Source organism: Dipodomys spectabilis, unplaced genomic scaffold, assembly GCF_019054845.1.
Source record: "Dipodomys spectabilis isolate Male_0828 unplaced genomic scaffold, ASM1905484v1 ptg000299l, whole genome shotgun sequence".
Lineage (NCBI taxonomy): Eukaryota > Metazoa > Chordata > Mammalia > Rodentia > Heteromyidae > Dipodomys > Dipodomys spectabilis.
This window is the reverse complement of record NW_024870976.1, coordinates 2,157,001-2,293,717: the sequence shown is the minus strand read 5'-3', so window position 1 is coordinate 2,293,717 and position 136,717 is coordinate 2,157,001. Positions and strand designations below refer to the sequence as shown.

The 136,717-nt window shown below is 59.8% G+C and overlaps 1 protein-coding gene across 1 annotated transcript; it reads left to right on the top strand.

Annotated features, from left to right (window-relative positions):
• Positions 1–16,096: 16,096 nt before the first annotated feature.
• On the top strand, positions 16,097–85,817 carry Ski (SKI proto-oncogene). Its single transcript, XM_042701918.1, has 7 exons — positions 16,097–17,108; positions 80,926–81,045; positions 81,122–81,237; positions 81,952–82,214; positions 82,330–82,622; positions 83,704–83,934; positions 84,368–85,817. Exons 1-7 carry the CDS (start codon positions 16,128–16,130, stop codon positions 84,554–84,556), a joined length of 2,193 nt encoding a protein of 730 aa, XP_042557852.1. The 5' UTR covers positions 16,097–16,127; the 3' UTR covers positions 84,557–85,817.
• The last annotated feature ends 50,900 nt before the right edge of the window (positions 85,818–136,717 follow it).

Sequence of the window (136,717 nt, the reverse complement as noted above, 5' to 3'; positions counted from 1 at the left end):
ATACCTCCCCCTCCCTTCTCTCCTGGCAAGTGGGTTGCAATCCAAACTTGTTGTTAACTTCTCCTCTTCCAAGTTAAATATTACTCACAGAGCTGGGAGCCCACGGGCAGCACTAGCCTGGAGGGGGACGGACAGACAGACAGATGGATCTCCTGGTCTCTGTGGGGTGTGGATGGAGGCCGACACCAGGCCTGCAGTGCTATGGGGCAGTTGGTGGGTGTGGGTGGGACAGGTCACCAAAGCCAAGCCGGTACGCGGCCCCCTCCCCACCCCTGCGCCCCTCCCAGCCTCACCTCCCCGCCCGCCCTTTCAGGCTGCCTAGGTGCCTGTGGACTGAACCCACCTCGGCTCTGCAGTGTGCAGTGGTTCTCTAGGCCGGGGTCCAGGGGGACTCAGGCTGCAGGGGGCAAAGACCCTCCCCACAGCTGGCCACGCCAGTCCTCTGCCAGGCTGGGGCCACGCTGGGAACAAAACGCTCAGAAAAACAGCCTCACCCGCTCCGTGTCCATCTGTCCCCCCTCACCCACCCCGCATCGTCCCCCCTACCCCCGCTCACCCGCCCCGCGTCCGTCCCCCCCAATCCACCCTGCGTCCATTCCTCCCCCAATCCCACATCCATCTCCCCCCCACTCACTAGCCCCGTGTCCATCCGTCTGTCCCTCCACTGGCCCTGGTTCCAGAGGAGTAGTGGAGTACTGGTGGCTCAAGGAGCCCCAATAGCCAGGAGAGGCATGAGGGTCCCGACCCCTCACCCCACTTCAGCCTGACCAGGAGAGCTGGGGCCTGCTCACAGATGTGCCAAACAGGGAGTAAACTGGGGTCCTATGCCACCTGCCCACCCCCACCCACCCAGCACGGGCCTGAAGGGACCAAGCACTCTTGTGCCTCAGAGCCTTTGCACTTGCTGGTCGCTGCCCGCAATGCTGCCTCCTAACCCACCTCGAAGCTCCCCTGAGACGGGTCCGGGGCCCGGGTCATCCCCCAGCTCTTCCTCTAGGCTCCCTCATAAGCAGTGGGTAGCCTGGGGAAATGTTGCTGTCTTGCCCTGGGACAGGACACGTCTCCTGCTGGCTCTGCCCGCCAAAGGTGGGCACCCGGCAAGCTTGGGGAGAGAGATCCTGTCCTGGGGTCTCACCTCTGCACCCACTTCCCCTCGGGACAAGATGTCTGCTGCTCCTGGACTTCAGCTGCTGCAGGGCTGACCGAGGAGCACCCGGGCGGGGGGAAAACTCCAGCCAGGACCTGGGGCCAGGCACGAAAACACTGAGGTGAACGGCTGGGGCCAAGGTACACGAAGTCCAGCGGCTGCCTACGGGCGGGGGGGGGGGGGGGGGGATTGGGCTACCTGCAGGCGGGGGGGGGGCGGGCTGCCCACGGGTGGGGGGGGTGGCTGGGCTGCCTGTGGACTGGGGGCTGGGCTGCCTGCAGTTGGGGGCCGGGGCGCCGGGCTGCTGGGGGGGGTTGGGCTGCCTGCAGGCGGGGGGGGTGGCGTGGGTGCTTCACCAGACAAACCATGGACCCCTCCCTCCCTCTTACAGCCACATCTCCTTCGGGACTCCAGCCACCATCCCCAGCCCCCACCGTTCCTGCTGCCAGGGACTCAGAACGTCATCCTGAGGCTGCCCCAGCCTGGGACAGGGCTCTGGAGGCCTGGGCTGGTTGGGGGCTCACTAGGGCCGGCCCACGGCCTACTCCCTGCTCTGCTTGTTTGGTTGGTGATTGGGCCTGTGTGGGGCTCTGGAGACAGCTGCCGACCTGTGGGTATGCCTGCCGGCTGCTGCCGATGAAGGCAGGGGGTGGGCTGGAGACTCCCTACGGGAAAGCAAGCAGGAGGGTGGGAAGCTGGGGCTGAGACCCCGTTTCCCTCCATCCCACTAGGAGCAGTCACGAGCCAAGAAGAGCTGGCCTCTGGAAGCTCACGCCTGTCATCCCAGCTACTCGGGAGACTGAAATGGTAGAATTGTGGTTCAAAGCCAGCCCAGGCAGGAAAGTCTGTGAGACTTATCTCCAATGAACCACCAGAAAACCAGATATGGAGCTGGGGCTCAAAGTGGTAGAGCGCTAGCCTTGAGCAAAAGAGCTCAGGGACAGCGCCCAGGCCCTGAGTTCAAGCCCCAGGACAAAAAAACAGAAGAGCCAAGAGGATCGTTAATGTCTCCATCACTGCTGGCCATGGCGATGCTCACAGCTCCAGCCCGAGGCCCAGGGCTGGCCAGCCTGCTCTTCCCTCTCCTTCCCTTCCCCTGCTCTCCCTTCCCCTACCTTGGGGGCTGAGGTGGGGGCTCTGGGCTTGGCAGAATCAAGGCAAGACCGAGCCCTCTTGGTGACTCACCCCAAGGGGGTGGGGTTATAGATTAGAAAGCCAGGCAGGGCACTGTGCCTCCTTGGGGCCCTGGGCCCGGGGCTGCCGTGAACAGTGCAAACCACATCTGTCCGTCCCGCCCCAATTCCAAGACTCGGGCCGCTTCTGCTCACGCCGGACCACAGCAAGACCAAGACTTGGGGTTCTTCCTACAGGGACTTGGGGGTGATCCTGGGATGAAGGCTGACCCCAGACTAGTATTGTGGAGACGGCTGGGTAAAGTGTGGCCAGAGCAGGACAGGCTGGCCCTGCGGACCCTGACTGAGCCCCACCCCCAGCGTGGCCTGTGCTCAGGGCGGGCGGGCGCCCTGCAGAGTGACTGAGCAGCCTGACAGCGTTGGTTGGGTCTTGGCACCCAGGCAGCACCTGGCACCTAAAACAAAGCCGACCCCCCCCACTTCAGCGGGCACCCAGCCCTGCTGCGGGAGCTGCCTCTCCTGGGAACAGGCTCCTGACCGGGGACCACAAGGAGCTCCCTGGCCAGACAGACTGCAGCTTGGCGCCAGCCTGCCCCTTCCTTTCTAGCCACTAGGGCCTGTGGCAGCTCCACAGAGCAGGCCGCTGGCATGGAGGAGATCCCGGAGGGGGAGGGCGGCTGCTTCTGGGTCAAATCCCCTGGGCCCGTGCCCTCTGCTCTGGCAGAGCTGGGGGGGGGGAGGGGTAGGCCAGGAGGAAGACGGACACTTCCCGCGACTCTGACCACAGGGCCAGCACAGGGCAGAGAGGCCCAGTTGTGGCCATGGACCCTTGGGGTCTTGGCTTGGGGGAGGCCTGACGGGAGGGGAAGGGGTCCGGGGTGGGGGGGGCGGCAGCAGCGTCTCAGAGGCCTGGGCGGCAGGAAGGGAAGGGTGACGTCATTGCCGCCTGGAATCTGCTGTTTGGAGGCGTCGCCATGGAGACCGGAAGGCTGGGGTGGGTAAAAATAGCAAACCCAAGAGGGTGTAAGTTCCAAGAACCCGGTCTGAAAAGAGAAAGGAATATATGTTCTCGTTGCTGTGGGAGGAGAGGGGTCCAGGCCGGGGCCCAGCGGGAGGAGCCCACCGGGGCTTCCGGTCCCTGCGCCATACCAGGCTGGACCGGGGTGGCGTGGACGGGGTGTCCCTGCGCCCATGCTGGGTGTGAACAGGGTGCCCTGACACCCCTAGAAGCTCGTCCTGCTGGATCTGCGCCATGTGGGACAGGCTCCCCCCGTGGGCCCCCTCTCCTCTTAGGTGGGGAGACTGCTTCCTCCAGCGGGGAAGGGCCAGCCTGCTGGGTGGAACAGGGCCTCCCCCCACAAACCCGGCCTCCCAGGTGGCCTCTGGGAGGCGGGGGACAAGGAGTGGACACAGAGCTGCCCTTGCCACCGGGGCCTGGTGGAAGAGTGACTGGCGTGGTTGGCCACGTGGAAAAGCGCCCCTCCCCCGCGGGACAGAGCTTGTGGGAACAGCGTTGCTCTTCAGGGCTGAGCCCGGTGGCCGGGCCCTGGGAACGTCCAGCAAGGTCTGCCTGCCGGAGCCTGCAGTGCCTCCCGGGGTCCCTTCCTAGCGCAGCCCGGAACACGCTGGCGGACCTGGGCCTCAGAGCTGGGCCTCCACCCCCGGACACGTGTGCGGGCTCCAGCATGGGGGGGGTCTCCAGACAGGCGCTTCGGGGGGCAGCAGGAACCTCTTTCCTGACCAGATGGGACGTAGTTGCTGGCTGTACAACACTGGGCTTGGGCCCAAGGACAACCCCAGCATCCTGGGACGGGGCGGACAGGCGGAGTGCCGGCCAGAGAGGAGAGTCTGTCTTGGGGAAGGGACTGTCCACCCTGGGAGCCCCTTCTTCCTTCCTCCCTTCCCCTCCCTCCTCCCTTCCTGTCTCCCTCCCTGCGTCTCTGCCCTCACCCCCCAGGGTGGGGGTCCTGGGCACAGTGGCTCTGCAGTGGCAGAGGCCTGGAGGCCCCCCCAGCGCCCCCAGCAGGGTGGGGTCTTGCCTTTCTTTCCCAGACCTCCCTGGGCTTTGTGGTTGGAGAATGGAGGAGGCGAGGGTAAATGGAGCCCCACGAAGGGGGAGCTGTTCCCCCAAGAAATAGCTCGCATGCCTTATGTAATGAGTGAGCTCACCGCGAGGGCCTGCCAGGGCTGACGGCAGCGGCGGGCGGGGCTGCCGGAACCCAGCGGGGCTCAGATTTATGGGGAGGCCCAGCCTTAGCAGAGAGGGGCCCAGGGTTTACCGAGGGAAAGGGGCGGCTGGGCCGGCCTGCAGAGGCCCGAGCTCTGCCTCTGCGGGGTGGAAGGGCCTGGGGGCAGCGCTGCAGCGGGTCGGGTGCGGGTGTGGCAGGTGGCCGCGTGGGTCGCTCACCAGGCAGCCACAGCTCAGGTCCACACTGCCGCCCCAGCCCGGTGCCCCCAGGACGGTGAAGTCAGAGCCAGGCCCTTCCGAACCACCCAAGACCCTCCCTGAAGCCGCTCTGGGAGTGAGCAGGGCAAGCAGCGAGGCCCCTTCCCACAGCCCACCGGCCTGCTGCCCCGGCCCTCCATCCCCAGGAACTGTGTTGCCTCCGAGGATGGCGGGGAGCAGGACTGAACTCCAAGCCAGGCGCTCCAGGGTTCCTATTCTTCTCTTCCCTGAGGAGGCCTGCCCCCACCCCGCACCCCTCCACATTCCCTCCACACAGCCTTACTCCATCCTGAGTGGGCCTATGCCTCCCCGTAGTCCAGAGAGCTGAGTGGACTTCAAGAAGGCTGGGATGTGGCTCAGTGGTAGAGTGCTTGCCTCGCATGCATGAGGTCCTGGGTTCGATTCCTCAGCACCACATAACCCGAAAAAGCCAGAAGTAGCGCTGTGGCTCAAGTGGCAGAGCGCTGGCCTTGAGCTGAAGAGCTGAGGGACAGCGCCCAGGCCCAGAGTTCAGGCCCCACGACCGACCAAAAAAAAAAAAAAGAAAGAGGAGGAAGAGGCTGGGACAGGGGTGTCAGGTTCTGGGGGCCTGTGGAGCAGTGGGTCCTCTGCCAGCCAGGGGCCTTCCCACAGGCAGCAGCTGGCCAGGGTGATGTTCCTTGCCTGTTCATCTCGGCACAAAGACATCACGAGTGTCTCCAGACCGCTGGCCTCCAGGAAAGCCAGCCAGCGCTGACAGGGAAGGGACATCGAGAAGGCCGAGGGGGGAACTGGGCCTGGGTGGGATGGTGCATGTGTCAGGGGCAGGGAAGAGAGGGGTGGGTAACCTTCGGGACGGGCTGTGGGCCTGAACTGGTGGCTCACGCCTGTCATCCTAGCTACTCAGGAAACAGATCTGAGAGTCACACAGTTCAAGAGCCAGCTCGGGCCGATGAACCTCAAGACTCTTTATCCCCAAAAGCCCAACCAGCAGCACAGTGTTAGTAGGGGTGTGGCTCAAGTGGTAGCATCCCAGCTGGGAGCAGGAAAGCTGAGAGAGAGGCCCTGAGTTCAAGAGTGGGTGGGGAGGGGCGGGGCTTCCTGAGGGGCTGCGGGGCTGCACACAGACAATGTGGGGCGGGGGCCGGGAAGGGGGAGGTGAAGGGGATGGGGGGCAACAGGACCGGTCAGGCTGTGGCTCACATGTGCGGGCTGAGCCTGGAGGCCTCACTCCCGTGCCTCTGTGGCTGGTGAGGGTAAGGCGGTGTGTCTGAAGGTGGGCCCTGGCTGGCGGCCCCCGCTGCTCGGTGCACCTGCAGGACCCCCAGGGCCGGCCTCAGAGCACAGTCCTGTGCACCCGTGCCCTGCCAGGGCGGTCCGCTCTGTGCTCAGGCCCTGGCCAGCTGGGTCTGCGGGCTTGGTGCAGTGTGGGTAGAGGACTGTCCCCTGTCACCGTGGTTCCCCAGCTCTGGGCTGGGAGCCCCGGGGAGGCGGGAGGGGGATGCCACTGTGGGACCGGCTGGAGCCTTCCTGTGGCCAGGTTGGTGCTTGTGACTGGGTGCCAGGCACAGGGCAGCTGGTCCGGCCCAGGGTGCTTTCCCTGCCCCCACACCCTGCAGCCTCCCCCTCCCCCAGCCTCGAGGGGTCACACTTGACCTCTTCAGCCACTGGGGCCCGGAGCCCTAGCTTGGGGCCCCGGGGGTGCGGAGGTGAGGTGAGGCGGCTCCACTGTGATCTGTGCTGTGTGGCTGGAGCCTGGGGCGGCTGTGGCCAGTGTGGTGCGCGTTCCAGGGCAGCACGGGACGCTTTGGGGGGACAGGGTTCAGCAGGCAGGCGGGGCCGCAGGGCGAGGTACCTCCCTGGAGCTCGGCCACGCTGCGCCTCGCCTCACCGTTTCCATCTCATCCCAGAGCCGGGACGAGGGCTGCCAGGAGGGACCCCTTCCTCCTGCTCCTCCCTCCTGGGAGCCTCTACAGGCAGGGTTCTGGGAGGCAGCCTGGCTCCCCCAGCCTGAGCCTGGGCCCGGCTCCTTCTAGCCTCAGAGCCAGTGGCCGTCTTGCCCCAGGACTGCCCTGCATGCAGAGCAGCCTCTCAGACGCCCGCCACTGCCCTGCCAGGCCTAGTTTGCTTTTGGCAGCAGCCTCCAGCCTGGTGGTACTGTTGGGTGGGCAAACGGCTACCTCTGCCTGGCACTCTGGTATGGAAGAAGGGCAGCCACGCTTCCCACCTGCAAGAGGCCCAGCGTGCTCCAGGCAGAGGCTGGCAGCCGCAGGGATTCTGCCTCACTGGGCCGTGGGCGGGAGCCGGAGCCCCATGAGTGCCATGGGCAGATGCGCAGGGGCAGCCCCTCTGCGGCGGCCTGGCCGCCTCTGTTCCCTTTGGTCTTAAACACCCAAGAGTCCACAGACATGCTGGGAGACAGGGTCCGAGTGGCCCAGCAGGCCCTGGCTCCCGGGCGGCCCGGAGGGAGGTGGCTGCCCTGAACACGTGGCCTTAGAGAGAAGAGGAGGCTGAGCCCACCCGAGCTCCCGTCCCAGCCAGAACAGTCCCCAGAGAGCAGGGATGGCCGAGGACGCTGCCCAATGCAGCTTCTTCAGGAAACTACAAAATGCAGCTTCACACAAAGACGAGAGTCTCAAGATCAGGTGCCCCTCCGCTCTACAAAAATCTCTCTCTTTTTTTCTTTTGCTTTCCACACGCAAACCTCCTGCTTTGGCATCCTAAACACCACACCTCGGCTCTGCTTTGAGAGTGTTTGCATTATCATGTAGTTTAAAGCATTTTGTAGCTTACATTCTGATTTCCTCTTTAACTGGTGACTTAGTCAAAGTTTTGTCTTGCCCCAGACTAGGGTATTTTTCATACTTAAAATTGCAGTTGAGAACTTCTGGTTTGATTACTTTGTATTTGTGTATTTAGCTTTTGGGGGCATGGGGGTGTGAATTCAGGCTTGTGTTCTTTTGGGGGCATGGGGGTGTGAATTCAGGCTTGTGTTCTTTTGGGGGCATGGGGGTGTGAATTCAGGCTTGTGTTCTCACTGGGTTTTTTTCCACGTATGACTGTTACCCTGTCACTTCCCTCATACCTCCAGTTTAGTGTTTTCCTGGAGACAGAGTCTCTTAGACTTCTCTGTGTAGGCTGGTTTTGAACCTTAGTCCTCAGACTTCAGTCTCCGGATCAGCCACGGACACTCCCTGCACACAGCTTCGAACCGGTCCCTTTCATTCTGTAGTCCACTGACCCTGTCTTCCTGGCCACTAGAGTCTGTCTTCATCCGGGTGTGGCGGCCTCTGAGCCAGAAAGCAGAATGTTCTAAGCCCCCTTCGGAGACTGGGCAGCTCCTTCGTCGCTCCGGTCCTGACACACGCCCACTACCAGTTCCCATTTCTGAAAGGCCTGTACCCCTCGCTCCGCCCCACGCTGGCCTCTGATCTCTACTCCGCTGTGGGCCTCAGCTGCCCAAAGACCCGGTGGCTATTTGGCCTCGGGTCTTGCTCACCGCTCGCATTCACGTGTGTTCCGCCCTCCTTTTTGGCTTCCCTCCTTGTTTATGGTTGCAGAACATTTACACGGCATGTTTCCTCCGGCACAGTTCTCTGGTGCTGGTGCATGGGCTGCCCCGGCTCGCAATCGCCAAGCTCTGGTGCCGATTCTGTAGGTCTCACCCTGGCTGCTGAGCCACTCACACACGCAGGCCTGAATGGAGAACTCAGGCCACCCCATCTCACATTTTCTTTTTTATTTTTTTTTGGGTCCGGTCATGGGGCCTGAACTCTGGGCCTGTGCGCTGTCCCTCAGCTCTTCAGCTCAAGGCTAGCGCTCTACCACTTGAGCCACAGCGCCACTTCTGGCTTTTTTCTTTTTGCTTATGTGGTGCTGAGGAATCCAACCCAGGGTCTCATGCATGCAAGGCAAGCGCTCTACCACTGAGCCACCTTCTCAGCCCCCATCTAACATTTTCAACATCAAAATTCCTACTTTGATACTATCTCAGGTTTACAGATGTGGGGTGGAAATAGTGTGTAAGAACCTTCTATCCTTGCAGTACTTGAGAGTTCGTGGTCACGCGGCACTCTAGCACCCCCACACCCCCAGGAAGGACTTGCCTACATCACCCACAAGGCCGTCGAAGATGGGGACACACCAGGCTCAGACCCCATGCAGACAGGGTGCCTCGGGTATTCCTGTAGTGCCCACAGCACAGCCTTCCAAGGTTGGAGCACCAGGGGCTTGTGCTTTTGGTAGAGGTGGCAGAATAGGCCCAGGGTCTGATAGTTGGATCAGCAAGTCCACGAGTCCTGTTCCCAGAGGGTCCACTTTGGTGGCTTGGTCACAGCGGCATCTGCCCCAGTCCCTCTGTGACAAGCATTTTGTGAGGAAACTGCAATAATACTCAGCAAGCTGGGGCTGGGAAGGTGGCTCAGTGGTAGAGCGCTTGCCTTGCAATGCATGAGGCCCTGGGTTCGATTCCTTAGCACCACATAAGAAAAAAGCCGGAAGTGGCGCTGTGGCTCAAGTGGTAGAGCGCTAGCCTTGAGCTGAAGAGCTGAGGGACAGCGCCCAGGCCCAGAGTTCAGGCCTCACAACCGGACCCCAAAAAAAAAATACTCAGCAAGCTTTCAACTCATTCACATATTTTAGTAAATATTAAAATATGTGGGCTGGGAAGGTGGCTCAGTGGTAGAGTGCTTGCCTTGCATGCATGAAGCTCTGGGCTCCATTCCTCAGTACCACATACACAGAAAAAGCCAGAAGTGGCTCTGTGGCTCAAGTGGTAGAGTGCTAGCCTTGAGCAAAAGAAGCCCAGGGACAGTGCCTAGGCCTTGAGTTCAAGCCCTGGGACTGGGAAAAAAAAAAAAAAAGCAAAGAAAAGCAGGAGTTCCCTCCCTCCCTTCCTTCCTTTCTTTCTTTTCTTTTCTTTGTCGGTTGTGGGGCTTAAACTCTGGGCCTGAGTGCTGTCCCTCAGCTCTTCAGCTCAAGACTAGTGCTCTACTGCTTGTAGCTAGGGTTATAGGCATGAGCCACTGATGCCCAGCTCTTTCTTTCTTTCTTCCTTTCTTGTCGGTCATGGGGCTTGAACTCTAGGCCTAGGTGCTGTCCCTCAGCTCTTCAGTTCAAGGCTAGCGCTCTACCACTTGAGCCACAGCCCCACTTCTGATTTTCTGGTGGTTTATTGGAGATAAGAGTCTCGTGGACTTTGCTGCCTGGGCTGGCTTTGAACTGCAATCCTCAGAGCTCAGCCTCCTGAGTAGCTAGGATTGCAGGCGTGAGCCACCGGTCCCCAGCTGAGCTTGCCATTTCTTATTTTTTTATTCCCTAGGTGTCTTGCTTCTAGGTAGGCCTTCTACCACTTGAGCCATCCCTGCAGACATTTTTGCTTTAGCTTGATGTTAGGTGGACTTTTGCCCAGCCTGCCTGAGGCCATGATTCTCCTACCCCTGCTTCCTGAGCAGCTGCAACCACAGGCTGAGGGCGTCCTGCTGGATTCTATCACTGCAGCCATCACAGACAATCCCTGGCTTGTCCCGACCATGTTTGAGCGCTGTGTCCTCACCAAACGTCTGCACTGCGTGGAGCACGCCCTCTCTCCCTAGACCACTGGTTTTCAGCCACTTCTCCACCAGGCTTGGTTCCTTCTGAGACAATGAACACAGCGCTGTCTCACCGCTCTCTGGGTCCCCTCCGGCTGACGGCGTGAGAGATGTGGCCGAATTGGCCCGAAAGCTCATTTACAGCTTTAGCTGTGCTTATAAAGACTGCAACTCAATACCACAGGATTCTTTCCCCCTTTTCCATACTTTTTAGTTCATTATTTGGAAGACCTGGAGTTTGAACTCAGGGCTCCAAGTTCACTCAGATTACTTGCTTAAGCTGCTATTCTACCACTCGAGCCATGCCTCCGATTCCAGCCTTTTGCTGGTTAATCCTCTGGGATTTGTCTGCTTGGGCTGGTTTTGTAACAGGAAGGATTACAGGTGTGAGCCACTGTGCCCGGCTGGCGCTAGCTCATCACAGAAGTCCCATCCTGGCCGTCAGCATATGCTCCCTGTCCCTAGCACAAATCAGTCTTCTTGCTGTTGGGGATACCCCGGCCCTGGGGCTCAGGCCTCTTGCTCAGGGCTGCCCTCTGGGGGCAGCGGCGAGCCCTCCGCAGCATTGCACCGCAGATGCCCCAGCGTTGACACTTTGCCCTGCTCTGCCCTGCCTGGCAGCTGGTATCGTTTTTTGTCCCCCCGCTTCCTCAGGCCGTGTTCTCTGGAATCACCCCACCCCCAAATAAGTTACTCTCGTTCAAATCGCTGTGTAAAGATCTGGTTTTGGTGGAAGCTCGTTTTTTCCCCTTCACGTGTAGTTAAGGTTTGAAACAATGCCTTAACCCTTTCCTGACAATGGCGGTTTGTACCTGGCTGTGAACAGGCTCGTCCCCCAGTCCTGAGCACAGGCAGAGGAGCAGCACCGGTCTGTGGGGGAGGACAGCATTGTGAGCTGCTGGTCAGTGGTGGAAAATGTCCATCTTGAGGCTGCTGGCCTGGTCCTCTCAATATTTGTTTTCTTTTTTTTTTTAATATATATTTTTTTGGGTCCGGTCGTGGGGCCTGAACTCTGGGCCTGGGCGCTGTCCCTCAGCTCTTCAGCTCAAGGCTAGCGTTCTACCACTTGAGCCACAGCGCCACTTCCAGCTTTTTTCTTTTTGCTTATGTGGTGCTGAGGAATCGAACCCAGGGCCTCTGGCTTGCAAGGCAAGCGCTCTACCACTGAGCCACCTTCCAGCCCCTCCTCTCAGTATTTCTCCAGCTGGACCAGAGCCTCCTTAAAGAACAAACTGCTGGGCTGGGAAGTTGGCTAAAAGGTGGCGTGCCTGCCTTGCATACGTGAGGCCCCGGGTTCGATTCACAGCACCGCATAAGCAGAAAAAGCACGAGCAGGAAGTGGCACTGTGGCTCAAGTGGTAGAGTGCTAGCCTTGAGCAAAAGAAGCTCAGGGACAGCGCCTAGGCCGTGAGTTCAAGCCCAGGACTGGAAACCTCCCCCCACCCCCCCCAAAAAAGGACAAGCAAGCCTGGGATTTCAATTTCCAGGCCAGTCCCAAGCTGCTTTCCTGACTAAAGTCGCCACCGGGCTGCCCTGTCCCTCGGTCCATCAGGGGAGCTGTGGCTCCACTGCCAGTCTCTCAGACGACAGACGGCCCACAGGCCGCGCCGCCCCCAGACAGGGCTCACCCTGCAGTGGCGGCAGATGAGCTCGGTGCTCGCAGAAGAGGCACCGTGCCTATCACCAGCGGCCTCAGCCATCGGTGTGCGCAGGCGCGGGCTGGGGGGGGCTGGAGACGGAGCTGCCCTTGCCCGGCCCAAACTCAGGGACCCCTCCAGGCAGGCGCCATCCCCACGGGGAGGTGGCTGAAGGGCCAGAGCAGCCACAGGGGGAGCTGGAGAGAGCGAGGCCGGCAGGCCAGAGCTGTGCGTGGGGTTCAGGGGTAAAGTCGGGTGCTGCTAGCTCTGTGGGTCCAGCTGCCCTGACCCTTCAGAGCAGGCTGGGCTGCTCTGAACACCTCCCTAGCTTGAAGGGGCTTCAGAGGCCAAAGGGCTTCTTTGCTTTTGGAGGCCCTTCCCCATCCCCGCGCCTCCTCCTGGACCAGTGCCTTCACCCTTCACCGTGGCTGCTTGACCTGGTTCTGGGAATCGGGGACGCCGCTGGCCCTGCAGCCACAGGTGTGCGGAGCATGTGAGGGGCCTGGTGGCTGCTCCACACCCCGCTCAGGCCACAGTGCGAGGAGGCTCGGCTTTGCGGCTCCTGATGTCTCCAGCCACTTTCTTCTTTCCTTGCCAGTCCTGGGGCTTGAACTCAGAGCCTGGGTATTGTCCCTGAGCATCATTTACTTAAGGCTAGTGCCTCTACCGTTTGAGCCATAGCTTTACTTTCAGCTCTTTTGGTAACTAACTGGAGGTAAGGGTCTCATGGACTGGCTTCAAACAAAGCTTCTCAGATCTCAGCCTCCTGAGTAGGTAAGATGACAGGTGTGAGCCACCAGTGCCCCTCTTTCTAGCCACGTTCTTTGGATTAGTTTTCCTGAGTTGCACAGACTTCAAATCCACAAGAAGCATCATTAATGCAACACTAGTGCAACATTAATTTGTTTTGGGGCTAAATGTGGGTCCACAAAGTCAAAGTCATTTGCAGGAGTACAAGTAAGTGCCTTTTGTCGGTTGTGGGGCCTAAACTCTGGGCCTGGGCGCTGTCCCTCAGCTCTTCAGCTCAAGGTTAGCACTCTACCACTTGAGCCACAGCGCCACTTCTGGCTTTTTCTGCTATGTGGTGCTGAGGAATTGAACCCAGGGCCTCATGCATGAGAGGCAAGCACTCTACCACTGAGCCACCTTCCCAGCCCCAAGTAAGTGCTCCTTTTGTTTTCTGAGTTTTTTTTTTTTGTTTTGTTTTGTTTTTTGGTCGTGGGGCCTAAACTCTGGGCCTGGGTGCTGTCCCTGCACTCTTCAGCTCAAGGCCAGTGCTCTACCACTTGAGCCACAGCCCCACTTCTGGTTTTCTAGTGGTCTATTGGAGATGAGTCTCACTGAGTTTCCTGCCTGGGCTGTCTGTGATCCTCATATCTCAGCCTCCTGAGTAGCCAGGATGACAGGTATGAGCACCACTGCCCTGCCTCAGGAGTTTTCTGTTTTCTTTTTTTTGCTGGTAATGGGGCTTGAACTCTGGGCCTGTGCGCTGTCCCTCAGCTCTCAAGGCCAGCGCTCTACCACTTGAGCCACAGCACCACTTCGGGTTTTCTGGTGGTTATTCGGAGACCAGAATCTCACGGACTTTTCTGCCCAGGCTGGCTTTGAACCATGATCCTCAGATCTCAGCCTCCTGAGTAGCTAGGATTACAGGCGTGAGCCACCACCGGTGCCCGGCTAGGAGCTTTCTTATGTATTAGATACTTTATGGTGGGGGGGACTGCTATGGTTGGGACCAGATCAGAGGTGGGGAAGCGGTTGGTGGGCCAGCACAGGGAACAGACAGGGCTCAAGTGTTCTGGTGGGGACTGATCTGGTTTCTAAGCACGGGATCCTGCCCTGGCCTCGCAGGCTGGCCCGCGTACCTGCCCTTTGGCAGGGGCAGCTGAGGCCTGCCTGGCCATACTCTTCTCCCCAGCAGGAGCTGCAGCAGCAGTGCTGCTCTGGGGCCTGTTCCACCCTCTCCCAAGAGGCAGGGTGAAGGTCACAAACTGGAAGTGAGGCCCTGACCCCCTCCCCTCCGCCTAGCACCGAGACCTCTTCCAGCACCCGCTGTCCAGGCTAGCTCGGGCTGTGGCTTTGTGAGAAACAGCTCCATGCCTTCTCAGCGTATGCGGAGCTGTCCCAAGGTTTGGTCCCTAGACTCCATTGTGTGGCCTCCCTCCCACTCCCACTCCTCCCCTGAGACACTCTCACCCTCCACACTGTCCTGCCTTAGGTTCTCTCGGGGCCCTGGCTGGCTCCCTGGTTCTTACAGTGCAACCAGTGAGTGGAGAGGCAGACAGTGGGCCTCGCTGGGCCACCACCAGGGTGCCCAATGGACGGGCAAAGAGGCAGGCCTGCCCCAGAGGCCTGGAGCAAAGGTCACTCCAGCTGCCAGCTTGAGGAGGGGCCGCTCTTGGGGCTGGCCCTGGCCGTGGACGGCTGACTTTTACAGCAAGGGGCTCGGGGGAGACAGGGGCTGCTAAGTGTGACCTGGCTGAGTGTGCCCGTCCGGGCACCTGTTCCTGGGACGGGGCAAGGGCGGCCGCTGGCCCTGGGGTGGGAGGCAGGTCACGCGTGTCCGTGGGGTGGGAGGCAGGTCACGGGTGTCCGTGGGGTGGGAGGCAGGTCACGCGTGTCCGTGGGGCGGGAGGCAGGTCACGCGTGTCCGTGGGGCCGATCCTTCCTCGGGGTCCCCGCGCTGTTCGGTGTGGCATCGGCCCAACCCGCGCCATGCGGGGTGGGGGTGGGGGCGGAGTCTCCACGAGGCCGCGCTTCGGGGCGCCCCCGCTCGAGCGCGGCGCCGGGCCCCAGGCGCACGTGTCGGGCCGCCCCCGTCCCGCAGGCGCCCTGTCCCGCGGGCCCCCTGCCCCACGTCCCGCAGGCGCCCCGGAGAGGCTCGCGGCGTCTGCATCCGCCGGGAGCCGCGGGGCGTCCGGCCCCGGATCGCCCCGGCCGGCCTGCGGTTCCGGCGGGGGCCCTGCGGGTTTCGGGGCCCCGGCGGCGCCGGCGTCCCAGCCGCGCAGGAAGTGGCCGCGGCCGGAAGGGGGGTCCCGGGCGCCGCCGCCGCCGCCTCGTCAGCGTCCCAGGGAGGGCGGGGCCGCGCGGCGGGCGGGGCCGAGTTCCGGGCGGGCGGGCCGAGCGCGGGCGAGGCGCGGGCGGGCCGGGCCGATCCCCGCCGACTCCCGGGCGGGCGCAGCCGAGCGCGGCCGAGCGGAGCCGAGCCCGGGCGGGCGCGCGCCGCGGGAGGGGCGGCCGGGGCCCCCTCCGCTCGCTCGGGCCCGGGCGGCGCTCGGCGGCGGCGGCCCGCGCGGGGCGGGGCGGGGCGCGGGGCGGGGCCGCGCGGGGCGGGGCGGGGCGCGGGGCGGCGCGGCGCGGGCGGGCGGCGCGGGGCGGGGCGGCGCGGGCGGCGCGGCGCGGGGCGGGCGGCGCGGGCGGCGCGGGGCGGGGCTGCGCGGGCGGCGTGAGCGCAGCGCCCGGCGCTCAGTCCGAGCCGAGCGAGCCGCCGGGAGGATGTGCGCGGGCAGCGCCGGGCCTCGCGCCGCCGCGGCGCTCTGAGGCGGGGAGCCAGGCGTCTCGGCCGCCTCGGGGGCCGCGCGCGGGGCGGGCGGGCCGGCGGGGCGGGCGGCGGGCGCGACGCGGCCGGCCGGCGCCGCCGGGACGAGCCGGGCGGGCGCCGCGCGGTGGGAGGAGCGGGGCGGCGGCGGCGGCGCGCCGCGCGAGGACGGCCCGGCGGGCCCCGCGCCCGCGCCCCCGCTCCTCCCGGGCCCCTCGGCCTCGGCCGCCGCGGCGATTCGCGCCTCGAGGCGCCGGCACCTGCCCGCGCGCCCCCCGCGAGCCCCGGGCCCGCGAGCGTTGGCGTTGGCGTTGGCGGCGCGCGCCGGGGCATGCCCCGCGCCTAGAGCCCGGGGGGCGCGCGGGGGGCGCGCGGGGGGCCCGGGCGGCGGCGGGCGCGGCGCGGGGCGCGTGGATGTGGCGCCGGGCCCGGGCGGCGGCGGCGGCGGAGGACTCCAGCGGCGGGACCCCTTCGCCCCGCCCGCCTTCGCCTTCGCGCCTCCGGGCGAGGCCGAGGCCGCGGCCGTGATCGGCCGGGAGCCGGCGGCGGGGGGCGGCCGGGGCCGGGGCCGCGGGCGCCGCCGGGGCGCGCGGGGCGGAGGCCGCGGGGGCCCGGGCGCGCGGGAGCGGGAGCGGCCCGGGGAGCCCGATCGCGCCATGGAGGCGGCGGCGGGGGGCCGCGGCGGCTTCCAGCCGCACCCGGGGCTGCAGAAGACGCTGGAGCAGTTCCACCTGAGCTCCATGAGCTCCCTGGGCGGCCCGGCCGCCTTCTCGGCGCGCTGGGCGCAGGAGGCCTACAAGAAGGAGAGCGCCAAGGAGGCGGGCGCCGCCGCCGCCGCCGCCGCCGTGCCGGCCCCGGTGCCCGCGGCCGCCGAGCCGCCGCCCGTGCTGCACCTGCCCGCCATCCAGCCCCCGCCGCCCGTGCTGCCCGGGCCCTTCTTCATGCCGTCCGATCGCTCCACGGAGCGCTGCGAGACCGTGCTGGAGGGGGAGACCATCTCGTGCTTCGTGGTGGGCGGCGAGAAGCGCCTGTGCCTGCCGCAGATCCTCAACTCGGTGTTGCGCGACTTCTCGCTGCAGCAGATCAACTCCGTGTGCGACGAGCTGCACATCTACTGCTCGCGCTGCACGGCCGACCAGCTGGAGATCCTCAAAGTCATGGGCATCTTGCCCTTCTCCGCGCCCTCGTGCGGGCTCATCACCAAGACGGACGCCGAGCGCCTGTGCAACGCGCTGCTCTACGGCGGCGCCTACCCGCCGCCCTGCAAGAAGGAGCTGGCCGCCAGCCTGGCGCTGGGCCTGCAGCTCAGCGAGCGCAGCGTCCGCGTGTACCACGAGTGCTTCGGCAAGTGCAAGGGGCTGCTGGTGCCCGAGCTGTACAGCAGCCCCAGCGCCGCCTGCATCCAGTGCCTCGACTGCCGCCTCATGTACCCGCCGCACAAGTTCGTGGTGCACTCGCACAAGGCCCTGGAGAACCGGACCTGCCACTGGGGCTTCGACTCGGCCAACTGGAGGGCCTACATCCTGCTGAGCCAGGACTACACGGGCAAGGAGGAGCAGGCCCGGCTCGGCCGCTGCCTGGACGACGTGAAGGAGAAGTTCGACTACGCCAACAAGTACAAGCGGCGGGTGCCCCGGGTGAGTGTCCCGCCGGCCGCGGGGGACGGGCGGCTTGGGGGGGGGTTGGGGGGCTCCGGAATGGGAAGCTTGTGCCTCCTCCTGCCGGGCCTCGAAGTCTCGGAGTGGCTTTTGTCTCGGGGAAGTTTGGAGCGGTGTCTGCAGCTCTGTCCAGCAGGCCCAGGAAGAAGACCCGCCTTGCAGGGAAGGGGGCGCCGATCGGTGGGGGGGAGCGCGTTGGGGTGGCCTTGCTGGACCTGGTCAGTGGAAAAGCTCTTCCCACGGCCTAGTACCACTGCACTGCTTCACTGGTCTGAGAAAGAGGCCTCCCCCAAGCTCCAAGGAGATCTTGGAAATTAGATCTTCAGGACACAGACTGTGAGCTTCCGGTCCACATGGGGGGGGGGCGCCCTTCTCCCCTCAAGGTGTGTAGACCCATTTGGGGCAAAGGTTTCTGCCTGTACCCCAGGAGCCTCCCGGCCTCACTGACAAAAAGTGCCTGCTCTTGGCTCCCAGGAGGCAGACTAGTTTGGTTACCAGGTCCCTCCCTGCTTTGGCCCTTGAGGTCTGGAGACACACAAAAGTAACTCGGGAGGCTGGGTTGAGACTTGGCAACTCTGGCCCTCGGCCTCGTGGGCTGCTCTGTATCCCAGGGCTTGAATCCTAGTTCCTTGTGGGACACCAGGGCCTCTTGGCCTGGTCAGTCGCCCGAAGCCTCTGGTGTTGGAGTTGCTGGCCATCTGCAGTTTGTTTGGGCTGATCCGTTTCCTTCTCTCCTGACCGAGATGCAGAAGAGTCTGCCTGGTGTGGAGGGCCCAAGCTGTTGTTTGCGTCCAGGCTCTGTGGGTCTGTGGGCTTGGGCAGCTCTCGGCGGCTAGGTGAGGAAGCCGTTAGCTGGAGTGCATGAGGGATTTTTCCTGCACACAGTTCAAGTACCTGTAACTTTGTTATTTTAAATATCCAGGCTTATTAAATTGCATACACAGAATGCTGCTTTGGCTCAGCTATTCTTGGGAGGCCTAATTAATTCAGCTATTGCCTTTGCCTCAAACTTTTTTTTTCCTTCTAAATCTGTGAATAGATGCTGCAGCCCGGTTTTCTCTGGGCGCCCCTCCAGCAGAGTGTCAGAGTTGTGGGGGGAGGGGCTGTGGAGCGGGGCTGGTGCCTCCGGTGGGGGCGCCGCCGCCCAGAGTGCTGTGCTGTGTGCTGTGTGGGGCAGTTCTGCCCTGGCCAGCTAGGCTAGTGGCCAGGTGCAGCTGCTTGCAGCCTGGTGGGGTGGGGGTGGGGGTGGGGGCCTGTCACTGATGGTGGGAGGTGTCTGTACTTCATTTTGGGTGGGGAAGTTGGCTATGAGTGCTCCCTGATAGCAGGGGCCTTTTGGGGAGGCCACATGCACCGCTCATGTGGCCTGTGTGGTGATGGTCGTGGGCTTGGGACTGGAGCTTGTCTGTCTGTCTGTCAGTCTGTCAGCCTGTCAGCCCTCTGTCTGAGGTCCTTGCCTCTGGGAAGCTTTCAGTCTCTTATCTCTGGAGCCAACAGTGAGGATCTGAGCAGGGCGTGTCTCTGTTTGTTTTTGTCGACTCTGGGTCGTGTGGTGTTGGGTCTTTCAGTTTTCTGGGCTCTAGGGCCAGCAAGGCCCCTTTGTCCTGGCCTCTGGGGCAGGCTGCTGTGTCCTCAACCCCCCCCTCCCCCCCAATCAAGCCCTGGAGTCTGAGTGCGGGTATCTCCAGGCTCAGGGCAGCCCTGGCTCTGTGGTAGAGGGTGCCCTGGGCTGTGGTCACAGGGAGAGGCCAGCCAGGTTCCACCCGGGCAACCTCATTGACTGGCAGTACACAGACTCCCCTCCCCAGTGATGCCCTTCCTGCAAGCCACCACGGCGTCCGCGTCCTGCTCCCCAAGTAGGAGCCAGCACTGTGCCCACCATGGCCGAGGGCTGGCGTTCCTGCACTTTCCAGCTTCCCTGGGCTTTCCTAGTGAGGGCGAGAGGGCTGTCTCTCCTCTTCATTGTGGGATGCCCCCAGCTCTGCCCCTCTGGCTTTGGGATCCCGAGGGTGTGCTCCTGCAACCGTTACCCCTCCCTCCAGGGCAGCCATGTGCTGTCTGCACACACTGAGGTGCCACGTGGAAAGGGAGGAGGAGGTGTCAGTGGAGATGGGTGTGGGCCCCTGCCTTCGAAGCCCCTCAGTCCTTGGAGGAGCAGCCTGGGAGGTGCCCTTCTCTGGCTCCTCCCACTTGTGTTTTTCTGACAGCTTCTACATGGGTCTATTTGGATTTCTTTACTTCCTTTGTAGCTTATTTTAATACTTTTGGTGTAGGGAGGAGAAGGGCGGCTGAACAAAGAGTGTACTGGAAGTCTTTGCGGGAGCTGCTGCTCTCTCTCGAAGGCATTTGGGCTCCAGCGAGCAGGGTGGGAGCCGCTGTGCTGGTGGGTGGCGTGTGGCAGAGCTCCTGGCAGCGCCAGGCCCGGTCTGTGCCGCTCCACCTCCACGGGGCAGGGAGGTTGGTGATTTTCCTGCGTCCCCGAGACCCCGGTTTCCGTCGCCGGCCTGGCCCAGGCAGGGTGGTGGTGGTTCTTGGGCTCAGAGAAATGTGTGGGGTTCCAGCTGTGGATCTGAAAATGCTGTGCCAGGGCCCATCAGCGGTGCCCTGGCATCCTAGGGACACTGTGGCCTTCCTGGGCCACGGACGCCCCCGATACCCTGGGGAGCAGAGGAAATGCCGTCTTCTCTCTGCCGGCCACCAGGCCCAGCTTCCTGTTGGTGTGGCTTAGAGAGCGTGAAGTCGCCCTGGTGCTGGGTGAGTCGCCACGGCAGTGTCCTCACCCGCTGCTCTCACATCTTGTGTCCCTCACCGGCTGTGACCTTGAGCAAGTTGCGTAAACTCTGTCACTCTCTGGCCTCCTGTGAATGGGGGGTAGGGAGGGGGTCAATGCTTTATTGATCCTGGATGTATAGGGGATGTGTCATGGGTAAGGTATAGATGGTTCATTTTCCTATTGGCAACACGAGGTAGGTGGGAGTCTATAAGGCACATCCCTTTAATGCCCCCTCCTCATTCTGCCTGGCTCCTCTCTCCCTCGCTTCCTCTTCAGTTGTCTGATAGCTGTGGGACTTCACGTGAAGCCCGGTCTGTGTATTGGCATAGATTGCTGTCTGTCCAAAAGGCAGACAGTGGTAGTTTGAGCTGCTGCTTGGCTGGCTGCCTGGGACATGGCTTCTGTCCCACAGGACATCTTGCTGGTAACTGAGGGCCGCCTGCCCTTCCAGGTTGGAGACAGGGTGTTGTGATGCCTTCTTTAGGCTGTCTGTGGTCTGAACATTCTCCCATCTGAGGAATTTGGGCTAAGTTTCTCTGTCCTTCAGAGCCTATATGCTTAGAGAGGGTCTTAGGTAGACTCATTGCTCTTGCAGGCAGCTGACGTCTGTTAGTGTGGGTTGTGTGGATTCCTTATGTTGGAAGCATAGCCCTGAGGTGGTTTTTCTCTTCCAGTTTCCTCGCACTGAGTGGTCTAGGGCCTCAGGTGTCTTGTGGCTGTAGAGATCAGGCGTTTCTGGACTCAGAGAAGTTGGATTACAGTTGGGAGTGACAGCACAGCAGGCCTGAGAGCAGCCATGTCCTGCGGGCCTCATTTGCGTGACCCCAGGTCTGGGCAGGGCTGCTGTGGAGCCGCTGTCCTTGGCCCACCGGTGTCTTTGAAGACCGGTCCTCAGGAGCAGCTCTGCCGGGCCACCTTGGGTTTCAGAAGTGGTGTTCCCTGAGCGGGGAAGGGAGGAGCACTGTAGGAGGAGCACGCTGGAGGATGGGCGGAGCCTCTGGTCGGATCTTCTCAAGAGGACACAGGGCTAGAGCAGGAGCTGACTAGGTCTTGCTCACTCTTGCCAGCCATCCACTTTGCAGATGCTTCCGTCTCTTCGTCCACCTAGGTCACTGGTTTGCCAGGGCCCCTCTGAGCCCGGGGCCGGGTCCTCACCATCTGTGGGCAGCAGGGTCCTGGGGTACCCCTTGCCTCTGCACGGGCACCCCACCTGCAGTCCCTCCGTCAGCGGAGAGTCTGAGGAAGGTCACTGACTCCTGGCGCGGGTTTCCCTCTGCAGCCGGCTTGTGTAATGTCTGTCTGAAACATGGCAGCGGCAGACAGGATGTGAGTGGAGGAAGTCTGGGCTCCGTGTGAGCTGAGCCCCACCCAGACGGGGTGTGGGGGGCACCCTGGCCCAGGAGGAGACGGTGGTTCCTGGGCTGGCTGTCTGGCAGGAGTGGCTGTGGCAATAATGTGTCTCTTTCTAAGGATTGCGAAAGTCGAGGGAGGATTTCTCCACTGGAAGAGTTATGCAAGTTTCAACCGAAATGTTTTTAAAAAGTTTCTTTGTTTTGAGTCAAAACACAGAGAGAGGCTGGATTACTTCCGCGAGATCTGGGAGAGAGGACAGGAGGGAGCCGCTCACTTCCCTGCTGACTGCCGCCGCCCTGGAAGGGGGTAGTGGAGGAGAGTAGGATGCGGTGCAGATTGAGGCTGGGGTTAGGCCACTCCCGGTAATCCGGTGGCTTGGTCAGCATCCTTGGGGCCCCTGTGGGTGCCGTGAAACCACCTTGCCTTGGACAGCCCGGCGCAGCCGCCGTCCCCCTCTCCCTTCCCCCTGACCTTCTGGGGCCCCAGACATTTTGCTGGTGCCAGAGGTTACTTTGGATCACCTCTCAGAAGCACCTACATGTGGCCAGGGGCGGCGGGCAGCAAGTCACCGTGCTTAGAGCTGCCTTGGGGACCAGGGTTCTGCAAAAGCCTGTTTCCAAGGGCCCTGTTCCCCCGGAGGCCCGAGGCCGGCGTGCTCCGCCTCGAGACCCGTGTCAGGGAATTTCAGGCCGGCATCCTGGGCTGGGACCTGGTGCACTGTGCGGCCTGCAGGGCTAGGGTGACCTCCCGCGGCTGCTCCTGAGTCACCACCCTGACATTTGCCGAGGGGAAGCAGATAAAGGGATCTGGGCGGAGGTTCTGCCTGGGAGCTGGTGTCGCCTGTGCACCTTCTCGGGTTCCATGGTGACTTACAAAGATCCAAGGAATGATGGGGACCTGGGCCTGGGGCCACCGGGGGCCATGCGTGGTTTGCGGTGGACTTCCCGGGACTGGGTGGGGCCGGGCTTGCGGGTAGCTCGCTCCGCCCCCGGCCCGGGTGAGGAGGTGAAGGCCGGTGGAGCTCGGCTCCTCTTCAGGTCCGCCAGGTCCGCGTCCCTGTCCGGGGCAGCCTCGCTGACAGCCCCGGGCGGGTGTAATGCCCACCCAGCGGGACGGGCCGCGCCCCGCTTGGACAGGAGCGGCTCTTGGGAACGGCTCCGGCCCGCGTGTGGGAGTCGTGGCGGGGAGGGGGGCCCTGTCCGGTCGCCGAGGCCCAGCGGGGCGGGGCCCAGCGGGGCGGGGCGGCTCCTGCCATTCCCCGCAGCCCTCCAGCTCTGTGGGGCGTGAAGGTGGTGGCACCCTGCAAGGCGCTGAACTGCGGGACGCGGTGCGGGAGGGGACGCGATGGGGACGCGGTGCGTGAGGTGACGCGGAGGGGCGCGGTGCGTGAGGGGACGCGGAGGGGCGCGGTGCGTGAGGGGACGCGGAGGGCGCGGTGCGTGAGGGGACGCGGAGGGGGGAGGTGCGTGGGGACGCGGAGGGGCGCGGTGCGTGGGGACGCGGAGGGCGCGGTGCGTGAGGGGACGCGGAGGGGCGCGGTGCGTGGGGACGTGGAGGGGCGCGGTGCGTGGGGACGCGGAGGGGCGCGGTGCGTGAGGGGACGCGGAGGGGGGAGGTGCGTGGGGACGCGGAGGGGCGCGGTGCGTGGGGACGCGGAGGGCGCGGTGCGTGAGGGGACGCGGAGGGGCGAGGTGCGTGGGGACGCGGAGGGGGGAGGTGCGTGGGGACGCGGAGGGCGCGGTGCGTGAGGACGCGGAGGGACGCGGTGCGTGGGACGCGGAGGAGCGAGGTGCGTGGGGACGCGGAGGGGCGCGTTGCGTGGGGACGCGGAGGGCGCGGTGCGTGAGGGGACGCGGAGGGGCGCGGTGCGTGGGGACGTGGAGGGGCGCGGTGCGTGGGGACGCGGAGGGGGGCGGTGCGTGGGGACGTGGAGGGGCGCGTTGCGTGGGGACGCGGAGGGAGGCGGTGCGTGGGGACGCGGAGGGGCGCGGTGCGTGGGGACGCGGAGGGCGCGGTGCGTGGGGACGCGGAGGGCGCGGTGCGTGGGGACGCGGAGGGGCGCGGTGCGTGAGGGGACGCGGAGGGGCGCGGTGCGTGAGGGGACGCGGAGGGGCGCGGTGCGTGGGGACGTGGAGGGGCGCGTTGCGTGGGGACGCGGAGGGGGGAGGTGCGTGGGGACGCGGAGGGGCGCGGTGCGTGGGGACGCGGAGGGGGGCGGTGCGTGAGGGGACGCGGAGGACGCGGTGCGTGGGGACGCGGAGGGGCGGCCCCACCGCCGGGGCCTCTGGTTCCCGCGCCGTGGCTGGCCCGCACGCCCCTGCTGAGCCTAGCCAGAAGGTCGTGGTGAGGCCCGGGTGTTGGCTAATGGCAGTGCGTCTTCCCGCAGAGGGGTTTGCGGTCTGGGCGCGTGAGGAGCGGCCGCCGCGGGCTGGCCCCCGCGGGCAGAGCCCGGTTCCCGCGGCTCCGCGCCGGCGGCTCGGTGGTACCGTAGAGCGCAGGTCGTGCCTGTCTCGTTAGACAGGGTGGTGGCTGGGGCTTTCGCCCGAAGAGCCTGCAAGAGCCGCTGGTCCTGGGGGTCCTTGGTCAGCGTCGAGGAGTGCCCGGCAGGCCCCGGAGCCCCGGAGGCCTCCCGCTTCCCGCCCGCTGGGCCTCGGGCTTCGCTGTCCCTGGTCCCCGCTGTGCGGCGCACCCCTCTGGAGGCTGCCCGAGTGGCCCCAGGAGGCTTCTGTGAAAGAGGGGTGCCAGCCTTGCTCGGAAAGGGTTGGCCTTGTGCTGGTGTTTCCCTCCATTGGTCCTGGCACCGCTTGGACCAGTCCTGCCCTCAGCCTCCCCCCTGCACAGAGCCTGCACGGACAGCCAGCACATGTGTGCGCGTGTCCGTGTGTGCAGGAGTAGGCCCTCCACACTGTGGGGAGCCGGGCACAGTCAGCACATGTGTGCACATGTGTGTGTGCAGGAGTAGGCCCTCCACACTGTGGGGAGCCGGGCACAGTCAGCACATGTGTGTACATGTGTGCGTGCAGGAGTAGATCCTCCACACTGTGGAGCTGTGGACAGTCAGCACATGTGTGTACATGTGTGTGTGCAGGAGTAGGCCCTCCACACTGTGGGGAGCCGGGGACAGTCAGCACATGTGTGCGTGCAGGAGTAGATCCTCCACACTGTGGAGCTGTGGACAGTCAGCACATGTGTGCACATGTGTGTGTGCGGGAGTAGGTCCTCCACACCGTGGAGCTGTGGACAGTCAGCATATGTGTGCACATGTGTGTGTGCGGGAGTAGGCCCTCCACACTGTGGGGAGCCGGGCACAGTCAGCACATGTGTGCACATGTGTGCGTGCAGGAGTAGGCCCTCCACACCGTGGAGCTGTGGACAGTCAGCACATGTGTGCACATGTGTGTGTGCAGGAGTAGGCCCTCCACACTGTGGGGAGCTGGGGACAGTCAGCACATGTGTGTGTGCAGGAGTAGGTCCTCCACACTGTGGGGAGCCGGGCACAGTCAGCACATGTGTGCACATGTGTGTGTGCAGGAGTAGGCCTTCCACACTGTGGAGCTGTGGACAGTCAGCACATGTGTGCACATGTGTGTGTGCAGGAGTAGGTCCTCCACACTGTGGAGCTGTGGACAGTCAGCACATGTGTGCACATGTGTGTGTGCAGGAGTAGATCCTCCACACTGTAGGGAGCCAGGGACAGTCAGCACATGTGTGTGTGCAGGAGTAGGTCCTCCACACTGTGGGGAGCCGGGGACAGTCAGCACATGTGTGCACATGTGTGTGTGCAGGAGTAGGCCCTCCACACTGTGGAGCCGGGGACAGTCAGCATATGTGTGCACATGTGTGTGTGCAGGAGTAGGCCCTCCACACTGTGGGGAGCCGGGGACAGTCAGCACATGTGTGCACATATGTGTGCGCAGGAGTAGGCCCTCCACACTGTGGGGAGCTGTGGACAGTCAGCACATGTGTGTACATGTGTGTGTGCAGGAGTAGGTCCTCCACACTGTGGGGAGCCGGGCATAGTCAGCACATGTGTGTGTGCAGGAGTAGGCCCTCCACACTGTGGGGAGCCGGGGACAGTTAGCACATGTGTGTACATGTGTGCGTGCAGGAGTAGATCCTCCACACTGTGGAGCTGTGGACAGTCAGCACATGTGTGCACATGTGTGTGTGCAGGAGTAGGCCCTCCACACTGTGGGGAGCTGGGGACAGTCAGCACATGTGTGTGTGCAGGAGTGGGCCCTCCACACTGTGGAGCTGTGGACAGTCAGCACATGTGTGTGTGCAGGAGTAGATCCTCCACACTGTAGGGAGCCGGGGACAGTCAGCACATGTGTGTGTGCAGGAGTAGGTCCTCCACACTGTGGGGAGCCGGGACAGTCAGCACATGTGTGCACATGTGTGTGTGCAGGAGTAGGCCCTCCACACTGTGGGGAGCCGGGGACAGTCAGCACATGTGTGCACATATGTGTGCGCAGGAGTAGGCCCTCCACACTGTGGGGAGCTGTGGACAGTCAGCACATATGTGTACATGTGTGTGTGCAGGAGTAGGTCCTCCACACTGTGGGGAGCCGGGCACAGTCAGCACATGTGTGCACATGTGTGTGTGCAGGAGTAGGCCTTCCACACTGTGGAGCTGTGGACAGTCAGCACATGTGTGCACATGTGTGTGTGCAGGAGTAGATCCTCCACACTGTAGGGAGCCGGGGACAGTCAGCACATGTGTGTGTGCAGGAGTAGGTCCTCCACACTGTGGGGAGCCGGGGACAGTCAGCACATGTGTGCACATGTGTGTGTGCAGGAGTAGGCCCTCCACACTGTGGGGAGCCGGGGACAGTCAGCACATGTGTGCACATATGTGTGCGCAGGAGTAGGCCCTCCACACTGTGGGGAGCTGTGGACAGTCAGCACATATGTGTACATGTGTGTGTGCAGGAGTAGGTCCTCCACACTGTGGGGAGCTGGGCACAGTCAGCACATGTGTGCACATGTGTGTGTGCAGGAGTAGGCCTTCCACACTGTGGAGCTGTGGACAGTCAGCACATGTGTGCACATGTGTGTGTGCAGGAGTAGATCCTCCACACTGTAGGGAGCTGGGGACAGTCAGCACATGTGTGTGTACAGGAGTAGGTCCTCCACACTGTGGGGAGCCGGGGACAGTCAGCACATGTGTGCACATGTGTGTGTGCAGGAGTAGGCCCTCCACACTGTGGGGAGCCGGGGACAGTCAGCACATGTGTACACATGTGTGTGCGCAGGAGTAGGCCCTCCACACTGTGGGGAGCTGTGGACAGTCAGCACATGTGTGTACATGTGTGTGTGCAGGAGTAGGTCCTCCACACTGTGGGGAGCCGGGCATAGTCAGCACATGTGTGTGTGCAGGAGTAGATCCTCCACATTGTGGGGAGCCGGGGACAGTTAGCACATGTGTGTGTGCAGGAGTAGGCCCTCCACACTGAGGGGAGCTGGGGACAGTCAGCACATGTGTGCACATGTGTGTGTGCAGGAGTAGATCCTCCACACTGTAGGGAGCTGGGGACAGTCAGCACATGTGTGCACATGTGTGTGTGCAGGAGTAGGCCCTCCACACTGAGGGAGCCCGCTGTGGACAGCACCTGTGTGCATGTGACCTGTGTGCTGCTGAGGGTTTACATGTCCCCAGATCAACAGGAGCTGAATGAGGTGCACGTTGGAATGAGGGGCATGCTGTCCGTGGCTGGGCACAGTAGGTCTCTGCAGCTGTGGAAAGTGCTGTCCTTTGCTCTTCCCTCCCCTCTCCCTGCTGCGCTTTGCTGCACACATCCTGTGTTCCTGGGGTGAGCTGTGTGGGGTCTTTCTCTAGACTGAGAAGACATCTATTGTGGGAGATGCTCAGAGCCCAATAGCCGGGCAAATGTTTCTGAGCCCTCAGCCGTGCCCTCCGTGGCCGCGTGTGTGGATGGGTGGGTGGTGGCACATCCCTGTGGTACCTTGAAGAGCTCTCATCTTGGTGCTTGACGATTTGCTGCCTCTCTGCTCTTTCTCACCTGCTGCTTCCTTGCTTCCTGGGGTTACAACTGTGTTGCCCAACCATTAAAAAAAAATGATACTCCCAAGTTGAATGATATGCAAATGTAGTCAATTAAGCGAGGGGATTTTAATTAGCAGTTTAAGTTCATGTGTGAAGTGTCTTGCCTTAATTACTTGACAGTTTTGTTGTAAATTTGCTAAGTTTTTTTTTGCAGAACTATCAAAACTGTGAGTTTTTTTTTAACATCTTTGTATGTAATAAGTGTCGCCCAGCTTTCCTGACCCTAGTGGGTTTTATCTCAATTTATAAAGCTCTTTAAACTGTGAAAACAAGGTGAACCCCGTGGGGTGCCTGGGTACAGCTCCATGTGTTAGGCCGCCTTCCTCGTTTCTCCCAGCACAGGCTGGCAGGACTGTGGTCTGGCCTCCTTGGAAAAGAGGGAAGGGAGGTCCTTTCTCGCAGCTGATGGAGTGCTTGTGTTTCTTCTAGGAGCACCAGGACTCCCGGCATTGAGTCAGGGGTGTCTCAACTGGTTAGGGAACTCCGTCCCTGTGCATGCATTTGGCTTTCCTTGGTCATCTGTTTGCATAGCCTTGATTTTTGCAGTACAGTTGAACCTCCTTGCTTGACCATAGGAAAGCCTTTAGGCCAAGAACCTTTGTCTTGATTCATTGGAGCCAGAGAGTAGTTTGGAAGCCCTGTGGTCAGTATGGCCTTACTGTCTCCAGCTGCTGTCCGCCAGTTGCCCTCAGTGGACCTCTGAGCTTGGACCTCTCCCGCCCTGCGAGGGTGTGGGTTGAGCGTAGGCAGGAGGAGTGTGGGTAAAAATTCAAGATGCTGTGTGATAAATAAAGCATAAGGGCTGGGGACTGGCTCAGCCTGAGCTCACACCCACTACCATGGGTGTTGGGGGAGGAGAAGAAAATGACTTGCTTTACTTCGCCTGTTGCTGCTGTAAAAGTCATCTCTGTTATGGGGGAGGTTTTTTTTTTTTTAATTCATATACATTTTAATTCTATGATATACGTTTATGGCCTATTACATTTACTCTGGCTGTTTATGTTTATTTAATTTTTCATTTATTTATCACTTATTTTCTTTACTATTAGGACGCATATAACATTTATTACACTAGTTGATTGTCACAGGATACATATATTTGCACATGTACATCCTACCTGAGACCCAGGACTTTCAAAGAGAAGGAAAACATGTGTGACAATTGGCTTCTTACTCCAGGATTTCTGGGATGGGATTTGAAATCATGGCCTAGAAGGCCCAGTTCATGACTGGGTCAGTGTTGGTTAGCACATCAGCCTTCAGCAGTGGAAGTTTTATGGGGGGTGGCTTTCGTGACCCTGGTTTAATTGTGGTTGCGTGCTGCTTAGTGACAGGGCATGTACAGAAGAGACCCAGGAGGTAAGACTGACCACAAACCTGGCTGCACAGTGGGACCGCGTAGCTGCGCGCCATGTGTGCGTACCCACGGGTGTCTGAGCCAGCCAGAGCTGCAGTAAAAAGGTGATGTTTTCAGCTCTTCCCACCTGTGGGAACACAGTGCCGTGCCTGGTGTGTTGTAACAGACTTTCTTGTGTGTGCCTGAGCAGTCCATGCTTCTAGGTAGTAAGTAGGTGTTAAAGTTTTTCACCCTTAAACCTTGTCACTTGAAGTAGAATCTTTGGGTGTATGTGTGAGTTGACTGTAATGAAAGACTGGCTGTGTGCCCTCTCTGAGCCCGGACTGGAGCCAGGCAGTCCTGCCACGCGGGTCTCTGCCAGAGTCCCGCCTCTCTCCTGCCCTAGCTGAGCTGTCCCTGCCCCTGGCAGGGTGAGACAGAACGGGGACCTGGGGGCGAGGAAGGTTGGAAGTAGTGCTCGTGTGGGTGTCTCTGAAGGGGTCAAGTCAAGCTTCCTGCCTTCAGAGACGGCCGGTGTGATGTCAGGAGGAGCTGTGAAGAGGTTTCTTCTGTGCTGCTGCTGGGGGAGCGGTTCGGAAGGTCTGGGCTCCCTGAGGCCTGCAGTGTAAAAACCAGTGGAGCTGGGCGCCGGCGGCTCATGCCTGTCATCCCAGCTACTCAGGAGGCTGAGATCTGAGGATCGAGGTTCAAAGCAGCCTGGGCAGGAAAGTCTGTGAGACTGATCTCCAGTGAACCACCAGAAAACTGGAAGTGGTGTTGTGGTAGAGCGCTTGCTTTGAGCTGAAGAGCTGAGGGACAGTGCCCAGGCCAGAGTTCAAGCCCCTCGACTGACCAAACAAAAAACCCCAGTGGATTTCAAGCTGTAAGGCTACATGCTACATGTGGCTGTTGAGTACTGGAAGGGAAGTTAGGGGAGTTAGGAGTGAAGTTTTTCTCCTCCAAGGACAGTCATCCTCTCCTCCCCCGCCCCCCCCCCCCCAGGCTGCGGAGTCACCCCCTGAGCGTTGAGGGCGCTGGCCTCCTTGTGCCTGGCCTGGATACAGGTGCTGCCTGCTCACTCTGTGTTTGCTCTTGGTGGGTTGGGGAGAACCTGTGTGGTAGACAAGAATATGCCACGCCTTTTTTCTTTTCCTTCCTTCCTTCCTTCCTTCCTTCCTTCCTTCCTTCCTTCCTTCCTTCCTTCCTTCCTTCCTTCCTTCCTTCCTTCCTTCCTTCCTTCCTTCCTTTGTCTTTTATTTTTCTCTGATATTGAACCCAGGACCTTCATGTACTCTAGGCTCTACCACTTGAGTCAGGCCCCTAAACTGTCCACATCCAGTTTTGTGCTAGTCCTAGGGCTTGAACTTAGGGTTTGAGCACTGTCCCTGAGCTCTTTAGCTCAAAACTAGTGCTCTACCACTTAGAGCCACAGCTCCACTTCCAGTTCTCTGGAAGTCAGTTGGAGATCAGAGTCTCACGAACTTTCCTGCCCAGGCTGGCTTTGAATCTTGATCCTCAGATCTCGGCCTCCTGAGTAGCTGGGATGACAGGCGTGAGCCGCCAGCGCTTGGTGGGCACTTGTCTTTTGCTGTCATTGTTAACTTAGGGCTTATGAACGTGTCTGTGGATTTATACAATGCAGTTTTGTGTGGGCGATCTCAGGCTTACCTTGAAGTTGAGAGACCAGCATAATGTACCTCATCCACCAGTTCAGTGGCTAATTTTCTTCCCAACTCTCATTTCTTTTGAGGGGATTATAATTTCTTAAAAGTAGACCCCAGGCATCTTCATATTTAAGTGTTTCATTATCGTCTGACAAGCAAGGAGTTGTAAAAAGTTTCAGCCACAGTTGTATTGAAGTTTCTTCCAGAGTTGAGAATCTCCCTCCCCCCCACCCCGCCCGCGCCATTCTTGAGACCTGTTTCCCCACACACCTGTACTCTGCAGCTGCTTTTTGAGCTGGGGGACCCTGCTGTGAATGTGAGTGCTGGTCTTCTGTGCATGTGATGCCGGATGACTCCGGGGCAGTCTACACTGCTGGCCTGAGCCTGGCAGAAGTGAGAAGTAGTAGGACCAGGAAAGGGTGGCTGGTGCGTGACCTGCCCCACAGCAGCGTGACCCCTCGCATAGGCTCCACCCTCGAGGTGGCTCTCAGGAGCTCAAAGTGGTGAATCTTCACAAACCAGTGCAGACATCTCCCTACCTGTGCAATCAGAGAATCAGTTGGTACATGCTACCATTTTCATCAAACAAGAAGCTAGTGTATTCTTTTTTTCTTTGGGTCCAGTCGTGGGGCCTGAACTCTGGGCCTGGGCGCTGTCCCTCAGCTCTTCAGCTCAAGGCTAGCGCTCTACCACTTGAGCCACAGCGCCACTTCCGGCTTTTTTCTTTTTGCTTATGTAGTGCTGAGGAATCGAACCCAGGGCCTCAGGCATGCAAGGCAAGCGCTCTACCACTGAGCCACCTTCCCAGTCCCGCTAGTGTATTCTTCTGTCATGAGATTTCTTTAAAAAAAAAAAAAAATACTATTTGTTCTTTTTTTTTTTTTTTAATACAAGCTTAGAGCTGGGTGCCAGTAGCTCAAACCTGTAATCCTAGATCCTTAGGAGGCTGAGGTCTGAGAATCTCAGTTCAGAGACAGCCCAGGAAGGAAAGTCTGGGATGCTCGTATCTCCAGTTAGCAATTCAACCATGGGAAGTGGCAAAGTGGGGCTGCGGCTTAAAGTGGTGAAGCTCCAGTCTTGAGAAAGAGCCCAGGGACACCGCCTAGGTCCCAGGTTCAAGCCCCACCAAAAAAAAGAAAAGAAAAAAGGTAAGCCTAAAGTATACCGTGTTAATACTGAAATAGTACCGCGGTGTGGAAGGGAAAAGGAAGTGTCTGTGTCGCGTGTCTCCTGGTTCAGGTGACGAGGCGTGTGTGTCTGTGTCGCGTGTCTCCTGGTTAAGGTGACGAGGCGTGTGTGTTGCGTGTCTCCTGGTTCAGGTGACGAGGCGTGTGTGTCCTGTCCCTCCTGGTTCAGGTGACGAGGCGTGTGTGCCTGTGTCGCGTGTCTCCTGGTTCAGGTGACGAGGCGGGTGTGTCGCGTGTCTCCTGGTTCAGGTGACGAGGCGTGTGTGTCTGTTGCGTGTCTCCTGGTTCAGGTGACGAGGCGTGTGTGTCGCGTGTCTCCTGGTTCAGGTGACGAGGCGTGTGTGTCTGTGTCGCGTGTCTCCTGGTTCAGGTGACGAGGCGTGTGTGTCTGTGTCACGTGTCTCCTGGTTCAGGTGACGAGGCGTGTGTGTCTGTCGCGTGTCTCCTGGTTCAGGTGACGAGGCGTGTGTGTCTGTTGCGTGTCTCCTGGTTCAGGTGACGAGGCGTGTGTGTCTGTGTCACGTGTCTCCTGGTTCAGATGACGAGGCATGTGTGTCTGTCGCGTGTCTCCTGGTTCAGGTGACGAGGCGTGTGTGTTGCGTGTCTCCTGAGGTGACGAGGCGTGTGTGTCTGTGTCGCGTGTCTCCTGGTTCAGGTGACGAGGCGTGTGTGTTGCGTGTCTCCTGGTTCAGGTGACGAGGCGTGTGTGTCTGTGTCGCGTGTCTCCTGGTTAAGGTGACGAGGCGTGTGTGTTGCGTGTCTCCTGGTTCAGGTGACGAGGCGTGTGTGTCCTGTCCCTCCTGGTTCAGGTGACGAGGCGTGTGTGCCTGTGTCGCGTGTCTCCTGGTTCAGGTGACGAGGCGTGTGTGTCGCGTGTCTCCTGGTTCAGGTGACGAGGCGTGTGTGTCTGTGTCGCGTGTCTCCTGGTTCAGGTGACGAGGCGTGTGTGTCTGTGTCACGTGTCTCCTGGTTCAGGTGACGAGGCTTGTGTGTCTGTCGCGTGTCTCCTGGTTCAGGTGACAAGGCGTGTGTGTCTGTGTCACGTGTCTCTTGGTTCAGGTGACGAGGCGTGTGTGTCTGTGTCGCGTGTCTCCTGGTTCAGGTGACGAGGCGTGTGTGTTGCGTGTCTCCTGAGGTGACGAGGCGTGTGTGTCTGTGTCGCGTGTCTCCTGGTTAAGGTGACGAGGCGTGTGTGTTGCGTGTCTCCTGGTTCAGGTGACGAGGCGTGTGTGTCTGTTGCGTGTCTCCTGGTTCAGGTGACGAGGCGTGTGTGTCTGTGTCGCGTGTCTCCTGGTTCAGGTGACGAGGCGTGTGTGTCTGTGTCCTGTCCCTCCTGGTTCAGGTGACGAGGCGTGTGTGCCTGTGTCGCGTGTCTCCTGGTTCAGGTGACGAGGCATGTGTGTTGCGTGTCTCCTGGTTCAGGTGACGAGGCGTGTGTGTCTGTGTCGCGTGTCTCCTGGTTCAGGTGACGAGGCGTGTGTGTCCTGTCCCTCCTGGTTCAGGTGACGAGGCGTGTGTGCCTGTGTCGCGTGTCTCCTGGTTAAGGTGACGAGGCGTGTGTGTTGCGTGTCTCCTGGTTCAGGTGACGAGGCGTGTGTGTCCTGTCCCTCCTGGTTCAGGTGACGAGGCGTGTGTGCCTGTGTCGCGTGTCTCCTGGTTAAGGTGACGAGGCATGTGTGTTGCGTGTCTCCTGGTTCAGGTGACGAGGCGTGTGTGTCTTTGTCGCTCGTCTCCTGGTTCAGGTGACGAGGCGTGTGTGTTGCGTGTCTCCTGGTTCAGGTGACGAGACGTGTGTCTGTGTCCTGTCCCCTCTGGTTCAGGAGGTGTTTTGGGACAGTGGAGCTGCTGGGCGATGGGATGTAATGTTTGGTTATCTGGTGGCATTGAGGATTCTGGCAAAGGGCATTGTGCTGCGGTTTTGGTTTTGGTTTTTTCCTTAAATTGCACACGGTGCTTTTGGGCTTGTCTTTAGCACAGGCATCTCCAGCTCTGTTTTGGCAACAGGTGGTACCTGGGTGCCTCTGGTTGGGAGAGCGCTCTCCCTGCCCGTGCCCGGCCCCGGGTCCACCCTCGGGACGCCCCGGCCCCTTCACCCCTCACCCTTGCGCTGTCAGCACCTGTGGTTGGTTGTACAGCTGTTTCAGGACACTTGTCACTCCGGTTGGCTCTGTCGTTGCTGTGTGATGTTTTGTTGGTGGGGTGCAGCTCACTCCTGGCATGGGGACCGTGGAACAAGAAAGAGTCCAGAGTGCAGTTGGGTCTCGCTTAGTGTGTGTGCGCGTGGGAGCCGCAGAGATCTGCGGGTCAGGCCTCTGTCGCCTCGCGTGCACAGCAGGGTGTTTTTTGTGCTGGATTTGGCTGCGTCCTCAGCTGTGCTGCGGCTCTGCGTGCATGATCTTGTATATCGCCAACGCTGAAAACACGTCTTCAGACACATTCTGGTCATTACCTTTGTAGTCTGAGATCCTCAGAAGGCGTGGTCTTTTCCAGAGTAGTGGATGTTTCCTGACACCAAGACTTTCCTGAGTGGGGGCCACTGTGTGTGCCCTTGCCCAGAGAACTGTTGAGAAATTGCCTGTTATCCTGTTTCCTGAAACCTTGAGATGCTGTTGAGAATAGCTGTCAGTTTGGGAGGTGAAAAGGTCTCGTTGGTGTCTCTAGCCTTGCTTTCTACTTACTTATTTGGAGAGAGAGAGAGAGAATGTCTTGCTGTGTAGCCCAGGTTCCTGCTTCAGCCTGCTAATTTCAGGATTTCTTTTTCAAGGCTGAATGATATTCCATTGTATGGGCACATCTCATCTCCTTCATTCACGTCAGTGGACAAGTTTCACTTGAGTTCCTCTTTTGAGTTCTTTCGGGGTGGTACCCAGAAGTGGGGTTGCTGGACCATGTGGTAGTTCTATTTTTAGTTTTGCAAGGAACTCTTGCACTGTTTTCCACTGTGCCTGCATTGCTTTATTTCCTACCAACAGCACACAGTGGCTCTGATTTCTCCAGAGCTCCTTGCTGTCTTGGATACTGGCCATCTTGATGGGTGGGAGGAGGTGTCATGGAGGACGTACCTCGTGGTGGTTGGGTTTGCATTTCCCTGGGGATCGCTGGTGTTGAAATCATGCTGTGTTTGGGTTGGCTGTGTCCGTTCAAGGTTCTTGGTCCACTCCGAGTGGTTATTTGGGCATTTTGTCCGGCCGTCGTCCTCCCGTTGTTGTGGGCCAGCGTCCTGCCTTGCTCACGGGGCTGTGCCGTGGGTCTGTCCCCTCTGCTGCGTCTTACCCTCCCTGGCTTCCTCCATGTTTCCTGGTGAACACCGGCAGATGGAAACCCCTGCTTTATTCCTCTTTGTCAATGGAGACCTTGTGTACATCAGTGCCGTGGGCTCAGGGCACCTGCAGGTTCTGTGCTCCGTCTCGTCCCCCATGTTGGCCCATAGAGAGGGCTGTTGCCTGACCTGGATCCCGCCTGCCAGGGCAGAAGGCCTGGTGTGCAGTGCGGGGTTGTGAGGGGCTCTTGTGTGGAGTGCCAGGCCTGGGCAGCCATGAGAATTGGGCTCACCGCCACTCTGCTGGTTCCACCCCACTCCTGTGCTCAGGGCTGCCCTTTGCCACGGGCCTGGACACCGGCTGCCTCGGGCTGGGCAAGCAGGGGAGAGGCAGGAGGTGCTGGTGAACCTACTGCCCTTCTTCTGAAGTTGGGATCTAGCCAGAGAAAGTTCTTTAGGGCTGGGTGCTGGTGGCTTACGCCTGTCATCCTAGCTACTAGAAAGCAAAGACCAGCCGGGCGCCGGTTGCTCACGCCTGTAATCTTAGCTACTCAGGAGGCTGAGATCTGAGGATCACGGTTCAAAGCCAGCCCAGGCAGGAAAGTCCGTGAGACTCTTATCTCCAATAAACCACTAGAAAACTGGAAGTGGTACTGTGACTCAAGTGGTAGAGCGCTCACCTTGAGCTGAAGAGCACAGGGACAGTGCCCAAGCCCAGAGTTCAAGCCCCACGACTGACCAAAAGAAAAAGAAAAGTTCTTTAGGAAAAAGATGGCCTCCCCATGGCATATGCCTCTCCAAAGTCTTGTTCCTTTCTTTGCTCTCCACCGAACATAGACCATGTAAGGACCCAGAGAATTACCGCTCTGGTCTCCTCGGGAAGTGGCCCCGGGCAGGGGCATCCTTGGCCCTAGTCACATGCAGAGACCACTACTGGCTCAACCTCTGTTTTTAGCTGAAAGCAGGGAGGAGTCCAGGGCCTGCCCTGGACCTGGGGAGAGAGTCCTTTTCTCCTTCCTGTTTCCCTCTAGGTTTGCTTTAGGAAATTGCTGGCCGTGGCTCCGCGGTTCCCTGCTAGTCCTGCCCCTAGGCTCTGTCTGACGCCTCCTGTGCACGTGCCCTCTTCATCCCGGCCGGACTGGCCTGGCACCGCTGGTGACAGGTGGTCTAGCTGGGTTGTGGCTGCTGTGGGTCCCCGGCACCTCTGAGGACAGCCAGTCTGCACGTGCTGCCAGTGAGCTGGAGGCTCTGGGGCGGAGCACCTCTGTCCTCCCTTCCCTGGCCTGGCCGGCTGCCTCTGCAGATGTCAAGGCCCTGTGGACCTGGGGGTAAGGTAGCTTCTGGGGGGGTCTGTACCCCCGGCCTCAACAGGAGGGGCAGCGCCCCTGCCCCGGCCTTTCCCATCCCCACCAGTGCGGGCGCCGGCAGTTCCGTCCTGGCTTGGGTGCCACTGGAGTCCTTTGTCAGCTTTTGTCTTAGCTGTTGAATATTAATGGCGGGCCCACTGGGGTGGCTCTTGAAAGGAGGGTCCTTTTTGTTTTGCAAATATCGATGGGGTCCCTGACTCTGTGAGGTGGAAGCCATTGGTTGGATTCAAAAGGTAGGCCTGGAGCTCGAGAGCGTGGGCGGGCAGCCTTTGACCCTGTGGGGAGGGTGCGCTTTGTATTTGGATTTAAAACCCAAACACAAAAGGAAAAGGAAAGAGAACTCAGGGTCTCTCAGGCCAGCCTTTTTTCACCTGCCTGGGGTTTGTTTTGTGAAAGTCATCCTCACTGTCACTGGAGTAGATCTTCATTTCTCCACCTCCCTGTGCCCAAAGCCAGGTAGTTTCCAGATGTGTAGACAGAGGCAGGCTTGCCTAGTGGTTCCAGCCTGTGCTCCTGAGTCATGGCTGGGCCTGAATCCTGGCCTGGCCACCCACTCCTGGGTCCTAACTCCTTTCTGGACCTCAGTTCCCCATGACTCAAGCAGAATTCGAGGCTGGAAGAGACCTAGACCATGCCACAATCTGTGCAGCAGCTCTGGTCCTCCCTTTTGGGAGAGGCAGCTGGGCCCACGAGCCTGAGCCTGAGCCAGAGTGACGGGACCCACAGCCAGCTGGGCCAGTTGGTAGTGATGGATGGATGCCTGCAGGTGCTGTGACAAAACCAGTAGGCGGCAGACGCTCAGGCCTACCCCTGCTGCAGACAGGATGGGCAGCCAGTGACGCTCCCGGTCAGCAGAACGGGATGACGCTTGCCTGTGTGTGGGGGCCTGTGCTGCTGATGTGTGCTGTCCCCAGATGCTGGTCACCTTCAGCGGCCTGCCAAGGTGGAGAAAGGCCTTCAGCTGAGCCCTGTCCCTGGTGGAACCCAAGGTGTGTCTGACTGGGGCCTTGTATTGGTCCTATCCGTTGTGATACTTGGGTGATCCCTGTCCCATTTGCACAGAGGGTGCAGCTGAGCGTGTTGTGGGCCCTGAGATCCAGCACACAGCCAGACGCTGCTACCTGCTGTGGTGCCTCCGAAGGGAATCATGCCTTGTCCGTGTCCACTCAGTAGGGTGGTTGAGGTGTTTCCAAGTACTGCAGCTTTGGACAATTCACCAGGCAGTGTTTTTGACCAACGACGGCCCAGGGGCTGGAGCCTTGTTGCCAAGGCCGGCTGTCCTCAGGGTGACGGTGACCTGGGGTGATGCTTATCAGCTGGTGGTTTTCAGGAAGGTCGCACCAGTGTGCCAGTTTGCAGAAGTGAGCCCTGCCCTGCTGCGGCAGGTGCTGAGAGCTGGGGGGGGGGGTGGGGTTCACACACAGTGCCCAGTTCTCCAAAGGGCTTCAGAGCCCTGTCCTCCTGAGGTTAAGATGGAAGGAGCTCAGTTTTTATTGTGAGGCTTTGGAATAGTTGAGAAACGTTAGGATTTTTGGAGTTGATGTCATGCTACAGTTTGAGTACCAGGCGTCTGGCTAACTGTTCTAGGGAAATGGCATGCGTTCTAGGGATTGCCCCGCCCCGCCCCTCCGGGTCACTCCCCCAGCCTGAGCCGAGCCCCCCAGGCATGAGGCAGCCAGCCGCCCCTGTGCCTGGCAGACTGGGAACCAGCCTGTCCTTTGTTTAGGATTTTTTTTTTTTGGGTCTGGTCGTGGGGCCTGAACTCTGTGCCTGGGCGCTGTCCCTCAGCTCTTCAGCTCAAGGCTAGCGCTCTACCACTTGAGCCACAGCGCCACCTCCGGCTTTTTTCTTTTTGCTTATGTGGTGCTGAGGAATCGAACCCAGGGCCTCTTGCATACAAGGCAAGCGCTCTACCACTGAGCCACCTTCCCAGCCCCATTGTTTAGGGTTTTTTATTTTGAGAAATTTTCAAAGCTTTGGGGAAGTTTGAGAATCACGTGGTGAGTGCTTTCTTGTGCCCTGGATCAGCTTCCTCCTCCTGAGTATTGGTGTAATTTCTAGGTGGTCAGTGGAGAGCTTGTCTTGGACAGTGACGTTCTTCCCCCAGAACTCCTGGGAGTGTTTCTTACAGACAGGACGTCGGTGTAACCGTGATGTAGTGACATGGGGAGGCCATCCTGCCCTGCGGTCTAGCCCTGCCTGTGCCCGTGTGCTGTGCTCTCCGTTCGGTGGTCACTGTGAGGTTAGCCTCGCATCCAGGTACACGAGGGCTGTGAACGGCGCCTGGGAAGGTGTCCTGAGCAGAGCCAGGCAGCCACAGTGTGCTTTCCTCAGAACCATTCCCTTGGTGGTTAATGAGTAACGGAGACTTTCGACCCTGCAGCCCTCTCCTGGCGGGTGCAGGGACACGGCCACACGAGCCACACGGGCCATGCCGCTGCCTGGCTGGTGCAGACCCAGAGGGATTGTGTTCTCTGAGCACCATTACAGCCCAGTCTACTGTTCCCATGCTCACGTTGTCGTTCCTCAGGCTGCCCTTGGGTCTCCGAGCCTGGGTCACACTTTGTAGAGAAGAGCAGCAGCTTCCTCAAAGTTCCAGGCTCCCTGTTCCTTTCCTTTTCTGGCTCATACTTTTAAAAACTTACTATAAAGTACACAGAGGGGTTAGAGTTTCGTAAGTCAGGTGATAGGAGCATTTCTTTTTAGACAGTGTGCCTCTCCCTCCTCTTGACACCCTGCTCATGGCTTGCTCGAGCGTGTGACACAGCAGACCAGGTGGGTTCTTTTTCTATTTTTGTTGGTCCTGGGGCTTGAAATCAGGGCCAGGGCACTGTCCCTGAGCTTCTCTTGCGCAAGGCTAGCACTCTACCATGTGAGCCACAGCTCCACTTCCAGCCTTTTCTGTGTATGTGGTACTGAGGAATGGAACCAGGGCTTCCTGTGTGCCTGGCAAGCACTCTACCACTGAGCCACCTGCCCAGCCCGACCAGGTGTTTTTTTTTTTTTTTTTCCCTGTCGGTCATGGGGCTTGAACTCTGGGCCTGGGCGCTGTCCCTCGCTCTTCAGCTCAAGGCAAGCGCACTACCACTTGAGTCACAGCACCGCTTCCAGTTTTCTGGTGGTTTACTGGAGTTAAGAGTTTCACAGAGCTTTCTTGCCTGGGCTGGCTTTGAACCGTGATCCTCAGATCTCAGCCTCCTGAGTAGCTAGGATGACAGATGTGAGCCTCCGGCGCCCAGCTGGAGCAGGTGGTTTTGACTCCTTCACACATTCCCAGACCTGAGCACTGTTCCCTGCCCACTGCCGCAGGGCTTCTGCCTGCTGCCACGTCTGGGAGAGCCACAAGTCTGCACCACTGAGCTGTGCTTGGCTGTTTCTGCATGTATGCGTTACCCACCATCCTGGTCCCTGTGCTGGGTAAAACCGCATCTCCCTTCCCTCCCCGTGCTTTCCCATTCCTTTGCCCTGAGCAGCACGGGCAAGTGAGGCTTGTCTCGCAGGGGCCCCGGGGCCGTCCCTGTGGGCTGTTGTGCCCACTGGCATCTCACTTCCTGTTGGCTGCAGATGCAGCTGTTGATGGGAGAGGACTCTCCTGTTTGCCATTCTTTCCACACCCCCCGGGGCTGTTGTGGGGGGTCTGTCTGTGTGAGCAAGCAGAGCCAAAGAGGAGAGGAGGCCAGGCCGGATCCTCCTTTACATGCCGAGGATTTGAAACTGTCTTTTGTTGCTAATTCTAAAACCACATTTTATCCCGCCGAAAGTGCAGTGAGGTAGAGTGGGAGAGTTTGTTCTTGGCTGCTGTAAACCAGTGGGAGCATTTAGTGGAGTGGCCATGGTCCTGAGACAAGAGTTTGTCTCCCGCACAGGCCGACTGCCAGTCTTTGGGCTGTGCACGGATGGCCAGGCTCCTGGGCAGGGGTCCCGTGGCCCCGGCAGCTCTGAAGCTCTGGGACCTTGCAGAGTTCTGGGGTGTCAGTGTGTCAGCCTGTTAGGGACTTAGCCCCTGTGAGTCTCATTGATATTAAACAAGAGCAGCCTAACATGTCTGCTTGCTCTTGAGTCTTACCTCCAGTCTAGCCTGTGGAGGACCAGACCCCTGTCCCCATAGCTGCTCCTGAGACCAGGGGTTGGCTTTCCTCTCAGGGCTAGGACTAAACTGGTATTCAGCTCCAAAAGGGCCTTGGGAGGGGCCAGAGCCATCAGGAAGGTTGGAATGTCGATAGGACGTTGCTAGAAAAAAGGAAGGATTGCCAGGGGTCTGGGGTTCACACCTGCCACCCTAGCTACTCAGGCAGCTGAGATCTGAGGATTGTGGTTCAAGCCAGCCTGGGCAGAATAGTCCCTGTGAGACTCTGATTTCCAATTAACCACCAGAAAACTGGAAATGACCTGTGACCAAAGTGGTAGATTGCTAGCCTTGAGCAAAAGAGCTCAGAAACAGTGCCCTGGGCCTGGGTTCAAGCCCCATGACCAACGAAAAAAAGAGAAGAAAAGAACAAGGAAAGGTCACGAAATTGGAGTAAATATTTCATGATGTGATGAACTTTGGTTTAACTGCCCAGAAACAGACAACAGGCCCTGCTCTATATACCTGTATGGACAGAAACCGCCATCACTAACACACAGCCACCATTATGAACAAAGGAGGTGTCAGCCAGAAAGCCAGGGGCCCCACAAAATTAAGATTGTCTTAAGTGTTCCTAAAAAGGGGTATGCTGAAAGCTTGTGTGTGCGCGTGCACACGTGCTGGTTCCCCAGGACAGCTTGAATGCCAAGCATCCTACTCTTACTTAACTTTTTCATTCATGACTGGTACTCTTTTTCTGGATAATTGGAGGTGGAGACTCTTGGACTTTTCTGCCCAGGCTGGCTTGGAACCATGATTCTCAGATCTTAGCTTCCTGAGTAGCTGGGTTTACAGGTGTGAGCCACTGGCACTGTGCTTGAAGGCAACATCTAATTCTCATGTAAACTCTTGTTCATACCTTAGAGAACAGCTTGGAGAGGTGTGCTGGCACAGGTGCGCTCTGAGGGCACTTGGGGGGGGCAGTGCAGGTGCACTTGTGCGTTTTAGACCCTCCCTTCCTCCTGCTGTGCCCAGGAGGCTGCTGCTCTGCTTCAGGGCTGCCTTTTTTTGTTCCAGAGGACCTCTTCCCAACATGTACATATTTAATTAGACCATGCTCCACAGTGCTCTGGGCTAGTAATGGTGAGCAGCTGAGAAGCAGATACTTGGGAGGATGTAGCGGTGAGGACATGCTGATACTTCCTATGGGGCTGTAGGCTAGCTGCATGTCCTTATCTGGCGGTCATGTCCTCAGAACCCAGTGCTCTCTAGTCATGAGACCTTCGTTCATGAGAACACTGTGTCCGCACAGAGCACACGGAGGACGTATGTCTGAGTCATGCAGAGAGCTGCCTTGGGGTATCCTGCTGACAGGTGGTCATCAGCTGAGGGTGTCATTCTGGTACGTCTAGCATCAGAGTACCTCCAGGAGCACTTCCTGAGGAGGAGACGAGTGTAGGGAGGAAGGTTCTTAAGAGAGGGAAAGTCTCAGGTAGCAGGCTTCACTTGCAGACATCCTGCTGTACTCTGGTGTTGATTTGGTAGAGGAACGTTCTAGGTACAGGCAGCCATCTTGACAGATGGCTGTGGCTTACAGCCTGCGAGACCTCGGTTGGAGTGCCTGTTGTGCACCACCCGCTGCAGGGCACGCTGCTGAGCCCTGCGGAGCCCTGCCTCAGGAGTGCTGGCACTGTGTGGCTCCTTCCTGTGTGCTCCTGAGGGTCCTGGGCCACGGTGGCCTCCAGGACTCTACAGACAGAGAGGACGTCCTCTGTGACAGAATACCTGAGAAAACACCTGGGGAGACCCTAAGGAGGGAGGAAATTATTATTACTAAATTTCCTTTTTTTTTTTTTGGTCAGTTGTGGGGCTTGAACTCTGGGCCTGGGCACTGTCCCTCAGCTCAAGGCGCGAGCTCTACTACTTGAGCCACAGCGCCACTTCTGGCTTTTTCTGCTTATGTGGTATTGAGGAATTGAACCCAGGGCCTCATGCATGTAAGGCAAGTAGTCTACCACTGAGCCACATTTCCAGCTCGCGAGGAAATTATTAGCTCATGGTGTGGGAGGTTTCAGTTTGTGGTTCTGGCTCTGTTGGCTTTTGGCCTATAATAAGGCACAAAGATTGTGACAAATGCCATGCGGTTATGTTTTAGATCGGAGGCGTTTTCCAAGGGCTCGCATATCAGGGCTTGGTTTCTAACAGATGGGTGTTTGGGAAGTGGTTGACTGGATCTTGAGGGCTTGAATCACACACACTAGCCATTCGTTCACCTGTGTGTGTGACCGGTTGATTGGCCATCGGTGAACCTGTAATTGGATGGCTTTGTTGGGAGGGCGGGCCTGGTTGGAGGAAGTGGTCACAGGTTGGCCCTTGAATACCTACTTTGTCCCCAGTTCCTCCCTCCCTCCTGGCTTCCTGGCTGCCATGAGACCAGCAGCTCTCCACCCTTCCCTGACGTTTCTGCATTATTACCGCCTAAAAGCAGTGGAGAGTACACAGTGAGCCACAGTAAACCTTCCTGCTTAGAGTGTTTTGTCACAGGGATGAGAAGCTGGTGGCCTGTGGGCATGCGATGGCAGTGTGGGCTGCATAGTAGCCGAGTGCAGCTTGGTGTGGTCTGGCCACAGCCTGCATGCCCCCTGGGATGCATGCCCAGTGGGAGCAGCACGGGACCTTCTTGGTGTTCATGCCACCATACAAGTTGCCTTGGCCTGGAGTGGGAGTGCCCAGAGTCAGGTGACAGCATTCACGGTCCTGCTTTGACTGACCATCTCTAACGGATGGGTATTTTCTGTTTGTGCTGGATTGTTTCAGAGTGGCACGCACTTGTATTGTGTGACCCCTGGCCTTGCTGTTTGGCCCTCCAGTCTCCTCTCCTTACCTGCCCACCTGTGTCGACGCTGCTGGGATCCACCGTGGATAGATCTGTCTTGTGATGGTTCTAAATGAGTGGTGTTTTCTGATGGTTCACTCATTTCCTGTCAGTACCAGTCCTAGCGCCATTTCCTGCCTTGGACATTGTGTTTGACCTCATTTCCTGTCTGGACTACTCTTTGTGGCTCTTCCCATCTGTGACACACACACCATCCTGATACCCTTTCCTTTCTAGAACACTGTCCTTATGTCATGTGTTTTGGGTGTGGGGGGGCTCCTGGAAAACTGCATGCTGCCCACATTTTCTGTCTGGATTGTTTTTCTCTGTCCTGACCTCACTTCATATCTGGAGTGCGCTGTCCTGAGCTTCCCACGCCACGGCGTTCTGACCTCACACCTTCCGTGGGCCGCCCCGTGTCATGTCACATTTGGATCAAGCATTCTGTGTCCTGGCCCTACTTCATGTGTTGCGCGCTTTCTTCATTTCCTTGTCAGGACCCCTTTCTGTCCTAAAGTTGAGCATCTGGCCTCACTCCTTCCACTTCTGTGTTCCTGCTGTCATTCATGGTCTCATTTGCTGCTCATACGTGGTTTTCTCAGGATCTCTGTCTGCTGCCTCCTGCTCCAGGCGTCTCCCTGCCTCCAGGACAGCTTTCTGTGTGGCGTGTGGTCCCTCCATCTGCCCTTCCACTTGCCTGTTGCCATTCTGGGGCCCTCCTCTGCTCCTCTTCTGTGTGGGGCTCCTCTCTGGGTCCACTCTTCATCTGAATGGCTGCCCCATGCTGGGGGCCGGGGGCTGGCTGGGGGGTCAGTGCTTTGCTCGGCGGCGGGCGGTATGTGTTGCTTCTAGCTGTGTAGATGGGCTGGATGAGGAATGCTCACCTGACCCTCCTCTAGTGTCCCTGACACGGGGCCTTTGCACACGACCTGCCTCTGTCCCTCAGAAACTTTCCGAGCCTCTTAAACTGGTCTTTGGAAGATTTTCCTTGGTTTTCTGCCCAGGAAGCCTGTTTGTCTGTTTTTTTTGTTTGTTTGTTTGTTTGTTTTTGTCATGGAGCTTGAACTCAGGGCCTGGGCGCTGTCCCTCAGCTTTTCAGCTCAAGGCAAACTCTCTACTATTTGAGCCACAGCACCACTTGCAGCCTTTTCTGCTTATTGTGGTGCCTTTAAGGAATGGAACCTAGGGCCTCAGGCATGCAAGACAAGCACTCTACCACTGAGCCGCCTTCCCAGCCCGATCGTGGCCTTTTTTGCTGACTTTCCTGTCCTTCCCCTTCCTGTCAGTTCTCGCTTGGCCAGTACTTGGCCTTTTGACAGCACTTTCTGGGGATTTGCTCTGCCTTATCATGGTACTTTTCTTTTTCATTTGTGGGGCTTGAATTCAAGGCCTGGGCGCTGTCCTGAGCTTTTTCACTCAAGGCTAGCCCTCTACCCCTTGAGCCACAGCACCACTTCCGGCCTTTTCTGTGTATGTGGTACTGAGGTAGAGTGCTAGGCAAGCATCTACCACTGAGTCACATTTGCAGCCCCTGGAGATAAATATCTCATGGGGACTTTTCTGCCCAGGCTGACTTTAACCGTGACCCTAAGATCTCAGCCTCCTGAGTAGCTAAGATTACAGGTATAAGCCACTGGCGCCTGACCATGTAATACACTAAGTTTTAGATGACTACCTTAGTTTCTGTGGTTTCATTTGTCTTTTTTGTTTTGTTTCTTTTGTAAAACTCCCACCGTTTTTTGTTTTGCTTTTGCCTGCTGTATCTACTCTCTTATTGCCAGTGTTTATTTCCTTGACAGTCATCTGTTGGCGTTGGCTTTGGGCTCAGGCCCTGCCTCCCGGCTGGCTAGTCACATCAGGCTGCCCAGTGCCCATTTCCTGCAGTGGGCAGGATTCTGTAGGGTGTACTCTGAGCTCTTGCAGGGACTCCCAGACACCCTCCTGCACGACTGCTCCGCCCTGGGCCAGCCTTCCTTCACCCGGAAAGCTTGTCCTTTTCCCAGACAGGCTCCTGCTGTGAGTCCCGCTGGCCTAGGCCCTTCCTGCGTGCGGTGTTACAGGGGTGCTCCGCCACACCTGACTCAGCTGTGGTACATTTTGAGAGGGGAATGGAATTGGTGCATTTTTGGTTTTTCTTATCCTGAAGCTGGTTTCATTATATCTTTCAGACGTATCTTTGCATTTGCAAACGCTTATTTATTTACTTATTTATTTATTTTTGCCAATCATGGGGCTTGACCTCTGGGCCTGGGCATGGTCACGGAGCTGCTTTTGCTCAAGGCGAGCACCCTACCATTTGAGCCATAGCAGTACTTCCAGCTTTTTCTGTGTATGTGGTACTGAGGAATTAAACCTAGGGCTTCATGCATGCTAGGCAAGCATTCTACCGCTAAGCTAAGCTACATTCCCAGCCTGCAAACATTTTTAGGTAAGTGTTGGATTGAGGAAGAGCTGCTTTGAAAAAACAAACAAAAACAAACAAACAAAAAAAAATCCCACCAAACATAATAATGCCCCTGCTTAGAGTTTAACCAGAAGTGATCCTGGGGTAGCTAGGACTCAGGCTGGTGTCCCACACATGTGAACGGGGGGGGGGAGGGGGGGGTCCTCACATCCTGGCCTGCAGTGTCTGCGTCAGAGCAGCTGGATGTTTTGGGGAATGACTGATACCCAGTTCTGTGGCTCTAATGTTCTCCCTAGAGGGCACCTGACGGGGGCGTGCTGCGGAGTCAGGCACCGAGCCAAGGCAGCTTGGGAACGCAGGCACTTCAGAACTGCTTCAGGAAAATGGCTGAAACTCTTGTCTGTAACCTGCAATCTGGGAGGTGGTAGTGGGAACAGTTGGGAGCCTTAGGCAGGTTGAACTAAGTAACAAGACTGTCTCAAAAAAAAAAAAAGATGTGAAGAATCAATAGGAGGGGTGGATAATGGGGAATCCTGGTTTTCTTTTCTTTTTTTCCCTTGTTATTTGGGTTCTTTTTCTCCTGTGATCGTGGTCAGTGTGGATTTATTTGTTTTGGTGGTGTTAGGGATGGAACCCAGCACCTTGTGCATGCTAGCCAGCACTCTGCCACTTCTCCTATCCCAGGCCCTTTGCACGTCTGCAGTCTTCAGCTGGTGAATGTTGGCCTTGAGGTTGCTCCTCCCTTGCTCTAGAGTTGGCAACACCTCTTCTGGCTTTCCAGACGAGCTTTGGAATCCTGGGCAGCTTCTTCAAAACTGTGTTCCTGGGCTTACTCCAATAGTTTCAAATTCCTGGATCAGAGACAGGGCCGTGAAGGTTCCCGGTTCCCAGGTGATGTGGCGTCTTTCAGTCAGGGTGCTTATTTAGAAAGGCCTCCACATGGTAGCAGGTGCCAGAAATTACCCGTCCTCATTATTGGTGGATAACATCCCGTTGTGCACATACGTGTCACCAACATTTTAAAATCCATTAGCCCATTTGGATATCTCCCTTGTTTCCAATTGTGGTTTCTATTTTTGTTTTAGAGCAGTCTCCATATGTAATCCAAGCTAGCCTTGAACTGGCCATCCTTCCTTCTCTCAGCCTTCCAGTGCTGGGACTACAGATGTGTTCCACCATGCTGGCTATTGCGGTTGCTGACCATTATAAATTAAACTACTATGAATGGTCATGCACCAGATTTTGTAGAGACTCCCAATTGTATTCCCTTGGTGATAGATACGTAGGTGTGGAATGGCTGACTGCTCAAGCTGGCATGTGCCAGTTGAGTCACACTTTCAGCCTGGGACCCTCAGATCTCAGCCTCCTGAGTAGCTAGGCTTACAGGCATGAGCCACTGGTCTTCTAGAGTGGCTGTACCATGCCTCATTTCTGCCCATTCCCCGCGTGGTCCGGCGTTGCATTTCCCTGGTGGGTAGTGTCACCTGCGCGGTGCCCTCTGTGTGTGCCTTACTGGCCTTTCTTGAGTCATCTCTGTGCCGTCCAGTTTTTGCCATTGCTTGGGTGGTTGCTGTTTGGACAACTGAGAGCCGCTCCTTGTGGGTCCTTAATGTACAACTGGGCCGGGCAAGGAACTGTCCCTGTCTGCATTTTAGTTCTTAATTTTTTTGGGGGGGGGTCCAGTCGTGGGGCCTGAACTCTGGGCTTGGGTGCTGTCCCTCAGCTCTTCAGCTCAAGGCTAGCGCTCTACCACTGGAGCCACAGCACCACTTCCAGCTTTTTTCTTTTTGCTTATGTGGTGCTGAGGAATTGAACCCAGGGCCTCAGGCATGCAAGGCAAACGCTCTACCTCTGAGCCACCTTCCCAGCCCAATTTTTTTGTTTTTTACAGTCTTGAAGAATAGAATTTAAAAAAATATTTTATTAGTCTGTAATTTCTCAGTTTGTTCTTTGGGGTTGGATTTTGGTTTCCTAGAGGAAAAAGATTTCCCTAACTCAAAGGAGTATTCCGTTTTTATCTAGAAGTTGTTTCGCTCTAGGTTTTAGTCTTAGGTCTGTGGTCCGCTTTCATTCGTCCACATGAGTGTGGATCCAAGTCCCTTGCTGTGCGTCTGATGTTCGGTTGTGCCAGCACCATTGGTTAAGATCAGAGTTTCTCTCCTGGATTGTCTCTGTGCCTTTGTTCAGCCTTAGCTTTGTGCATGTATTCAGTCCTTGGGTTTTGTGTGTTTGTTGATAGCACACTTTCGGAATATGCTTATTTGTTTACATACTTACTGGTTTACTTATTTAGTGGTACTGGGGACTAGTGCAGGACCTTACACTGGCTAGTTAAGTGCCCTCCCGCCCGAGCCACACCCCAAACCCTGATTATGTAGCTTTTCAGCACTACTTGAAATCAGTTGGCAGTAGCTCGCTCTCCTCTTCACAGGCATTCTGGCTATTCTGGGTACTCTGCGTTTCCGTGTGACATTTGTGACCAGTTTGTCCATTCCTGTGAAAACTATCTTGCTGGAGATTTGGTTGGGCTTGCACCGGATCTCTTGCCCATTTGGAAGGAACAGACACCCTGAACTTGAGCATTTTATCCAGTATTTCAGCCCAGGATAATGGCACGGCTTTCTTGTATTCTTCATTTCTCTCAGCAGTGTTTTATAGGTTTCTGTGCACAAGTCTACTCCCCTTTTTTTGTTGTTGAGTTTATCTCCTAAATAATTTTCTAATTTTGTAAGTAGATTTGTGTTTGAAATTCTGTTCCTGACCATATACGATACTAATCTTTGTCTGTTGATCTTACATTGTGCCCTGGAACTTTGGATCCTCACTTGTTTTAGATTTTTATAAATTGCCTTGGGTTTTCTAGGTGGATGAGCAGGTCATACAACATGAAGATGGTTTGTTTCTTTCCAGTCTGGCTGACTTCTGTTTGCCACACCTGATGGCAGCTACTTAACCAGTGCAGGACAGTGTCGGAGTACCTTAGCACCCTTGTTCTGGATCTTTTTTTCTGTTGGTTGTGGGCCTTGAACTCTGGGCCTGGGCACTATCCCTCAGCTCTTCAACTCAAGGCGAGTACTCTACCACTTGAGCCACAGCACTACTTCCGGTTTTCTGGTGGTTTACTGGAGATAAGAGTCTCACGGACTTTCTTGCCCAGGCTGGCTTGCAACTGCAATCCTCAGATCTCAGCCTCCTGAGTAGCTAGGATGACAGGCGCAAGCTACCGGCATCCAGCTTGTTCTGGATCTTGGAAGGGGAAGAGGCACTACCTTTCACCAGTAAGTGGGTGCCTTTATCAGTCAAAAGAGGCCAGAATTCTGTTCCTAGCACCTGCCTGCAGGAGACCCTCCCTCATGTTGTGAAGGATGAGAGTCTGTAGTTGTGTTGGCGTTTCCTTCTCGTGCCTTTGGTTTTGGCATCAGCGACTAGCCTCATGGAGTGATTTGAGAAATGTTCTCACCTCCTGAGTGTCAGGAAATAGCTGTTGCTGCCTCTCTGCATGTTGTGGTAGCATGGACTGCAGGGTCTGCTGGGCGGCTTCTCAGCTGCCCAGGCTCCTGCTTTGTCTACTTTTGCTCAAGTTTGTTCATGGGAGAGGGTGATTTGGGCAGTCAGATGAGTAGCAGGCTTAGTGGCCTGTGTTTTTGCACGTGCGTGCTCATGAACATGCACATGTGTGCATGTGTATGCACACAGACACCTTGAGATGGAGCCAAGAGGCTCCCCATTATGCTGTTTACCACCCCCTTCCTGCCAACATCTCTGTCTAGAGGTTATTAGCATTAGCATTCTTCATCTTTTCCAAAAACAGGCTTTAATTTAATTTAATTTTTTTCATTTTTATTTATGTATGCATGTATGTTTGTATTTATTTATTTTTGTTGCTGATATTGGTCATGGGGCTTGAATTCAGGCCTGGGCACTGTCTCTGAGCCTCTTTGGGTTCAAGGCTAGAACTCTACCACTTGAGCCACAGCACCACTTCAGTTTTTGAGTGGTTAATTGCCTAATCAGCCTAGTTAGCTTGGAACCATGATCCTTAGATATGAGCCTCCTAAGTAGCTAGGATTACAGGCGTGAGCCACCAGCATCTAGTTTCATTGATATTTTTATCTTTGTATTTTGCTTTCTTTGGCTTCCTTTGAGTGGATTTGCCTTTTTTATTGAGTTCCTCAGGTTGAGAGCTCACTTATTTGAGTCTTTTTTTCTAAAATAGCATTTAGTTTTAAGTCTTGTTCTAAGGTATTTCACAAACTAATATGTTGAGTCTTCTGCTTTTATCACTTCAGTACTTTCTAATTACCTTTCTGATTCCTTTTGTGTATCAGTGACTTAGCAGTGTGTTAGTTTCCAAATAGTTGAGGCTTTCCCAGAGATACTTCTGTTACTGATCCCTAATTTGAGTTCCTCTGTGGTCAGATAATGTACTTCGTATGATGTGAATTCTTTTGCATTTATTGTGACTGATTTTGTGGCTTAGAGTAGAGCTTATCTATGTGCACGTGAGAAAAATCTGTGCTTCTCACTGCTGCGTTCTGCAAATGCTGATAATGTTTTCATACCTACTCCATCTTTGCTGATTCTGTTATTAACAGAAGTGTGTTGGAATCTTTTGATTACACTTGTAGATTTCTCTTTACTGTCTTGTCAGTTTTTGTTTCCTGAAGTTTGTAACCTTGCTTGCTTGCATGCTCACTTGATTGAGAGATTGCTGACCCTGGGGCTTGAACTTGGGGCCTGGCGCTGTCCCTGAGCTCCTTTTTGCTCAAGGCTGGCACTCTTCCACTTGAGCCACAGCTCTACCTCTGGCTTTTTGGTGGTTAATTGGAGATAAAAGACTCAGACTTTTCTGCCTAGTCTGGCTTCAAGTCCAAATCCTCAGATCTCAGCTTTCTGAGCAGCTAGGATTATAGGTGTGGGTCGCCGGTGCCTGGCTAGCATGCCTCTCCTTGCTGTAAACTGTGTGTGGCCCTGTGGGCAGTGTAGCTGTAGCTGGGGTTTGCACTGTGACATTTGCAGTGCTGGGTACGGGGATGAGACTTTCTCCCTTCACTGTTGTTTCTGTCCGTGCCACGTGTTCTGTGTGCCCTACACTCCGCTTGCCTCTCCTTTGGACAGACGAGTAGATTATGGCCCTGTGATTCCTCCTTGCTGGCCACCTGCAGTGCCAGCTGCATGGCTCCTAGGTTCCCCCTTGCACATGCACATACCTGTTCCCGGGACCTTCATATAACTGTCTCTCCCCTTGTGCGCGCGCGCGCACACACGCACACACACACCTATTCCAGTCACTTTCATATAACTGTCTCTCCCCTTGCGTGCATGCACACGTGTGTGCTCACACACACACAACACACACACCTGTTCCTGTCACCTTCATATAACTATCTTTGTTTTCATCTTTGGCATCGTGATTTGGAGCAGTTACCTGTAGTACACTGTCACTTTGATGACTAAGTGTTGGGTTTTAGTCGTACTGAGGTTTGAGCTCAGGGCTGTTGTGCTTGCTGGGCAGTCTCTTTTCCCATGAGTCACACTTGTAGCCTTTATTTTTTATTTTTTTGAGTTGGTCTTGGGGCTTGAACTCTGGGCTTGGGCACTGTTCCTGCGCTCTTCAGCTCAAGGTGAGCACTCTACCACTTGAGCCACAGCGCCACTTCCGGTTTTCTAGTGATTTATTGGAGATAAGAGTCTCTGGGACTTTCCTGCTGGGCTGGCTTTGAACCTCGATCCTCAGATCTGAGCCTCCCGAGTAGCTAGGATTACAGGCATGAGCCACCAGCGCCCGGCTTGGCCTTTTTTTCCTTTAAAATATTTTGGTTGGTCTGGGGCTTGAACAACTAAGGGCTTGGGTGCTGTAAGCTCTTTTGTCCAAGGCTAGTGCTGTACCACTTTGAGCCACAGCCCTCTTGCAGTTTTTGAGTGGTTATTTTGAGATAAGAGTCTCACTTTCCTGCCAGGGCTGCCTTGGAACTGCAATCCTCCTGAGTAGCTAGACTGATAAGTGAGAACCCCCTGGCGCCTGCCCCCCCCCCCTTTTTCCCCCAGTCCTGGGGCTTGAACTCAGGGCCTGGGCCCTGTCCCTGAGCTTCTTTGCTAAAGGCTAGCACTCTACCACTTGAGCTACAGTGCCACTTCTGGCTTTTTCTGTGTATGTGGTCTTGAGGAATGGAACCCAGGGCTTCATGCATGCAAGGCAAGCACTCTACCACTGAGCCACCTTTCCACTCTCCCCTCCCCTCCCTTCCTCTCCCCTCCCCTCTCCTCCCTCTAGGGTCTTGCTTCACTCCCAGACTGGATGGCTTGGACTGCAGTCTCCTGACATGACAGTACATGCTGCACACAGCCTTTTCTACTGAGATGACAGCACATACTGCACACAGCCTTTTCTACTGACATGACAGTACATGCTGCACACAACACAGCCTTTTCTACTGAGATGGAGCTCATAGATTTTTTTTCTCCCCTGAACTGGTCTAGAACTATGATCCTCCCAATATTAACCATTTACCTTCTGTGTAGTTGATATGAGAGACATGCATCATTCCCAGCTAACTTTTGAGATGGGGTCTTGTGACCCTTTTGCCTGGGCTGGCTTCTAATGTAGATCCTCTTAATTCCCTCTTCCCTAAAAGCTAGGATTTACAAGCATGAGCCGCAGCCCCCCGTCTAAACAGTTATTTGTAAGAGTCCTCAATAAGTACAGTCTTAGGTATTTACCTCCAAAGTTACCATTCCTGCTGCTGTTCACCTCTCAGCATCTCCCTGGCCCCAGGATGCCTGCAGCCTGCGGCCACTCATGCCCACACCGAGGGGCTGTTTCCAGGGTTTGGAAGGGGAGTGCGTGGGCCTGGAACGCCAGGTTAGCCCTTCCAAGGTTCCAATCCTTTGAGGCTGCCGCCGCTCTCTTCTCTCGCAGGATTCTTTAGGTCTTTTCTTCACTTCTGGCTTTGAGTTCTACCACGGCACTCTTCTGGTTTTCTCCTGGTGGCCTGTATTTGGGGATATTTAACTTAGGGAGTTTGGTTAAGTCTGGAAAAGTTTTGGTACTATCCTCCCCCACCTCCCCAGTTTCCCATATGTTCATCTGTTTTGAAAATGAAGTTTTTCCTCATTCTTCTCTTTTTCTGCTTTGTTTTGATGTCTCTTACAGAGAGTACTGTCTCTTCTGTGGTGATTTGAGACAGGTCTCCCTTCCTCCCTTCCTTCCTCCCTCCTCCTTCCCTTCTTCCCTCCCTTCCCTCCCTCCTTCCCTTCCTCCCTCCCTCCCTTCTTCCCTTCCTCCCTTCTTCCCTCCCTCCCTCCCCCTCCAATTTCCCCCTCTCCCCTCTTCTCTCTCCTCTCTTTCTCCTCTCCTTTCTTTTTTATTTTTCCCAGTCCTAGGGCTTGAACTTGGCCTGGGTGCTGTCCCTAAGCTTCTTTTGCTCAAGGCTAGCACTCTACCCCTTGAGCTACTGCACCATTTCCAGCTTTTTCTGTGTTTGTGGTACACTCCCTCTCCCTTTCCCTCTCCCCCTCTCCCTCTTCTCCTCCATCCCTCTCCTCCTCCTCCTCTCTGGTACTGCAGCTTGGACTCAGGGCCTCATTCCTTTACTTTTTGTGATCAAGGCTGTGCTGTATCACTTGAGCCACAGCTCCACTTACAGTTCTTTGATGGTTAATCAGAGATAAGCGTCTCATAGACTTTTTTACCTTAGCCTGGCTTTGAACCAGATCCTCATGTGTCAGCCTCCTGATTAGCAAATGGTGCCCTGATGGTACTGAGGTTCTTTCTTGGTAATAAGCAGTACTCTACCAGTTGGGCCACTTTGCCCTGGTTATTTTTGAGATAAGGTCTTGCTTTATGTCACGTGGAGCCTGAACTCTGGGTCTCGGCGCTGTCCCTCAGCTCTTCAGCTCAAGGCTAGTGCTCTACCACTTGAGCCACAGTGCCACTTCCGGCTTTTTTCATTTTGCTTTATGTGGTGCTGAGGAATCGAACCCAGGGCCTCGGGCATGCAAGGCAAGCACTCTACCACTGAGCCACCTTCCCAGCCCCGCACTGTGATCTTTCTATTTGGGCTTCTCCACATAGCTGGGAGGACAGATGTATGCCACTGTGGCCAGCCCTGTGCTCGCCTTGTAGCTTGGGATGACAGATGTGTGCCCAGCTGCTGATTGAGATGGAGTCTCAAACTTTTATGCCTAGGCTAGCCTTAAACCACTGTCCCCTGATATCCACCTCCCCAGTAGCTAGGATTACAGTCTTGAGTCACTGTGCCTAGTTTGTTGTGTAACTCGGAAATGTGAGGGATTTGGCTCAATGAGTGGTTCAGAGTTTTGTGTACATCAGTTCTGGTTGGTTTCAGCTGAGGAAGAGTCTTCATTACAGTTGGTCATGAGATGATTTGAAATTACTCATTTGGGTGCTTTTTATTCTTGTAACTCCTCTTCTTGAACGTTGTCTTTGGATGCAACTAAGTTACCTGGAGGTAGGTAGATCCTTCTAGGTTTTGCTTTTATGACTTTTCAGTTGGGTCCAGAGCTTTCCAGAGGACCCAGTCCCCTGTGGTTTCTGGAGTTTTCCTATCTCCCAGGTGAGCACAGCCACTTTCAGCCAGTGTGAGCCCAGGTGGGCTTTCTCTGACCCTTGGCTGTTTCTTTTCAGCCATACACACTCCTCTCTGGGCCTGTGCTGCTCTGGGTTCCTGTAGGCCTGGCTCCCCGCCCCATCCCCACCCCACACTCCGTCTGCTATCCTGTGAGTTCCAAGTGCTCTATGGCTTCACAGACCTGGGGCCCTTCCTGTGAGCTCCATTCCTGAAGGGCTGCCACTCAGTTCCAGCTCAGCTGGGGTCTTGAGTCCTGCCAGCTCCCCTTGTGCCGGCCGGCTGGAATTGATCCTTGTGGCAGTGAGCAAGGGTGGCGTCTGAGCACCAACCTCAGGAGTGTCTCCTCTGTGCCCTGTTTTGTCTGGGGCTTGTTGTTCAGGGTGAGAGGCCCACCTTGTCCTGCACCTCATGACTCACGTTCACCTTTCTAATCAGATCTTTTTTTTTTTTTTTTTTTTGGGCTGGTTGTGGGGCTTGAACTCAGGGTCTGGGTACTGTCTCTGAGCTCTTTTGCTCAAGGCTAGTGCTTTACCACTTTGAGCCACGGTGTCACTCCCAGTTTTTTGGTGGTTCATTGGTGATAAGAGTCTGTGGCCTTTCTTGCGTGGGCTGGCTTTGAACCATAGTCCTCAGATTTTAGCCTTCTGAGTAGCTAGGATTATCGGCGTGAGCAGCTGTTGCCACCGGGCAGGATCTGTCTTGATAGCACTAGAAAGATGAGGCAGGGGGCCAGGGTTTCCCTCCCCAGGCCAGCCATCTGCTGTGGGAGAGACCTGACCAATTGCTCCTGGACTGAAGACTGGACAAAGCCAGAAACCTGAGATTTGGACGGGACAGGTCCTTGGGATGTCTCCACTTCATGGAGAAGGTGAGCAAACCTGCAGTGAGCAAACTCTGCAGTAGGAGATTGGAGAGGAAAAAAAAAAAAACACTGAATTGTGCTGACTGGCACATCCATTGTGAGCCGATGTGTTTTCTTTTTGCAATAATTTTGGCTACATTAAATTCGTTTTGTTAACATCTTCATTACTGCCTTTTCAGTTTCAGTCGGGATTGATTATGAACAAAGTGCCATGATTTTGACTATTCAGACTAGCAACTGCATGGAGCCAGCGCTTCGATGGTTTTTAACAAGCACGGGGGTCCGTGTGGCTCTTCACAACATCTGCAGGGACAGGCGATGCTCACAGTGGAGGAGCTGGCGGTCAGAAAGGGGATCACCAAGCGCCACTCAGAATTGAGCTTGAGCGGAGCTAAAATGGGACTTTTGGGTTCATTGGCAGAAGATTGCAGGCAGCCCAGTCCCTTAAAGAGAGGGCGTCTGTCCGCAGCGCGTCGGCCAGCTGGGCATGGGGGGGGGGTGGTGACCTCCTGGTCCCCTGTGTTGTGCTGCGGGAGCTTCACCTTCATGTACCCTGCTCACGTTGGAGCATCTTCAGAGGGAAAGGCTGTGTGGATCGCTTTAGGAGTTGGTCAGGACTGAGAACAAGTGGCTTTGTTCCCATGAGATCACGTGACTAGTGCTTGCTTGGCACTTAGGGGCATCTGGGCAGTGACTGGTGTCCCTGGAGAGCCTTTTTCTAAGGAGGGGTGCCCTGGGTGATGCTCATCACTCCCAGACCTCTTCTCAGCCCTGCTGCTAGGGACACAGTGGCCCACGGGCCTTCAGACAACAGGGTTGACTTGTAGACTCTGATTTCCAGATTGTTTCAGGGCTGCGAGTAGGTTCTCTGTTGAGATGCTCCCTTCCTATCCTTTACGACCTGACCGAAGTCACACTCAGGTTCCATTTCACAGCTGAACCCAAGGCTACCTCCAAGGGAGGCTGGAGGTCTTCCAGGCTGTCCACCATTCCCTGTGGGCAGCACACACGGAAGACATGCTCCCACACCTCGTGCACAGGCTGCTTCTGATGGGGCTCTTGGAGCTGTGTCTGTGTCCTGTATGTCTGACCTGTGTGCCCAGATACTTTGGGGTGCGGTCTCCATGCACTCCGAGGCTGCGTGCCGCAGTCGGGTGCGCGTCTCCAGCCCTCTGATTCTCCCCTGGGGTCTGCTGGGTGTCCACAGAGCCCATCTGAGCGTGGACGAAGGTGCTGAGTGTGCGGTATTCCCGAGGAGCAGTGACGTCCGAGCCATGGCTGGGGCCGAGCTGTTCTGCGTCCTGCTGGCTGAGGTTCTCTGCGTGTGGCTGAGACACGTGGCTTCCTGGTGAGGGGCTTCGTGCTGTGAGCCAGGCCCCAGAGGCTTGTTGGTCGCCCAGGTAGGGTCGGATGCACAGGTCTCCCGGCCCTCCGGGTGGTGCGGCTCACCCCAGAACAGCTGTGGGCGTGAGTCTGGTTCAGGTGGGGTGGGAGTGCCCTTTCCCCGGCGGGGTGGGGAATGTTTTCCGGCCCCTGGTCCCTGCTGTGCTTTGCTCTTTCTGCAGTCAGCCTGGTTCAGGGCTTTCTGGGACAGGACTGAAGGAGGAGTGGCTGTCTGTAGGGGACAGTGGCGGTGGGTTTCGTAGTGGCATGGGTGTGATGTGGAATGGATGGTAGACAAGGAGGCCAATGGGGGTCCATGTGGGGGACCCCCTCCCCCCGCATGTCTGCCTCTGCGGTGACGGTTCCTGGCCACAGCATTTCCGGGGCTGGGCTGCCGCGCTGAGGACATGTTGTCTTGGGTGTGACTGAGCTTCGTTGCCCCGCACAATGACGTGGGGGCCGGGGCGGGCAGGCTGGTGAGTGAGTGGAGCGCGCTTGGCGGATGGCAGCTGCTTCCAGTGGACCTTCCACCTGTTTGCCTCCTTCCTCGTCTGGTGCCCCTAAGCCGGCCTTGGGCAAGGGGTGGCCGGGGCTGACAGGCGGATGCTCTGGAGGCTGGACTGGAGCAGCATGGGTCTGGGGAGGGGGGTGGGTGCCATTTTCCCTGGCACGGACTTGCCTGTGTCCCTGGCTGTCCTCCGTGGGGCTGTTTTGGAAACGGGGGTGTCTGTCCCCAGCTTTCTTTGTCCCTGTGGCTAGGCAGGGAGGCCCCATCGGCACCTCCCTGCGCGCATGGCCGCGTGGACGGGGGCACCTGTGCAGCAGCTGCCCGGCCGTGCGAGGCGCAGCTCCCGCAGGTCTCCCCTGGGGCTTGGGTGGTGCTAGTTTACACCCTCCAGATACCAGGGGTTAGGGAAGCCCCGGCCTTGCTGTCTTGGACACAGCCCTGGTGACCTGGCCTCCGGTGCTGGTCTCTGGAGGGCCTGGGGGTGTGGCCGCAGGCCTGGGCTTTGTCTTGTTTATGGGAGGTCAAGCAGCCACATGGGGGATGGAGGCCTCTGGCCCCTGGGCTGCCATCTGGCAATTGTAAAAGGGGCAATCCACATTTTTGGAGGGGGGACGGTGGAAAACAAATGGCAGACAGTCGGGAGGGCCCTCTGCCCTGTGCCTCCCAGGCAGACACTTCTGTGCCTTTCTCTGAGTGTCTGCACCAAAGGTGAAAAGTTCAGGCTGTCCAGGCTCTAGAGGAGCTGGAGGTCAGGCATGCCTGGAGACTGACTGGCCACTCGCTGTTCTTTCTTCAGGTCCCCTGGACCCTGGGGCTTCCGCTGGAACTCTATAGATCCTACAGATTTCCCTGCTGGGCCAGCTTGGGACAGGTGAACTTATATCAACTCTTCCTGCTCCAGTTCTGTCCAGAGCCTGGCCTTCTGGGGCTGGTGAGAGCATGGGGCTGGGGCAGGGTCTGCACGGCTAGGGTATACCCTTCTACTTGGGGCCTCCTAACTTGGTGGGGCTTCTTCCCCCATCTGGGGCACAGCCAGTCCTTGCCACACCCCACCTCATGGAACTTCACAGAGAACCATGCCCTCTGAGTGTGTGGCTGTCATGGGTTCTCTTTCTGAGCACTGCGTTTCAGAGGACTTGAGTGTGCCAGGCATAGTGGTGTTCCCCTGTAATACCAGCACTCAGGAGATTAAGGCATGGAGGATCCTGTTCCAGGGCCAGCCTGGTCTGCCCAGTGGGAATCTGTCTCTGTAATAGATGATCTGTGTAAGGCCCCGTAAGGCTCAGACGGCTAAAGCTGGCTGGGTACATTTACCACCAGGCTCTGTGCCTGTGGCCCGCCCCTGGTGGCCCAGCCCTGGCTGACCCCACTGCTTGTTTTCATGCCACAGACACCTTTGTCTCTTAGAGCCCCCCAGTGCGTGGTCCCACCAGTCGGCTCTATCCTGCCACCGCCTGGGTATGGGCTCCCAGCGCTTCCCCCTTCGGAGGAACTCTTTCTTTCTGGCTCTTTCACTGTGGCCAAGCCAGTCTTGGAAGGGGCAGAAGTTTCTGGCAGCCCTTGTGTGGATGGTTCTGGAGGCCCTACACTGGGAGACCTGGCCAGTGATGTCTCCCAGAGTGGCTTTGAGACATACGGGCTTCTCACACAGGCAGCGTCCCTGGAGCAGACCAGGAGGGCCTTGTCCCTGCTTGCTTTTGTTTTTCCCTGGGGAGGGAGGTTGCCCTGTGGGCAGGTGCAGGGGTGTGAAAGCCGCCCGCCTGACCAGCCACTACTCTGCAGACCTGTGCCCTGCACAGACACTGGTTCAAAAGGTCACTGCCCTGATTTTTACTGCTGTCACTTGTGTTCTCACGACCTCTTGCCCTCTGTGCAGACCGGCAGGCCTGGAGCTCTGTCAGGGCCCAGTCTTTAGGGGATTAGAAACCCACTGGAAAGTATGAATCTGCAGCCACCAAGGTTAGATGTGTCAGTGGCTTTAAAGTGGTTTTCTAATCAAGCAGAAATATATACATGTTTAATAAGTTTGGGGCAGACAGAAGCAGAGCTTGCAGCACTTCCTAAATCAGGATGATGAAGTATGAAGACAAGACACAGCCCGCGACCCAGTGGGCTGTCTGCCCCAGGCGGGCGGCCTAGGCTCTCTGTGCACTGGGCCACAGCCCTCAGAGTACCATGACTTCTTTTTTTTTTGAGGGGGGGCAGTCCTGGGGCTTGAACTCAGGGCCTGGTCACTGTCCCTGAGCTGCTTTTGCTCAAGGCTAGCGCTCTACCACTTGAGCCACAGCGCCACTGCTGGCCTTTTCTGTGTATGTGGTGCTGAGGAATCGCACCTGGGGTTTCATGCATGCTGGGTGAGCACACTCCACTAAGCCACCTTCCCAGTCCATGGTTTCTATTTTTAATAATTGGAGAGCTGGGAAGGTGGCTCAGTGGTAGAGCGCTTGCCTTGCATACATGAAGCCCTGGGTTCGATTCCTCAGCACCACATAAGCAGGAAAAGCTGGAAGTGGTGCTGTGGTTCAAGTGGTAGAGCGCTAGCCTTGAGCTGAAGAGCTGAGGGACAGCGCGTAGGCCCCAGGACCAGCAAAAAAAAAAAAAATGGAGTGAGTTGTTATGTATTTTTGCCACAAAACAACAAAAACAACCCTTCAGTACATCTCTCTGTAAATGCAGTCTGTCTTGCAGTTCCTGGTCCTAATAGATTCATATGTTTTATCTTTTTTTTTGGGTCCGGTTATGGGGCCTGAACTCTGGGCCTGGGCGCTGTCCCTCAGCTCTTCAGCTCAAGGCTAGCGCTCTACCACTTGAGCCACAGCACCACTTGCAGCTTTTTTTCTTTTTGCTTATGTGGTGCTGGGGAATCAAACCCAGGGCCTCCTGCATGCAAGGCAAGCGCTCTACCACTGAGCCACCTTCCCAGCCCCACAGAACTTGTCCGTTGCCATTCTAGCCTCTTGTTGGTGGCTCATTTAAGTCCTTTGTTGGCACATGTGGACCCCTTCCTGCCCCAGGCTTCCTGGAGCCTGTTGAATGTTGGGGCCACTCTTTTTTTCCAGAGTCTTAAATCAGGGAGACTGTCCCAGCAGTAGTAAAAATAATCAAGGGGCCAAGCACCTGGAACACAGGCTGTGTGTCCCTCTAGAAAGACATTTGTTAGCTTGCCACTAGTTCAAAGTGTGAATGTGGCTAGGCGCTTTCTTCCTGAGGTGACCCCTGATGCCATTTGGCCCTTTGTCTTGGTGACAGATGAAGAAAGGTTTCTCAGCTGGCCACAGTGATGCACCTGGGTGTCTGGCTGGAGCTCTGCCCCTTGCTTTCAGCTGCCAGCGGCCGGCCTGCCAAGCCCAGTGGGGTAGGTTAGATGGATAGACCGTTAGCCACACCGTGTGTGTGTGTGTATGTGTGTGTGTGTGTGTGTGTGTGTGTGTGTGATAGCCCTCTCCAGTGGGCGGGCCTCAGTGGAAGGCAGGTGGCTGCCAGGGCCTGCCTGGAAGCCCCAGTGCTAAACCTGCCGGAAAAGGCCATGTGGCTCCTCTGCTTGCCAGAAACGCAGAGCATGGCCTGCCTCTTTAGTGGACACAAGCTGTTGCGCGCCCATGACAGATGGTCCTCTTCAGTCCTGTGACCTGGGGTGAGAGAAGCACTGGACCCCCAAGCTGGGTGCCTGGTGGGAGGGCTTCAGGGATCTCCAAGGACGTGACAAAGAGAAGATGCCTTGACCTACCATCCCTTTCTGTCAGCTTTCATCTGGAGGTGGCTTTGGGTCTGCCAACAGGCCGGCAAGTCAGCCCTGGCAGCTTCCCACAGAAGGTCCTGGAGTATTGAGAGAGAGAGAGAGAGTGTATTGGGGGGTTATGCAGATGTCACACTGCTGCCTGACTGCTCTCCCTTGCAGCCCTGCGAGGAGGTGTGCCTACCTCTTGGGGTATGGGAGCTGTAGGACTGGAACTCTAGCACGTTGGCCCTGCTCAGCTCTGGCAGGTTCTTGTGCACAGGTGCAGCCAGCTGCTTCCTCATCTGTCCTGGGGAAGACAGGAAGGGTTGACCTCTTACAGGATGATCCCAGGCCAGTGGGTTAAAGAAGATAACTCTATCAGTTTGGCACTAGAGATCCAACCCAGGTCCTTGGCCATGCTAAGCGAGCACTCACTGAGCATGGCAGCACTTTCTGAATCCTGGCTCCTGTGTTCTCATTTTTCATTTCCTGTCTCTATTGCAGGTGTTTGTTGACTGAACTGTCGCTCGCCCCTTTCCAGTTAGTCTTTGTGAAGTCATTGCCCTTTCTGGTCTTGGGAGTGCTGTTGGCAAAGTCCCAAAACTGGTTCTTGCTTTTGCACTCCACCCCCATGGCTTTGGGGGGGAAACAGAAGAGCTGTGGGGTGCATTGATGATGATGCACGTAGCTCTTTCTCTTCTGCCTCATCCCCTGATCCAGGTACCTGGGGCTCAATTTTAGTTGATTAAAAAAGGGTGATCTTAATCAGGTACTGGTGGCTCACACCTATAATCCTAGCTACCCAGGAGGCTGAGATCTGAGGATCTCCATTCAAACCAGCCCAGGCAGGAAAGTCCATGAGACGCTTATCTCTAATAAACCACCAGAAAACTGGAAGTGGCCTATGGCTCAAATGGTAGAGTGCTGGCCTTGAGCTGAAGAGTGCAAGGACAGTGCCCAGGCCCAGAGTTCAAGCCCCATGACAGACCACCTTCCCCCCCCCCCCCCCCAAAAAAAAAAAAAAAGTGAAGTCTGAGGCTGGGAAGGGAATTTGGTTTAGTGGTCAAGTTGCCTTGCATGCATGAGACCCTGGGTTCAATTCCTCAGTACCACATGAACACAAAAAGCTGCAAGTGGTGCTGTGGCTCATGGTAGAGTGCTGGCCTATCCTTGAGGAAAAGCAGCTCAGGGACAGTGCCCAGGCCCAGAGTTCCAGCCCCTGGACTGGCAAAACAGAAAAACAAACAAGAAAGTGAAGTCTGGAGGCAGGAGCTGGGGAAGGGGCTGCCAGATGCCCCTGTGTCCTGTGTGCCTCATTCCTGCCTCATGGCCCACAGTGGCTGCGCAAGCAGAAGAAAATAGAATCAATTGAACTTCCTCCACTTTTCTTTCCTCTCTTCCTTTGCTTTTTTTTTTTTTTTTCTTGGTCTGGGGCTCAGAGTCAGGGCCACTTAAATGTAGGAAATGGCTGCACTGTAGAGCCATGCCTCAGCCCTGGATTCTTTTTGTTGGTTGTTTTCCCCTTTAAAAAAAAAAAAAAAGCCATGGTTTTCACTGTGTGCCGGGCTGGCCTTGAATTCCTGGCCTAGTGATGCTCCCCACCTCGGCTTCCCAAGTAGGTGGGACTGCCACAGGCCCAGCCCTGGGGTCTTGGTCTTGGTTGGACTTCTTCAACAAGCCTGGAAAGGCTGGGGATGTGGCTCAGGGTAGAGTACTTTCTTAGGAAGTTCAAGTTCTGAGGCTGTCTCCAGCACCTCACAATTGCAGTTTTTAAAAACAAAATACATTATCTGGTAAGGGAGGTAAATGTGGCTGGAACCGAGGAGCCACTTAGAAGTTGGACCTGTGCAGGTTGTGAGCTGCCCACACTGCTGTGACTGCCTCCCTCCCCCCATGGGAGAGGTGACAAGGTGGTACTCGTGTGGTTGGGCAACCAGCCATCCTCCTGGCTCTGATTTGTGGTTCTGGTGGCAAGTTTTTTGCCCAGATCACTGGGGCTTGCTGTCCCTGAGGAGGGCCAGCCCCCCTCCCCCCCCCCCCCCCCCCCCCCCCCCCCCCGCCACGGGCTGTTTCTGTTCTTAGCCCCGTCCTCCATGCTAAGAACATGGGGCCCTCTGGGCAGCCTGCAGACGCCTCCAGCCTTGCTGGACCCCGGCTTGCGTGGTTATGTGGACCCAGGAGAGGAGCAGCTCCTCCAGGTCAGTGTGAAGAAACCGCTGCTCAGCCGTGGGTCATTCTGATTCCAGGAGACGTTCTTGGGGAAAGCATTCATCTAGAGCCTGCGACCATAAGAGACTTACTTGATGGCTTATGAAGAGCAGAGCTTTATGCCTCTCAGCTCTGGAGGCTGCAGAGTCTAAGATGGAGGTGCAGCTTGGTCTCTGCTGAGAGCTTGGTGCACTTCCATGTGTCCTTCTGGAGGCTTTGCCTCCTCTTAGCAGGAGTTCCTTGTTGCTTCACCTGGCTCTGGTCTCTGGAGTGCCTATATGCTGGGCTGGCTGCGGCTGGCTGCGACCTGTCTCCCCTCCTGTATGTGAGCCCCCCCCCATCCCATTTCTGATCATGAGGACAGTTGTCAACCAAGAGCAAGAAGGGCCATCTGTTTTTTGGATGGGGCCCTGAAGGGCCTGCAGGCTCCTCAGAGCTGGCTGCTGTCTTATGCTTCTTCCCCTCCTAAGACCACAGTGTCCCGAGGGCAGGATGTGGCTGACCTGTTTGTCAGCTGTTGGAGTCTGAAGAGCCAGTGCCTGGACAGTTGCCCTAGCATGTACCCACCTGGCTCCTGTGTCCCAGAGAGGCCCTGACCAAGCCGCAGCCATCTTTTTTCTTTTTTTGGTTGGTTGTGGGGCTTTAACTCTGGGCCTGGGCGCTGTCCCTTAGCTCTTCAGTTCAAGGCCAGCGCTCTACCATTTGAGCCACAGTGCCACTTCCGGTTTTCTGGTGGCTTATTGGAGATAAGAGTCTCACAGAGGGCTGGGAATGTGGCTTAGTGGTAGAGTGCTTGCCTAGCATGCATGAAGCCCTGGGTTCAATTCCTCAGTACCATGTAAACAGAAAAGGCCAGAATTGGTGGTGTGGCTCAAGTGGTAGAGTGCTAGTCTTGAGCAAAAGAAGCTCAGGGACAGTGCCCAGGCCCTGAGTTCAAGCCCTAGGACTGGCAAAAAAAAAAAAAAAAGTCTCACAGAATTTCCTGCCCAGGCTGGCTTTGAACTGTGATCCTCAGATCTCAGCCTCCTGAGTAGCTAGGATTACAGGTATGAGCTACTAGCGCCTGGCTTTTCAACCATCTTCTTGAGGCCTGGTTGGGCTGTGCTTCCCTCCTGTGTTTCTGTGCAGTTCTTTGGAAACCCACGGCCAGTAGGACTTTAAGGGAAGGATCTGTGTCCTGCCTGCGGGGACCCTGGCCCACACCGTTCTTGGCTCCTGTGTCTTCTTGGGGGGTTGGCAGCCAGGTGGCTACCCTGAGGGAGGGCAGTGAGGTGGAATATGCTGTTGGGAGTGGTGTAGGCTCTGCCCTGCAGCGTCCACCTCTCATCTGTGACGGGCATCTCCTCTGGTGTTTCTCCAGGCACCTTGTCCTCACACGGTTTCCTTCCTGGCCCAGCCCTGCAGCTCGTGGGCACGGGGACTGCCTGACTGCAGCCCGCCTTCCCTCCTTGCTTCTTGCCTTCCTCCTCTCTGGGCTTGCCAAGAATGTGGGGGAGTTAGGGGAGGGACACAGGAAATGCCTCCCTTCCTCTGACACCGCCCCGCTGTGGGGGAGGGGCGGGCGAGGCTGGGAATGAGCGGTGGGGTGGTGAGGACCCTAGGCTCTCCTCTCCCACAGGCAAAGGGCAGCACAGCCCAATGGACAAAAGGATTGGGGACCCTGGTAGTGGTTCTTGTTGACCTGCAGGTCCAGAGCTTTCTGGATATTTCACGATAGGACTTGCTGAAAGCAGATTAAACTACCTCCACGGCTCACATTGCCACGTGTGTAGGAGAAATAACTTCCAAAACCAACTCCCTCAAAAACTCTCCAGAGGGCCCCCTCGGCTCCTTCTTTGCAGAAGGTGGGCAGAAGGGCTGTCCCAGGCCTCGTGGGCATCTGGCCACCGGCAGTTTAACAGATCTTGAAGCACAGCCCGCCACTTTGCCTTTTGTCATGGATACCGGTGCTTCCGGGTTACTGTCTGTCGATGGTTATGGGGGGGTTAGGCAGCTCCCAGAGAGACCCTGACTCATCATGCATGCGAAGGTTTGGGCTCATGCATGGCACATGTGCACCCCCACACCCTCCTCCCCCCATTTGGAACAGCTGAGGACAAGGCAGGGTTTGGGCTTTTGTGAGTAACCACAAGATATTTGCCTCTCAGCTGAACGGCTAGAGCAGCGTGGAGATGGGGGGCTGGCACCTCGCCCCTCAGTCTCTACCAGCATGACCAGCTCTTTACACCAAGTCTAGCCACTCCCACTTTGGCAGGAATGGTTCATCTTCTGATTCCTGATCCCCAATCCCCGATCTAGCCCCTGACCAGTCGGTGGATCCGACTGGTCAGCTAGATGCTGACCCACGGACTACGGCAAGTCCGTCCCTGCTCAGAGCCGCCCCCTGCTCCTGGGAAGAGGCTTGTGTCCCTCAGGGTGGTACAACTCTGGGAGTGTGACTGGCCACCCCGGAGTCCTAAGAAGTGTCTGGGGACGGCAGCCCTCCTATAAGGGCATGCCTGCTGTCTGCGTTCTGAGAAACCCATGTGCAAAGTGCCTGACGCGGAGCTCTGGGTCATTGGCCAATCGGGAGGTGGCAGGCAGAAGTGTACACACAGGAATCCACCCCGCCGTCCACACGGCTCCCGTCTATGTGTGGGTCTCCCTAGCTCAGGACTGTCTCTGCCCACCCCAGTAAGGGTGGAAACTTGGAATCTCAAATAGGAGGCCTGGGCGTCCTTAAGGGGCTAGGTAGATAGATTGCCTGCCTATCTGCCTTCCTATCTACCAGCCTGTCAGCGCCAATGACTCTTACCAGTTTATTTGGGAGAACCCTTGCTCTGTTCCAGTGTCTGGGGCCTTGCCTTTCTGAGTGGACTGGAGTCGGTCCCGGCCCTCAAGGGTCGGTGGCCACTTTCTTGGCTTGGAGTCTCCAGCTCCAAAACACGATCATGTGGTTTGTTGCCTGAAAACGTTTTGCCTGAAAGCTGGTGGATGCTGCTCAGCCCTGAGCCTGCCCGCAGGCCGGAGACCATCCACTGAAAGCCGGTGAACACTGCTCAGCCCTGAGCCTGCCCCTGCCCGCAGGTCGGGAGGCTGGCCGTGCACTGGTGTTGTGTCGGTTTCTATGGAGAGAAAACAATGAAGGCGTCAGCTGGAGAGGGCGGGCGGGTGGGGGAGGAGGCAGCAGCTGAGGAAGCAAAGCAGACCTCTGGCCTTTGAGTGGGACTGGCTGTCCCTCCCCTTCCTGGTGGAGCCAGGAAAGCGCAGCGCTGCCATCTGCAGAGCTCTCTGCCCGGGCGGGGTCGGGTGCTGTGTGGGCAGGTGTGACCTCCTCAGGCTTGTGGCACATGTCTACAGTCCTGCCCCAGTCAGGGCTCAGGTCTGCCTCCTTTCCACCCCGCGCTCGGGGGCAACCCCCCTCTGAGGTGGCAGGCTGGTGGTGGGGTCCCCCAGATCTGCACTTCCTGCCCTGCCATGTCTGGGCCTGAGCGGGGGCCAGAGCCTCACTGGGCTGCCCGTGAGCTTCCTCCAGTACTGCCCTCTGGACACGGCGGCCTTAGGTCATCTCCGATGCACTTGGAGGCAGACTATTGGCAGACTATTTGTGCCGGCTCACACTGGCTTTGGGTTTCCCCTGCAGAAACCAGTGACCTGCTTGGGTTGCCGCTTCTCCACCCCGGTAGAGATGTGTGGGCTTGGGATTCTTCCCCAGCAGGGCTCAGTCTGCGTGCCGCCGGGCCGGCAGATGTGAGGGTGCCAGGACCTTCCCATTGTCTCATGTCTCACCCAGGGCTGATGGAGCACAGTCCATCCAGAAGACCCTGGAGACCTGAGGGAAATGGTTGGACTAGAAAGCCACTTGGTCCTGGCTTTCAGGTGTGCCTGCATGCCCTTGGCCTGTGAGACAGTGCTGGGGATGGGCCGGAGACAGAAAAGGGGGAGAGCGGGGAAGGGAGATCTAGGCCCATAGATGAGCAGGGGGCTGCCCCACGCCCATGCTGAAACCCTGGGGAGGGAGGTTCAGCACTGGGGGGGAGGTTCAGCACTGGGGGGGAGGTTCAGCACTGGGGGAGGGAGGTTCAGCACTGGGAGGGGAGGTTCAGCACTGGGAGGGGAGGTTTAGCACTGGGAGGGGAGGTTCAGGACTGGGGGGGAGGTTCAGCACTGGGGGGAGGAGGTTCAGCACTGGGGGGGGAGGTTCAGCACTGGGGGGAGGTTCAGCACTGGGAGGGGAGTTCAGCAGTGGGAGGGGAGGTTCAGCACTGGGAGGGGAGGTTCAGCACTGGGGGGGAGGTTCAGCACTGGGGGGGAGTTCAGCACTGGGGGGAGGTTCAGCACTGGGGGGGAGGTTCAGCACTGGGGGGAGGTTCAGCACTGGGGGGGAGGTTCAGCACTGGGGGGAGGTTCAGCACTGGGAGGGGAGGTTCAGGACTGGGGGGGAGGTTCAGCACTGGGGGGAGGTTCAGCACTGGGGGGGAGGTTCAGCACTGGGGGGGAGGTTCAGCACTGGGGGAGGGAGGTTCAGCACTGGGGGGGAGGTTCAGCACTGGGGGGGAGGTTCAGCACTGGGGGAGGGAGGTTCAGCACTGGGGGGGAGGTTCAGCACTGGGAGGGGAGGTTCAGCACTGGGGGGGAGGTTCAGCACTGGGGGGAGGTTCAGCACTGGGGGGGAGGTTCAGCACTGGGGGAGGGAGGTTCAGCACTGGGGGAGGGAGGTTCAGCACTGGGGGAGGGAGGTTCAGCACTGGGGGAGGGAGGTTCAGCACTGGTGGGGGAGGTTCAGCACTGGTGGGGGAGGTTCAGCACTGGAGGGGAGTTCAGCACTGGGGGAGGGAGGTTCAGCACTGGGGGAGGGAGGTTCAGCACTGGGGGGAGGTTCAGCACTGGGGGGAGGTTCAGCACTGGGGGGAGGTTCAGCACTGGGGGGGGAGTTCAGCACTGGGAGGGGAGTTCAGCACTGGGAGGGGAGTTCAGCACTGGGAGGGGAGGTTCAGCACTGGGGGAGGGCGGTTCAGCACTGGGGGAGGGAGGTTCAGCACTGGGGGAGGGAGGTTCAGCACTGGGGGAGGGAGGTTCAGCACTTGGGTTCTGGTTTTCTTGACACTGCTGCCTCAGTGCTAAGGCAAAAAGTATAGAAGCCACACACGTTCTTCTCGATCAAGGCCCCTGGTGGCCGGGCACCAGTGGCTCCTAGCTATTCAGGAGGCTGAGATCTGAGGATTGTGATTTGAAGTCAATTCAGCATGAAAGTCTGTTGAGACTCTCATCTCCAGTTAACCACCAAATAGCCAGATGTGGAGCTGTGGTTCAAGTAGTCTACTGTTAACCTTAAGAGGGACAGCTGAGGGACAGTGCCCAGGCCCTGAGTTCAAGGGCCAGTACTGGCACAGCCAGTCAATAAACAGATGAATGAACTAATGGATAAAAGAAGCCAATGCTTTGTCCTTTTAAGTAATGGGGAGAGAAACTTTTCCCTAGTGAAATAGTGTTGCTACTTGGTGTTGGGCCTTGTAGGTGTTTTGGGGCAGGTAGACACGGGGCACTGGGGTCAGTGTGTGTGGAAACCCGCCCTCCCAGTATGGCTGAGGTTCCGTGTACCCATCTGCCCAGTGAATTTCCATCTTCCTTGACGTCAGCTGGCTTTTTGACATGCATGTGGAAGGTGTTAACAAATGAGCTTAAGACTTTTCCTTTGGAAGATTTTTTTTTTTTAACAGACCAGAAAATTGTTTCCAAGTTCCTTTGACCAGCGCCAGCCATGATGTGTCTGGCCCTCCGGCCCAGGCCGTGTCCCCGGCCCTCAGCTGCTCCCTGGCTTAGTGCAGGCCAGCGCATTATGGGTACGTGGGTGGTGCTTGTGGTTGTTTCCCACCTTAATTTCTTTCTTTCTATTTTAGGGGTACTGGTCATGGTGCTGTTCCTGAGCCTTTGTGCTTAGGGCTAGCACTCTGCCACTTGAACCACAGCACCACTTCTGGCTTTTTGGTAGTTAATTAGAGAAGAGTCTCCTCACAGACTTGGCTACCTGGACAGGCTGGCTTTGAACCTCAGTTCTCAGATCTCAGCCTTCCGAGGGGGATTACAGACATGAGCAGTGGGTGTCCAGCTTGAGCACTTTTTGAGACACGCCCTAAATCTGTGTTTTGGAGGGGGCCCTCTGCCTCAGTTACTGTGGGACGTGTGGCTAGTGTCGGCGCAGAACTTGGGGGACGCTGTTACTGAGGGCACCCACACGCTACACTGTACATGCGCCACACCATACACGCACCCCTGCCCACCCGAGGGCCTGGAGGGCCCTCACCACAGCAGGGGGGGGAAGCACAGCCAGAGGCACCGGGTCCGCAGAGAGAAGTATGAGCGCTTGTTTTTTTAAACCACGTGTGTTCCTATTGTGGCATGCTGGTGTCAAATGCAGATTCAGAACATTAGCTCGTTGTGGAATCGCCAGGGCTGCACAGTCCTGTTTTGTACCTCCAGCATGCATATGTATCTAGTTCCTCACCACAATTTGGAAACGCCACACATGGCTAGCTCAGCTGTTTCATTCTACTTCTCCATCCTCACCCACTTGGCACACCCTCTGCCTTGGCTCACTCAGGGCTGGAGGAGGATTGGGGGGGGTGCTGCCCGCCCGCTGCCCCCCTTCTCTCTCTGGATTTTAACATAGGTCATTGGTTCAGGAAGGTCACGGGGGGGGGGGGGGGCACGACATAGGCATCTCTCAAAGGCATCACCTCCAGTACTTGGGGTGGAGGTGTGGCCTCAGCGGTGAGCACTTCCTGTGGGACTTGGTCCCACCTGCTGGGGGGCTCACTAGGCTCTGTGTCTTAGACACTTGGCACACAGGTGGCCTGGGGTGGTGGTTGGTGTGCATATTGTGCATAGCGGCTGTCCCAAGGTGGTTGAGCCAGGGCAGGAGATGCCTGCCAGGAAGCTCTGGAGAGTCTCGTCTTTGGATTGAAAAACAAGTGCACCGAGGGACGGCCACTCACGGCCACACGCAGGCACCTCTGGGGCAGGTGCCTGAGCAGCCCTCCTGCCCTCCTGTCCCCTGAGGACGCTCTGGGCACCCAGGTGGGTATGCTGTGTTTATCTGAGGATGCACATGGTCCTTTGTACCCAGCAGTCTTAGGCCTCGGCCCAGCCCCACACCGCTGTGAATAGAGACAGAGGCCTCTTCCAGGTGGAGGCAGCTTAGGGATATTTTTATTTAGGATTTGAAGACAGGAAGGTATTGGCTCTGGACAGGAAATGGAGCCATGTGTTTTCTTGGGGCAGGAAAATCTCCACCGAGGAGATAGGTGGAGGCCTTCAGATGCTTCAGTGGGGAGCATGGCAGGGGTCCTGGGCAGTTGCTGGTGGGGTTCCTCTGGGAGGAGCTCTGCGCACTCCAGGCGGCTGCTTCCTGCCTGGCTGTCACTGCTCCACCTGGGGAAGGGAGCAGAGTCGTGCGCTCCCCAGGCTCTGCAGAGCATGCATCTGGGGCTTGTCTGTGCAAGTCTGGTCACAAGACAGCCCCCTCTCTTCTGGGCTACATAGAAGTCCTCCTGGCTGGAGGACAAGCCAGACACCCTTAGAATCTCCAGGTGTGCTCCTTCTAAACACCAGCACTCCTCCCAGCACGGGGCGGGGGGCAGGAGGGGCTCCGTGTGTCCCCTTCCCATTCCTTCTGGCCACTTCTTTTTAAGTAAGTACTCCAGAACTTTTTATTTTTAAGACAGGCTCTCAAGGCCCAGGTTGGTCTTGAATTCTCCTGCCTCAGCCCTCCCACGCTGGGATCACAGATTGTGTGCTATTATGTGGGGATTCTTTGTTATTGTTGTTGTTGTTGTCGGTTGGTCGTGGGGCCTGAACTCTGGGCGCTGTGCCTCAGCTATTCAGCTCAAGACTAGCGCTCTACCGCTTGAGCCACAGCACCACTTCTGGCTTTTTCTGCTTATTTGTTACTGAGGGGGAATCGAACCCAGAGCTTCATGCATACTTGGCAAACACTCTACCACTAAGCCACCCTCCCAGCCCATCTTCTACCTTCTGTAGGCCCCTCGGTACTGCCTGCCCCCTCCTCCAGGTCTCTGAACAGCTCATGTTCCTGTCACTGAGCTGTGAGCATAACTCATCACATGAATTGACCCACGCCTTCATGCGTGGGAAGACAGGGAGGTTGAGCAAACAGGCTATGTTTTCATGGAAACCCAGTGGGCTTGGCCACTCCTGGAGAAGTGAGGCTATGCTTGGGCGTATTCTGTCTTCTAGAATGGACACTGAGTAAAGCCCTTGGCTGTGCTACCTGTTGGGACTCAGCACCCAAGACGACCCTCCCCTCCCCATCAGAAGCTATGGCCCTGCTCATGGGGATCAGGGGGCTTGGGTCACCCCACTGCCCCCTCAGGTCCATGCACATTGTGGTTATGCAGCTATGTCCTCTAGAGGTGATGGAAAACCAGAAACAGCTGCTTGTCGATGCTGGCAAGGAAGTCCAGTCCTGGAGGCAGCAAGGCCTTGGGCTCTTTACCAGAACTGACCCCTGCCCCTGGTCTGGGTGAATGAAGCAGGGCTGTGTGGGCTGGGACTGAGGCAGGCCTGGGGGGCCTGTTCATCCCCCTGTGGTACCTCCTGAGGGGTGCTTCCTGGAGCCTCACCCCCTGCCATCCCCATGGAACACTTAATTAAGTCCCATTCTTGGTGAATCAGCCTTCCAAGAACAGCGACCACGGCGTCCTGTGCCTCCTGGGTTGCGGTCCTCCTCTCGGCAGGCAGCGTTTCCTCCAGTCCTAGCCGGGAAGGCCGGGCCTGTTTGTCTTTCTCCGTCTCTGCTGAGGGGTGGCAGGCAGCCAGGCGTCCATTACAGGCTGCCCTGCCCGAGGGCGAGTCATCATGATGGAATGTCTACTGGGAGCCGCAGAGGGGCAGGGAAGGAGGAGGTCTCTTGCAGAGCACCCCCTCCCCCACCCCCACCCCCACCCCCACCCCAGAGCCTGGGTGGAAGCATACCCCGCTGCCAGTGCACGCGCTGCGCGCGGCCCTCTGGATTCGTCTCTGTGTTTTAAGCCTTTTTACTGGTTATTTTTCGGGGACTATAAAAGGAACACCCTTTGTCATCCATTTGGGGGCTTCCCACCTACTGTGTATGAAAGTGGGGTCTCTGTTGTGAGGGTGGTGCTAGTGTGAACACCAGGCCCACGTCGTGGGAGTCGTGGGTCAGGAGATGTGTCTCATGTCCTCATGGGGCCCAGACGTTGACCACACCTTGTCCTGGTGCTCAGCCTCGTCTTGCAGTCCTGCTGAGTGGCCCAGAAGCAGAACTCCCTCCCTCCCATCACACCTCGCTTCCCAAAGGTGACAGAGCCAGCGCCATGCCCTGCCCAGAGTCCCAAGCCCCTGCCTGGGCTTCTAAAAGAAAGAAAAAATTAATTGTCATTCAGGCCCCCTTGCCAGGGGAGGAGAGTGCCAGCGCCCTGCAGCGAGGGTGCAGGCAGGGTCTCGGTGCCCCTGGTATGCTCGGAGAACACTGGAGAACACTCGCTAGCAGCATGGAAGGAACCAGAGACAGCCTAAGTGAAAGGAAAATGGAAGTCAGGCTTCAGCATTGGCATTTCTGTCTCGTTTGGGGGTTGGAGTTGTTTTCCAAATTCGATCTGCTTCCGCTGTAGCGCATTAGTCAGAAAACAGGTGAACTCAGTGTGACACAGAATGCGCATTGTCACGGGTGACATGTTGAACGGTACTCACAAAAACAGCTTGGTGACATTAGTGCCGTAGAATCTTCACAAAAGGCCCATGGCTCCAGCCGGGCCGGGTCCCAGTGAAGGACAGCAGGGTCGGCCCGTAGACGGCGGATAGCGGAAACGCCCTGTCCACCCAGTGCAGAGAGGAGCCAGCACCTTGCGGGACGTGCTGTGCAGCGAGGCCTGCTGCCTCCGGGCCTGGGGTGGGCCCGTCAGAAAGCCTTTCCGCAGTGGGGTCGGGGGGGGGGGGGGGTCCAGCCTGGGTCTCCAGGTGGCAGCTTTGCCTGCGGAAGCCTCAGACCTCTGTCGTGCGGGTGACCACAGTGCTGCTCACCAGGCACTTGCTATGGAATTGCTATGGTCAGCCCGGGTTTGCTGCTGCCTTCCCTGCATGGCGGCAACACGGGCTCGCTTTCCGTGCCACGTCCATTTGGACGCCCGGTTGTGGTTGGCGAGGGCTGCTCTGCCCGAGATGGCCTTTGCGATGCGGGAGCCTGTCCTGATGCGTCCTGGAGCGTGCACTGTGCCCCAGCTGGGACACGTACCTGAGGGACAGAGGAGGGTCCTCGTGCCGGTCCTGGTGTGAGCTGGGGGCTTCCTGGTCTGCTGGCTGCTAAGGAAGTGGGAGACCCCGCTGTGGTGTGCAGGCTAGGCGCCCAGGCCTCAGGGCAGGAGCATTGCGTGGGGGGAGGGGGGGGTCTTCTAGGGGTGGGATGTGCAGAGCCTCCTCCCAGGGGAGGTAGCATCTGCCCCGAAGAACTTGCAGTTGCTCAGTAGTGCCTCCGCTACTGTGGGATTGGTTGTTGTTGGTGCTGTTTGGGCCCTGACAGCTTAAGCCAGGGTCCGCCTGAGGTCCTTGGAGCCCCCTTCCTGCCTTGACACTACCCAGGGGCCACCATTCAGAAGGAACTCTACTCTTGGTGGAGAGTTGAATGGGTCCTGACCAGGGACTTGGTTAAGTTGGAGCAGTAAACCTGAGCTCTGTGGGGTGGTGAAGGTGAAGAGAAGGGACAGGACTCTGTTTTGCAGCTGCGTGGCCTCGGGCTGCTCCCCCGCAGGCCTGCCCTCAGGTGGCGACCAGCTCAGGACCCACTGACCTCTCCAGCCTGCTTGAAGCCAGGCAGGGCTGTGCCCAGGACTGGGGCCTGCTTCAGTTATTCCTAGATTGTCTCACACGACCATCTTCTTCTCTGTCAGGCTGTGACCCTGTCTGCTGTGTTCTCGAATTTTCTGGGAGGGCTGTTTTATTCGCTCTCCCGGCTCCCATCCCTTGGTCTTACTGGATGTCTTTCTCGGCTCACTGTTGGCTCTGTTTGTGCCAGGGATCCCTCTGTGTCAGCAGAATTGACCCCAGGATCGACTCTGCCTGGCCCACTTTCTGGTCCCCAGCCACGTTGGAGCTCCGGGGCATGAGCGTGGGCCTGCCTGGGAGCACAGAGCCTAGAGACCCCAGGGGGCTTTCTCCTCTACCCAGAGCCCATCTTCCTGCTAGGGGTCCTGAATCTCTGCAGAATCCCAGATCTGTGTGGGGACTTGGTCCCTTCTGACCCTAGAGGTTTCCCGTGGACAGCCAAGGCAGCCACAGCATGCAGACTGCCCTGGTTCTCACTTACGTCTCCGTCCCTTTTGCTGGGGAGCATTGCTTGATGCCAGAGGACACTGATATCTGAGGTGCTGTCCCTTTCACAGTCCCAGGGGAATCCCGGAGGCGGCGTAGGGAGGGGCTGGTTTTGAAGTTCCATTCACAGTAACATTTCTATGAGAAAATCACAATATTAGGCTGGCTGAGGAGCAGGAGCAGCCCCGCCCCCGCCCCCTTGCACCTAGGCCTGGTGCGCCCTGGGCAGCCTACCCTTGCGCTGGTTATCTTTGAAGTGGGGTCTCGCTTTATGCCTGGGCTTGTCTGGGCTGTCATCTTCCCACTCGTGCTTACGGTGTTGCTGGGTGTGGCGGTCGTGTGCCAGTGTGCCCAGGCTTTGTTAAGATGGAGCCTCACAAATCGCTGACCTCAAACAGTGGTTCCTTATCTCCCAAGTAGCTAGGAGTATAGGCGTGACCTACTGTACCTGGTGATATCTGGCTGTTCTGTATCCTTACCTGCTGGTTTGCAGCTCCTGTTCACGTCTGGAGACATCTTGGTTTAGTGTGAACTTTTTCTAAGTGGTGCGTGCATGCATGTGTGTGTGTGCGTGTGTACTGGGGCTTGAATCCAGGGCCTGTTTCTGTCATTGAACTACTTTCAGTAAAAGCTGGCTTGATTACCACTTGAGCCACACCTCCACTTTTGGCTTTTTGGTGGTTAACTGGAGATAAAATTCTTGCAGACTTTCTTGCTTAGGCTGGCTTCAAACCAGAATTCTCAGATCTCAGCCTCCTAAATAGCTAGGATTACACTGATGCCTGACCCAAGCATGTTTTTGTTCTTCTTCAGCTAGACTTGTGGATGGTGTAAGTGCTGGTTCCTATCTCAGTTCCAAATCTGCGCTGGAAATAAATCTTATTTCCTTGAATTCCATGATGACTTATGCCTGTTGAGAAAAAAAGAGCTGCTTTTTAATTTGGACTCTAAATTAGAAAATAGACGTGTTTTATTAAGATTCCTAGTGTATGTTGATACATTCCTGTAACCCTAGCACTCAGGAGGAGGAGGCTGAGGCTCAGGAGGTATGCAAGTTAAAGGCCAGCCAGCCAGGGCAACAGAGTGAGGTTCTGCCTCCAAACAAAGGGAAATAATCCTATTTCTTGCATCTTTGCAATGTTGATGTTATAAAATACTTAGTTGTACAGAGACCTGGTTTTGCTAATGTATAAGACATCTGTATTTTGATTTATTTTTGGTCAGTCCTGGGGCTTGAACTCAGGGAGGGCACTGTCCCTCAGCTTCTTTTGCTCCCTCAGCTTCTTTTGCTCTACCACTTGAGCTATAGCGCCATTTCTGGCTTTTTCTGGGATCAGTTAGAAATAAGAGTCTCATGGGCTTTGCTACCCAAACCATGATCCTCAGATCTCAGCCTCTCGAGTAGGTAGAAGGATTAGAGTGTGACCACCGGCGCCCGGCCCACTGCAGCGTTTTCTGCGGGAAGAACAGTGATGTGCCTCTGTCCTCCTGGAGCCCCTGGTTGGCCGTTTGGCGTGTGTACTGGGCAGGAGGTCTCCTGGCAGCCGCCACAGCGGCTACAGCCCCTGCCTCCTGGCACTGTGCTCGCTCCCTGTCCCCCTGTGAACCTGAGTGTGGAGAGCTGTGGGCCCCCCCCCCCCCCAAGCACATGGCTTTGTGTGGATGTGTTTGTTGTGACCGGGGTTCCGCGCAGGTTGTGGCCACGTGCCGACTGGCTTGCTGAGGAGCTGCCCCATTCTGCTGAAGCATCCCACCCTGCCAGAGCGCAGCGGACGTGCTCACTGCACACACCTACCCTGTCCGTGTTCTCTGAGCTGCACAGGGGCCAGTGAGGTAACCGGGCTCGCACGTGTGGGGGGGGGCACTTTGCTAGCTAGGGAAGGGCTCTGCCGCTGGGCCCCGCACCCTGGTTTTCTGTGGCTGTACCAGCTCAGGCGATGGGGCACCTGCGCCCTGCCCATCGCCTGTGGTGGCTGTAGTCTGGATCAGCCTTGTGGGGTGGGGGCTGGGACAGGGTGAGGTGGAGCCTTGGGGCCTTCCCAGCAGGCATGCTGAGCCCTTTCCAGTGTTGATTGGGTGTCAGGACGCCAACGCCTATGTTGGGACTCAGACTTGGTACTCGGCACCTTTGCTCATTGGCTAAGGCTCTACCAGCTACCATTCCTCCACTCCCTGTGGCCGCTGCTTAATTCCATGGTTTTGCAGTGCATAGTCGCAGGAATTTTTCTTGTTTTGTGTCAGACACGGGGGTTTACACAGGCTTTCCAGTTCTTTTTTTTTTTTTTTTTTGGTCGGTCATGGGGCTTGAACTCTGGGCCTGGGCGCTGTCCCTCAGCTCTTCAGCTCAAGGCGAGCGCTCTACCACTTGAGCTACAGCGCCACTTCCAGTTTTCTGGTGGTTTATTGGAGATAGGAGTCTCACGGTCTTTCCTGCCCGGGCTGGCTTTGAACCGCGATCCTCAGATCTCAGCCTCCTGAGTAGCTAGGATTACAGGCGTGAGCCACCAGTGCCCGGCTGCTTTCCAGTTCTTGTAGGTATTTTGTCACTTTCTTGATGGGATACTTTGAAGTACAACATTTGTTTTGAGATAGTACTGGGGCTTGAACTCGGGTCCTTACACTTTGTCTTTGCCTTTTAGGCTCAAGGCTGATGCTTGCTCTACCATTGAGCCACAGCTCCACTTCTGGCTTTTTGCTGGTTAATTGGAGATAAATCTCAGGTTTAGGCTGGCTTTGAACTGGGATCTCATCTTGGATTACAGGAGTGAGCCACTGGTGCCTGTCTCAGTAGAAAGGCTTCATGGAAACACGATTGTCTTTCTTTCTTTTGAGATAGGGTCTTACTCTTGGTCCTGTCTGGAGATTTCTCTCTGGCACAGGCTGGTCTGAAACTTACAGATCTTGTCTCCAGACGCTGGGATGGCAGCACGCACCACCACGCCCAGCACAAACGTCTCAGAGGACACGTTTTTATTTACGTGGATGGAGCTCTGCTTTTCTATTTCCCTTTGCTCCTCGTGCTTCGGTGTCATCTGAGGTGCTGGGGCCAGTGCTGGCTGGAAACAGCCGGCACTTGCAGCCTTGGGTTCACCATATTTCGGCCCCCGTGGTCTCTGGGCAGTGGTTCAGAACATGCTTGGGCCTGTAGCCAGGCTTGAGGGGACCAGGTGTACCTTGCCCTCGGTGGGCAGTCTGAAGCACAGCTAGGGTGGCAAGGACCTCTGAAGGCTCCTAGTCACCCTGCCAGGGAGCTTGGTGGTGCTCTGAATTGTGGTCTTGCTGCAGTACCAGTGGATCTCAGTGGTGTGGTTGTGTGTGCATGGTGGTGGTGATCTCGGTGGTGTGGCTGTGTGTGCACGGTGGCGGTAGTGATCTCTGTGTGGCTGTGTGTGCACAGTGGCGGCAGTGGTGGTGGTGACCTCAGTGGTGTGGCTGTGTGTGCATGGTGGCAGTGATGATCTCGGTGTAGCTGTGTGTGCATAGTGATGGTGGTAGTGTTACTGGTACATGGTGGCGGTAGTGGTGTTCTCAGTGGTGTGGCTGTGTGTGCATAGTGGTGGTGGTGGTGATCTCTGTGGTGTGGCTTTGTGTGCATGGTGGCAGTGGTGGTGGTATCAGTGGTGTGACTGTGTGTGCATGGTGGTGGTGGTGATCTCTGGTGTGGCTGTGTGTGCACAGTGGCGGCAGTGGTGGGGGTGATCTCAGTGTAGCTGTGTGTGCATAGTGGTGGGTGGTGGTAGTGGTGTTGTCAGTGCATGGTGGCGGTAGTGGTGATCTCAGTGGTGTGGCTGTGTGTGCATGGTGGCAGTGGTGGTGTTCTCAGTGGTGTGGCTGTGTGTGCATAGTGGTGGTGGTGGTGGTCTCTGGTGTGGCTGTGTGTGCACTGTGGCGGCAGTAGTTGTGGTGATCTCGGTGGTGTGGCTGTGTGTACATGGTGGTGGTGGTGGTATCAGTGGTGTGGCTGTGTGTGCATAGTGGCAGTGGTGATCTCTGTGGTGTGGCTGTGTGTGCACAGTGGTGGTGGTGATCTCAGTGTAGCTGTGTGTGCACGGTGGCGGTGGTAGTGATCTCAGTGGTATGGTGGTGGTGATCTTGGTGGTGTGGCTGCGGTGTGCGTGGTTGTGGTGATGTCGGTGGTGTATCTGTGGTATGCACCAGCTGTGTGCTGTGGCTTCTCAGGAGAGGCACAGACAGGTCTTCGTGGAGGCTTCTTTGGACTTGAAACACCTTATATTCACAGGGCAGTTGCTGCAGGGCCATGGGGGCCCTGCCGCTGTGGCTGTTCCCCAGAGGCTCATGGGTGGAGTTGCTGCTGTCCGTGGTGTTCTTGCCCCAGTCCAGCGGCCTCTGTTCAGTGGCACACTGGCCAGCATGCGTCCGGGAGTTGACATGCATGGCCCAGGCTGTGCAGGAGCCCCTGTTGGTCTGTGGTGGGCGCTGGTGGCTTCGCTATTCGGGAGGCTGAGGTCTGAGGATTGTGGTTAGAAGCCAGCCCAGGCAGAAAAGTCCGTGAGACTGACATCTCCAGTTAACCAACAAAAAGCTGGAAGTGAAGGAGTGGCTCAAGTGGTAGAGAGCCAGTGAGGAGGCCCTGGTTCAACAGTGTTGGCGCGTGTCTGTGGTGAACGTTCGGTGTTGGTAAACACAGGCGTGACTTGGCGGGGGGAGGTGGGTGCTGGAGCGCCAGGAGGCACACCTCTCGTGTCCGCTGCAGCTTGTGGCCGCGGGGGGGAGGGGCAGGCCCTGTGGATGTGGGGTCCTGCCCATCTCCAGGGCCCTCTAAGCGGCACCCCGGTGTGCACCCAGAGTGTCCTTCCACCCCTTGCTCCTTTCAGCCATCTCCAGGCCCTGGGTCAGTTCACACAAGCCATGGCGAGGAGGCCCTGCTGGGCTTTTCCCTGCTCTGCAGCCACTTCGCTGTTCAGGGCTTCAAGTGAGGTCTCCCCAACTTTGAAGGGGCCTGGAGGCTGAGTGCAGCCCTTGTCCAGCACGCAGCATGTGGGCACAGTCTCGGGCTCATTCTTGGTGGCTCCTGCTGTCAGTGTGTGTCGTAGGGTGTGGGGGACAACGATTCTCCATCGAGAGTCCGGGGTGAACGGCACTGGGTAGCATGCCCCCCAGCGCCCCCCTTCCCCCGCGGGCAGCTGACCACTGGCCCTGGCCCCGCCGTCTGTGTCAGAACCGCCTCTGGTGGCTCCGGCCTGAAAAAACCAACCCGGAGGTGACTGGTGCTAACTGGTCTTCCCAGAAGAGGAGGGGTACGGTGGTCTGTCGCTGGGCCCGGTTTTGACCCCACGCACGGCCTGCTGCCTGGGGCCCGGGCTCCCTGTGACCGGTGTTGGAGATGGAGTCCCTGTCCTCCCCAGGCCTTGAGAATGAGCCCCATGCTACCTGGGAGAGGCGCTGCAGGCCCCACCTCAGCCTTGTCTCAGCCGCTGGGGGGCCCAGCCGGAGCAGCCGTTTCCTCGGGTGACTGGGTGCCCACCCAGCAGAGCCGGGACGGGCACAGGGGCACAGCGGCGCGGGGCGGGGGACCAGCCTGGGGTAGGCGCACCACACCCTCGGGGTCGGGCGCTTCTCTCTGGGCCTCTGAGGTTTCTGGCGTGGGCACGGGGCCGGGCTGGGTCTTGCGGCTTTCCTCTGGTGAGAACAGCTCACTTTCCCACCTGCTCCGGCGCCTGCTCAGACAGGAAGCCCCACCCTCTGGTGTCTGCCCCCTTGGCCTCTTCCCAGACTGCCACCTTAGCCTCCTGCCCCCAGCAGGCATGCCTGGCTGTGTGCAGGCCCCCCAGCTCTGGCCTGAGACCCCAGGGCCATTCCATGGTCATCTCCTTTCCCTGCTCCCGCCCCAGGGGTTGGGGTACCCCTCAGCCCCTCGCACCGCGCCTCTGCCTGCCTCCTGGGCCGCCCACGCCCCCTCCTCCCCATCCCCCCCCCCCCCCCCCCCCCCGTGGAAACAGCTCAAGATGGGGTGACCAGCTGACTGCTCCCTTCCGCTCCCCTCGGGCAGCCAGGCTCTTCCCTCCTCACCCCATCGGGCACTTCTCCCAGGGTGCTGTCTCCAGTGCTCCCGGGGAAGCCGGGACCTCTGTCTGCCTCTGCCCTCCAGGCCCTGGCTGAGGCTCCACCTCTGCCACTTTCCCGCAGGTCATTTCATGGTTGGCCCCTGCTCAGACAGGCCTCCTGCCCTGCCGGCCTATGTAGTGAAGGCTGCTGTGTTCCAGGAGCCCCCAGGTCCTCATTCTCTTGCAGATGAACCATCGCTGAGGGGTGGTGTTCACCAGAAGTCTCAGACTCCCCCCTTCCCTGGCTTGGGGGGGGGGCGTGTTGAGTGTGTGCCCCTCCTCTGGACCAGGGCTGCACCCTGCCCTCACCATCTGGGCCACCCCCTTCCCAGGCCCCTTCTGAGCCTTGCCCATGGAGCCCTTCAGCTGGTTGGATGCATGCAGTTGCTGTTGGGGTGCAGTGAGGGTCGCATTCTGGTGAGGCATCATGGGAGCTCACTGGGCCAAGAGCGTGATGCCAGCCCTGGAGGTCAAGGGACGTTAGAGTCAGGCGGAGCCTCTGTGGGGGCCGGGGTGTTCCTCTGCACCCCACCCCGAGCCTCTGCAGCTGTGGAGTGAGGTCACCTCGTAGCTGCCAACAACATCAGCTTTGTTCTTGGGGTGACTTGTCTCTCGCCGGCAGCATCAGGCTTACCTTTGCACGTGTGGCCCCGCGGCGAGGAGGAGGGGCAGGTCTGGTTCTGTGCACTCTAGGCATGGTGGGGCATGCGTGTGCTCACAGGCGTGGGAGGAGAGACCCCGCCCCAGGGCCCCAGGGGCCAACAGAGCTTGTGTGTTCATCACAGGTCTCCGAGCCCCCAGCCCCCATGAGACCCAAACCCGATGACTCTTCCCAGTGCCCCGCATCCTCTGAGAAGGACAAGCAACCCAGCTGGCTGCGGACCTTGGCTGCTTCCTCCAACAAGGTGTGTGTGGGGGCTGTTGGAAGTCCTGGGGAGGAGGGCGTGGCCCGGCTGACACTCACAGACCAGTCTCTTGCAGAGCCTCGGCTGCCCTCACCCTCGCCAGCGCCTCTCTGCTTTCCGACCCTGGTCCCCTGCGGTCTCCACAAGCGAGAAGGAGATCTCCCCACACCTCCCAGCCCTGATCCGCGACAGGTGAGATGTGCACGGGCTGCCTGCCCGCGACGGCGCGGTCCACTCGTGCGCCAGCCTGCTCCGGGCCCCAGCATTTGTGGGTCTCAGTCTGTGAAGCTTGACATTGAGATCCAGTCGGAAGCCAGGCGCTGGTGGCTCACGCCTATAATCCTGGCTTCTCAGGAGCCTCTGAGCAGTGAGGTTCCAAGCCAGCTGGGGCTTCAGAAAAGGTTCTGTGAAACTCCACCTCCGGCCAGCAAGCCAAGCTAGATTCGAGGCCTGGCTTGAGAGGTGGAGCTGTGAGCAAAAGAGCTGAGGGAGAACTGGAGGCCCCGAGTTCAAGGCCTGGTACCGGCAAAAAAAAAAGAAAGAAAACATGGGCTGGGGAGGTGGCTCAGTGGTAGAGTGCTCGCCTAGCATGCATGAAGCCCCAGGTTCAATTCCTCAGCACCACACACACAGAAAAGGCCGGAAGTGGCACTATGGCTCAAGTGGTAGAGTGCTAGCTTTGAGCAAAAGCAGCTCAGGGACAGCGTCCAGGCCCTGAATTCAAGCCCCAGGACTGGGGGAACAAATAGAAAAAAGAATAGGATTCAGAGTTGAAGGAAAAAGTGTTTCCCCTTGGCGTGGGCAGGCGTTAGCTCTGCAGGTGTCCGGCTGTGGGGCTAGGGCTGCGTGCTGGAGGGGCCTCAGGCGGGCTTGCAGACCTAACTCCTCCTCCTGTGTGCCCCGCAGCTTTTACTCCTACAAGAGCTTCGAGACGGCTGTGGCCCCCAACGTGGCCCTTGCCCCGCCAGCCCAGCAGAAGGTGGTGAGCAGCCCGCCATGCGCCACTGTGGTGTCCCGAGCTCCCGAGCCTCTCCCCACTTGTGTCCAGCCTCGGAAGCGGAAGCTGACTGCAGACACCCCAGGAGCCCCGGAGACGTTGGCGCCCTCAACTGCCACGGAAGAGGACAAGGACTCGGAGGCCGAGGTGGAAGTTGAGAGCAGAGAGGGATGTAAGTCGGCTCCTGGGAGCCTTGGGACCCTGGGCTGGGGTGCGGAGGCGTGGGCGTGGCTCCACCCCGGCTCTTCTCCGAGGCACCGCTGACCAGGGCCTGTCTCTGTCCCCAGTCACGTCCTCCCTGTCCTCGCTGTCCTCTCCATCCTTCACCTCGTCCAGTTCTGCCAAGGACCTGAGCTCCCCAGGCACGCACGCCCCACCCGCGGCCGCCCCGGATGCCGCAGCCCACGCCGACACCCCCAGTGGGCTGGAGGCGGAGCTGGAGCACCTGCGGCAGGCCCTGGAGGGCGGCCTGGACACCAAGGAAGCCAAAGAGAAGTTCCTGCATGAAGTGGTCAAGATGCGCGTGAAGCAGGAGGAGAAGCTGAACGCAGCCCTGCAGGCCAAGCGCAGCCTCCACCAGGTGAGAGTGGGCGTCGGCCTTCCTCCCGCTGACCGGGAGAGCCTCGGGAGGGGGGGGGGGGGGACGGCCAGGTGACCCAGCCACACAGGGCGCTTTCTCACGGAGCCACATCCCCAGCCCGGGGCCTCCTGAGTGGCTGGGACTGCCAGTGTGTGCCAGCTCCATGGTTGAGATGAGGTCTCACTAGCTGTGCTCAGGCTGGCCTCTGCGTGACCCCGGTCCCCGTGCGCCAGGCCACTGTGGCCATCCTGATGTCCAGCAGCCCCTTGGCGCTCCCAGGGAGAGCTCCCGCCGCGGGTTTGGCTGTGTCTGTTCCTCCGCCCAGCGGCCACACACCGAGCGGCCGCCCCGCTAGCAAAGCCTCCAGGGAGTCAGTCCAGCAGAGCACTCTGGGAGCACACGTTCGTGGGGACACGGCCCCTACCTCATACTCGCTGTCAGCCTGGCCCACGTCACTGTGTGTGGTTCGGCAGCTCCACTCTGGTGCCTCCTTTTTACATGGTTGTTTCTGATTGTAAGTGCGCAGCCATTGCGGGGCGAGGGGTAAGAGGGCAGGGCTGGCCGGCCTGGCTTCCCCGGCGCACGCCCCCCCTCTCCCCCCATGGCCCGAGTCACACCGCAGCCTGTGTCTGGCAGCTCCACAAGCGTGGGCTTTAGCACAACACAACCCTGCGAGTCTTGGGGCTGCAGGACTTCACACACTCGCTCTCCTGGGAGCGTCTCAGTCACTCGCCCCAGCTACTGTCTGCTGTCCCCCGCTGTCCCCGCTTCTTGGCAAAGGTGTGATTCCCACATGTGCTTTCAGAGGCGGGGGCATGAGTCACCACTGTGCTAACACTCGGGGGAAGGGAGCAGGCTGTGCCAGGGCTGGTGATGGCCCCATCTGCTGGGGGGTAACCTACCCCAAAGTGGCCACCCCAGGGTTCGGCTGGCATCCAAGAGGAGGCATTCCGAAGCTGGCTGCTGAGGTCCTGGGGGCACTGAGAGGAGGAAGGCAGGGTGGGCAGGAAGCCAGGTGGAAGGATGCGTGGCCTGAAGGGGCTCCGAGTGGGCCGGCAGCGACCTTGAGCCCCTCTCTCAGGAGCTGGAGTTTCTGCGTGTGGCCAAGAAGGAGAAGCTGCGGGAAGCCACGGAGGCCAAGCGGAGCCTGAGGAAGGAGATCGAGCGCCTCCGAGCCGAGAATGAGAAGAAGATGAAAGAGGCCAACGAGTCTCGGGTGCGCCTGAAGCGGGAGCTGGAGCAGGCGCGGCAGGCCCGAGTGTGTGACAAGGGCTGCGAGGCCGGCCGTCTGCGCGCCAAGTACTCCGCTCAGGTACGGGGCGGGCACAGAGCCAGCCAGCCATCCCTTCAGCCCAGGTCGTCCGTGTCCCCACTGCCACGGGGCCCGGCCGAGCCTGTGACACGTCCCACAGCCACACGCCCGAGCACACCATCCACAGGGAGCCATGGTATGGCCCGGGTGCCTGCCACCCACTGAGGCCCTCCCTGGTCATGCCCCTCCACCCCCCGCCCCCTGGCCCCGGGCCTGAGTCCTGGGAGGCTCTGCTGCCCTCAGTGCGGGGCGCCACCCCGCCCCGCTGGGCGTCTGTCTCGGGCAGAGGCGGGTAAATTCTGGCAGGCTGGACCTGGGCTTGGTTCAGGGCACAGGCAGAGCAGGATCCAGCACAGGAAGGTGGGCCCCTTTCTAGAAGTAGGTGGCACCGCCCGACGGGCAGTGTGCGGCTGACCCTTGGTGTCCTTTTCAGATCGAGGACCTGCAGGCCAAGCTGCAGCACGCAGAGGCCGATCGGGAACAGCTGCGGGCTGACCTGCTGCGGGAGCGCGAGGCCCGTGAGCACCTGGAGAAGGTGGTGAAGGAGCTGCAGGAGCAGCTGTGGCCTCGGCCGCCACCTGAGCACACCGGCGGCGGGGGCAGCACCGACCTTGAGCCCTAGCCCTGGCGTGGCCGCCCGGCGGCGTGGTCTCCAGCTTGACCCCCAGCTCAGGCCCGGTGGGCGGGCGGCAGCGGGCGGCGCTGCCCAGGCCCAGCCCCGCCCCCGCAGCCACCCAGCACAACGTCTCTACTGTGCCTATTACCAAACGAGTGTTTGTAACCACACACTTTTGGAATCCACTGCAAAATTTTCTACTGGCCAAGTTCAAATAAGCAAGCTGTGTCCCTAGCTGCAGCCAGTCCACGCCAGCACGGTGGCTTGTGGCTGGATCTCTGCTTGCCAGAACATTCTAACATTTACACTTTTGTTATAAGCTATTTAAAACCAATAAGGAGACTTGATACTCAGAAAAATCAACACGTTTTTTAGTGACTAACTTTCATAGGCTTTGACACGCCACACCGTCTGGAGGCCCGCCCTGGGGCCTGGGAAGCCATCACCGCTCATCTGTGCCCGCGGCCGCACAAGGGCAGCAAGGGTTTTCTTCAGAGTTTATTTTTTCAGCGACAAGGGCCCGGGTCTTCCTGCTCCGCCAGGAAGAGCAGGTCGAGTGCCGCGTGCGAGATGAGCCGAACACTGCCCGCCTTACCGCCGCCCGCCCCGCTGCCCGGCCGCCGCTCCACGGGCTCCCGGAGGCCGAGCTGCGCAGGAGCCGTGGGGGGGGGGGGGGACAACGGAGACGTCCCGGCGCCCCGTGCCCGCCTCCGCCGCTGGGACCGGCCCGGGAACACGCGCCCCTTGACCCCCGGCTCTCGGCACTTTGGCACACACCGCCCATTCCCATCGCCGGGCTGAGGCTGCAGCTTTGGAACAAATAGCATTACATCACTTTTTTTTGTTACTCATTCATTTAAACGTATGTTTAGAACTGCACTTTGTCAAAAACCTTCCCTTCTCTTTTTACTCCCCAGTTAACTGAGGTTTTTACCGATTTCTAGAGCAGTTCAAACCCTAAGTGCTCGAGTGCTTAGAAATCCCCTCTGGTGCTTGGTTGAACAAGGGAATCACAAGAAAACGAACACGCAGAAACTGAACTTGGGGGTCGTTCTGTGCCTTCCAGCGTCTCGTACAGCAAACCTGACTCATGTCTTTTTACCCCCAAAAATACCGTCTTCAGTAGCGATTGAAATCTGCCACTGTCAGAATACGTTACTTGCATTTATTCCAAATAGTCTTGTTTACTCTTAACTGTTCATGCAAATTGTATAAGGTTTCTTATGCCCAAGCTTGAAAAACGATTTTCCAGTAGACAGGAGGCCGCCGCGCCCTCCCCCTCCCCCTCCCCTCCCCTCCCCCTCAGTGGCGGTATTTATTTGAGATCACACAGGAGTTCTTTGCTTTAGTCTTTCCAGCACCCTGGCCGCGAGCTGAGCGAGGTGGAGTGCGGAGCGTCCGCACAGGTACAAACAGCCCCAAGTGCGCACCGCACCGGGGAGGAGCAAAGCCAGACCCGGAAGCCCTGGCGTCGGAGCGGGTGAGGGGCCGTCTGCAGGGCTCGCCCTTGGTTTACTGAGGGGGCTCGGCGGCAGCTGGCCCTCCGCCTTCTAAAGTGCAATGCAAAAGGGACATCGTGTATGCGCAGCGTTTGTTTGGGAATCTTTGCTTTTGCTTTTCTTTTGTGGTTATGAAACCTGTATGCATGGGATGTCATGCCTCTTCGGCGCCCACCCGTGGCGTTACTACCGTGTCATAAAGGGTCGGATCTGTTACGCAGCGTGCAGAATGCGGCTTTCGGCCTTGTTTTTCTGAGTTGTGTTTTTTCAGTCCTTTCTTCAAGGAGAACTAAATGGTTTAGTTGGAGCAAAGCTTTAAATGTGTTGGCGTGCTTGTGTGTGGCGTCCTTGTCACCACGTCTGGAGATGGCCCTGAGCCAGGCCCTGGTTGAGTCTTAGCTCCAGAGGGACACGCTCCGCTCCGCTCCGCAGTGGCGGGCAGAGCCTCTCCCCGCCCCGCCTCTTGTCACCATCACTCCCGGCCCCTGGGCCTAGCGCTAGCAATGCAGCAGGAACTTCGGTGTACAGCTAGACCTGGCCGGGGAGCCCACCGAGGCCACAGCTCCCACGGCTCCCCCAGGCCTTCCGACGGTGGGAACTTGACCAGCGGCTCAAGCTTTGGGCCTCCTAAGGCAGCTCTGCTCTCTCTGGCTCCGTGCCCTGGGTGAAGCCAGCTGGCCGCAGGCCAGCCGGGCAGCTCCACTGCGGGGCATGGTGGGCCGGGGCGGCCGGGCCAGGCCCCAGAGTGCTTGTTGAGGCTGCAAGTTCATTTTTTGCTCAGAGAAAGGGAGGAGAGATTGCTATCATCGCGTTGGTCGTTGACTCCCTGTGTGTGAACCCATTACCGCGATGGTTGTGTATCACTTTAATTACTCATTTCTATTCTGAAAGGTTTTTAACGAAGGGAAAAACCAACAGCAATAACATTCATATCCGTGAGCAGCTAACCCCACACACGACACCCCGCTTTCCTACAGAGCTGGCCGATGAAAAAACAACTCACATGTAAATACTTCTGTTCCCTTTCATTTTACGCCGTTGTATGATACGTGTATATGGTGGTTCTTTTTTCAGAAACTTTTCTTACCTGGTAGCTGTTTTGTTTTCCGGGTTGTTTTTAACTGAGGAAAAAACGCTCATCTGCCAGAGGGGACGAGCAGCCTCGTGGCCATCTCCTGCGTGGTGTCCCTCCCCCTGGCCGCTGCCCAGTCCCATCTCCACCCAGGTTGGTCCCCGCGCTCCCTCCCACCGCCCCTCCTCGCCAGCGCTGGGAGCCGCATCCTCCCCCCGCTCTAAGTCAGGAGTCGCAGTGACTTTTTTTCAGTTAAGGAAGCAAGCCCCAGCTGCACCTTTCTAACCACCGGAGCCCTGCGCCCTCCCGTGTCCTATGCTGCTAACGACAATATGATGGCTTACTCTGCTATTCGAAAACTATTTTTATGTAATTAATGTATGCTTTCTTGTTTATAAATGCCTGATTTAAAAAAGGAAAAAGAAAAGGCTTGGCATATTTATCTATCTCGCTGTGTACCTGTTAGTCCTTTGCTGCCCACCTGCCCCCGATCCGCAAACAGACACCATTGTATAATAAAGGACTTTGACAGAACGGGCGGGCCGCGTGCTTGGGCCAACAGCCCTTCCTCGGAGCGGAGCAGCGGCGCGGCGCGGTGATCTCCGCAGGTCAGACCGTGGCCCTGGCTCTCTGACCTCACATGGGCCACGGGTCACTCTGCGTTGGATGGAGCTGGAGCCCTGGCCAGACTGGGACAGGACCCAGGCAGAAGGACTGGACAAGGCACTTTCTGGCCTGGCCTCTGTGAGGGCCTGCTGGAGTTAAGTCTTCTGCAGGACTGGGGCACAGAGCCCAGTGTCCTGTCCCCGCCCCATGGGGCCAACCGCAAAGCCTTCAGGGCTTGGGGCTTGTAGCCTGTTTTGCAGGAGCCTCTAGCTGGCTGGCCAGTCACCACCTTTTGGTTTACTTTGGCCACCCAGGTCCAGTTTCCCAGTACAGCCTGGCCCCTGGTCCGGGCCATTTGGTCCCTTGTTCAAGAAATGGGCTGAGCTCTGTCCAGTATATTGGACAGACTTCTGAGCCCCCCTTCTCCAGGCTGGGGATCCCCCAGATCCAGCCTCCCAGAGAAACCCTGCTTGTCCTGCCTGTTAAGGCAAACCTAGCAGTTGCAGGAGAGTTGCCTGCCGTCCTGGCTGCTCATGGAGCCGGGGGAGGTCCTGCGGTGAGCTGCTCCTGCTGGGCTGTATGCTAGGTGCTTGCTCCTTTCAGGTTGTGGCCCCAGGCCATTTCCAGGACTAGTGAGAGCAGCTGCTGGGCCTCCCCGCGCTGGCCAATGGCAGGGGGAGGAGGGCTGCTGGATGTCCCTGGCTGGTCCTGGGGAGGCGTGTGGTTGTGCTCACACCTGACCTGCCAGGATCCTTGGACTGGCGGCACCTCTAGAAGCCGCTACCCCGGCCTTCGGGAGGGAACCCAAGGGAAGGGGTCGAACCCTCTGACCTGTGGCAGGGAGGGCAAGAAGGGAACAGATGGCCCCTGAGCTCAGGACTGCACCCCATCCCCTAGCTGATGCCAGTGTTTTAGGTTATCCTGGGAGACAGGAGTGAGGTGGGGGAGCTTCTAGCTGGTCCTGAATTCTTACAGCCATGGCCTCCCTGCCCCCCCATTCTCCACATGTCTGTGGTCTCCTTCCTAGAGCCAAGTCTGTCCCCCCCCCCCCCCCCCATGGTCTAGGGCGCTGACCGCAGCCAAAAACACAGGCTCTTATCTGGGGCTGTGGATGCCAGGCACCCTCCTTCCTGCCTGTCCAGTTCCTGGAACAGCTGCACGGCAGCAGAGCCCACCCTACTCCCCAGTCCCACCTCCCCCCCAGCCCTGGATGAGGGGAAACAGCCCCACCTGCCCTAAGGAAACAGCAGCCTGGGTCTAAGGTCTGCCAAGGGACCCCAAGAGGAGAAGGCCGGGCTGGCACGTGCCCTGAGGGAAAGCGAGGGCTCGGAGGACTGCAGGCCTCCTCACAGATCCCACCCACCCACCGCAGCCAAGCTCTGCCCCGCCATGGGGGTGCTGGGAGGGGGAGGGGGCTGGATGCCGGCCCACCACGGCTGCCCCCCATGGCCTTTGTGACGCACATGGCCATCTGCAGCCTGGCCCGTGCCAGGTGGGCGGGGGCCTCGAGCTCAGGGGCACCCAGCCCTGGAGCAGGTGTCCAGCCAGGCTGGGCCGAGCCTTCCTGCCCTCTCCCTGGCAGGAGGCTGAGGCAGGCTCTGGCCCACCTTGCTCTTGCTGCACAGAGGTCTTTCTAAGAGCTCAGTGGAAAGGTCACCTGAAGCAGGAGCCCAGTGTGAGAGCCTTCTCGGGAAGCAGGACTGCCCTGGACCATACCAGACAAGTGTCCCTGAGCCTCCTGTCCATCCCAGCCCCTCCCAGGTCACGCTCAGACATGGGTGGGGTATGTTTCTCTCTGGGAAGTGGCTTCTGTCTGCCCAGCTTGGTTGGATGTAGGACTGACCGCCAACTTGCTCCCAGAGCTCAGGCTGCAGAGATCGAAGGCCTTCCAGCCAGTGACTGCTGCTGGCGCCCGTGCCCGGTGCCCATGCTGCTGGCAGTGCCTATCCACATCCAGGTCGCCCCTTATGCCAGGCCCCCTGATCTCCCTGCAAGGCTCTTCTGACAAGGCAGTTCCTAACGGTCACTCCAGGACAGGGGTGCACAGTGCTCTCTACTTAACCCCTTCCTGAGGCCTGCTCCTGGAGCATCCAGTTTGAGAGCCCCTCCAGTCACTGGTGCCCCTGGCCTTGGGAGGTGAGTGCACATTGGGTGCACACGTCTGTGCACATTGGGTGCATGTGCACACCAGGTGTGTGTGCTTTTGGTGCCTTGAACACCTAGGGGGTTGTGTGTGCCTAGGCACACTGGGTGCATCCTGTGTGTGCACATCGGGTGTGTGTGCACTGGGTGCCTGTGCGCATCGGGTGTGTGCACCGGGTGCCTGTGTGCACTGTGCACTGGGTACCTCGCACGCCGGGTGTGTGTGCACTGGGTGCCTGTGTGCATCCTGTGTGTGAGCATCGGGTGTGTGTGCACTGTGCACTGGGTACCACGCACACCGGGTGTGTGTGCACCAGGTGCCTGTGTGCACTGTGCACTGGGTACCTCGCACGCCAGGTGTGTGTGCACTGGGTGCCTGTGTGCATCCTGTGTGTGCACATCGGGTGTGTGCGCACCGGGTGTGTGTACACTGTGCACTGGGTACCTCGCACACCGAGTGTGTGTGCACTGGGTGCCTGTGTGCACCGGGTGCCTGTGTGCACTGTGCACTGGGTACCTCGCACGCCGGGTGTGTGTGCTCTGGGTGCCTGTGTGCATCGGGTGTGTGCACCGGGTGCCTGTGTGCACTGTGCACTGGGTACCTCACGCCGGGTGTGTGTGCACTGGGTGCCTGTGTGCACTGGGTGCCTGTGTGCACTGTGCACTGGGTACCTCGCACGCCGGGTGTGTGTGCACTGGGTGCCTGTGTGCATCCTGTGTGTGCACATGGGGTGTGTGCACATTGGGTGTGCGTGCACTGTGCACTGGGTACCTCGCACACCGGGTGTGTGTGCACCGGGTGCCTGTGTGCACTGTGCACTGGGTACCTCGCACACCGGGTGTGTGTGCACTGGGTGCCTGTGTACACTGGGTACCTCACACACCGGGTGCCTGAGAGCATCTGTGTCTGCGTGTGCGGGTCTGGGGAGGAGGAGGGAGGAGGAGGCGGCACTGGGTGCCCATTTTGCTGGCCTGGCCGCGGGGTGCCAGCCTTGCCCGGGACTTGGGCCTTGGTGGGCCACTGCCTCCCGCATCCCCTTGCGGTCGCCCCCCCCACCGCCTCCCCAAATTCTAATGGCCCGGCTTCCGGCAGGGGTGGTGGGGAAGGCTGGGGGGGTGGCCTGGGGGTGGGGAGGGAAGGGTGGGGTGGGGGGACTGAGGGGCGGCGATCCCACTGCCCCCACCCCCACCCCGGACCTGGCCGGAGCCGCCACTGCTCCACCCAGGCCCAGCTTCCTGTGGCATTGGAAGCACCTTCTCCAGGAGGGGTGGCCCAAGAAGGGGGGGGAGGGGAAAGGGGGCGAGGAGGGGGAGGGGGAGATGGAGACAAGGAGGGGGAGGGGGAGATGGGGCCAGGGGGGAGGGGGAGATGGAGTGAGGGGGGAGCAGAAGCAGATGGTGAGGCGGGGGAGGGGACGGAGGTGGGCCTCGCTGGAGGGGAGGGGAGGAGGCGGCAGGGGCGGCCCCCTGCGGGGAAGGCAGGAACTGCAGCTAGGGTAGGGTAGGGTGCTGGGACGTCGCTCCCCTCCTCCTACCGCCCCGAGCTCTGGAGCCCGGGCTGGGCTGCAGCCAGGCCGTCCGGGCCCCGCGGTCGCTGGAGGGGCCGGGCCCAGGCGGCCATGGGCGCTGCACCCCTCTGGGCCTCGGGGCCTGGGGCCCTGCGATGGCCGCGGTGGATCTCCAGGTCCCGGCAGCTGCCCGCGTGTCACCCGCTGTGGTGGTGGGCTGGGGTCGTTGGTTCTTCACCCGTGGCCCGGGCCTGGGCCCTTCTGTCCAGTCACCCTGACCTCGTGGTCCAGCCCCACCCACGGAAGGTGAGCTGTGGGTTGGGGTCCCAGGCCAGGTATCCGGGTGAGCGCCCTGGCCGTTTCCCTCGACTGCAGGTTCTGCCCTCTGACGAGAGCCCTGGATGCTGCCACACTGGACCAGGACCTGACGCCTCCCCACAGCCAGGCCAGGGCGGCCAGGCCAGGAGCCAGCACCACACACGGCCCGCCCTGGCAGGGACAGCCTGGGAGCCCAGGGCCAGAGGGTCCCCCTCAGACCACCCCCACTCTGGAGCGGCGCTCCTGGGGACTATCCAGGGGGAGCCCTAGCAAGAGCAGGGGTAAGGAGGGCAGCCCTAATTGTAGTGTCCCTGGCCGTGGTGGATGGGCAGCCGCTGTGAGACCTGGGACCCCCTCTGGCCCCCACCCTGCGGACCCCCTCTGGCTCCCACCCTGCGATCCCTGGCTCCTCGGCTCCCAAGGCTTGCACAGGTCCTCAGCCCAGCTGATCGGGGCCTTTCCCCAGTGCCCGGCACGCTGTGTCCTCTGCGAGTCCCGCCCAGAGCCTCTTCCGTGGGGCACAGGTGGCCAGGAGCAGGCCATCTTCACTGAGTGCCTTTTGCTGGAACTGGCCTGGTGGCTGCCTGCATACCACCCTCAATGGGGGGCTCCCAGGATGGGCTGCGGCCTGGCGGGGCCAGCCGGGCCATGCAGGAACCAGTCTGGCAGGCAGGGCACTGGGCACCCCAGGAAGCTGGGCCGGGCGGGGCCCAGGCTCTGCCCAGCCAGCCTCACATCCGCCTGGCCCCGAGCTCAGGCAGTCTGCCCAGGATGCAGACAGGGTGCAGGGAGGCCTCCCCTGGGAGTATCCCGGGTGACTGGCCTGGCCAGTATGAGCAGGTGGGAGGCCCCACCTGGGCGGGAGGCCCGGGCAGAGGAGGCATGGACCAGGCTGGCCGGCACTAGACTGTGCCCTGGTTATTCTGTCCTCCGCTGACCCATGTGCCCGGGGTGTCTGGAGCGTGCCGGCGGAGGGCCGGCCGGGTGACGAGGCCACACACTTTGCCTTTTGTGTCTTTCTGTGCATGCCTGTCTCCTGAGCACGCATGCTCCAGGCGGGATGCCCATCTCACAGCGGTGCCAGCTTCCGGCTCGGCGTGCTCGGCGCTGCTCAGGAACCAGTGAACAGGCCCGAGCTCTCCCCCTGGGGCCTGGAGCCCCCCGTCCCAGGCCTCTCCTGGAGAGGGCAACGCCCTGGTTCTGGGGCCAGAGAGGCGGGGGTGGCTCGGGGCCTGTGGCTAGCTGGTCTCACCCTCTGTGTGGCCCTGCCCGCCTCCTAGGGTGGGGTCCCGGGCCCCCTCCCTGGGGCACAAGCCCTGAGAAGCCCTCCGTGCTCCCTCACCAGAAGGCCACGGCCTGCCCCCTCCCCACCCGCGGGTCAGAGGCCCTGTCACAGCACAGGGCTGCCTCAGCCCAACCCGAGCGCGGTGGCCTGGCTCCCCGGCCCTGGGCCTCGGGCTGGGCTGCCCGGTGCCGGACCAAGGAGGGTTGTTGTTGACCCGGTGCTGGAGGTGACGGGGTTTGGAGAGCCTGCAGCCGGCTCCGCCACCTGAGCCATGCCTGCGGCCCATGCTCTGTCCGTCCGGCTGGAACCGGGTGTGGAGCTCCGGTGGGGGTGCGAAGACTTCGAGAAGAGCCCACGCTCTGGCTGCCAGTGAGTGGAGCATGATGCGGCCGCCGCCTCCTAGGAATGCCTGCCCCAGCTCCAGGAGCGAGGCACCTGGGGCTGGGGCTCTAGGCCATGGCAGTGGCCCGGTGGCTGGGCCAGAGGTGCCCCTTGCTGCCTGAGGCCGCGGGGCCTGCTCTGTCCTGGCGGCCCTGCTGCCCCCGAGGGGGTGGAGTGGGGCTGCAGATCTGTGAGGTGCTCTTCCTGCATGGGCCTGCAGCCGGCCCGGACCACCTCAGTGCAGCACCCCTTCCCCCCGCCCCCCGCCTACCCGGCGGCTCAGCCTGCACAGCCCAGCTCCACTCAGCTGCTCTTTTCTGACAACTCCAGGCTCGTGTTTGGATGCGTGGCAGGGTGGGGGAGGGCCGGGGCTTGATCCCCCGGAGGGAGGGCTGGTGTCTGCAGGTGAAGCCTAGCGTGACCCAGAGGGTTCTGCCCATCGGAGGCCCAGGCTGCCTGGATGGCAGGGCGGGATGGCACGGTGCCCTCGGGCTCTCCGCCTGAGGCAGAGGTCCAGTCCCCGTGTCCTCCCAGGGCTGCCGGGCGCCGAGGCCCCCAGCTGGCGGGTTGGGGCAGCCCCCTGAGCGGAGGTCAGCCGCTGGCGGGTGGGGGCAGCCCCCTGAGCGGAGGTCAGCCACAGGCCTTGCCGCTGCCCCCCCCCCCCCCGTCCGCCTCCGGTTGTCCGTGGGCCTGCTGCTGGACCCCGCCCTGGGGCGGCCCACGCTTTCCTGCCGTGGGTTTTGTGACTTTAAAGGCCGTGCATGCTTTGGGGCGTTAAGTGCTGGAGGGCCCGCGGGCCGGGCAGCTGCGCCCTCGTTCCCGGCAATGTTTCCTTCCTAAATTGAAACATCATTTTCTTTGTTTTTCTTTTGACAGAAATGTGGTTTCATCTTGAAGTGGAAAAAAAAAAGGCTAAAAAGTGCTTTGCTGCATCTGAGGGGCAAATGACGGAGGAGAGACACTGTGGGCAGATGTCGGGGTGTGTGTGTGGGGGGTGACCCCGGCCCCGCCTGCCCAGGGGCTGCCTGGTACCCCGGAGGGTGCTGGCAGAGCGGCCCGAGCCTCCCCGCGGTGGGGGTGTGAGGCTGACCCTAGGGTGGGGGACTGGTGGCAGGCGGCCTCGGCCAGGAGAGGAGGCCCCGCGTCTGTGGGGCCCCAGCCAGGTCCCCATACTGCCAGCCCAGGAAGGGCCCGAGCGCCTCCTGGGCGGGGGGCTGCGGCCAGGGTGTCTGAGAGGCAGACTGGGACAGACCCCCTCTGCCCCCCCATGTCCCGCAGCACCCCTTCCCCTCCCCCAGGCCTGTGTGGGGGTGGGGGGGGCCGTGCATGTGGTGCTCTGAGCAGGTGAGGAGCATTTTATTGACGTCGATGGCTGTTTGGGGACACGGGACGGTGGCTCCCAGGGGAGGTGGCGTGTACCTCCAGTCAAGCCCGCAGTGACTCCTTGGGTCTGTCCGGGAGCAGAGCCTCGGGCTTGGGGCTCCGGGGCTCCGGCAGGACCGTGGCTCCCTTGGGCAGGACTTGCAGGTGTTGGAAGGCAGGGGGCAGCCTGCGGCCCAGAAACGGCGGGTCCGTGGCGTCTTGGACAATGATCACGTACTCCCCTGCGGACGTGGACCAGGCTGGCACTCCCCCTCACAGCCTCCGCACCAGCCCGCCCTCAGCGTCTGGACCCCAGGGCCAGGCCACCCTCCTCCTGGTGCTGGGGCTTGGCCCCTGGGGTTGGGGAAGACTGGAACCAGGGTGAAGGAGGGAGCCACCTCATGAGACCCAGGCTGCGTGGAGCCCACGGAAAGCCCCGGGCCCACCCGGGCACGGGCTCATCCCAGCCATCGTCAGCCCCATGTAGCCATCATGGCTTCTCGGGAGTGGTGGGTTTTTTGCTTCCCCTCGAAAGGCGGTGTCCCGGCCCCAGAGCCCAGGCCCCAGCCCTGAGGTGGGGGGACCCCTGGGCCCCTCTGTGGGGGTCCTGGGAGAAGGAAAACGACTTTTCCTTTCTGCAGTCTGTGAACTGTCTGGAGAGCTTCAAAGTTGGAGAAACCATAAAAAAGAAAATAAGAAATAACAAAAAGGGGGTTGCCATAGCAACCCCTTCCCCCTCCCCCAAGCCTCCTGGCTGGCACCGGAGTGTGGAAAAAGCTCTCTGGGCTGGCCGGGGCTCACACCAGGAATGCGGCTGCAGCTGGGGGAGGGGGGGTGGAGCAGAGCGACATTCCAGACGCTGGCCTGGAAGGGAGCCGCGGCCCCTCCGCCCGGCCCGGCAGGCTGCGCATGGGGCAGGATGGGACTGGGCCTGGGGGCAGAGGAATTGGCTGGACCTCGCTCTATGTCTTTGGAGGAGTTGGGGTCCTGCCTGGGGGGGGCACCTGGGCAGGGACGTGTGCCCTCTGCAGCCTCCCCAACTGGCCGGTAAGAAAACCAGGCAGAGCCGTGTGCAGGGACCCTGCACGGCTGGGTCCCCAGTCCCGGGGCGTTCCCAAGGACGCACAGCTGCGGCGGACCTGGCCACGGAGGCTGGCTGGGGAGCCGGTGTGAGCTCAGAGGGCAGTGGCCGTGGAATCCAGCCACGGGCCTGATCTGACCCTGCTCAGATGGCCGCGGGCAGCAGGGGGGATGCTGGCTGGTGGCCGCATGTGTAAGGCTTGGCGAGTGGGGGCCCTGGCCTGGCTCCTTGGGCCAGCTCTGACCCTGGGGCATGGCCAGCGCCTGGCCTCCCTTCACGTGGCCCCCACGTCCAAACCCCTAGCACCTTCACAGAGTCTGCACGGTCCCGGAGGGCAGGCCAGTGAGGACCCAGGCCTGGGGCCTGCAGATGGCTCTCCACGCCCACATCGGAGTGCTGCCCGCCCTCGCCCGCTCCAGGACCAGCCACCGTGCTCACGAGCTGGTGGGTCGGCACAGAGCAGCCTGGGGACGGTAGAGATGCAGCCCATGGTCCCAGGCCCTTCCCAGTGCCGCGGCTGCAGCGCGGTGGGCCCAGGCTGCATGTGGGCCTGCACTGCACTGACTCGGGGCCCTGCCCCCTGGTCTCGACCCCGTGGGAGGTGTTTCCGGGCCCTGCAGCCTGCTGGCCTTCTCATCAGAGCCCAGGAGATGCCTGGACAAGGGTCGTTTGTGTTGGCCAGGCCTCTCTAGGCACCTGGCCTCTGGACACACGCCTGCTGCCCAGCACTGGCTCCTCCAAGGACCGCCACCCTTGTCTGGAGCTGGGGCTCTAGGTTTACAGCCCAGGGCACAGGAGACAGGACCCAGGCTCCGGCCCCTGTGCCCAGGGCTGAAGGCGACTTCACTGGAGGCCTCCTTGGCCCAAAGGTCTCTGCCCACACCCTGCTCTGGCCCTGGGGTCAGACAGAGAACTTGGCCCTGGGGCATCCAGTATCCACAGGGGCCCAAGGCTGGCATCTCCCTCTGTGGTCCCCTGTCCTCAGCCCTGCGGCTGGCCAAGGAGATGCTCTCCTCCCAGCTACCCAAGGCCCTGTCCACGCTGCCCCCCCCCCCCCGGCTCCCCCTCTTCTCGGGTGAGTTCAAGTTGTGACTCTGCGCCTTCTACTGCTCCTGGTCACCAAGCCTCCCCTCCCCCCGCTGGCCACTGGCTCCTCCTTCCCCCAGACGTGCTCTTTTCACTCACCTCATGGCCTTTGGGCAGCCGTTACCCCAACCCCAACCCTGGGGCAGACGCAGCGCGGCGGGGCGCGGCGGGGTGGTGACCACCGGCAGGGCGGCCTGCTTACCTGGGTACGCAGCTGCTCCTGGCTCCGTGGTCCCGTCTGGCCTATGCGTGGAGAAGAGGAAGGAGGCTGAACTTAGAGGAGACTGGCTCCGGGCCAGCCCCAGCCACCGCAGGGCCAGCAGTCCCCAGGACAGCAGAGGGCAGCGGTCCTCGTGCGGGGACCGGGCCTGCTCTGGGGTCCCCTCTGCCGTCACAGGCATTGTGTTCGCACGGCCCCAGCTGGAGCTGTGGGCCTACACCTGCCACGTTCCTGTTCTCTGCCCTTTCACCCCTAGTGGGCCCAGGGCGCCAGACGGAGCGGGGCCACCCTGCCAGCCCCCGGTCCCACTTGCCTCCCAGGGCGCTGAGCCCCAAGGAGAAGCTGGGAGCCTGTCGGAGCAGCCGCGCCCACAGCCTGCTTTTGCAGCTTTGTAGCTGTGGGCAGCCATGTGAGGTGCCCATGTGTCTCCCCGGGGTATGTTACGGCTTCCCGCGTGGGAACAGGGGAATGGAGAGGGTCCCCCCCACCCCTGCGTCCTGGCTGACCTGGCCTGGCCCCCGAGGCAGGCCTCAGACCTGAGCCAGGCCGGGACGAGGCCTCCGGGGCCACAGGGTCTCTTGCGGCTGGTCCTGCTAGTCTCGGCAGCCGCCTGCGAGGAGCCCTGGCCAGGCCTCACCATGTGCCTCTCCTGCCGCCCCGCTTACCAAACTTAAATACCACGTGCGGGTTTGAGAAAGGAAAAGGAAAGGCTTTGACCTGACTGCGTTTTGAGGAGGGAGGCGTGGAGGCCGGCCAGGCCCGGGTCACGCTAGCGACCAGTGTGTGGGGAGGGCCGGGGTGGTTAATGCAACGCTAGAAGAAGTCGAGGCTGTCGGATGCCTGCTCGGAGAGCCGCCACGGGCGTGCGAATCCCGAGGGGTTTTGAGGACCCGAGGCCTGGGAGAGCAAGGCAGGGGCTGGCCTCCTGGGTGCGGAGCCCCGGGAGCCATCGTGGTCAGGCCAGAGGCGCCACGCCGGACGCCGGCAGCGCAGGGGTGAGGGGTGCCGGCGGCCGAACAGGCGGGCAGCGCAGGGCTGAGGGGGGGCCGGCGGCCGAACAGGCGGGCAGCGCAGGGGTGAGGGGGGCCGGCGGCTGGCTCCGCTGGAGACATCAGGCCCAGGCCGCTGGCCTCTGAGGCCGAGGAGCAGGAGGGAGGTTGGGCCAGGGCAGGGCAGGGCGGGGCCTGGGAGCGCTCCCTCCCCCGATCGCCCGCCTCAAGGGTTCCTTCTTTATGTGCTCCAGCGCGTGAGGGCTCGGGGAGGTTTTGGGATTCATTTTTAGTTTTCATCAAATAAAAAAAAAGTTGCCCTAGTTAAAGCCACGCACAGGTGTGTACACACACACACACGTGTGCACACATGCACATACACGCGCGCACACATGCAATGCACACGTGTGCACACACGCACATACACGCGCGCACACATGCAATGCACACGTGTGCACACGCGCGCGCACACACACACACACACAGAGTTTTTGTTTTTTTAGGCCTTGCTATGTAGCTTAGGTTCCCGAGTGCTGGGATTACGTGCACCACCACGCCCGCTCCGCTTCGTTACATCTCCCATCGTTCCCTCCTCCCCTCCGTCCTGGAGGGCTCTGGCCTCGGTGTCCAGCCGGGATGTGCTCCCACCCTGCTCCTCACTCTGCTGGGCTCCATCTGCATCGTTTCGGAGCTCAGCTCCCTTCCCTCGGTCCAGCTCTGCCGGTTTGTTCCCAGCTGCGCCTTGTGAGCACGTGGCAGCCGATAATGGCCTTCCAGGCGCTGTCCCGCGGCGTCTGTCTTGCAGGGCGGTGGCCGTCTGTCTTGCAGGCGGGGGTGAAAGCCGGAGCTGGTAGTGCTCTGCTGTGGAGCCGCAGCCCCGGGCGACCTCCTCGGGGCTGGGTGGCTTCACACTCCTGGGAATATTCTGGAATAGGCCGTGCAGCGGGGGCTCCACTGGCTCTTTGGAACTTCGGAGGCCCCATGGGGGACCCTTCGAGCCGCGGGCGGCGCTGCCTCTCCACCTGTGCGCGGCTCCCCATGCACCTGGGCTTGGGGACCCCCGAGCCTCACCCTCCGCTCTGTCTCCCCGGTTTCCCACTGCGTCTGCTCCTGGGAGCCTCCCAGGCTGGTCCCTCTGCCATGCCTCCCTGCTCTTCCTCTCCGGACGTCCCTTGTGTGAGGACTCTGGTCTCCTGCAGCGCTCCCTTCCTTTGGGGGTGATCCGGTCCCACCTACTCCATCTTGGCTGGTAGCAGAGTCCACTCCCACCCCTCAGACCGAGGTTGGGCATGGGCCGGTGCTGGAGTGCCCCCCTCCCCCTCCCTCCCCTGTCCTTCCTCCCCCCCCCCAACAGAGCTTGCACACGCTCGCCCCACAGTGCAGCCGGGCGGGACAGGAGAGGCCCCAAGGAGGCCCAGTTCCCAGACGGCAGCGTGGAATCTGCAGGAAGTCAGATCTATGCGGTCGTGGGGTGTCCTGTGGGTCAGGGTGACTGGAGAGCACCCCAAGATAGAAGGGTCCCAGCTCTCACCTAGGACCTCATGGCTCTGCTCGGGAGCCCGGGGGAATGGGCATGCTGTCATTGGGGGGACCTGGAGAGGGGGTGAAGACATGGCAGAGGCCTGTCCAGGGAGACGGGGAAGAGCAGGCCTCTCCGCACCCAGGCCGCTCCTCCTGGCCCCGCGGGAGCGCAGCATGGTTCTCCTGCCTCGCCTGAGCACCCGGCTCTGCCGCCTGCGGGCCTGGCCGGGCCGGGCTTGGGCCGGGCTGTCTTCCAGGCTTGTTGACTCTGGGCCCTGGGCCCGCAGGTGCCCTGGCCTCATGGCTGTGGGGCGCCGCTCCCCGGGAGGGTCCGGCGGCCGCTGCTCTGTGTCTCACAGGGTGAGGGCCCCAGCCACGGCAGCCCAGGCCCAGCTGCTCCGCCAGCCTCCACCTGCTTCCGCTCGTCATCCCTGCCTGGCGCGGCCCGCTGGTTCCTCACCCAGGGGCGCCTCCTGCAGGCCGGGCGTGTGCCCGGCGGAGTGGAGCTGGTAGGGTGGCAGGGGCTTCGTGGCTGTGTCCTCCGGTCCTGGTCCGCGGGACGCCCGGCCTCAGCCCCCCAGATCCAGGGGGCGTGCAGATGTCGGCCTCACAGCCTACGGGTCAACTAAGATTTGAATTCAGAGCCTGCGCTCGCTAAGCAAGCCCTCTACCACTCGTCCGCTTCTCCGGTCCAGGTCTTTGCCTCCATTACACTCCATTCCACGGTATTTCCCAGAGCTCCCCTAGGAAGCACGCGGAAGCCACTACAGCACGCGGAGGCCTGTGGCCCTCGTTCCAGGGGCCCTGGCTGGTGAGGGCACGTGTGGCCTGCACCGGGCGAAGCTGCCCATTCCCACTGCCTGCCGGGAAGCTGCTCGCGGGGCCCGGCAAGGCGTCACGCGGCGGCTGCTCTGTGCCCGGCCTGGCCTGCGCGCCTGGAGGGGTTTTGCAGGCCTTGGCCGGAGCCCAGCCTGGGAGCCAGGGCTTTGCAGGAGGGAAAAGGGTGTGGCCCGGGGCTGGGCGGGGCTGGCGGTGCGCTGGCTTCCCACCCGGTTTCTCCAGGTGTTGTTGGGCTGGTGGCCAGCTGGGGGCCTGGCTGGCGGGGGAGGGGGCCTCAGGACCGCTCTGGGGGTACTCCAGGGGCAGAAGGCCATGTCAGGTGCACGGCAGCCACAGACGCCGGCCTGGGCAGGGCTATGCAGGCTGCTGAACATCAACTCTCTTTTCAAGAAAAAAAACAATTAATGGACTCCATCTGTGTTGGCCTTCATGGATGATTAAATGACTAATCATGAAGACCTTGGTTAAACCCATTTTCCTCCATGCTGAGGAGCAAGGAGGGCTCCGGCAGCCCCTGGTGTGTTTTGGGTCCTTTGCTGGGGGTCACCGGTGAGCAGTTATGCCTGAAGTCACCGACTGCAAACCTCCCCCGTGGCCGCCTGGAGCCAGGGCCCATGGCGGGCTGTGGCTGGCCGTGGGGTTCACACGCAGGTGCTCAGTTCCCCGTGGCCGCCTGGAGCCTGTGGCTGTGGCTGTGGTGGTCACACGCAGGTGCTCAGTTCCTCGTGGCCGCCTGGAGCCTGTGGCTGTGGTGGTTACACGCAGGTGCTCAGTTCCCCGTGGCCGCCTGGAGCCAGGGCCCATGGCGGGCTGTGGCTGGCCGTGGGGTTCACACGCAGGTGCTCAGTTCCCCGTGGCCGCCTGGAGCCTGTGGCTGTGGCTGTGGTGGTTACACGCAGGTGCTCAGTTCTCCATCGCAAAGCAGGCAATGAAGACTTCTGGGGAGAAGGCGAGCAGAGCCTCCCTGGTCTGCGGAGTGCTGCTGGGGGGCTGGCCAATTCATGGGCACATTTATGAAACAGACCATCTTTTGCAGCTGACACGATTTCCCATGGCTCAGGGACGGACAGGCCTTTGCTGTGTTGTAGAAGCCTGGGACAGGCCCGCAGGAGTGAGCAGGGGCCCTGGACAGAGCAGCAGGCAGCATGCAGGTGTAGGGCCCTGGCCTCTGTGGCTGCTCCTGCCGGCCCCCAGAGGGGTGCCCATCCGAGCTCAGTCCCGCCTTGCGCCCGCAGGTCAAGCTGGTTAGTGGCACAGGGGGAGGCCGGGGGCTGGAGGAAGAGGGCAGGGCCGCCACTATGTAACGGTCGGGAACCTCCCCCAAGCCCAGGACTGCACCCACTCCGGACCTTGTGTGGTGCGTCTGGGGCCCTGGCGCTCAGAGGCTGGAGCAGCGGCGGGAGCGGGGCGTCTGACTCCTGGAGGCTGGGGCTTTGCACGTTGCAGCCAACCTGCATCCAGCTGTGCTGTGGGTCTCACAAGGGCCTGCGCATCCATGCGGGCAGGGGCAGGGACGGGGCAGGGACGGGGCAGATGAGGCTGTGTGAGAGCTGCCATGCCACAGGGCACAGCTGGGCAAGACAGGGGCAGGCTGTGACCCTTGGTTCCATTTTCCCAGGGGCTTGCTCCTTGAACTGTGGGCAGAGGGTCTTGGATGATGGAGGCCGGAGCCTCTGGGCGCCCTGCCCCTCCCGGGTGTGGGGAGCTTCTCAGCAAGAGTAGGTCCCCAGGGTCCACATCAGGGAGGCAGGAGCCCAGCTGCCCGGAGAGGCTAGGATGGCTGGCGAAGATGGCGGAGGTGCCCTCCGCAGGGGAGGGAGGGGCCTGCCCTCAGCCTCGGGGTCTGTGGAGAGCTCACAGCCCAGGGCTTGCTGGGGGGCAGGGGCATGGGCCATTAACAAAGGACAGTTCTGTGGCCACAGGAGCCCCTGGCGGTGGACACGGACCTGCAGGTAGCCAGTGTGGGCCACTGCCACCTTCCCAGAAGGCTTTGGAAGCCCAGCAGCTCTGGGACGCACGTGCTGCCCGGGGCCCTCGGGCGCGCACCGGAAGACTCCGGAAGTTCTCAGCCCCTTCCGTCTGCCCTGGAGGAAGTGCCGGGCGGGTGGGCGGGCAGCTCCACGTTGCCTGGATTTTTTTTTTTTTTTTAACGTGCTTTAGTTGTTGTGTAAAGGCGCTTCATCTTCAATTTGCGAGCTGTGACTCAGAGCAGCACGGGGTGGCACCTCCCTGGAGAAGTAGGTGGCTCACGTCCCAGGGCCGCCATCAAAGGCTCACGGGCCGGCCAGCGCCTCGCCAGCCTCGGGCTCCCGTTCGGCCCACGCTCACCGCCTCGCCCCCGAGCCTCAGACCCTCTGGCCCAACCGAGTCTCCTCCCGGAGTCTTGCTGTTGGGCCGGTGCCCTGCGCCCTGCCCAGGGTGTGGCTGCCTTGAGCTGGCCGAGGGGGCACCCGGCAATTCCTTGGTTCTCATTTGCTGACAAGACCTAGTGCCAGAGATGCACAGCACCTGGAACACCTCTCCACTTCCCCGCGTCCTCGGCTCTGCTCAGGGCCGCGGCCCTGGCGTGGGTCCTGGGGAGGGAGGGCGGCTCAGGAGGCGTGGTTTGTAGCTGGGGGCGTGGCTTAGTGGTGGAGTGTCTGCCTGGCATTAGTGAGGTACCAGGTTCAATCCCCAACACCACAAAATAATAACAACAATAAAGAAAAGAAGAAGAAGAAGAGGAAGAAGAAGAAGAAAAGAAGAAGAAGAAGAAGAAGAAGAGGAGGAAGAAAAAATGGTAATAAATGGAAACAGAAACAGGTGGGTGACTTTTCTCCTGGGGTCACGCACCCTGTTGGCACCAGCTGGCTCCAACTGGGCCCCAAACCCGGCACTTGCTCCAGCTGCGGCTAGCAGAGCAGCGGGCGGGGGCGGGAGGCGCTGCCCCCTGTAAGGCCCCGCCACCTCCCCTGCTGACTGTGGGCACTTTTCAGGGGCTGAGGGGTTCCACCAAGATCTGGCGGGGAGATGGGGCCGGTGGCACCTCTGCACCCCCATCCCCGTGGCGGTCTCCTGACCTCCCTCCGCTGTGCTGGACAAGCTGTCTGTCAGACAAAAGTCCAGCCTGGCCAGGGTGAGCTGTTACTGACCTTCCAAGCCCGGTGCCTCAGTTTCCCCTCCTGTGCATGGAGGCTGGTCATAAGCCCGGCCGGGAGCACTGTGTGACCCCCAGGTGGGCCTCTCCTCACCTGCCCAGATGGCCACTGCCTGCCCTGGGCCCCCAAGGGCCATGCAGGACTGACAGTGCCCTGCCACCAGGGACCCTGCCGAGCCTCTGAGGGAGTGGCATCGCGGGGCGTCACCCTCTGGAGGGAGGTCTCTCTTTCCTGGGCTGGCGTGCCCTGGCCAGTCTCCCCCCCAGTGACTAGCGCCTCAACTGCGTGGGGGAAACGGAGGTGTGTGTGTCGAGAAGGCCCCCACGCCCGACTCCAGATCCCACTGGTGGGGTCTGTGGGAGGACCCACTTCTCCTACCTGCTCCCTCCTGGTGGCTCCGGGGCGGCGGGCGGCGTCACGGGGCACCCCTGGTCTGCCGGTCTGCTGCCAGCCTTCTAGAGGGACAGGTAGGAGGAGAGGGGGCGACTCAGGGGCCGGGGATCTGGACAGAAGCCTGGGAGGGCAGCAGGCGGTGTTGGGCTGGGCCTGGGGCCCCCCGGCCTACCTCCCGTGTGCTGGGCAGGAACAGGAAGGGCCGCAGCCCCGGCGGAGGGGGCCCGAGGCAGACGCCCTCAAAGGCCGCGCGGCCATGCGTCACTCGCTGGCTGACCCCGGGACGGCCGGGCAGGGGCCCCCGTGCTGAGTGCACAGCTTCTCCTGGAAAGACAAACAGGACAAGAAAAGTCCCTTGAAGCCCAGCTTGGAAAAAGACTTTCCTACGGCGTTCCCCATGCCTTGGGCAGCCATGTACCAGCTCTGGGCGGGCAGGCGGCAGACAGGATGTGTGGCCTGGTCAAGGGTAGATCTTTGTCCTGGGCATTTCCTTGGGGCCTGCCCAGGTGTAGACAGAGGTATGCAGACAACACAGTGTGAACAGGGCAGCGTGGACAGGCCAGTGTGACAGGGCAGCGTGACAGGGCGTGACAGGCCAGCGTGACAGGGCAGCGTGACAGGCCAGCGTGACAGGCCAGCGTGACAGGGCAGCGTGACAGGGCAACGTGACAGGCCAGCGTGACAGGCCAGCGTGACAGGCCAGCGTGACAGGGCAGCGTGACAGGACAGCGTGACAGGCCAGCATGACAGGGCAGCGTGACAGGGCGTGACAGGCCAGCGTGACAGGGCAGCGTGACAGGGCAGCGTGACAGGGCGTGACAGGCCAGCGTGACAGGGCAGCGTGACAGGGCAGCGTGACAGGGTAGTGTGACAGGGCGTGACAGGCCAGCGTGACAGGCCAGCGTGACAGGCCAGCGTGACAGGCCAGCGTGACAGGCCAGCGTGACAGGGCGTGACAGGCCAGCGTGACAGGGCAGCGTGACAGGGCAGCGTGACAGGGCAGCGTGACAGGGCGTGACAGGGCGTGACAGGGCAGCGTGACAGGCCAGCGTGACAGGGCAGCGTGACAGGGCAGCGTGACAGGGCAGCGTGACAGGGCGTGACAGGGCAGCGTGACAGGGCAGCGTGACAGGGCAGCGTGACAGGGCGTGACAGGCCAGCGTGACAGGGCAGCGTGACAGGGCAGCGTGACAGGGCGTGACAGGCCAGCGTGACAGGGCAGCGTGACAGGGCAGCGTGACAGGGTAGTGTGACAGGGCGTGACAGGCCAGCGTGACAGGCCAGCGTGACAGGCCAGCGTGACAGGCCAGCGTGACAGGCCAGCGTGACAGGGCGTGACAGGCCAGCGTGACAGGGCAGCGTGACAGGGCAGCGTGACAGGGCAGCGTGACAGGGCGTGACAGGGCGTGACAGGGCAGCGTGACAGGCCAGCGTGACAGGGCAGCGTGACAGGGCAGCGTGACAGGGCAGCGTGACAGGGCGTGACAGGGCAGCGTGACAGGGCGTGACAGGCCAGCGTGACAGGGCAGCGTGACAGGCCAGCGTGACAGGGCAGCGTGACAGGGCAGCGTGACAGGGCAGCGTGACAGGGCAGCGTGACAGGGCAGCGTGACAGGGCAGCGTGACAGGCCAGCGTGACAGGGCAGCGTGACAGGGCAGCGTGACAGGGCAGCGTGACAGGCCAGCGTGACAGGCCAGCGTGACAGGCCAGCGTGACAGGGCAGCGTGACAGGGCAGCGTGACAGGGCGTGACAGGGCAGCGTGACAGGGCAGCGTGACAGGGCAGCGTGACAGGCCAGCGTGACAGGGCAGCGTGACAGGGCGTGACAGGGCAGCGTGACAGGCCAGCGTGACAGGCCAGCGTGACAGGGCAGCGTGACAGGGCAGCGTGACAGGCCAGCGTGACAGGCCAGCGTGACAGGCCAGCGTGACAGGCCAGCGTGACAGGGCAGCGTGACAGGGCGTGACAGGGCAGCGTGACAGGCCAGCGTGACAGGCCAGCGTGACAGGGCAGCGTGACAGGGCGTGACAGGGCAGCGTGACGGCAGCGTGACAGGCCAGCGTGACAGGGCAGCGTGACAGGGCGTGACAGGCCAGCGTGACAGGCCAGCGTGACAGGGCAGCGTGACAGGGCAGCGTGACAGGCCAGCGTGACAGGGCAGCGTGACAGGGCGTGACAGGCCAGCGTGACAGGGCAACGTGACAGGCCAGCGTGACAGGCCAGCGTGACAGGCCAGCGTGACAGGGCAGTGTGACAGGGCGTGACAGGGCAGCGTGACAGGGCAGCGTGACAGGACAGCGTGACAGGGCAGCGTGACAGGGCAGCGTGACAGGGCAGCGTGACAGGGCAGCGTGACAGGCCAGCGTGACAGGGCAGCGTGAGAGGGCAGCGTGACAGGCCAGCGTGACAGGGCAGCGTGACAGGGCAGCGTGACAGGCCAGCGTGACAGGCCAGCGTGACAGGGCGTGACAGGGCAGCGTGACAGGGCAGCGTGACAGGGCAGCGTGACAGGGCAGCGTGACAGGGCAGCGTGACAGGCCAGCGTGACAGGCCAGCGTGACAGGGTGTGACAGGGCAGCGTGACAGGGCGTGACAGGGCAGTGTGGACAGGGCAGCGTGACAGGGCAGCGTGACAGGGCAGCGTGACAGGGCAGCGTGACAGGGCAGTGTGGACAGGGCAGCGTGGACAGGCCATAGAGCGTGCTGTCCACCCGCGCCCTCCTCACGGGACGTGGTGCTCATGCCTGTCGACGCCTTCTGCCCGCCCTGGGGTGAGCGCCATCTCACTGCCGCCCTGAGCTCAAGGGTCTGGCCTCCAGCCTCCACATGATGCGTGGCTGTCGGCCCGGGGCCGGCAGGGCAAAGCAGCCTCCTCTCAGCCCTGCCCAGGGGCGGCCCTCTCACCAGGCCACGCGCAGCACGTGTGGCATGAGACTGTGGGAGGGCTGGGAAGGTGGCTCCGTGGAAGAGCGCGTGCCTCGCATGCAAGAAGTCCTGGGTTCGATTCCTCAGCACCACAGAAGCAGAAAAAGCCTTAAGTGGCGCTGTGGCTCAAGTGTTAGAGCGCTCGCCTTGAGCTGAAGAGCTGAGGGCGGCGCCCAGGCGCAGAGTTCAAGCCCCACGACCGACAAAAAAAAAAAAAAAAAAGATAAGAAACTGCAGGAGTCACCACTCCTGGCCCGGGCAACAGCCAAGAGACCCCGAGAATAGCAGAAGACTGGTGGTCTGTGAACCCCCATACCTCCTCCTCCTGCCCTTCTTCTCCCAGGGCTCTAGGGTGTGTGGACAGGGGCTGAGCCTGATGGGTAATCGTTGGTACCGAGTCTTTGGGACCCCAACACACCCACTGTGGGGGCTGGGCTCCAGGTGCTCCTGACAGCCCGGGTGGTTCCACACCCCGGTGGGGTGAGGCACGAGGGGCCCGTGGGACCGGGGCGCACAGTGAGTCGAGGGGTCTTCTGTCTGCACGCTGGACCGGCTGTGGTGCGGAGTCCAGTCTGCAGGGAGCGGGCCCTGAAGGCCTCCGTTACAGGTGGAGAGAATTATCTCTCTCAGAGGTGTCTTAATTTCATCTGATGGTGCATTATAAGCGTCTCTGCTTCAGCAAGGACGTTCGGCATCGGTGTCCTTCCCTGCCAGCTTTGCCCCTGCACCTGATGTCCTGGGCAGTGACTGGAAACGCTGCTGATGGCACCGTCTCTAACTGAGCACCAGCCGCTCCACGCAGCGGGCTGCGGCGCGGGCCCCGGCCGCTCTCGCCTTCCCAGTGATCTAACACACAGGGAGGAAGCAGCCCCCTCCACATCCCAGTGGCTTGGCCTGCATCAGGGTGACCACGTCCGTGCTACTGGGTCGCGACCTCGTCCGCGCTCCCGGATCGCGGCAGGGTCACCACGTCCGTGCTCCAGGGTCGCGGCAGGGTCACCACGTCCGTGCTCCCGGGTCGCGGCAGGGTCACCACGTCCGTGCTCCCGGGTCGTGGCAGGGTCACCACGTCTGTGCTCCCGGGTCGCGACAGGGTGACCTCGTCCGTGCTCCTGGGTCGCGACCTCGTCCGTGCTCCTGGGTCGTGGCAGGGTCACCACATCCGTGCTCCCGGGTCGCAGCAGGGTCACCACGTCCGTGCTCCCAGGTCGCGACAGGGTGACCTCGTCCGTGCTCCTGGGTTGCTACCTCGTCCGTGCTCCCGGGTCGTGGCAGGGTCACCACGTCCGTGCTCCCGGGTCGTGGCAGGGTCACCACGTCCGTGCTCCCGGGTCACGGCAGGGTGACCACATCCGTGCTCCCGGGTCGCGACCTCGTCCGTGCTCCTGGGTCGTGGCAGGGTCACCACGTCCGTGCTCCCGGGTCGTGGCAGGGTCACCATGTCCGTGCTCCTGGGTTGCTACCTCATCCGTGCTCCCGGGTCGTGGCAGGGTCACCACGTCTGTGCTCCCGGGTCGTGGCAGGGTCACCACGTCCGTGCTCCTGGGTTGCTACCTCATCTGTGCTCCCGGGTCGTGGCAGGGTCACCACGTCCGTGCTCCCGGGTCGTGGCAGGGTCACCATGTCCGTGCTCCCGGGTCGCGGCAGGGTCACCACGTCCATGCTCCCGGGTCGTGGCAGGGTCACCATGTCCGTGCTCCCGGGTCCCGGCAGGGTCACCACGTCCATGCTCTCGGGTCGTGACCTCGTCCGTGCTTCCAGCTTTGTACAGGTTACTGGGAGGTAAGTCTTGAAGATTTGTCTGCTAGGCTGGCTTTGAACCATGATCCTCAGACCTCAGCCACCTGAGGCGCTGGGATGACAGGCGTGGGCCTCTGGTGCCCATTGTTGGAAGCCTTTCTGGTACGCAAATAAATGTCTATCACTGCGAACCTCCTCCTGAAAATAACCACTGCCTTCTATGGGGTCCAAGCCGGGGCAAGCTTGCCGGCAGATGGGTGAAGTCACGGGGAAAAGGCCGTCACTACTGCACCGTGGTTCCGAGAAACAGAGCCACGGAACAGCACCCACGTCACCGTCAGTCAGCCATGTCTGCTCTGTGGGTCACTGTCAGCCATGTCTGCTCTGTGGACGACACGGAACCAGGAACAGGCGCCACCGTTTACCCCACGGAGCGCAGAGAACGGGGCCCTGCTCTGGCCACTCCTGGGCTTCCACCACACCATGGAGCCCATCGAGGAGAGGCGCAAGCGCGAGGGGCGCCGTCCCCGCCAGGCCCTGGCTCCACCTGGCGAGCCCCCAGCTCCAGAACGCTGATGCTGGAGCCTCTGACTCATCCCTTCCTTTGGGGAGGTTGCCTCTTCTCCTAAGCTCTGACCCAGCCAGGTTCCTTGAGCACACCAGCCCTGCAGGCAGGGTGGTGCTGGCGAGGCCTGTGTACTGGCGCGGGGCTGGCGAGTCCTGCAGGCCCGGCGTGGTGCTGGCGAGGCCCGTGTACTGGCGCGGGGCTGGCGAGGCCCGCGGGCAGGGTGGTGCTGGCGAGGCCCGTGGGCAGGGTGGTGCTGGCGAGGCCCGCGGGCAGGGTGGTGCTGGCGAGGCCCGTGTACCGGCGTGGTGCTGGCGAGGCCCGCAGACCCGGCGTGGTGCTGGCGAGTCCCGCAGGCAGGGTGCTGCTGGTGAGGCCTGTGTACTGGCGTGGTGCTGGCGAGGCCCGCAGACCCGGCGTGGTGCTGGCGAGGCCCGCAGGCAGGGTGGTGCTGGCGAGGCCTGTGTACTGGCGTGGTGCTGGCGAGGCCCGCAGACCCGGCGTGGTGCTGGCGAGTCCCGCAGGCAGGGTGCTGCTGGCGAGGCCTGTGTACTGGCGTGGTGCTGGCGAGGCCCGCAGACCCGGCGTGGTGCTGGCGAGGCCCGCAGACCCGGCGTGGTGCTGGCGAGGCCTGTGTACTGGCGTGGTGCTGGCGAGGCCCGCAGGCAGGGTGGTGCTGGTGAGGCCCGCAGACCCGGCGTGGTGCTGGCGAGTCCCGCAGGCAGGGTGCTGCTGGCGAGGCCTGTGTACTGGCGTGGTGCTGGCGAGGCCCGCAGGCAGGGTGGTGCTGGCGAGGCCTGTGTACTGGCCCGGGGCTGGCGAGGCCTGCAGACCCGGCGTGGTGCTGGCGAGGCCCGTGTACTGGCGCAGGGCTGGCGAGGCCCGCGGGCAGGGTGGTGCTGGCGAGTCCCGCAGGCCCGGCGTGGTGCTGGCGAGGCCTGCAGACCCGCCCGGTGCTGGCGAGGCCCGTGTACTGGCGCGGGGCTGGCGAGGCCCGTGTACTGGCGCGGGGCTGGCGAGGCCCGCAGACCCGGCTTGGTGCTGGCGAGGCCCGCAGGCAGGGTGCTGCTGGCAAGGCCCGTGTACTGGCGCGGGGCTGGCGAGGCCCGTGTACTGGCGCGGGGCTGGCGAGGCCCGCAGACCCGGCGTGGTGCTGGCGAGGCCTGCCCCCTCTGCTTTCGCTGCCACCCATTCTCCAGGGTGGCCCTGCGGTGGCGGCCAGCCTGGGGTGAGCTGGCCCCTCTCTCCTTATTCCCCGACTACTCCTGGGGATGCAGAGGCCCACTGCCACGCTGCTGGAACGCGGTCCCTAAACCGCTTCCCTCGCTCCGCACGCCCAGCTCTGCGGGCCCGGCCCGGCCTCCTGTGGGCAGCTGGCTGCGTCTGGGGTCTGTGGCTCTGGTGACGGCTGTGGCCCCACCTGGCCTCTCAGCCTACTGTAACTGGGACACACAGGGGCCACTTCCAAATGCTGGAGGAACCAATCATCCCGTGGGTTACCAGGGAGCCACTCAGGCCAAAGGCTCTCCCCCACTCCTCACCTGGGGGGAGCAGGTCACCTGCCATCTGGAGGGGGGCTGTGGGGTCCTGCCTGTGTGGACGGGAGGGGGGCTGTGGGGTCCTGTATGGATGGGAGGGGGGCTGTGGGGTCCTGCCTGTGTGGACGGGAGGGGGGCGGGGTCCTGTGTGGACGGGAGGGGGGCTGTGGGGTCGTGTGTGGACGGGAGGGGGGCTGTGGGGTCCTGTGTGGACTGGAGGGGGTTGTGGGGTCCTGCCTGTGTGGACGGGAGGGGGCTGTGGGGTCGTGTGTGGACTGGAGGGGGCTGTGGGGTCCTGTGTGGACGGGAGGGGGGCTGTGGGGGCCTGTGTGGATGGGAGGAGGGGCTGTGGGCTCTGGTGTGGGCTCTGGGCAGCCTGACCTCCTGGGAAGGAAATGTCAGTTAATTATCTTTTTACAGCCAAGCCAATTAGACTCCCTAATCACCTGTGTAGGACACTGAGGAGGAAGGTGGGGAAATCTCCGGAATAAACAAGGCTGTGAAGTGGCCGTGGCCCAGGACTCATGAAGAGGAACACAAGCCGCAGGCAAAGTGCTTCTTCATGTAAGTGAATTCAGGAAATAAAACGTTACTGGTCCTGAGGGGCAGGGCAGCCTCGTTTGGAGGTGACCAGACACACTGCATTAGTCTTTAGGGTGACTCCATTAGGCAGGGAGATGAGGGCAGGAGGGATGCCCTGGGGAGCTGGTCCTGAGGGGTGGATCCAAGCACCGCCGCTCTCATAATGAGGACGGGGGTGGGGGGGCTCAGTGACCCTGGGGTCACCCCTCCAGGCTGTCCTCCAGCTGCTGGCCCTCCACCTGTCCTGAGTATCCAGGCCAGACTTGCCCTCTAGCTGCTGTAGTCCCAGCTGGAGAGGAAGGTCTGTCATCAGCCTATGGCCAGCAGGGCTGTCCTGTGTCCGGAGTTCCTGTCCCTGCTGGCCTCCTCGCAGGCCTCCCCGCACCATTCTGAGCCAGCGCTGCGGGACCAGCAGAGATGGGGTCCAGGAGATGGAGAAGCCCTGGGTCCTCCAGGGCTCAGCCAGGCACTTCCCGTGTGGCCTATGCACCTTCTCTGCACATGTCCAGCTCTGGCCAAGGGCTCACCCTGCTCTGCAGGTCCCGCGGCCCACAGGGCCACCTCCACTGGTGTAAAGCAGAAGCGAGTCCCGTCTGAGGAATGCCCCAGGCTGTGCCTGTGCGCTCTGCCTCAAGGTCGCACCGTCTGACCTGGGTCAGACACTGGGCCACACTTCCACGGCGTGGAAGAGAACCGCTCATCCCGAACCGCTCCCCTGCTGTGTTCCACCTGGGCCAGGTCCAATTAGGATTTTTATCAAGGAATTTCAAAAGTCTGATTTCCAAAGTCGTGGGGGAGAGGTCTCTCTGCGAGGGCCCGAGCCGGAGGGCTGGGCAGCGGCCGGCTCTGCCTGACTGCTGTGCTCTGCCTCAGGTTCTCTGATGGGCCGACGGGTGGATGGTTGGGCCACGGCAGCTCCGTGGTCTGGTCGCTGAGGAGCTGAGTTGTGGGTGGCCGGAGCCTGTCCCCGGCCCGCCCCACGTCCCCGGTCAGGAGGGGCCCAGGATGGATTTGAAGCAAAGCTCCAACACTGCGTGTCACACCCTTTCAGACAGATTAACCACCAGGGCCCTGAGCTCCTACCTACACCAGAGATGGCTGGAGACCCGTTCTGAGCTGCCACACCAGGCCACCGGCCTGGGCGCACAGCTGCTACACGCCTGCCTTTTGGACCGCGGTATCCGAACGCCAAAGCCAAGGATTCTGCTGGCAAACTTCCAAGACTGGGCTAAGCTAGGGATCTTTCCGAGCCTGCTTCGGACACCCCATTGCCTCCTGGCTCTGGGAGTTGCCCTCGGCAAGCTGTGTGTACGCAGCAGGGCTGAGCAAGGCTGGGTTGCAGGGCCTGGGCTCCCCAACCCCACCCACCTGTGGCTCCTCCTTGCTCTCACTAAGTTCTACCTGCGGCAGCCAGCCTGCATGGCGGAAGAGAGGGAGAATGGGTGCGGCCCGAGGGGGCAGGCGGGGTGACTGGTGTGAGAGGGGGAGTGGGGCCTGGACAGAGATCACAGGAAGCATCCTGGCTGATCTAGCGAGATGCCAACAACACACAGGTGGCCACACCTGGGTTCCAGACGAGGGGTCCTCAAGGAGCAGAAATATGCTCAGAAGGCCCCAGGCCATGGCCAGAGACGAGCAGATGACCATGGAAAAGCCAGAGGTGCCACATTGGTCAAGACCACCTCATCAGTTCCAGAGAGAGCAGACGGGCTGATGAGAACTCACCCATGCAGCCAGCCAGTAAGGCAGAAGCTGATGGACATGGGTCCAACGACGGTGGGGGGATTTTTTTTTTTTTTTTTTTTGGGTCCGGTCGTGGGGCCTGAACTCTGGACGTGGGTGCTGTCCCTCAGCTCTTCAGCTCAAGGCTAGTGCTCTACCACTTGAGCCACAGCGCCACTTCCGGCTTTTTTCTTTTTGCTTATGTGCTGCTGAGGAATCGAACCCAGGGCCTCATGCATTCAAGGCAAGTGCTCTACCACTGAGCCACCTTCCCAGCCCTGGTGGGTGGCTTTTATCCAGAGTCAGACCCCATCCAGAACCAGACCCCATCCAGAATCAGACCCCATCCAGAATCAAACACCATCAAGATCTCAGACCCCAAGAACTTCCCAAGAACTTGCTATACCATGTAGTACTGCTATACCATGGTCCAAGGGGGGAACACCTCAGCTTGGACCCCATCCAAAGCTAATCTCATGGCTACCATGAGTTGGCTACCCCTGTGATGTCCTTACTGTCAAGATATGAGTGGTCAAACCCACATTGCATGGACCGGTCATCCTGCTCTTCTGCACACACAGCGGTCATCCTGCTGTTCTGCACACGCAGCAGTCATCCTGCTCTTCTGCACAGGGAGCGGTCATCCTGCTCTTCTGCACACGCAGCGGTCATCCTGCTCTTCTGCACACACAGCGGTCATCCTGCTCTTCTGCACATGCAGCGGTCATCCTGCTCTTCTGCACACACAGTGGTCATCCTGCTGTTCTGCACAGGGAGCGGTCATCCTGCTCTTCTGCACAGGGAGCAGTCATCCTGCTCTTCTGCACAGGGAGCGGTCATCCTGCTCTTCTGCACAGGGAGCGGTCATCCTGCTGTTCTGCACAGGGAGCGGTCATCCTGCTCTTCTGCACACACAGCGGTCATCCTGCTCTTCTGCACACGCAGCGGTCATCCTGCTCTTCTGCACAGGGAGCGGTCATCCTGCTCTTCTGCACAGGGAGCAGTCATCCTGCTCTTCTGCACACGCAGCGGTCATCCTGCTCTTCTGCACACGCAGCGGTCATCCTGCTCTTCTGCACACGCAGCGGTCATCCTGCTCTTCTGCACAGGGAGCGGTCATCCTGCTCTTCTGCACACGCAGCGGTCATCCTGCTCTTCTGCACAGGGAGCGGTCATCCTGCTTTTCTGCACACGCAGCGGTCATCCTGCTCTTCTGCACACGCAGCGGTCATCCTGCTCTTCTGCACAGGGAGCGGTCATCCTGCTCTTCTGCACTCTGAGCAGTCATAATGTGCACTGAGCTGGGCGCCAGTGGCTCACGCCTGTAATCCTAGCTACTCAAGGAGGCTGAGGTCTGAGGATCATGGTTCAAAGCCAGCCCGGGCAGGAAAGTCCTGAGATCTTATCTCCAATAAACCACCAGAAAACTGGAAGTGGCACTGTGGTTCAAGTGGTAGAGTGCTCTCCTTAAGCTGAAGAGCAGAGGGACAGCTCCAGGTCCAGAGTTCAAGCCCCATAACTGACAAAAATAAGTGCACTGAGAAGTCGTCATGCACACTGAGAGGCCATCACGTGCACTAAGAGGTCGTCAGGTGCACTGAGAGGTCGTCAGGTGCACTGAGAGGTCGTCAGGTGCACTGAGAGGTCATCACGTGCACTGAGAGGTCGTCAGGCTCACTGAGAGGTTGTCATCCACACTGAGAGGTCGTCACGTGCACTGAGAGGTCGTCACGTGCACTGAGAGGTTGTCAGGTGCACTGAGAGGTCGTCAGGCGCACTGAGAGGTCGTCATCCACACTGAGAGGTCGTCAGGCGCACTGACTGAGAGGTCGTCACGCGCACTGAGAGGTCGTCAGGCTCACTGAGAGGTCGTCACGCGCACTGAGAGGTCGTCACGTGCACTGAGAGGTCATCAGGCCCACTGAGAGGTCGTCAGGCTCACTGAGAGGTCGTCATCCACACTGAGAGGTCGTCAGGCTCACTGAGAGGTCGTCATCCACACTGAGAGGTGGTCAGGCGCACTGAGAGATGGTCACCCACACTGAGAGGTCCTGGCAGAGCAGGAATTCCACCAATTGTTGTTACCTGTGGAGCCCACTTTGGTGGCCCGAGTGCCCAGTGTGAACTGGCTCTTGTGCTCTGTGGCGGGACCTTGGGGAATGCTTTGAGAGGCCCCTTCCCTGTGTGGGTCTGGCACTCGCCCTTCAGGGGACTGGCTGGGGCCGTCACTCCTGAGACGCTCCGATTGCCTCAGGCTGGCCACAGCCCCTCCCCATGGTCCACCCACCGGGAGCCCACACCTCAGACACACCCCAGCCCTGCAGGTTCCCTCCTGGCCCACACCCAGACCGGGATGTCCACCTGCTCACTGCTGCTGGGGGTCAACAGAGGCAGAGGCGCGCAGCCATGTCTGCTTTATACCTGCCCATAAGGCAGGCCAGGCGCTCACAAGCCCCTGGGACCCTGAGCCCACAGAGCACTCCTTGTCTGTGTTTGCGCTTCCCCTCCCCCATGCAGGGCCTTCTCCATCGATGCAGAACCGGCCTCCACCACCCCTTGTGCCCCACACCCACTCTGAGGGCCCCGCCTTGCTCCCTGTCCCTTGCAGCATCCCTCAGACAACCCCTCTCCCCTCCTTGGGCTGCGCTTGATGGCTTCAGGGCTGGACAGGAGGGAAGAGGAGGAAGAACAGGAGAGCCTTGGAGAAGCAAGACAGCCCAAGGGAGGAGTCAGTGAGATCCAGCTTGTACTCCAAAGAAGAGTAACCTCAAGAAGATGGCCAGACCCCAAAGGAGTGGTGCCACACCTCTCAGACCCAGGGGCCTTTCTTGCCTTCCTCCCCAGGGACTTGCCCACCCCGGAATCCCGCTTCCCCCACCGTTTTGGAATAGGAAGTCGTATGACATCTTTATATGCTATGCTTACTTGGACAGTTCTCTGTATGATGATCCCTAGAAAATGATTTATAGTGCAAACTTCCCTTTAAAAATCTGGCTCTACCTTGCTCCTGTGCCATAATTAACCACAGACAATTAGTACTAAAATGTGGTGTCACCCACAAGGCAGTGGAATTTCCAGAAATTCCCGGCTCCACTTCATCGGTGAGGCTTAATTAGCAGCTGAGGGCACCTTGATTTTTTTAAATCGTCATACAGTAACGATTGATTCTTCACAGATCCCATGTGACACTCAAAGCATTTGGCTAGCATATGAGAAGGAGAAATCACTGAGACAATTCAGAACATTCACTGGGAGGGTTTTGTGCATTAAAAGAGAAATAATGCAAGCAAGCAAGAAAAAAGGAAAGCAATTTGACCTTCCCTCGCTGCCTGGCTGTTCTAGGCCCCAAAGCCTGTTTGCAGGGGATTGTTTGAGCCTCCGACCTGGCGCCCACGGTGCCCACCCTGCAGTCACGGGGCCCGGCACCCACATGTCCACCCTCCATCATCCACACCTGCTGCATGCGTCAATGGGCCCAAATTATGGAGTGAGGCAGACCCCCCACTGAGCATCAGGAACACAAAAGGGCTCTGTGCTTTGGGCTGTGGGTGGGAATTACAAAAGGTTAAGAGACTAAATATAAAAACCTCTGAATATAAAATCAATGTGCTTTGTTACTGAAATCTGGGTGCTGTAATTTATCCAAAGTAGGGTTTGCAATATCTGGCAATCGTCCATGTCTAGGAAATCGTCTTTTCTGTTCATCGAAATGCAGATTGTCTATTGGAAACTTAAAAACAATTAAACCACTGAGATATTTCATATCAACAGAATAATGAAATACTGCATTCTGCAATTACGTATTACTGACATTGGGCCTCTGGAAGGAGGATGTGTTTTCATTCTTTTGCCTATTTGTGTTAGTGAAAAGCAAGTTCTCGAGAGGGTTTGCTTGCTGAATTTCCATGGGATCTGGGGGAAGGATGCCTGAGAGGCCAAGTCCCCGCTGGGGTGTGGAGGGCTGCGGGCAGCCATGCTACCACCTGTCCAGTACGGAGTCCAGCGCAGCCCAGCCCACTTGGGGTGGCAGGTTCTGGGTGGATCTCAAAGGGGCTGTCTGCTGGTGGGGGAGACGGAGGTTGGGCTGGACTCCGAGCCTCTCTTGACCATGGGGACAGGGTCCCGGGAGGACCCAGTGGCCTCTCGGGGTCCCTATTGCACAGAGGTGTTGCGGTCCTTGGGCAAGGTGGCTGCATCACACCCAAGGCTATGAAATGCATATGGCCATGGTCTTTTATTTTTGTTGGTCATGGGGCTTGAACTCTGGGCCTGGGTGCTATCCCTGAACTCTTCAGCTCAAGGCGAGCGCTCTATCCCTTGAGCCATAGTGCCACTCCCAGTTTTCTGGTGGTTTACTGGAGATCAGAGTCTCACGGACTTTCCTGCCCAGGCTGGCTTTGAACTGTGATCCTCAGATCTCAGCCTCCTGAGTAGGTAGGATTACAGGTGTGAGTCACCAGTGCCTGGCTGGCCATGGTCTTTCTGGGCACGGGGTGTGTGTGTGTGTGTGTGTGTGTGTGTGTGTGTGTGTGTGTGTGTGTGTGTGTGTGTGTGTGTGTGTGTGTGCGTGTGCGTGCGCGCGTACAGGAGCAGAGCCATTCCCACGCTGTGGACTCAGCTTCACGGCCCCAGCTGCCTGCCAGCGTTAGTGCTCGGGAACACATGGGAACAGGAGCAACGGCTGTCAAACGCTCCTCCCCACCTCTGCCTTAATTTTAGGTCTGACTCATGCCTGGCACTTCCCTCTGGATGGCTCACAGCCCTCACCCCTCTTCCAGAGCACCCCTCCTTCCACATGCCGCGTCTGAGCGGGGGACCCCAGGCTGCTATGGAGAAGCTCGAGAAGGAGGGACGCACCATCTCCCAGGGCTCCTGGTGGCTGGTGGGCCCCGGCATGACCCGGCCGAGGCTGCGGGTCAGCCTGCAGGCTCTTGGGAGCATGAAGCCAGCTGAGCACGGGGCACGTGGGCTGGGTGTTCATGGGGCCAGGCTCCTGACCATCAGAGCCTTCCCTATGCACCCCATTACTGTAATAGAAGCAGTCCTGGCCCCAGAGGCTGGGGTACAGGGCCTTGGGCATGGCTACAGAGGGGCCAGCCCGAGTCACAGGTGCTCCGTGGGAGCAGCTCTGGGGAGGGGCCTCTGGAGACCCTGACACAGCTCTGCGCTAGCAGAGCCTGGAGGCGTGCTCTGGTGACGGAACTACAACCTGGGTTTCCTCCTCGCTGGTAACTGAGCCTGTGCTTTGTAAATTCGTATCCCCACGTGTGAGAACTGCCTCTTCCCCTCACCCCTGCTCCCCAAAACAGGGTGGCAGCTGTGGCTCCTGGGCCCACGGGAGGTACAGACAGACTGGTGGTAGGTGGCAGAACAGGACGCAGACACTCTCAAGCTCCACCGTGCTCTTTGCTCAAGCAGCGCTAGATCGTCCTCAGTATACAGCCGGCTCTGGGTGAAGCTAGATGCCAGCCTTAGACCACGTCCGGCCCGCTGGAGAATGGATCTGTCCTGGTCTCTGTGCATGGTTCCTGGGGTGTCTCTGTCTCTGTCTGTGCGTGGTTCCTGGGGTGTCCTGGTATCTATGAGTGCCTCCTGGGGTGCCCTGGTCTCTGTCTTGCATAGTTCCTAGGATATTCTGGTCTCTGTGCATGGCTCCTGGGGTATCCTGGTGTGTGTGCGGCTCCTGGGGTGTCCTGGTATCTATGAGTGCCTCCTGGGGTGCCCCGGTCTCTGTCTTGCGTAGTTCCTAGGATATTCTGGTCTCTGTGCATGGTTCCTGGGGTGTCCTGGTGTGTGTGTGGTTCCTGGGATGTCCTGATCTCTGTGTGTGTGCGGCTCCTGCGGTGCCGTCTCTGTCTAAGCATGGCTCCTGGGGTGTCCTGGTCTCTGTCAGTGGTTCCTGGGGTGTCCAGGTCTCTGTCAGTGGTGTCTGGGGTGTCCTGGTCTCTGTCAGTGGTTCCTGGGGTGTGCAGGTCTCTGTCAGTGGTTCCTGGGGTGTCCTGGTCTCTGTCAGTGGTTCCTGGGGTGTCCTGGTCTCTGTCTGTGAGTGGCTCCTGGGGTGTCTGGTCTGTCTGTGAGTGGCTCCTGGGGTGTCCTGGTCTGTCTGTGAGTGGTTCCTGGGGTGTGCGGTCTGTCTGTGAGTGGCTCCTGGGGTGCCTGATCTGTCTGTGAGTGGTGTCTGGGGTGTCCTGGTCTGTCTGTGAGTGGTTCCTGGGGTGTCCCGGTCTGTCTATGAGTGGCTCCTGGGGTGTGCGGTCTGTCTGTGAGTGGCTCCTGCGGTGTGCGGTCTGTCTGTGAGTGGCTCCTGGGGTGCCTGGTCTGTCTGTGAGTGGTGTCTGGGGTGTCCTGGTCTGTCTGTGAGTGGTTCCTGGGGTGTCTGGTCTGTCTGTGAGTGGTGTCTGGGGTGTGCGGTCTGTCTGTGAGTTGTGTCTGGGGTGTCCCGGTCTGTCTGTGAGTGGTGTCTGGGGTGTGCGGTCTGTCTGTGAGTGGTGTCTGGGGTGTGGGGTCTTGTCTGTGAGTGGCTCCTGGGGTGTGCGGTCTGTCTGTGAGTGGTGTCTGGGGTGTGCGGTCTGTCTGTCAGTGGTGTCTGGGGTGTCCTGGTCTGTCCGTGAGTGGCTCCTGGGGTGTCCTGGTCTGTCCGTGAGTGGCTCCTGGGGTGTGCGGTCTGTCCGTGAGTGGCTCCTGGGGTGTGCGGTCTGCCTGTGAGTGGTGTCTGGGGTGTGCGGTCTGTCTGTGAGTGGCTCCTGGGGTCTCCGGTCTGTCTGTGAGTGGCTCCTGGGGTGTCCGGTCTGTCTGTGAGTGGCTCCTGGGGTGTGTGGTCTGTCTGTGAGTGGCTCCTGGGGTGTGCGATCTGTCTGTGAGTGGTGTCTGGGGTGTCCTGGTCTGTCTGTGAGTGGTGTCTGGGGTGTGCGGTCTGTCTGTGAGTGGCTCCTGGGGTGTGCGGTCTGTGAGTAGTGTCTGGGGTGTCCGGTCTGTCCGTGAGTGGCTCCTGGGGTGTGGGGTCTTGTCTGTGAGTGGCTCCTGGGGTGTACGGTCTGTCTGTGAGTGGTGTCTGGGGTGTCCTGGTCTGTCTGTGAGTGGTGTCTGGGGTGTGCGGTCTGTCTGTGAGTGGTGTCTGGGGTGTGCGGTCTGTCCTTGAGTGGTGTCTGGGGTGTGCGGTCTGTCTGTGAGTGGTGTCTGGGGTGTGCGGTCTGTCTGTGAGTGGTGTCTGGGGTGTCCTGGTCTGTCTGAGAGTGGTGTCTGGGGTGTGCGGTCTGTCTGTGAGTGGTGTCTGGGATGTGCGGTCTGTCTGTGAGTGGTGTCTGGGGTGTGCGGTCTGTCTGTGAGTGGTGTCTGGGGTGTGCGGTCTGTCCTTGAGTGGTGTCTGGGGTGTGCGGTCTGTCTGTGAGTGGTGTCTGGGGTGTGCGGTCTGTCTGTGAGTGGTGTCTGGGGTGTCCTGGTCTGTCTGTGAGTGGTGTCTGGGGTGTCCTGGTCTGTCTGTGAGTGGTTCCTGGGGTGTGCGGTCTGTCTGTGAGTGGCTCCTGGGGTGCCTGGTCTGTCTGTGAGTGGTGTCTGGGGTGTCCTGGTCTGTCTGTGAGTGGTTCCGGGGGTGTCCCGGTCTGTCTATGAGTGGCTCCTGGGGTGTGCGGTCTGTCTGTGAGTGGCTCCTGCGGTGTGCGGTCTGTCTGTGAGTGGCTCCTGGGGTGCCTGGTCTGTCTGTGAGTGGTGTCTGGGGTGTCCTGGTCTGTCTGTGAGTGGTTCCTGGGGTGTCTGGTCTGTCTGTGAGTGGTGTCTGGGGTGTGCGGTCTGTCTGTGAGTTGTGTCTGGGGTGTCCCGGTCTGTCTGTGAGTGGTGTCTGGGGTGTGCGGTCTGTCTGTGAGTGGTGTCTGGGGTGTGCGGTCTGTCTGTCAGTGGTGTCTGGGGTGTCCTGGTCTGTCCGTGAGTGGCTCCTGGGGTGTCCTGGTCTGTCCGTGAGTGGCTCCTGGGGTGTGCGGTCTGTCCGTGAGTGGCTCCTGGGGTGTGCGGTCTGCCTGTGAGTGGTGTCTGGGGTGTGCGGTCTGTCTGTGAGTGGCTCCTGGGGTGTCCGGTCTGTCTGTGAGTGGCTCCTGGGGTGTGTGGACTGTCTGTGAGTGGCTCCTGGGGTGTGCGATCTGTCTGTGAGTGGTGTCTGGGGTGTCCTGGTCTGTCTGTGAGTGGTGTCTGGGGTGTGCGGTCTGTCTGTGAGTGGTGTCTGGGGTGTGCGGTCTGTCTGTGAGTGGTGTCTGGGGTGTGCGGTCTGTCTGTGAGTGGCTCCTGGGGTGTCCTGGTCTGTCTGTCAGTGGTGTCTGGGGTGTCCGGTCTGTCCGTGAGTGGCTCCTGGGGTGTGCGGTCTGTCTGTGAGTGGTGTCTGGGGTGTGCGGTCTGTCCTTGAGTGGTGTCTGGGGTGTGCGGTCTGTCTGTGAGTGGTGTCTGGGGTGTGCGGTCTGTCTGTGAGTGGTGTCTGGGGTGTCCTGGTCTGTCTGTGAGTGGTGTCTGGGGTGTGCGGTCTGTCTGTGAGTGGTGTCTGGGGTGTGCGGTCTGTCTGAGTGGTGTCTGGGGTGTGCGGTATGTCTGTGAGTGGTGTCTGGGGTGTGCGGTCTGTCTGTGAGTGGTGTCTGGGGTGTGCGGTCTGTCTGTGAGTGGTGTCTGGGGTGTGCGGTCTGTCCGTGAGTGGCTCCTGGGGTGTGGGGTCTTGTCTGTGAGTGGCTCCTGGGGTGTGCGGTCTGTCTGTGAGTGGTGTCTGGGGTGTCCTGGTCTGTCTGTGAGTGGTGTCTGGGGTGTGCGGTCTGTCTGTGAGTGGTGTCTGGGGTGTGCGGTCTGTCCTTGAGTGGTGTCTGGGGTGTGTGGTCTGTCTGTGAGTGGCTCCTGGGGTGTGCGATCTGTCTGTGAGTGGTGTCTGGGGTGTCCTGGTCTGTCTGTGAGTGGTGTCTGGGGTGTGCGGTCTGTCTGTGAGTGGTGTCTGGGGTGTGCGGTCTGTCTGTGAGTAGTGTCTGGGGTGTGCGGTCTGTCCATGAGTGGCTCCTGGGGTGTCCTGGTCTGTCTGTCAGTGGTGTCTGGGGTGTCCGGTCTGTCCGTGAGTGGCTCCTGGGGTGTGCGGTCTGTCTGTGAGTGGCTCCTGGGGTGTGCGGTCTGTCTGTGAGTGGCTCCTGGGGTGTGCGGTCTGTCTGTGAGTGGTGTCTGGGGTGTGCGGTCTGTCTGTGAGTGGTGTCTGGGGTGTGCGGTCTGTCTGTGAGTGGTGTCTCGGGTGTCCGGTCTGTCCGTGAGTGGCTCCTGGGGTGTGGGGTCTTGTCTGTGAGTGGCTCCTGGGGTGTGCGGTCTGTGAGTAGTGTCTGGGGTGTCCGGTCTGTCCGTGAGTGGCTCCTGGGGTGTGCGGTCTGTCTGTGAGTGGTGTCTGGGGTGTCCTGGTCTGTCTGTGAGTGGTGTCTGGGGTGTCCTGGTCTGTCTGTGAGTGGTGTCTGGGGTGTGCGGTCTGTCTGTGAGTAGTGTCTGGGGTGTGCGGTCTGTCCGTGAGTGGCTCCTGGGGTGTGGGGTCTTGTCTGTGAGTGGCTCCTGGGGTGTGCGGTCTGTCCTTGAGTGGTGTCTGGGGTGTGCGGTCTGTCTGTGAGTGGCTCCTGGGGTGTGCGGTCTGTCTGTGAGTGGCTCCTGGGGTGTCCGGTCTGTCTGTGAGTGGTGTCTGGGGTGTCCTGGTCTGTCTGTGAGTGGTGTCTGGGGTGTGCGGTCTGTCTGTGAGTGGTTTCTGGGGTGTGCGGTCTGTCTGTGAGTAGTGTCTGGGGTGTGCGGTCTGTTCGTGAGTGGCTCCTGGGGTGTGGGGTCTTGTCTGTGAGTGGCTCCTGGGGTGTGCGGTCTGTTTGTGAGTGGTGTCTGGGGTGTGCGGTCTGTCCTTGAGTGGTGTCTGGGGTGTGTGGTCTGTCTGTGAGTGGCTCCTGGGGTGTGCGGTCTGTCTGTGAGTGGCTCCTGGGGTGTGCGGTCTGTCTGTGAGTGGCTCCTGGGGTGTCCGGTCTGTCTGTGAGTGGTGTCTGGGGTGTCCTGGTCTGTCTGTGAGTGGCTCCTGGGGTGTGCGGTCTGTCTGTGAGTGGTGTCTGGGGTGTCCTGGTCTGTCTGTGAGTAGTGTCTGGGGTGTGCGGTCTGTCTGTGAGTAGTGTCTGGGGTGTGCGGTCTGTCCGTGAGTGGCTCCTGGGGTGTGGGGTCTTGTCTGTGAGTAGTGTCTGGGGTGTCCGGTCTGTCCGTGAGTGGCTCCTGGGGTGTGCGGTCTGTCTGTGAGTGGTGTCTGGAGTGTCCTGGTCTGTGAGTGGTGTCTGGGGTGTGCGGTCTGTCTGTGAGTGGTGTCTGGGGTGTGCGGTCTGTCTGTGAGTGGTGTCTGGGGTGTCCTGGTCTGTCTGTGAGTGGTGTCTGGGGTGTGCGGTCTGTCTGTGAGTAGTGTCTGGGGTGTGCGGTCTGTCCGTGAGTGGCTCTTGGGGTGTGGGGTCTTGTCTGTGAGTGGCTCTTGGGGTGTGGGGTCTTGTCTGTGTATACGTGGGGACACCATGTGAGGAGCTCCCTCCGGTTCTTCAGCTGGGCCAAGCCCTTCTGTTAAACGGCCCTTTGACAGGAAGTTCTCCCTGTTGTCCCAGGTCTGTTAGGTGCATGCCCTGGGGTGCTTCCAGTGCCATTAAACACATACCATAAATGCTTCCTTGTCTACAGAGCCTGTGACTTCTTGGCCCTCTCCTGGGTAAACCAAGGCAGTGGCTTGAACAGGAACAGGCACCATTGTTCATGGAGACTTGAGTCACAGTATTTAGAAACGCAGGACTTAACCAGGATTCAACGGCTCTGGGCAGCCAGTTACCGGGCCAGGGCACGCATACGAGGGACGGAGCTGCTGTCTGTTTTTGTTTCGTTTTGCAACTGGAGGTTGAACTCAAGGCCTTGTGCTTGTTAGGCAGGTGCCATGTTTCCAGCTCTCCTGGTTGTTTTTCATGCTGACGAAGATGTTGATTTCCAGGCTGCCTGCACACGCAGCAGCCACGTCACAGTTCCACACTTTCGGCTTTCTCACTGATACGGAGTGTCTTCCAGGTGCGGCTTGACACTGAAGTTTCTGGCGGGCTGGGCATAAGCTGACCGTGCTGGGCCTGTCCTCTGGCTCCGTGATGCTGGCCTGGCCTTCCTCCCCCTCCTCCTGTTGCTGGCTGAGCGACAGGCTCAGGAGCTGCCGGGGTGCTGCAGAGCACCTGGCACGAGAGGGGAAAGGCTCCCAGCTGCCGTGGCCTGCTCCAGGCTCACTCAGCATGGTGGGGTGTCTCCCAGGACGCAGCCGAACCTCTGCAGCGTGCCAGGAAAGACAACACAGGAGCAGGGTGTCTCTGTGCTGCCCAGAGGCCTCCAGGCAGGGGCAGGGCCCCCGATGACTCCCACAGGAGTGGGGCCGGCCAGCCTCCGCCCCACTGAGAGGGGGTATCCTCGCCACCAGGTGCAGGGCAGACTCAATACAAGAAAGGAAATGGGAGGACGTGGGAGGAAACCAGTTCACAGGGACTGTCCTGGCCTAGACAGGGACTTGTGAGGAAGAGGAGGAGATGGAGACAAGTCAGAGCCCTGGGCGGATAGAGCCCTGGGCAAGACAGAGCCGTGGGCAGCTCAGAGCCCTGGACAGGATTGAGCTGTGGGCTGGACAGAGCCATGGATAGTTCAGGGCCCTGGATGGAACAAAGTGGTCCTGCTATTTATTCTAGGGAAGGGGTGTGGAGCCCACCTGACCAGCCCTTTCCTGAGAGAAACACCCAGTTTTAAGAAAAGCCATCAGGAAGAGCTGCCTCTCCGAGCCAGAACGTCCTTGGCTCCGTTCTGACTAATCAGGCCTGCTCCTAGACAGGAGGGAGGCTGCCTCTAGCCTGCTCCTGCCGGGTGCTGGGAGGTGGAGGCTGCTCCCCTCATTTTACAGAAGAGGAAATGGAGGCCAGCGTGGGGAAGGAGCAGCCCAGCGCCTGCAGGTGAGTGAGCCTCCTGGGACTGGGGGCTGGGGGTGGAGAGGGGGTGCGCCAGACTCCAGATGTGCGCAGGGCTTCACAGTTCTACCGGGAAGGGGGTCGCACTAGGTGGGCTTTCCACAGGGGCTTCCCCAGGTGCGCGCAGGCCCAGGGGGGCCCAGGACAAGCCTGGTCGGCTCCCAGAGCACGTCTCAGGGAGTACGGGGTGTGGTCCTGGGAATCACGAGTCCAACAGAGCTGGACCTGCAGGGGAGGACAGACAGCCTTGCGCAGAACCCACGGCAGTGGAGCACACTGGTCAGGGGCGTTGACTGAGTCCCGCTCCCCGGGCTCCATCCACACTCAGCACTGGACTCGGGAAATCCCTCCAAGCGGAGGGCGTGGCGTACAAGAGTATTTTTACACAGAAATATGAGAACTATGCTGGCGATGTGGCGTGAAATCGCTTCTATGATGGCAGTGGAAGCAAAGGAGCAGCCCCCACCCCACCCCCTCCATGGACCGGCAGCCCCCAGGCCAGACCAAGCGGGCTTCCTGCCAGGAGCTCCCCACAAGGAGAGAGTCAGTGCCCCTCCCCAGGACAGCCTGGGGTTGGGGTGAAAAGGAGTAGGCTCTTCAGCCGCTGTTGGGACAGACTCTCAACCACGGCAGTACGCTGCCCCAGCACCTCCTGGGGCTACAGGGGCGAAGGAGGCCAGTGGGGTTCTGGAGGGCCGTGACCCACCCTGGGCGCAGGGAGGCGGGGCGGCGCACCTGTGATGCGCAGGGCCTCTGTCACATTGCGGTGGGAGCGGCTACGGCCCAGCCTCCCGTCCCTGCCTCTGCGTCTCAGGTCTGTGTGCCGGTGCCGTTTTCAGAGCAGCCTGCTCTGCTGTGACCTGGAGCTCACCCTCTGCGCCCCAAAGGCAGAGCCCAGGCTCAGGTCCCACCGTAGGGCCAGGAGACCCTGGCATCAGGCCCATGTGGAATGTCGTACGGTGCCCCAGACAGGAGACGCGAGTCTGCAGGCCCCACTGCTGATGGAGCCTCCTTACTCCGCTCGTCCCAGTCTGGAAAGAGGGGGTGCAGGGCCGTGGCAAGAAGGACGTGGGAAGACAGGTGGGCGCACGGTGCCGGGGCCCAGACTTCAGAGCCGGGCTGTGGTTAGAGCCCGGGGCAGGTGCTGCAACTCTGAACAGCCACGAGCCAAACACACGGGTGGAGCCAGCAGGAGAGCCAAGCGGTGGGACGGACCAGACCGGACCACCGGCTCCTCCCAGCACCTCGGCGGGTGGGGGAGCACAGTGGGGTGGTGACCGCCCTGGCTCCAGGGCAGCGGGACCCCCAGGGCCTGGCAGACCCAGCGAGGCGGGTCTGAGAGGGTCCTGCCACGGGCTCACTCCTGTCTCCGTCACCGAGACCAACAAAACGAGCAGCACCCCACGCCCGCGCCCTCGGCCTTCGTGGCCAGTGTCCGTCCCCCCATGGCTGTGAGCTTGCTTGGTGAGGTGCGGCCCAGGCAGGGCAGCTCTACCAGCTGACTGCTCCCTGGAGCACAGCTCGCTCTCTGCTGAGGCTTGCTGCGTTCTGGGCCTCCTCCCTGGCCTTCCTGTGTCTCTCAGATCCAAGTACCCCAGTTCTTAGAGACGGTTTTGTTTCCTTCCCGCCCAGGATTTGGGCTCCATGCATTTGTTAACTCCACTCACCCGGAGGGCTGCTGGGGCTGTCTTGCTGGACACAACAGGTACCTGGGGCCAGCCCTGGCTCGAGGTCTTCCCTGGAGGGTGGCGGGTCAGCTCCAGATGGCCCCATCGCCCAGGAGGTCGGGCTGGACAGGGGATAGGAGACGCACTGGAAGCCACTGGGAAGGACAGGACGAGACCTTGAGTGGAGCTGGGGGTGGGCGGGGGCAGAGGCAGGGCAGACAGGAAGGAGCCCGGGCTGTGTTCTCACCTTGGACACCTTCGGACCTCTGACCGACTTGGCTAAGGAAAGTCTTGGGGAGCACTGTTCACCGATCTCGGTGAGCTATGTGGGTTGGGACCAACTGAGGCCCAGAGAAAACGGCTGGTGGGTGGGTCCTGCCTGCCCTCCTCCCTGACAGCCAGGCCCGGGCTTGTGCCCACCCCTGCTCACCAGCACCTGGCTGCTGCTGGCCGGGACCTGATCTGGAAACCTGGGCCAGCACTGGTCACCGGGCCTCATGCAGCTGAGATGTTGAGGCCTGCCCTCACTCACAATGGGGTCTGGATGGGTGTCTTGTGATGGTCTTCCTCCATCTTGAAAAAGCTGACCTCAGAGTAGGCCGAGAGTTGCACATATCTGACGCCGGCTGAGATCTTCAGGAGCCGGCCGCTCTCATCTTCCAGGAGAGAGATCGGGAACAAGTTGCTTAGATGGTGTGGGAATGGCGACAGTCTGCCATCCCAGTTATAACCCACGTGACCCCATGCAACTTGTCTCGTCACCTCCTTGGGTCTATGTGGGCGGGAGTCTCCTGGGATCCCTGGCGCCTCATTTCCCATGGAGGATCTCTGTCCTTCACCTTGAACTCTGGATCCTGAATCTCCAGCTCTGGGCTTAAGGTCCTGCTGGTCCACCTAGCACTGGCCAGTAGCCTGCACCCTTTGGGGGAGCCTCCCTTGGCGAGTGGACTGTGGGTTCACCATGCCTCAACACTGCCCTGGGATAGTGTGTGTGTGTCTGCATGCATGCGTGTGTGTATCTGCATGCATGCATAGGTGTGTATCTGCATGCATGCGTGTGTACCTGCACGCATGCATTGCGTCTGCATGTGTGCGTCTGCATGCATGTGCGTTTGCATGTGTGTCTGCATGCATGTGTCTGCATGCATGCATGTGTCTGCATGCATGCGTGTGTCTGTATGTGTGTGTGTGCATGCATGCGTGTGTGTGTGTGTATGTGTGTGTGTGTGTGCCGTACATGGTACAATGGGGCAGGGCTTGTTTCCACTGCAGTCCCTATCAACCTGCCTTGACCGGAGCATGTCCAGCCCCCGCCCCCACCCCCTCCAAGGGCCTGGCACACAGTCACAGTCCGTGCCTACTAAATGTCTGCAGGGCCAGCTGCTACAGCTCACTGCGCCTGACTCTGGGAGCCTCCAGCTGCAGGCAGCCGCTGTCCCTCTGAGTCACAGGGCAGTCCGAGTGGGTCTCAGAAGAGGTGGTGGAGCTGGCCAGTATGGGGGTGTGTGTGCTGTGGTGCTGTGGTGAGACAGAGCGGCCATGTCTGCAATGGGGGGAGAGGAGGAGGTGGAGCGGATGGTCCTGAACTCCTAGGGCTGACAGGGAGCGCTGGGAAGAGCTTCTAGACACACCAAAGAACAGATGTAGAGTATATTCCAATTAGACCAAGACCCTGGGTAGACCCCTAGTTGAAGCAGCCAATTCAGAGCTCAGAGGCTGACCAGCCGACCCCTCAGCTGAGGAAAAGAGAGGAGACTGTGGGCAACAGAGTTTCCAAGTCAAGGGCAAAGGAGTAGAGACGAGAAGCCCTGGAGACACGCGGAGGCCCAGTGGTCAGCAAAGCACAGACTGGTGCCCCACAGGACTCCAGGAGGCAGGAAGCGAGGGGAACAGGGCCAGAGTCCCAGGACTGGATAGCTTGTCCACCACAGCCGAGCCAGTGTGACTCGGAAGTCACAGGAGACCTGATCTAGTTCTCAGAAGGTCCTCGCTGCAGTGGAGGACCACTGGGTCAATGGGCAGTGGAGGAATGGGTCATGGAGGGACAGTGGAGAGGAGGAATGGGTCATGGAGGGGCAGTGGAGAGGAGGAATGGGTCATCAGGGGCGGTGGAGGAGGAATGGGTCATCAGGGGCGGTGGAGGAGGAATGGGTCATCAGGGGCAGTGGAGGAGGAATGGGTCATGGAGGGGCAGTGGAGAGGGGGAATGGGTCATGGAGGGGCAGTGGAGGAGGAATGGGTCATCAGGGGCAGTAGAGAGGGGGAATGGGTCATGGAGGGGCAGTAGAGAGGGGGAATGGGTCATGGAGGGGCAGTGGAGAGGAGGAATGGGTCATCAGGGGCGGTGGAGAGGAGGAATGGGTCATCAGGGGCAGGGGAGAGGGGGAATGGGTCATGGAGGGGCAGTGGAGAGGAGGAATGGGTCATCAGGGGCGGTGGAGGAGGAATGGGTCATCAGGGGCGGTGGAGGAGGAATGGGTCATCAGGGGCGGTGGAGGAGGAACCGGTCATGGAGGGGCAGTGGAGAGGGGGAATGGGTCATCACCAGACTTGTTCTCCTACAGACCTGACCAACAGCTCCCTCATAACAGGACACCTGCCCAGAGCAAAAGCTCAGACACAGATAGGATTATGAGGAAAACCGGCCACCAACAAGGCGAATTTACAATGTCTGGCATCTTATCCAAGACCAGCAGGCATGCCAGGAGCGTGGGAAGCATGGCCGCGAGGAGAAAAGTAAGTAGGAGAAAACGAGCCCAGGTTGACAGCACCCCAGTGATAGACTGAGTAGTCAGAGACACAGGAGGTGATTATACCAGGCTCTGGGTGCCGGGCAATGGAGTGGAGACCGAGTGGACATAAGAAAGAGAGCTAAACCTCTAGGGAAAGAAACTACAATGATGAGAGGACAATCCCGCTGAGGGGTCCCTAACAGGCCTGCGGAAGGAAGGATCTGTACGCTTGAAGATACCGGCAAAGAAGCCATCCAATGTGAAACGGAAAAAAAATAATTACAAACAAAGACAGAAAAGGGGAAAAAAGCAGGGGCCAGGCTCCAGCGGCTCACACCTGTGACCCCAGCTTCTCGGGAGGCTGAGATCTGGGAACTGAGGTTCCAAGCTAGCCCAGACAGTCAAATTGGTGAGATTCTTATCTTCAATTAAGCAGCAGAAAGCCTGAAGTGAAGGAGTGACTCCAGCGGTAGAGTAGGAGCCATGCCCAAAGAAAGTGTGAGACCCAGAGTTCAAGCCCCAGTACTGGCGCGCACGCATGCACGCACGCACGCACGCACAGAATAAACAGCAGAGCACTCATGGCTCACGCCTGTCATCCTAGCTACTCAGGAGGCTGAGATCTGAGGATTGTGGTTCAAAGCCAGCCGGAGGAGCAAAGTCTGTGACACTCCTTTTTTTTTAGGTGGTCATGAGGCTTGAACTCTGGGCCTGGGCACTGACCCTCAGCTCCTCAACTCAAGGCTAGCACTCTACCACTTGAGCCACAGCACCACTTACAGCCTTTTCTGCTTATGTGGTGCTGAAGAATTGAACCCAGGGCCTCATGCATGCAAGGCAAGCACTCTACCACTGAGCCACCTTCCCACCCCAGTCTGAAACTCCAATAAACCACCAGAAAATCAGAAGTGGAGCTGTGGCTCAAGTGGTAGAGCGTTAGCCTTGAGCTGAAGAGCTGAGGGGCAGCGCCCAGGCCCAGAGTCAGAGTTCAAGCCCCAGGACTGACCAAAAAATAAAAAAGGAAGGTGTGGGAGATAGAGAGGAGAAGGAGGCAAGGGGTACACGCGAGGCAACTTGAGGCAATCCCTGTCAGGTCACACATGGAGAGTACGTTCTGGAAGGGGCTGGCACCTGCTTGTGGCTGCAAGCTTGATACAGACTGTGGCATCACGGTACAGATTACCATTACAGCAAACGCGCCCCACCCCAGCGACACCGCAGTGAAGCTGTCTGGACAAACCAGTTGTGACCAAATGTACTGACAAGCTGCCCACACGGCTGCCCGAACGAAGGGGGGTGACGGTACCGAGGGGATGCTGGCATGGCGCGGACGGCTCGGGGAACTCACAGGTCCACCTTTGCTACGGCAGGAGTTCTAAGCCAAGGAGGATCCGTCCTCCTCCGCCATCCAGGAAGGCAGCAAGGCTGCCTACAGACTGCCCACCCAAACCCTCTCTTCCATCTTCCATGTCTGATACAGCCTCGTCTCCAGGGAGAGACCAAACACACACACGTACATACCCCATGCCTGTGTCTGCACACGCACACACGCACACACACACACACACACACACACACACACACACACACGTGTGCACACACACAGACACAGTTGCCAGCAGGGAGCAGGCCTCTGAAGGCCTGGACCATGAGCCACCCATGTGGCCCACGTCTGGCTCCCTCAAGAGCTGTGCTTTGGGAAGCTGGGCCTTCCCGCCCGGGCTTACTCTCAGCAATGTCCCCGTCATCCCGCTGCAGCTCCACACTCAAGGTGAAGGGAGTGCCCTGGACCACCTGCAGCACCTCCGGACCCAGAACTGCAATCCTGCTGGCCGGTGCTGGGAGAGGCAGAGCAGAGTTAGTGGCAGGATGGCTCCAGCGAGGCTCTACCACTCCCCGTCCAGCCAGAGGTGGCGGCCAGGGAACAACGTGGCAGTAGGAGGACCGGCACGCCATGCTCAGATGCCATGGGGGCCTCTGGTGCCCACAGGGCACAGTCAGGCTGGTTTGGAGCCGCCCGTGCGTCAGGATGGGCACCGAGGTTTGCAGAGGGCCACCACCCGGTGGCACCCTTGTTCTGAGTCTAAGAAGGGGCCACAGATATTGTCAGGGACAAATGGCAAGGAACAACACCTGGCCAGGGGGTGTTCCCCAGCGAGGGCCGCCTGGCCAGCCCTACTGGGGACACAGACCACCTGTGGCCCCCACCCTGTGGAAGGCTCAGGGAGCCAGATGGAGGCCGCTAAGAAGCAGCACAGTGTGACCCACTTTGCCAATACTTTGCCCTGTGGCTGAGGGGTTGTGGGAGTGCCCAGGGAAATGTGGGAGACAAGGCTAGCTCCTCACGGGCAGGAAAGGGTAAAGCTCACTGACCTGCTGGGTGGCCGTTGATCCACAGTCCGCAGTAGGTGGCTCCTGAGCAGTGGGTCAGGCTGCCCAGCCCACTGAAGACATCGCTGTGCCACTGTCCCTGTGGATGAGACAGTGTGGCTTGAGGGGGGTGGCTAGGAAGCCCCAGGGCCCCGAGGGCCACGTGTGGCCTTGGGGGGTGGCTAGGAAGCCCCACGGCCCCGAAGTCCACGCAATAGTTCTGCTGGTTTGGGCACTCTACTTTGCTGGCTTTGCTAAATATTCGTTGCATTTCAAAGACGCCAGCAAGTGTGGAAGAGGGCAAGGTGTACTCCAAGCAAACAAACAGACCACGGCTCACACAGGTGCCCTCCGCACGGGAAACCTTCTTGGACACAAATACAATGCTGTGAGCCGGTCATTAGGAGACCCAAACCTGCCCGCTGCCATAGGGCCAGCTGTTCTGCTAGCCCAGGCTTCTAAGTGAAAAGGCCAATGAACACATACACACACGTATGCACACACCCCTGTCCAAGAGACGGAGAGTGTGATACAGATCCCCGCTCTGCCTCCTCCGGGCTCACCTCTACCCCAGACCACACACACCAGGGCTGGACCATGAGAATCACAGGGCCTTCATGGAAAATTTCAAGATGGCAACAGAGCTTCATCTGACTACGATTTCCTTCTGGTAGAGGAAAACTGGCCCCAGACGGGTTGGTTGAGTCACCCGAAAGGTGCAGACACCCCAAAGACCGGGGAAGAGCTTTCCACGGCCTGCTCGGGGCACTGGAGAACAGATCCCACTAGGTGTCTAGAGAGGGTCCTGGGGCCGGGGAAGCGAGCCACAGCTGCTGGACACAAGGTCCACGTCTCCTGCCTTGTCCCCACACAAGGGGCAGCCAAGGGGGTGGCAGTCAGCAGCATGCACGTGGCAGGGGCCACCAGTGACAGCAGCCCTGGGATGGCCCGTACCACCACACCCCGCTGTGCCCCCACGGAGTCACTGCTGCTCGGCTGACTGGCCTCGTCCGGGTCCCAGCCTCCCGGTCCTCAGTTAAGAGCAGCTGCGGTCCCTGCCTGACCTGTGCTCCCGCCGTCCCCCGTGTGGGCAGGAGGGTTCTGAGGGTCCCGTGTCAGGAGGCTGCCCGGTCTGTAGGGTGGAGAGCTGAGGTGCCCCTGCCCGTACACAGGACCTCACTTTGCCTGGCTTTCTCCACCATGTGATTCTAGACCTCACCAAGTGACACCACAGAACTGCAGTTACCGGCTTCTCCCCAGTGGTCTTGATGCCCTCCTCCCTCCCCAGTACTTTGGTCCTCACGCCTGCCTCTCATCTCCTTCCTTCCGGTCCCAGTGCTCCCAAGGGTGACATTCTGCATGCTCACATCAAGATAAACACTTGCTGTCCACACAGACACCACGGGAAGGGCCTGGTGGCTCATGGCTGGATTTGAGTGTGTGCTGGGAGCGGAGACAGAGTCCAGAAGAACCCAGCATTTCCCTTCTGTGGGAGCTTCTGGCTGCGCTGGCCTCTGCGGAAGCCGTCTCAGCCTTCCTGCAGCTGTGGGCAGGTTGGGCATGGTGGCAGTGATAAACAGTGCCACCATGGTAGCTGTCTGCCTGGGAGCCACGGCCAGGAAGCAGCCGTGGGTGAGGAGCCCACGTGCTAGTCTGCGAGAGCCACTCGCCCCCACGTGCCCAGGCACCCTTCCCACGTGGCTGACGGTGCTCGCCAAAACACACCTACCGCCGCCACCCAGGGGGCTGCCGGCTGCATGCCCAGCACCGGCGCCAGCCGCGGGGCACTGCTGGCCACCCAGGGTGGAGGTACGTGGCTTTAGGACAGCACGGTTGGTACCACGCATTGACAGAAAGCATGGCTGTCTGATGTTACAACCTCCCAGCACATTTCTCAGCAAATGGGCAGCCGCCTCACGAACCAAGGACGCCGGGGTTGGGGATGACGCCTTCACAGGGTGGCTCTCTGGGCAAGGGCCAGCCTCGGCTTGGGAAGTGACGCCCTGGAACCACTCTGGCTTCGTGGCGGTACAGAGCTTGGCCCAAGACCAGCTATGGGAGCTGCGGCCACCGAGCGGCCAGCACGAGCCCCCCCAGGCGGCCACCACGCCTGCTCTGCTTCTCCCGGCCGCTGCCTGGATGGCCTGAAGGGAGGACAGTGTTGCCGAGGGACACAGGAGAGTGGCGAGGCTGACAGCCAGCGAGGGAGGCGCCACACGGAGACCACGCTCACCCCAGAGCAAGCAAGCCTGGAGTGAACAGAAATAGGTGCCCGTGACACAGTTGCTCCGGCGACCTGAGCACCGGGAGGGTGGGCTCAGACCCGTTCCTGCCTGCGCTGCTGCCTGTGGACGGTGCTCAAGACGGCCAGCAGACTGAGCTCAGTAACTAAGGAACAAGTACCCTGTTCTCAGGCAGGAAGTGCTTCCTGGTTAACCCCCACTGGCTTTCTTCCTTCCTACCCATTAGTTAGGGGCTGGGAAGGTGGCTCAGTGGTAGAATGCTTTCCTTGCACACATGAGGCCCCAGGTTCAATTCCTTAGCACCACATAAGCAGAAAAAGCCAGAAATGGCACTGTGGCTCAAGTGATAGAGTGCTAGCCTTTAGCTGAAGAGCGGAGGGACAATGTCCAGGCCCACAGTTCAAGCCCCATGACTGATAGGAGGAGGAGGAGGAGGAGGAGGAGGAGGAGAAGGAGGAGGAGGGGGAAGAGGAGGAGGAGGAGGAGAAAAATGAGGAGGAGGAGGAGGAAGAAGAGGAGGAGGAAGACCAGGAGGAGGAAGAGGAGGAGGAGGAGGAGGAGAAGGAGGAGGAGGGGGAAGAAAAGGAGGAGGAGGAGGAGGAGGAAAACGAGGAGGAGGAGGAGGAGGAGGAAGAGGAGGAGGAGGAAGACCAGGAGGAGGAAGAGGAGGAGGAGGAGAAGGAGGAAAACGAGGAGGAGGAGGAGGAAGAGGAGGAGGAGGAAGACCAGGAGGAGGAAGAGGAGGAGGAGGAGGAAGAAGAAGAGGAGGAGGAGGAGGAGGAGGAGGAGGAGGAGGAGGAGGAGGAGGAGGAGGAGGGGTAGGAGAAGCAGCAGCAGCAGCGACCCTGCAGAGGCCATGCTCCTTGCCCTGAGTCACACACACACCCCTGGGTCCTTCCCCACTCTGGCTCTTCCTGCGCACGGGGGCCAGGCTGACCACACCAGGAAGCGTGGCTGAGTGAGCAGCGGGCCTCCAGCCCTGCCCCAGTGTGGCCTCAGAGCGTCCAGAGTCTGGAGGAAACTGCAGATACTTCCATGCCTTGGGCCCAAAGCAGGTGAGCTCTTTGGCTGAGGTCCTGGCCTCCTGGCCCACCTGAGCGGCCAGCTGCGAGGCCCTCCCGGGTCTCGACCCTGCAGAGGTGAGGGTTTCCAGTGTGCAGTGACGGCCCTGCGGGGGGGGGGGGGGGAGAGGACGGATGTGTCCCCACTCTTCAGCCGAGGCGGCGGCTCCGTCCCTTCCGGCTGGCAGTGGGCTGACCTCCTGCTGAGTGGCCGTTCCTGGGATTCCAGTGCAGACTGTGAGATTTCCTGCCCCTTCCTCACCCGTGTCCAGACCACGGAAGGATATGCAGTCTGGCGTTGGCACGGCCCCCAGGGTTCTGGGGAGACTCCAGACGGAGAGGAAGGGTCAGCATGAGTAGCTGGGCTCCATGGATGTCACCAGCAAGCACTGGGGCTCCAACTCTGTTCTTCTGTGCTGAAGGCAGCTCTGGGCCACTCGCCCTCCTGTCTGGACCACACAGGCCCCAGATGCCCCCATGGCCCACACAGTCCACACAGGCCCGGGACGCCCCCACGGCCCGTGTAACCCACGCAGGCCCGGGACGCCCCCACGGCCCGTGTAACCCACGCAGGCCCGGGACGCCCCCACAACCCCAAGGCCCATGCAGCTCACGCAGGCCCGGGACGCCCCCACGGCCCGCGCAGCCCACGCAGGCCCGGGACGCCCCCACAACCCCAAGGCCCATGCAGCTCACGCAGGCCCCGGACGCCCCCACGGCCCGTAACCCACGCAGGCCCGGGACGCCCCCACGGCCCACGCAGAGCCCGGGACGCCCCCCACGGCCCACGCAGAGCCCGGGACATCCCCACGGCCCACGCAGAGCCCGGGACGCCCCCACGGCCCACGCAGAGCCCGGGACGCCCCCCACGGCCCACGCAGAGCCCGGGACGCCCCCCACGGCCCACGCAGAGCCCGGGACGCCCCCACGGCCCACGCAGAGCCCGGGACGCCCCCACGGCCCATGCAGAGCCCGGGACGCCCCCACGGCCCACGCAGAGCCCGGGACACCCCCACACCCCACGCAGAGCCCGGGACGCCCCCCACGGCCCACGCAGAGCCCGGGACGTCCCCCACGACCCACGCAGGCCCAGGACGCCCCCACAGCCCACGCAGAGCCCTGGACGCCCCCACGGCCCACACAGAGCCCGGGACGCCCCCACAGCCCACGCAGAGCCCGGGACACCCCCCATGGCCCACGCAGAGCCCGGGACACCCCCACGGCCCACGCAGAGCCCGGGACGCCCCCCACAGCCCACGCAGAGCCCGGGACGCCCCCACGCAGGCCTGGGACGCCCCCCACAGCCCACGCAGAGCCCGGGACGCCCCCACGGCCCACGCAGAGCCTGGGACGCCCCCACGGCCCATGCAGAGCCCGGGACGCCCCCACGGCCCACGCAGAGCCCGGGATGCCCCCATGCCCCACGCAGAGCCCGGGACGCCCCCACGGCCCATGCAGAGCCCGGGATGCCCCCACGGCCCACGCAGAGCCCGGGATGCCCCCACGGCCCACGCAGAGCCCGGGACGTCCCCCACGGCCCACACAGAGCCCAGGACGCCCCCACGGCCCACACAGAGCCTGGGACGCCCCCCACAGC

Excerpts from the sequence above, each read along its gene's own strand:
- Ski (XM_042701918.1), top strand. The coding sequence starts at position 16,128 with ATGGAGGCGGCGGCGGGGGGCCGCGGCGGCTTCCAGCCGCACCCGGGG. Across the intron at positions 17,109-80,925 it reads ACAAGCGGCGGGTGCCCCGG|GTCTCCGAGCCCCCAGCCCC; the intron begins GTGAGTGTCCCG and ends TGTTCATCACAG. Across the intron at positions 82,215-82,329 it reads AGTTGAGAGCAGAGAGGGAT|TCACGTCCTCCCTGTCCTCG; the intron begins GTAAGTCGGCTC and ends CTCTGTCCCCAG.